Below are 144,179 nucleotides of genomic sequence, written 5' to 3' on the forward strand. Positions count from 1 at the left end.
TTCCGTGCATCTCACCAGGTTTTCTATCCAGAACCAACTACAAAGCTCAAACTTTGCCTAAAAAAAGCTAATTTCACTTGCATTTCTGAGAGGAAAAGTCCTTGAATCTACAGGGAGCCACATATTTCCTATCACCCAGTGTGCCCCCAGTTCTCCTGATAAAAACGCTACCTCACCTGTATGTGTGGACCAAGTGTCCATGACACGAATTGGCATCAAAGGCAACATAGGCATATTACATTTACATTCTTAAACTGAAAAATGTTTTTTTTTGCAATGAGAGTAGCTGTAGATTTGGGACCCCAGATCCGGCTGCGCCTCAGGAAATCTACCAAACCAGCAATTTTTAGAAAATTAGACACCCAGGTGGAGGCCATGTTGGGATAACTTGCAGGTCTCTCACCATGTTTTTTTACCCAGAAACCCCTACCAAAAGAATTTTCCTTGCATTTCTGTGAGGAAAAGTCCTGGAATCTGCAAATTCCTACCACCCAGATTTCCAAAGGTCTCCTGATAAAAATGCGATCTCACTTGTGTAGGTGAGAGTAAGAAACTGCCTCTTTTTGCAAAGTTAGCCGCCACATTTTGCTTGATGCCTGATGTGATTTTGAACTTTAAGTGCACTGGGTCCCTTCTAACCAGGTCCCCAATGCCAGTTCTCTTTCTTAAAACACTGTACATTGATTGTCTCAACTTCAGATACGCCTGTAATTCCCTAGTATTTAGTGTCTGAGTACTGAAGAGGGTCCTCTGGGTCTGCAGCAATGATTGTGCCACCCCAGGGCGCCCCTCACCAAGGCTACACACTCTGCCATTTCAGGCTGCGTGCCTTGGTGCAGGAAAATCTGAAGAGTCAAAAAGGCAAACATCCCATACTTATCAACACGAGTTTCCTAGCTCTATGATGGCTTCACTGATTTCAAAGTTTTTTGGTACCAAACATCTGGTCTTAATAAATCCTGATTGATCCCAGTGCTGTATTTACTAGTACATTCACACAGGAGACACTTTTAGAGTATCCCCTGAAACTAGCCAAGCAATAGTAGGGTCTCTGGCTGTTTCCCACAAGTCTGCCACGACCATACATGTTTCTGACCTCATGGGGTGAGAGCTAGTGTTCTAGGTGACAGAAACAATATTTGCTTATGGGAAGGGTGTTTCACTTCCCCTCTAGGGCAGGATGACATTTGTGGGTAGGAAACTTCAAAGGCAATGCCACCTTTGAAGTCTAATCCAGGAATCCCCTGATAGTGGGGGAGGCCAAGCCTCTTCCCTTCTCCAGTGTTGGTGATAGGAGGCGGGAAAATTAGTTTGATGTGGGGGAGTATCCCCTCCCAGCCTGCACCACCTCTAGGTTGTGGCAGGTGAGGTGAACCCCTCCCCTGAATTCCCACCATCTTGATATGGTGGTAAAATGTCCAATCAGGGCTAGGGTAGTACCCCTTCTCACCAGAAGTGGTCACTAAATGGTGTGGGCACCCTACAGGTTGAAAGCCCATTGGCTTTTACCTGTCCCCCCTTGTAACACCTCTAAATTCAGTATTTAGGTGGCTTCCTGAGCCCTGCACCTCAGATTCATAAGACTGAAGAAGACCAGGACAGAGAAGGCCAGCTTCATTAAAACAGAAGGTCTACTGCAGAAAGGAAAGGTGCCAAACCCTGTCACCTGCAAAAGGACTTGACAATGTCTGCTTCTGTGTTGCCTGGCAACCTGAAAGGACCCCAGGAACCCCAGAGCACCTACAGCCTTTGAGAAATTGCTGAGAAGCTCCCTTGGAGTGAAAGTATCACTCCCCTGCACACTACAGGCAGTGGTCCTGTGAAGTCTGGTTTGTCAACTTGCTGCTTTCCGATGACCACGATGCAGTACCAAAGCAAGAAGAGATGCAACAGCTCAGGAGAGTCTGATCAGCTTCTCCAACCTGTTTGGAGGCACCAGGACCTACCAGAGCCGTGGCCTACCAATACCTGGGTTACAGGGCCCCCAATGGTAAAATACCAAGAAGATGATTCCACTCCGGATTCCTAAAGCACTAGAAGCATGAACCTGTTGAGGGACACGAAGACACCCAAAACCTGAGTGGCCCATCTGTTCCCTGATCCCCTCTCCAAGTTGCCTGGTCCTGACCACGCGGACCCAGAAGACGCACAACTCCACGATGACCTGTTTGCTATGCATTCCTCACCAGCTCCACCCCAACTAGCTCAGCTCCTATGGTCCTCAGGCCCTCATAACCTCCACGCACTAAGGAGATCCGCCAGACTTACCTGTAAGTCCACCTGTGCAGTGCATTTTCAAGTGTCCCCCTTCGTCTTTGCAGACCAGCTTGCAAGACCCTGAGCACTCTGCTCCCACCCGATCCAGGACACTCTGAAGTTGTCCACTGGAACTTTAGACCTGGTCCCAACATCAACCTTAAACGAGAAGATGAACTTCATGAAAGCATTGCTTGATTTTTTATGCATTTATTTTTCTTTTTTCCCATTGATTACTATGGTGCGTAATTGCACGCAAATGTTAGAGTCAAGTCAAAATAACATTTATTCGGATATTACAGTATCCATAAAATTGTACACATAATTACATACATGGTCAAATACAAGGATCAAATGTTATATATTTTCCAAACTTCGAAAAATCGTAACCCCAAAAGTATTTAACTTAGAACTGTGTTCTTGGTTTTGAAAAATACAAGAATATCAACTTTATTTTTACAATTTGATCCAAAATGTATTCCTGAGTGTGTTTATCGCCTCTGTTAGTACAACAAATGTTTGGCGCTGGCCTCTGATAAGCCTAAGTGCTCGCCCACACTACAACAAAAAGAATATTAGAAGTATATGCTTTTGCCTCTGTGTGCCATTTATTGATTCTCTGGACTCTCTGCACAGTGTACTTCTTTTTAGTAGACTATTGCCAGCTTCATACAGTGGACCCAGTGCCCACTACAGGAAATTAACCAAAGCACAATCTGGAGACATCTTAATTATTTATCACAAAAAGACTTGTTTTTCCAATGGGAGCACATGCATTTTTGGTCCTGGGTTGATGTGCCTACAAACGTTTTCGGCCCTTATCCATTGCAGGCACTTGGCTCATCCTTATAAGTGAGGTACCATTTATATTGGGAGACCTTGGCTTACAAATATTGTGCCGGCCTTCTGATCCCACAGCTTTTCCACACAGAAATGTGAAGAAAATATCTGTGCTTGCTAGGTTCCCTAGATGGCCACTGAGCCCAGGACAAAAAGACCAGGTGCCCCCCCCCCCTGCAAAAACAGGTCCTTTTGTAATAGATACATTTGATGTATCCACAACATGTTTTTGGTCCTTCCCTTTTGCGGGTACTTGTTCCACCCACACAAGTGAGGTAGAAGTTTTATCAGAAGATCTGAGGGAATGCTGGGTGTTAGTATATAGATGGGACACACATACCAATCTGCCCACCTGCAGCTACAGAGTATATATACCCAAACCGCAAATCTACGCATTCCATCAACGTGCAGGTGATATGCTATGCAGACCACATCATCACTGACATTGTGGCCAAATTTCCAGGGAGTACCCATGACTCCTACATATTCAGCAACAGTGCGATCTACACACGTCTGGCTGGGGGTGAATTTAGAGAAGGATACCTGCTAGGTAATAAGTGTGACACACCCGTGCGGGCATTCATCCTGACTCCATACCTCAACCAAACCACACCAAGTGAGAGAAGATACAATGCGGCACATAAAAGCACGCGCAACATTGTGGAGCGCACCTTTGGACTCTTAAAAAGCAATTTCCGCTGCCTCAACAAAAGTGGAGCTGCACGTCAGTACCGCCCCATCATCTGCTGTAAAATAATAGCAAAATGTGCCATGCTGCATAACCTTGCCACAAAGAAAGGAACAGCAGGGGAACTAACGTTACTCTGAGGACAAGGATGAGGACTGTCCACAGCCAGAACACAGCGCAGCAGGGGTGGCAGCAGCACAGATGGGAAACACAGGTGGGCAAAGATAACACACAACTATTTCTGAGTAAGAAAGGAGACACAGACAGTTACTGTAAGTGAGTGACAGTGTTTATTTGTCATAACACACCACCACAACATGAAGGGCTTCACATGCCAGGCTAAATTTGAATGCAGATTACAAAACCAACAAAAAGGGTTACATCACCCATTTCGGTAAACCATGTGATGACTGACATTTCTTCCTGCGCCCTCGCGCAGCACTGCTGCATTCCTTGGGCACACTGTCCTCACTGGCAGTCTGTCCTGTGGCAGCGCTGTGACGTTCTCTGTGCCTCCCGTACTCCGTTATAGGGGGCGTGATGCTACTGTGGCTAGTAGCCTGTTCACTATACTCCATCACCCGTAAAGGCAACCTGGTTTGTCTGTAGCACTTCTAGTGCACTGGTCACTCTGACCAGCCCCCTTGCTACGTCACGGCTGCAGTGGCTCATCTCCTCCTGTATGGCCACCGAGAGCTTACAGAGAAGAGAGATGGCAGTGGAGAGTCGGTTCACCGCCTTGGTGTTTTTGCCTCTCCCTGCGCCTGGCCAAACAGTCCTCATTCAATTTGCTGCACAGCAGCCTCACTGCCTCGGACATGTCCCTCATGCCCTCAACCACAGTGTTGTTCATGCTACTGAGGCCCTTCTCAATTCGCAGCATGTGCCTATTCATTTGTACAATCTGCCGCTGGGCTGACCTTATCGCTTTGCCTTGCAGGCGTTGCATCTTGAGCATGTTCCATTCAAGACCGGCAAACACACTCTGACCCTTGCCCTGTGAAGCTGGACTGGCTGCCATTGCCCTGCGGCATCTGGCACCTGTGTGCGGGCGCTTGGTGGGGGACTGTGAGCCTGCACCATTGGAATCCTCAGCCACCGTGGACTGTTGGCCTCCCATGTTGTCCTACTCGGACACCTCCATCTGCTGGAGGCTTGCCACTGCATGCCTCCTGGCTCTCGGTGCTGGTGGCGTTGATGTGGCAGTGGTGATGCTGGTGATGGTGGTGATGGTGGTGATGGTGGTGGTGGTGGTTGTGGTGATGGTTGTGGTTTTGGTGGTGGTGGTGGAGTGATGTGCCCTGCAGGTGACAAGACCTCCTCATCCAGTTTCCTCTCTCTCCTGGGTGCCTTTCCTGTGCTCCCCTCTGCAGCCTTGCATGATGGCTCATCTGTGGAGACAGAATGTACATTTGTTCACTTATCTGGCAGCATTTGCGTAATAATAATTTTCATGCATGCCAATCATACTGACTGTCCTCTGCTTGCTAATTGCTAATGTGTGTTACATGCCTTTGGGTTCAGTGGACTGACTGTACTGACATGTTTTACTTCTGACTACATCTCCCATACTGCATTACTGGTTTTTAGTAAAACATGTAGTGGGGGGCACAGCATGCAGTGCATGCATCTTACCTTGTTTGTTGGCAGCTCTGACTTAGCTGTCTGCATCCTCAATGCCACTTACACTACACTCTCCAGCTGGAGGGTGGACTCGACCAGGAGATCCTGGGCAGTTGTTGCAGGTGATGTGTTTCTCCCTCCACCTGTCAGGTTAGCTTGCTTCTTTCTCTCTGCCAACCTCTCCTTTGCATGCTTCTTCAGGTTGTACCAGCATTTTTTGAGCTCCTAAATGGAGTGCTGGATTACTCCAATGGCATTGGTCTTTCCTTGGATGACCAGCCATATCTGCCTCTTCTGGGATTCAAGCACATGTAGAGACTGCTTCCCAAAAAGTTTATTGTGGTCCTTTGTGACTTCCTCAATAAGGACGTCCAGCTCCCTCTCACTGAATTTATGTTTTCTTTTGCGTTCAGCTGCCTCCTTCTCCCTCTCCTGGTTGGCCATATTTGCTCAGTGTTGTCAGCAAAAAGTTGGAAGGGTTGCTCCTGGCTTGTTTGCTGTGCTCCCTGCCTCTCAAACAGCTTCAGTATAAGAGCAGCTGCATGGATGTGGCCACTTCCTGGTTGTGAGGTCATGAGGGAGCACATTGCTGATTCGACAATTACCATTTTTTTAAATTACCGATTCGCTAATTATCGAATCGATGTGAAGGAATCGGTGATATCGATTTGGTAATGGGGAATCAGTAATTATTTTTACTGATTCATTTTGAATCGCTAATTCTTACCGACTTTTACCGAATCTCTAATTTTTACCTATTTTATACATACATCTGAAATACTGAGTTCCTAATAGCGAATCCGTAAAAATACGCTAATAAGGAATCAGTATTTCAGAATTATCTACATCTGGCCCTCAATGAACAAAATACAGAAATAGGAAAATGCAATAGGTAACATGCTCAGAAAATAATAATGAGGAAGAGGAGAAACTGTGAATATGAGACAGAGAGGAAATACAATACCTGCAATGTGAATAGAAAATGAGGATAGGAGGGCTATCCTCTTTACAACAAATTTAAATTCAAGTAACACATGGAAATAATGTGTTGGGTTGGGGAATAGTTGACATTAAAAAGGTGTAAAGTTCAAACTAATGACCCATTTCTACACACCACGCACTAAAGAGGGCATTGTGCAGGATTTGGAGAAAGCGGGACACCCACGGAGTGTAAGTTCCAAACCATTCACACTATCCTACACTAGGGAACCCATATTTCACTTCAAATAATGCATACATAATAATCAAGTTTAGGGTAAACAACCGATTGCAAAAAGGCACATAAGTGTAGGGTACATGACCCATTGCACAAAGGCACAAAAGTAAAGGGTACATAACCCATTGCACAGTACAAACTAAAGAGTGGGTACACAGCCCAATGTGCATCTCAAACAGAGGCCAAAATATGGGTATACTGCTCAAAGTGCATTTCCAAGTGAAAAGTGGGTACACTGCCCAAAGCGCAACCCAAACAGAGGCCAAAGTATGGGTACATTCCCCATTGCAAATTGCAAAGTAAAAAGTTGGTACACTGCCCAATGCGCATAACAAACAAAATATGGATGCACACCACAAACTGATGTGTAAACACAATAAAAGTAAGGAGAGAACAACAACTCACACTGCTGCATGAACATATGGTAAAGGGTGATGCAAGGGTAACACTAATGCTAGGCACAAACAAAGACTGTGTAGGGTGAAAACAGTGAGGAGGGTGAGCGCACCACCCACACTGAAGAATAGAACAAGTGTATGGGGACCAACTCCTATACTCAACAACCCTAAAGCTAGAAATAAATATTAATATAGTGGCAAGGAGTATCCTAACTTGGCAGCAAAAAGTCAGTTTACATGACACACAGCATCAAAAAAAATGAAAAGATAAGCGTACAAAACACCCAGCAGCAACATGGTACTGTAACATGAAAAAAACATTCTTATACACACAAGGTATGCAAGCATGAATAAAGATGATAATACTTCAAACAGCACCCGAACGCAGTCCAGCATAAATACTGATGCAGCCACGAAGAGCAATGTCTCACTCAAACCCACGGGTATTGGATATTTGTTCCAAGTTTTCTGTGCTGGATTTCTCATTTGCCAACCTCAATTTTTTTTTATTCTTTTTTTTTGTGTGACAATTAAGTTTATTCGAACGTCAGTGCGCTTCCGTTAATCTGCCTCCGTCTTTGTGCTGGGGTGGTGAGATAATTTTAAAAGAATCCCTTGTCACCACCATTTTGTGGAAATTGGGGCCACAGTTATGTTTGCCATGACTTTGGTGCTGGGCCGCCTGTCATACCTGTCTGACTAGTGGGCGTGTCTGTATGCCCTGGGTACATTTTGTACCATATACTAGACACGCCCCCAACGTCCAGCACAGGTGCTCAAAATCAGCATCAACTCCGCGCATCGCGGTGAAACCAGCTTGGAAGGACATTGCGCTGAAAGGCTGGAGAAACCGGGAAAAGGCTGAGAAAGTGAACTACAGACCCCCCAGGGCGGCAGAATCACATCTCGCATTTCCCGCTTCGCGGGAAATGCTCGCTGCTGGGGCCACCGGGTGGAGCAGCTAAGAGGCGGACTTCAAATCCCAGGAGGTATCGGGGCAAGGTAGACATGCCCCCAATGTCCAGCACAGGTGCTCGAAATGGGCATCAACTCCGCGCATCGCGGAACACACGCGGGACGAGCCGGGCGAAGCCCGGGCCAAGGGCGGGCCCGTTTAAGCCCGTTCAAGACCGGACAAGGACAGGACGGGCCACCCCCCCCTTCATTCCACTCCGGTGTACTGCTTCGTGTGTACTTCATTGTTTCCTGTTTATTCACCGCCCTTATATTGCCCCCAAAGGAGCCTAGAGGTAGAGTGGACAATGATAATCTTACAGGAAGTATGGACCAGCTCATAACCAGCGTAAATTGTGTGATAGACCAAAGGATCATTCTGATGGAGCGTCGTGTATCCCAGGATCTAATGCTTGCCAGAAGGTATTCGATGGCGCTCATTGCCAATGCACCGACTCCTGCTCATTCAGGCCAAACCAGTGGTATTGGTGCACTAGCAATTCCTGAATCCCCGATCGTACATCAACCACCTCCAGACATTAATCATGTTTCCTCTGGGGACCAGTCCACGGTTTCTGAATCTTTGCTGATGTCCCCCCACAAGTTACCATCTGCGCATAGCACTGTGAAGGAGCTTAACACCAGACAATTACATGCGAGACACCCAGGGGCTATTCCTAAGTATAAGCAAGGGTTGTCTAATAATATTGGCGGGAAGAAAAAGAAAGCATCGCAAAAGTCTAGAGTAACTCCCGCTATAGGAAAGCCCGCTGTGGATGCCTTGGAATCTGAAGCTATACCCATAGCTGAGCCGACCCCCTTTCACCCACAAGTTGCGAGTGGGGAGTAAGCCTGATTGAAAGGGCAGAGGTGATGGACCCTTTGCTGACTAATATATATGATACTATTAGACTTCTTCTTCGCCCACTAGAGGATAGACTTAGAAGAATCGAACAACACATAGAAAGAATGGAGCTTGATCTAAAGGGACTTATTGATATTTCAAAAAAGGCAGTTCCACTCAAGGGTGAGTTAGAAAAAGGGAGAGGGGGGAATACCCCGGCTGCCTCGAGGGACCCGCTGACATTGCCCATGGTCCATCAGGCACCAGTAATAGCCCCCAGCGAAGATAAAGCTGCAGCTGCTGTTAGTAAATCATCTCAGCACAACATACCTCAGCTTAGCGAGGGAAGAGGGGACCCTATAGTCCAGGTTCCCAGGGATAAAAATATTTTCACTCTACCCCCGGAAGTTTGTCCTTTTGTGGTAGTTCTTGCAGAGGTCTCGGAACTAGGTAAGCACGAAATTGAATCTCCCACAGCGCTGAGGAACAGGGTCGCCCATTGGCTGAATAGAAATAGACCATTGCCACCACTTAGAGTGTGTAAAACATTGTTGGTCCAGAGAGTGCCATGGGCTAAGAATATAAGGGGGGATTGTGTTTTGGTTGATTTTAATGATCCGAGAATGGTTGAGTATATCTGTAACTGGAGATATCCCAGCCGAGGAGTTACCATTGGCCCTCTCCCACTGACCTACTTTTATCCCCCGCCACTTTACCTCAGTAGCGGATGGGTGGACACTAGTGCAGAGAAATGGAAGGGGGATTCCACAGGGGGGGTGGTCTAAGTGTCCTTTTTTTCAAACCAAACCCGCATTCAGCTGTCTGGAGGCTGTCGACTGACTTCAGGTCCAAGAAGGAGCACCAACTATTTCTGCTTCTCCCAAAGGTTGCTGTACTCTTGGCCCCCCCGTCGCACCCGAGTTTACGGGTTCTGAAATACTAACTTCTGCCTTATCTCCTCAGAGGGTTAACAACATTGATGGTCTGGTCTCAGATCAATCCTCAAGTGTCCTATTCCCTTGTAAAGGTCTTACTAGTAACCTCAGACTCATCTCATGGAACGTTGCAGGCTTACGAAATAAGCTTTCATTACCGAACTGGAATGATTTTATTGATGGATATGATCTGTGTTTATTTCAGGAAACATGGTGCCTTGAACCTTTGTACAAGCCTGGTTTCACTTGTTTTTTTGTACATGCTACCTCGTCTGGCCGAGGTCGCCCATCTGGAGGACTTATGGTTTGGATTAGGGCAGAGCTTAATCTTAAGATTACCCATTGTTCATGTACCTCACCAGATGTAATGAGACTTTCTCTCAAGGGCAATAAGGGCAATATTACTTGGGAACTTTTTAATATATATGCTAGAGGTACCCAAGGGGGGGCTAAATCTTCCACCATTACTGGCCTTTCTGAAATGCTCCTCTCTTGTCCTTCTGATTCTTTTGTATTGGTCACCGGCGATCTAAATTTGCTCATTTGAGCCTTTGGCAACGGAAGACATTTTAGGAACTTATGAGGAGGATGCCAGATGGGGCATCCCGCTTTGTCACTTGCGCCAGTGAAAAAAATGGTCGCTGGTGGTCATTCAAATGAATGCTTTAATGTTAGAATTTGGGCTAAGAGCTGTAAATGGTCGTACGTCCTCTGACGTAATGGGAGCAAATACATATAACAGGGTCTCCTGTCAAAGTAGAATTGATTATATATTGGTTGATATGAGTTCATGGAAGTTTGTGGTTGATATGATCCTTATACCATCAATAGACAGTGATCCCTCCCCCCTTGTCCCTCACAATGATGGAAATGTGGGAAAGGAAGGTGGACGATTCGACTACTGGACTGAGAATGCTAACAAAGGTAGTCCTACCTTCTAACTGTAATAGGTTCCTTAAATGCCCGAAGTTTATCATGAATGAGCAAAGATTAAGCACCCTAGGTGAAATACTTAGTATGAAAGAGGCTGGGTCCGTTACAGCGGAAACTATCTATGTTGACACAATAGATAAGATTGGCACATTGTTCATAGATTCTAGCAAAAAGCACCCGAAGAGTGCCAATCCAGCACATAAGTGGTTTGACAAAAATTGTAGATGAAAAAAACCAATCTGATTCTTGCTATTAAAACTAACAATCCTGCTGTGGTTAGGCTAGCAAGAATGGAGTATAGACAAGCGATCCTAGATGCAAAGAGGGGCTGGGAGGATTTACACTGGGACAGTCTAAAAACAGCAAGCCAGTCCAAGAATGGTGAGCTCTTTTGGGCTTTGGTGAGAAGATCTAATGGTTGCGAACCGGACCAAATCCCCAACCATATACCCGACAGGGAGTGGTTTGAGCACTTTAGGAAGCTCTATGCAGGGGTTGACGAAACAGATAGCACAGGGCCCCAAGCGGTTTCATGGTGGCCGCCCCTGCTCAGGGTATTTTTCCTAGGATAGAGAAGAAGGAGGTGGTGGCTGCTATTAATAAGATTGTATCCGCGAAGGCCCCTGGACAAGATGGCATACCGGGCGACCTATTTAGAGCTAACGCTGAAGAGTGGGCTACCTTTTTTGTACTTCTCATCAATGCCCTGTTGGAAGGTAATTCCCATTTATGAGAAGGGTTCCAGGGGGGACCCTGCCAACTATCGGCCAATAAGTCTTATAGACGCTGGACAAAAGCTGGTTGGTAGAGTTCTCCTGGAGAGGATCCTTTCATGTGCAGAAGAAAATAATATCATCTCGTAGTTCCAGGCGGGCTTTAGGGCCTGCACAAGTGCGATAGACCAGGCATTCAGGTCAGCACTCTTGCATTGGAAGGTGGTTACCATAGGCAAAGGCGGTCTTTATTTGGCGTTCATTGACTTAAAGACCGCCTTTGACCTGGTCCCCAGAGACCGCCTATGGCTGGTCCTGCAGGATATGGGGATTCCTTCGCCCATTCTGAATCTATTGGCCCATATGCACGATGGAAACTACGCCCACATTAGGTGGGGTTCACAGGAACAAAAAACTGATAAAATTCCTGTGAGTAGAGGCGTCCGCCAGGGAGGCGTACTGGCTCCCACACTATTTACGCTTTTCGTGAACAGCTTAGTCTCCTTCCTGCTTGAAATTAATGCCGATGCCCCGGTCCTGGCAGGTGATAAAGTTCCTGCATTACTCTTTGCGGACGATACGCTGTTAGTATCTAAAACCCCTGCAGGGTTGCAGAAGCTGTTGGATCACTTCTGTTTGTTTTGTAAGATGAGGGGTCTTATCATTAACACCTCCAAAACTAAGCTTCTCTATTTCAATCCAAGCAGATCGTCTAGATCTACCTTGACTCTTGATGGGGTGCCACTTGAGCGCGTGAAAGTGTTTGATTATCTGGGGATTAGAATTTCTGATAAATTCAACTGGCAGTTACATATTGATAAAATGGCCCTAAACTACAAACGGGAAGTAGGAGTATTAGGGAGGGAACATCGTGCGTCCACTACTAGGCCCATTGCTCCTGCTCTGGAAATTTATGCTGCCAAAGCCGTAGGTTGTGCCCTATATGGAGCAGAACTCTGGGGCTTCGGATGTGTAGACGTGCTAGTCACCTCAGAAAACAAGTTCTTTAGGGAACTTCTCTCGCTCCCGAGGGGCACCCCAACTATGCCGCTTTTGAGTGATCTGGGTCGCCGTTCAATTAAGGACTTAGTCACCCTGCATCCTCTTTTAAATTGGGCCCGGTTATGGCATACCCCAGAGTTTTCCAAGTATGCCGAGGGCCTAATAGAGGTCATGAACCTCCAAGGATCCTACAAGATCACATGGTTAACTAACATTAGGAAGCTCCTCTTGGCCACGGGCCTCTCAACTGCTTGGGAGTCTGGGGCAGTATTATCAAAGGTAGAAACCAAGAGAGCCTTCTGGGCATGGGTTGACGATCAAGAACAGAGGGACCCAAACAGAGGCAGGTTGACAGAGGTATTTCGTCAACACAAGCATATACCTCGTCTGGAGCCCTATCTGGACTTCATTACAAAGCCGGGAGATAGGACTCTTTTTATTCAGTTTAGGATGGGTACCCTTCCTCTTCATGATCGTACCAGTAAATGGAAGCCCCCGTACCAAACTCATGCGGATTGTCCAAATTGTGCAGGAGTCGTTGAAAATATCCCTCATTTCTTCTTTGTCTGCCAGCCTACACAAAACCCAGACTGAAATGGCTTAAACCTGTGTGCCAGCAGCTTGAAACTAGGGACCACTCTGTTGTACTAAGAATACTTAAGGCTGATCCTAGTACAACTCTAGCCTTTGGGGTGGCTAAATTCATAAGCTGGGCATGGTTAATCAGACGAAAGGTTTTATAAAGAATCTGTGTAACTAACTGTTTTTAATCATTCGCAAAGCTGCTAATGTTTAATATATCTTTTATTAACCCGCTGCAAAAAGTCTTTTAGATGAAATTCCTTTTTTATGTATTTATTATGAATTGTGTTTTTAATCTCTATCTGTGCTTTTATGACATCACATATCAAAATATTTGTTCAGAAACGGAAAGAAATACGTGCTTTCAGTCACACTCTCAGAAGTGAGATGGAAGGATGCAGCCAATAACAAATGGAAGTGTGCAGCACCCGCATACCATTGAATGGTACCAGGTAGGAGAGTGCTGTGCACCTCTAATAAATATAATCACATGCTAGAACACAAAGCAGTGTAACGATGGTCCAATCTGGTTGCAAAAGCCAATTAAAGCAGACTGTACATAATGAAACTGAGTACTAAAAAAAGTCACGGTTCAGCAGAGAAGCATGGCAAAGATCCCTTTATGTCATAGCATCACATTGAATCAAGGTGTGAACAATATCACAGTACCCACGTTCTTCACCAAAATAAAGATTACCAGTTTAGTGAAGTAGTCCTCAATAAAGCTTTGCAAAAGTGGCGTCACTCAATCTTCGCCGCAGGCATTTCAGGCAGCTCCCGCTGATGACAATGTGAAGGGAAACCGCAGATTTCAAAGATGGCGGCACATAAAACGAAGTAGAGATGGGTGGCTTTCAGCACAAGCACGCTTTCAAAATTGCCACACAGCAGTAGTGACACAGAGAGGAATCATCATAAATGGGAAGTTCCTTGGAAACAGGAAGATGCCGCAGATGAGAGTTTACGCAATGGATGCTCGAGGTGAAAATGTGCCTTGTGGCATGTTCAAATGTCGCAGGCATAACGACAGTAACTGTAATATACTGCCATAGCACTGGGGATGAGCCCATTTTTTATATTAAATGTGAAAACGTGAGCAAGTATAAAAGAAACAGTCTGACCTGCAATAGATGGCAGTGACTTTCCAAACTGGCTGCCGCTGACCTTGTTGTCAGAGGTTCCACAAGAACACCTCACCAAGGACAGATCACAAAAGTGCTCACAGCAATGTAAAGCCATATCGAGTACACTGGCAGCCTCAGTAAATGGCGCTTACTTCTACAGGTTTTCAGACACTGTAATTCTCTGCTAAATATTGGTAAAAGATCTCTTGTAATTTCTGTTGGAAGGCAGCAGGCTTCAGCATGGATAGATGACAGGTTGCTTTCAAGCCACACGATCACGTTTAAGGAAGCTGTCACACGTTGAAGCACACTGCTGGTTTCTTCACCTCTTCCATTTTTTTTGCGTCTATAAAAGTAGGAGCGTGAAGAGCCCAGGGCAGGCTGTCCAGATGGTGGAGGACACTGGTGTGCTAAACAGGAGTACTTCTCCTCATTTTCAAGTTTCATTTCTTCAAGTAGTTTCCAGTACAAAGAATGTCTTATTAAATTCAAATATTTTACCTCAAGTAGACAGAAAGCCAGTACACGCAGGGTTTTTTCTCCAGATCGTCGCCAATGTTGAAAGGATGAATTGTAGTCACAAGGTAAACCAAAGTAGAGGTTTATTGGTAAGTTACAGGAAGGTAGCTACTGGTAGATACGTTGTTAAAAGCTGATTAAAGGCTAGTTCATGGCCCCACCAAGAGCTGCATCTTTGCTGCTCAGCCCACACTCTCTAACTGCCATTCTTCCAGTCCACCAGGCACACCAACATTCTACTCAGTTATCAGACATTTCAACATTCCACACACACACTCATGCATACTGGCTGAGCAGCAGTAAATCTAAGTACAACAGTGTGCTGGAGATTCTGGGTATGAAAGCATTGGATGGTCCATACAAGCCACACTTACTTGGACACCCCTCAGTGTCTAGTCTTCAGAAATGTCTGGTTTTGGTAGTTTTTCTTAGATGGCTGCCGAGCATGGGACCAAAAGCGCGGGTCCCCTCCTTGCAAAAACAAGTCATTTTGTGATCATTTTGATGTGTCCACAATATGTTTTGAGCCCCTCCCTGTTGCAGGCACTTGGCCCACCCAGGAAAGTGTGGTAGCATTTTTAATGGGAGACCTGGGGGAACAGAGGCAAACTGGGTGGTAGGAAAATGATGCCAGCCCAGTGATTCCACAACTTTCCCACATGGAAATGTAAGCGAAATGTCACTTTTTAGCTAAATTTGAGGTTTGTAGGGAATTCAGGGTAGGAAACCTTTGGGGGATCCACGGAAGCCACACCTCCCTAAACTCCCCGGGTGTCTAGTTTCATAAATGTTTGTGTTTGGTATGTTTTCCAAGATGGCCACCAACTCCGGGATCAAAAAAACAGGTTGTTTCAAGATAGATAATTTTGATGTATCCATAATATGTTTTGGGTCCTTTCATGTTGTGGCCACTTGTCCCACCCACACAAGTGAAGTCGCATTTTTATCAGGAGACCTATGTGTGATGGCTCGTGATCTCACAACTATGCCACACAGAAATGTGAGGGAAATGTGACTTTTAAGCTTTATTTGAGATGTGTAGGGTATTCTGGGTAAGAAAACATCGGGGATCTATGCAAGCCACACCTCCCTGGAGTCTCCCATGTGTTTAGTAGTTAGGACTCCTAATTTTACTAATACTAAATTGAGAAAAATCCTAATTTTAAGACTTTCGGTATTCACAGAAGACATTTAGGAGTCTTAAAGTTAGGAGTCCTAACTTTACTACTACTCAATTGAGAAAAATCTTAATTTTAAGACTTTCGGTATTCACAGAAGGCATTTAGGAGCCCTAAAGTTAGGAGTCCTAACTTCTGTGAATACCGAAATGAGTACGTTCATTTTGTGAATACTAAAAGTAGTGAGTGCATTCTGTGAATGCCAAAAGTAGTAAGTTCATTCTGTGAATACCAAAAGTAGTAAGTGCAATCTGTGAATACCAAAACAATAGTAAGTTTAGGATTGAATCTTAAGTTCATTCTGTGAATCAGGCCCAATGAGTCTGTCCTGCTGTTTCTGGCCCATACCGACACGGTCAGCTAGAGCTGTGAGACTCTGTTGTTTTCAGCATCGCTGTAGGCTCGGACTGAGCTACCGACTCGTACTAACTGTGTTTTCAACGTAACTTTGCAATTTAAAGACATTTTGCAACACAGCTATTTTTAAAAGTACTGTACAGTGGATATTTATCGTATTTGGGTCTTGTTTGAGTATATAAAAATATTGGATATTTTTCTTAACTCGTGTGGTGTCCGTTTGTAGTGCTTACACTGTATTAGTGTTGGTTATGTGCAAATATTTTAGACACTGTCTCTGAGATAGGCCTGACTGCTCGTGCCAAGCTGCCAAGGGGGTGAGCAGGGGTATTTTAGGAGTGTAACTCCCTTATCCTGACTACAGTGGTGGTTTATGCCTGGCTTTGGTGCACACCTTAGCCAACCAGAAATCCCAAGTCTAAAAACTGTTAATAATTTAAAGTTTAAAAAACAGAACCAGTGACTCACAGCTCATGAGCTGTAAAGCTGCAATAAGGCACCAACCACTTTACATGCCATTCTCACCACCGGCCCAGAGTACTACAATACTCACATCAACAGACAGTGGCATTCAAGAGCCCATAATTTTGACATGATTACATGCTGACATTGCGTTCACACCGTTTGGCAGCAGATGGAGTGTGTGGATTGGTTTTTGTCTGGCAATGTGTGTGTAGTGAGCAGCGGAAACTCACTACACTCACACTGCCAGCCAAATGCCAGCTCAGACACAAAATCAACCGAGCTCTAGTCCAGGCACACCACAAGCCAAGCAACAGTGCATGATTAGGGACAATAGGGGTTAAGGGTATGGCATTGGCTCTGCTATCTTCTTTTCTGAAGGAAAGAAGACAAACAGTGACACTGGATCGGATAAATTAATCCATTTCTTTAGCCCATCCTTGTTTAACATCTGGTTATCAGAACTGGCTCCTTTGATCCATCATTTTGGCTTCAGTCAAACATCATATGCCAATGACACACATATTGTTGTTGCGGCATAAAAGATCGAGCCTCCCCAGCACTGGTTTCAAAACTGTATGGCGGAAATTAACAGATGGATGGGCAAGCACTGCTTTAAACTTCACTCAGAGAAAACCAAATTAGTAATCTTTGGGAGTCTACAACCCAGATGGGACAGCCTTTGATGGCCGGCTGAGATGGGGGAATTGCCAAAAACAGTTCAAAAGGCAAAAAATCTCGGGGTACTGATTGACAACAAACTAACTTTCTCTCAGCAGACGAATGCTACTGTGTTGGTTACCTACCATCTGAAACTGAAGAAGAATCTACCTTATATGGCCATCAACTTCAGGAGGGCGGTGGTGACTGCACTTGTGCTGTCAAAGTTAGACTACTGCAACAGACTCTACCTGAATATGCAGAAACAATATTAAAAAAAACTGCAGATGGTACAAAATGCAGCCACAAGACTCCTATTTAATAATCCTAAGTATGATTCAGTCTCTAAAGAAATTCAGAGACTCCACAGGCTTCCTGTGGCACATCGTATCAAGTTCAAAACTCTATGCTTAGCATATATGGCCTCAAATAATATTGGACCAGTGTTTCTTATAACATTTGTCTCCTGGTACCATCCTGCCAGACAGGTACGATCCACCGGTGCCAATATTATGATGGTTCCCAGGATTCGCACCTCCAGTTGAGGAGGCCAAAGCATTGCTTATGGCACAGCTACACTATGACATACACTTCCAATGGAGATCAGATCTTGTAGCTCACTTGCCTCTTTTAGAAAGGGTGTTAAAATATGGTTATTCCAGAATTAGGTTCCACTTCTTACGGGCTTACTTTTCGTTTTCAGTGCCATGACACCTCGGGGTATTTGTGCGCTCAATAAACTATATTAACATAACATAACATGATCACCACCAGCCAAGCAGCAGCAGTTCACGCACACCACCAGCCAAGCTATAGCTCAGAAACACCACCAGCCAAGCGCCATTCATCCACACTGCCAGTCAAGTTAGATCCATGCACACTGCCAGCCAAGCACCATACATAGCATACCATCAGCTTAGTGCAAGTCCACGTACACCAGCAGCCAAGTGCGAGTCCACACACACAACCAGCCAAGTGCCAACCATGCACAACACCGGTTAAGAGCCATCCAAGCACACTGCCAGCTAAGCGCCATGCCACACACACTGCCATCCAAGTGTTAGGCCAAACACACACCGCAAACACATTTATTTTTAACAACAATATCACAAGCAAATTTGAAGGAGATAAAAAAACAACTAGGACCTCAAACATAATAGATCAAATTAAATACATCAAGTACTGCCAACTGACTTTTACACTCATGGTTGCTCACACAAATTCTGTTGCTTGTGGCATAATTTACAACATGCGGGCACACATAGCCCAGGCTTTAGAAAGACACTGTCACAGGGATTCTGCTCCTCCACAGAACTGGGTACAGAGACCCAGGACCTGAGTGATTTGTGGTGTACCAAAAAACTCACCTTAGTGCCTAGAAACCCTAACCATCTAGCAACAGTGTCACATTAGCTCTTCGTCCTAAAGCAAAGGAACCAATGATTAGACAACCCAAAACATTCAACTTAGGTTATACTCAGGAATGGTGGGAAGCAAGAACACTCTTTCGTTATACTCTCACACCAGTCTACAACAGGAGTAAAAAGAGACACGGGAAAGGTTAAAATATGTATTTTAATGATGTGCTCTAAGATGCAGTTTATTTGCTAACATAAGCAGACATATGATTAGAAATAATATGATCAGCATTGTTACAACTCCATAAAAGACAAAAGGAGAAATCATATTACAATGATGGTGAAAATGGTCATGTAGCACCCAGTAATTCACCCTCCCTACCTAGGAACTATGTTTTATAAAATATATAAGGTCTCTTAGGCTTGTTTGGGGGACCCCATTCCTCTAAGATCAGCAGCAGCGTATCACATCAGGATCTGCAAAAGCTCTCTGTGTCTCTGGAAATACTGGATTCTTGCAAGTGTGTGAAATCATGCTTACACGCATTATTAAAGGCTCCAGAATCACGTTGGCTTGCGGCTGTATATATGTTATGGCTAGAACAGGAGCCGATCAGCATAAAGAACAGCTTCCTTATTATGATATACTTGGAGGCTTTAGCACTCTTTGTGCAGACTAGTCACAATGTAAGTCTAGGGATGCTGACAACAAGCCATTCTCATGTGAAGCATTTCACTCAGCCTAACTTACAACAACAGTTATATGCAGTGTCGTGTGCAAAAGCGGCAAAAAGGTAAAATGGCATTTAAACTTGAAATAGGCCTATGCTAACTTAACAATGTGCGCAATAAGGCCCAGCCCTTACTACAACACTCAGGGCAGTACATGCAACTCTCCTTCCACACACCTCTACGGACACAGACTGTATAGTGAAAGTCTTTTTTGGGCGTGGGAGGAATATAATGAGGAAAGTGGTACTCTTTTAAACTAGCCAGATTCCCCACCACTCCAACTCTAGGAACACATGCGGGCTCCAATACTACAAGGCTGCCTATCACAGCCTGCTAAAACTGAACAAAAGCATCTTTGAATCTGGAGAACATTCCTTGAATACAACAAAAGCATTGAAGGCTGGCAAATGAAACAGATGGACAGCCAACATCTTATACCAAATGTATGACTTACGAACAGCATTGAAAGGCTCCAACCTCTGATCTACTCTATCTATACCACCCATGTGCTTATTGTAGTCTAAAATGCACACAGGTTTGTGCACTTCAGGAACATGATCCCAAACAGTTAAAGGTGAAGTAATTTCATCATGAATTGTAGTCACGATTTAGGCATCTCTTCTGTCTGTAAATTTCACAGCTAGAAGTTCATCACTAAGTGAGGCACTGACTGTCCTCTCTGAAGTTTTTTTTACAAACAAACTCTTTAGGTAAACTTTTAAGGACACAGCGGATTGTGCCACATGCAACAGGGTCCACTTTGAACAATTCCTTGAACTGCACACCAGTGTAGAAGTTATCTATGTAGAAATGGTGCCCTCTGTACTCGGCGAATGTCGTTTTTTAAAACTGCATCAAGCTTTGTTTGTCTATTTTAAAATTTGCATGAAGCTCTGTCCGCTTATTTTTAAAATTGCACTAAGCTCGATTGTGATGAGAAATCAATCATTTTAAAACTCTCATAACTGTACTACCTCATTTCTGGTTGCTCCTTGGCCTCGGTCTGACGCGGCTTGTGCCGTTTGCTCGGAGGGCCCCCCTGGAGTCTGAAGCGCGGCTAGCGCTCTAGCTTCCTGGCACTTCACACTATTCAGGGCAAGCTTATGCCCAAGCGCAGCGGACGCTCCTAGCGGATGCTCCCAGCGAGCGCGCCAAAGGCAAGCCCGTCTGAGCCCGTCCGCGCTTGGCCCGGACCGAGGGCCAGAACCCCTGCCTCTCCAGCTCCAAGGCTCATCTCTTACTTTCCGGAAGTTCTATGGGGGTGGAAATCTGATCCCAAACTCCTGTGCTGTCCCAGGATTAACCCTCTGATGGAGCCCCAGTAAATGCTCAGAGTGTGATCTCTGCTTTTTTTGTCCGCAGCCATTGTCTTTGACTTCACACACACAGCAAGAGTCTATTACACAGTTTAGGGCTATGTTACTTAACACCCGTTCCTTAATCAGACATAACTTGGAGATGGCTGAGTTGATCGATAGTCTCAAACTAGACTTAGTATTTGTTACAGAAACCTGGGCCAATGAATCTTCCGATCCGGAATTAATATTAGCACTTCCCCCAAATTTTCACATTACTAGAGCAGACAGGACACATAAACGAGGGAGTGGTCTGGCAACTATCGCTAAAATTGATATCTCAGTAAAAGCTTCTTCACTGGGCACATCGTCAGACTGTGAACTACTCGAATTTTAGGTCTACTGAATTACAATGACCCCTTGAATGGCCTTTTAATTTATCGTCCCCCTAAAGCTCAGCGCCCGTTGCTTGATATCCGTACTCCATTTTTGGAATCTAGTATAAACCGTGCAAGCTATACCATCTTAGGGGACTTTAATTACCATTTTTAGAGCACTTTAGGCACTAGTAATGGTGACCTTCTTGAGGTATTGGCTGGGCTGAGCTTAGAACAGTGGGTTAAAGAGTGTACCCACTATGCGTGTCACACTCTGGATGATATTTTTACTTCCAATCCTCTGATCAGTATTGACAAAATTCATCCGGTGGTATGGTCTGATCATAGAGCTATCACATTCACAATTAAAGCCTCCGTCCAATCAAATATAGAATCTGTGTTGCTTTCAACCTTTTCTTATCGAAATTGGGACAAAATTGATCCAATCTTTTTTACACTTTTCTTCAAAAGAATGCACCTAATTTGGGTTTAGACATTGACCCAGCAGTCAACAATCTTAGCGACTGGATTTCTCAGGCAGCCAATACAGCTGCGCCTCTCCTTACTTCCTCGACAAGAAAAAAAAAAATCTGAACCTTGGTTTTCAGAGACTCTAAGGCTCCAGAAACAGTTATGTTGTAGGACAGAAAAGCACTGAAGATTGAATTATAATATAGAGCTAAAAAAGAAATATGCACAGTCTTTGGCCTCTTGCAAAAAATTAATTAAGGAGGAAAAAAGCAGATACTATACGGATAAGATCCTAGCATCCAACAACTCGAGTAAAGATCTCTTTAAGACGGTTAAAAAACTGCCCAAAATTCCAGAGAAAGGGATCCTGGGTAATAATGCAGATTTCTGCAATATCTTAGGCCAGGCCTTTGTTGATAAAGTGCAAGTAGTCTATGACACTTTCTGCAACATTCCCACTGAGCCTAATGTAAATACTGTTCGCTCAATGAACCCTTTGAGTTCTTCTTTCACTCCACCTAGCAGGGACCAAATTATCCAAACTATTAAAGAAATCAAATCAGGGGCCCCCTCTGACCCTTGTCCCCCCAAAATTTATCAGCTCTGCCCTGATGAGCTTAGTACTCATCTAGCAGATTTTTTCTGGGGAATTATACATCTTGGAAAGTTTCCAAAGGCATGGAAAGGAGCATTGGTGCTTCCCCAGCTAAAAAAAACCCCACTTGAACATCGATGATGCCAACAAATATTGTCCAAATTCCAGAATTCCGTTCTGTTCAAAGGTCCTGGAGAAACTTCTTAATACCCAACGTTCTACCTTTACCTCCTCAAACAATGTGTTTGACCACTCTCAGAATGGATTTAGAGAAGGCCATGGGACCGAATCTGCCCTAATCACAGCAAGTGAAGAGCTTAGGCAATCTCTCGATGGAGGCAGGAAGGCCACCTTGAAATTGTTAGACTTACTGGCGGGCTTCGATACCGTCAACCATAATATCCTAATCTCGAGACTATCTAAACAGGGTGTTCACAGCCTATCATTAAGGCTCCATCTATCCTATCTTGCTGAACAATCTTTTAGGGTAGAAGTAGGAGGTACCAGCTCACAAATATTTAATCTGCATTATGGAATGCCTCAGGGCTCTTCCTTGAGCCCTACGCTCTTCAATGTTTATGTGGCCCCTCTAGCTACTCTGATTAGACAGTATGGTTTCCCAGTAATCAGCTATGCTGATGACACACACATTGTGGTGTCAATTACCAACAATGAAAGCGAGGTGGAAGATCGCTTTAACTCCTGCATGGCACATGTAAATAGCTTGATGCAATCGAACTGTTTAAAATTAAACTGCAGCAAAATAGAGGTTTAACTTTTGGGAACCAATCCTCTGGGCTGGTCGCCTAAATGGTGGCCTACTGAGCTGGGTGAGTGCCTCCAATCGGTCTCTAAAGTCAGAAATCTTGGGATGATCTTTGATGATCGGTTAACTTTTGACAGTCAGATCAATGTCCTCGCAGCAAGGTTCTGGGCCATACTTAAGCTGATTAGAAAGATTCGAGCTTTTATTGCCCCTGAGACCTTGAAAACAGTGGTAATCGCCCTCACAATATCAAGGTTGGATTATGGCAATGCTCTGTAACTTGGGATCCAAAATCAACATTTGAGCAACCTCCAACATCTGCAGAATGCGACTGCCAGATTAATCTTAAACATTTCTAGGCATGAATCAGTGGCCCAGCGACTGGTGACACTCCACTGGCTACCTGTCCGGAAAAGAATAGCTTTCAAGGCGCTTTGCATCACATTTAATGCACCTCATGGCAGAGGTACCCTCTAGCTGACCTCCAGAATAGAGTATTATGCTCCTTCAAAGAATCTTAGAACGGTTCATCAGAAGCTGATGCAAGCACCCAGATTCAAACAGGTTCGCTGGGGTGGCAGGTGATTTTTGGTAAGAGTGACTAAACTCTGGAACAGCTTACCCATTATGATAAAAAACAGTCCGAACCTATTTATGTTCAGGAAATCTTTAAAGATCTGTCTCTTTCAAACAGAAATCTAATGCACCTGCCTCTGCTCTGACTTTGATCTTTTAGTGTTAGCGCCGGGCATTCATTGAGGTTTATAAGTTATAAAATCAAATCAAATCTTTGTTAAAGATAACCTCCATCAAGTTCCCACACAATTTTTTCACTGATTCCAAAAGTGGGCAGGCAACCATGGGGGTCTATAGTAGAATCCCTAACAGTGTACACCCTGACATTATAGACGTTTCCAGTCCTACTCTCAGACTGCATATATAGCAAATTCCATAATGTGCCCTCTTGCTAGGAATGTACTGCCTAAAAACCAAAAGGCCCTTGAAAAATGACCAATGACTCATCCACAGCTATTTCTTTCCCTGGAACATGGATCTCTGAAAAGCTATCTACAAAATGATCAAGGTCAGGCTGAATTGATTACAATCAGGATGAACCTGTGGCAATGCTGAGGCATTACCAACAAAATGCAGCATCCGAAGCAGAAGCAAATACTGATCACGATCATGATTGCAGAAAATATAGCAGTTGCCATCAAGGGATTAGTAGACACCTATGAAGCAAGTGACTGCTTCCTTATCAATCCCAGCAAAAAAGGTAAATCTCAGACCATATTCAGCTCAAACAGATTTGTGAGAGTCCACCGGGTAGCTCTAGAGTGGGGCTTAAGTCTGGCAATGTTGTTCCTCGCATACTATTCAGCATACAAATAAGTCTAATAACATCATCCAAATATACATTATCCATAAACAACTGAAAGAAATGTAGAGACAAATTATTTATAGTATTCACTCTACACCCTGTGACACCAGTAAAGGCAGGTAACACCAGCTGCAGTATTTTATTTATTTATTTATGGGCTTGTAGCGCGCCGGCATCACACCCGTATGTTTGGGGAAATCCTGAATTCCACACTGCTAATGGGAAGCCTTTAAACCCAGGCTGCAATCAGCAAATGAGTTTCCTCCTCTAAAAGAGGATGTTCATTCGCACTGGGATTGGCTTCATAATCACATAATTCCTCGTGGACAGAAAATTCAAAGCCAGATTCATGGTCTTCTTTCTCTGTCGTAGATCCAGACTTAGTCTCATAATTATCGGCATAGGAAGATTCCAAATGCTTACCATCAACCTGCTGAGCAGTAGTCCTGCGGCTAGGCATAATCCTTATTATTAAAAGTAACATGACAAATAAGTAAGAATAATCAACACTGTGTAAAGTAAGTAATAAACAAAGTGTTACTATATCAAACAGAAAGTAAAACTACTGGCATATAGTATTCTAGAAGGAAAAGTCAAGTAATACAAAGCACACAAACACCTACATACTCAAATGCGATACCACTCACTTGCCATAGACTGCTAGAATTAGGAACACCTGCAACGACTTTGCACAGAGACAGCAAGCACCAAGGATATCTGACTAGAAAAGAAAAACAAAAGAAAATTACACAAAAGACAACACGATACACATTGTGAGCAAATCATAGGGGAATTTTTACACACAAGAAAACAGAAGCTAAACATGCTGTTATTATTGAGCCATTTATAAAATAACACATTCATGCAGGATAATTATACTCATTTGGAGTAAAGGTACAACAAACTTGTTCTTACCAATCACATGCAACTACACAAACTGCAGTGCCAAACCGCAAGCATGAGTTGCAGGAAAGGGAACCAAAAACTTTACACAAGACTAAAAAGGAGAAATAAAAATGATGGTCACAAATGCAAATGATGACAAGAAATAAAACAATTACCATTATAAAACACTGCCCATCAACATCCAAGTGCCAGCCCACACATACCATCAGGTAGGCACAAGTCTACACAAAGTGCCAGGCAAGCACCATTCTACACACACCTCCAGCCAAGTGCTAGCTCAAACAAAACGCCAGCCAATCCTCCGATGGTTACTACCAACTTGGTACCCACCAAAACTCTTAAAGTTTTTTATCTTAATACCCGATCCGCTGTAGCACACTCGCATGAGCTATCAGTGCTGCTGGACTTTCATGCCCCAGACTTGCTGTTTCTCACAGAAACCTGGTTTCGTGATGATTCCCTCCCCGCCCTCTTAGCTACCTTGCCTGCTTCATATTACGCCCTACGCTCGGACCGTCTTAACGGCAGGGCTGGGGGAGGAGTAGCGCTTATTGCTCGAGCTGACCTTCCCTTTCAAATACTCCCTCTGCCGGATATTGCTACGACCGAGTACCTGGCTATCCGGACCACTTCTATTTCTCCTCCTCTTACTTGTTTACTTATCTACCGTCCCCCCCAATCACCTTCATTGTTCCTTTCGTCCTTTCTGGAAGTACTAGCTACAGTTGCTATTAACAACTCTTCCATCCTGCTCCTGGGCGATTTTAATTTCTGGCCGCTGGATCCGGCTGAGTGTACTTCCTCTAAGGAATTTTCGGAAACCCTCTGTTCTTTTAATTTTACACCTCACATCCACTCCCCCACCCATGTTAAAGGACATGTGCTTGACCAGATCTGGTCTTTGAACTGCCCTGTAAACTCTGTTTCTATTCTACCCTGTTCCTGGTCGGATCATCATTTGATTTCTTTTACCCTTTCTATATATCCCCCGATCAAACCTCCACTCCCTAAAAACGTGTGGGTCCGGGCTTGGGGACGAGTAGATCTTGACAACCTCTCCGACTCACTTATGACCTCCTGCCCCTCACTACAGGGGCTATCCACCCTCTCCCAAGCCGCCAACATCAACCAGTGGCTCACTTCTGGGTGTGACTCTATTGCCCCACTCAAGCGGGTCACATCTAAGCGGGAGAAGGATGCCAACCTGTGGTTCAATGAGGATCTTAAGACCGCCAAATTAGCGGTACGCAGATCTGAGCGTGCCTGGAGGAGAAATTACTGTCCCCTACTAAGACTGGAGTTTATTAACACCTTAGCCCAGTATAAGCAGGCCATCTTAGGGGCAAAAACAGCTTATTTCTCCTCCAAAATCCTCGCCGCAGAGAATCAATCGAAAGTAATTTTTTCGATTGTTAACAACTTGGCATTCTCTGACCGAGCTACATTGAAACCCACTCCTTCACCTGAACTCTGTCACTCCCTTAATAATTTTTTTATTCAGAAAATTTCTATTATCAAGGCCAACATTCCCCCTCCTTCTCCTACATTTGTGGACCCTCGATGTCCTCCCCCTAAGGGTCATCTTGACACTTTTCCTCCGCTGACTAAGGAATGTTTCATTTCAACAATTCCCTTGGTCAAATCTGGCTCCCCTCTTGATCCCTGTCCCTCTCACATTCTCCGCCACATTTTTTCCTCATGCTCAGATCCCCCTCTTCACCTCCTCAACAGTTCACTCTCCCAGGGTGTGGTGCCCCCCCCTCTGAAAACTGCAATCATCGTTCCTATTCTCAAGAAACCTGGTGCGGACCCCTCGGTCCCAGCAAACTACCGCCCCATCTCCCTTCTGCCATTCTTAGCAAAGGTGCTCGAGCGCCACGTTACTCGCACCCTGAGCACTTTTGTGGAGATGCATGGGGTCTTAGCCCCCCGCCAGGCTGGTTTCCGCCCCGCACACTCTACGGAGTCTGTGGTACTCTCGGTCCTTGACAACCTCAGGGAGGGAATGGATACCAATAAGACCCAGGCCTTGGTACTGCTCGATCTTTCAGCCGCCTTTGACACGGTTGACCATACCATCTTACTCTCCCGTGTCAGGGCGGCGGGGATCGGAGGTACTGCACTGGTCTGGTTATCCTCCTTCCTGAGGGACCGCACCCAGGCTGTTCGCCTGGGTGATCTTACCGCAGATTTCCGGAAAGTTCAGTGCGGGGTTCCCCAGGGCTCTTCTCTTTCTCCCCTCTTATTCAATCTTTACATTGCCCCGCTTATCTTCTCTCTTCAGCAGATGGAGGTCTCAGTATATAACTATGCTGACGACCTCCAACTTGTTTTTGATCTCTCTTCCTCTCTGTCTTCTATTTCTAATTTCCAATCTACTATGATCCATATTCGTGACTGGATGAACCACAACCATCTAAAACTTAACCCAGATAAGACCGAACTGGTGTTAACAGGTGGTTCATCCAGCCCCTGGTCTTCTTTGTTCTGGCCCCCTTCTCTCGGTTCCCCACCTGTCCCTTCTTCCTCTGTAAAAACTTTAGGTATCAAGCTCAATCCACAACTCACTCTTCACTCCCAGGTTAGTTCCGTGGTGTCCTCTGCCTTTCTCTCACTGCGTACTATACGCAAGGTGTCCCGTTTCTTTTCCTTTCAAGCTCTTAAACTGATCACCTTGGCGATGGTCATCTCCCGCCTGGATTACGGCAACGCCCTGTATGCTAGTATACCTGCATACAGTCTTAGGCGGTTGCAACAGGTCCAAAACCAGGCGGCCCGCCTGGTGTTCAAATTACCTAAATTCCACCATGTCACTCCCCTCCTTAAATCTTTACACTGGCTCCCCGTTCGCGAGCGTGTCCAGTTCAAGCTAGCTTCCATTACTTTTCAAGCGAGACTGGGCACGGCTCCAGCGTTCATCTCTTCTGAGATTACCTCCTACGTCCCCACTAGAGACCTCCGTTCATCCACCCAGTCCCTACTTACGGTCCCACGTTTTCGGAGGAAGAAATGGGGCGGTTCGAAATTTGCGACCCTTGCCCCTCTCCTCTGGAATTCCCTTCCCCTTGAGCTTAGGACCCTGATTCTCTATCCCCAGTTCAGAAAGCAACTCAAGACCCTTTTGTTTTCAAAAGCCTTTAATTAAACTGCTCCCCCCATAATTTGAATTATCGATCATGTATGGGCTTGCCCACCCTGTTTCTGTTTGTTGTAGCGCCATGAAGCCGCTGGCGAACGTGCGCTTTAAAAGTAATTTTAAATTCAAATTCAAATTCCAAGCGCACGTCCACACACACCACCAGCAAAATAAAAGTACATAAGCAGCCAGCCAAACTTCTGTACTTACAGACCATCACCTGAACTCCACGTTTCTTGGTGTCCAGTGGTTTTCTGCCCAGGCCTAAAATATGATCGATCTACCGCAAGGCAGTCAGGAATGGCCAAAATAAATGCCCAAATAAAGGGGAGCGACCCCTGGCAAAGGGGCCACTCGCCTAAAAAATATAAATACACAAAATTCCTAGTGTCTAGTGGCTTTCTGTTTCCCTTGTGGACAGATGTGCCTGAAAACCTGGTCGATCTGCCCCCAAGGGAGGCAGAAACAACCAAATTACATGGCCCAATAAAGAGGAGAGACCCTTGCCCAAATAGCCAATCCCTAACATGCCCAAATAAATAAAGCCCTGTTAGCTAGTGGCTTCTCCCCCCCTTGGGGGGAGATTGGCCTAAAATATGGCTGATCTTCAAGGGGGGCAGAAGTGGACAAAATGTATGCCCCCTAATAAAGGGGACCAAACCTTTCCTAAGGGGACGCTCCCCAACATGCCCAAATCAATTACTCCTTAGTGACTAGTGGCTCTACCTTCTGCCTGAAAATATGGATGATGCCCTCAAGAGGAGCGGAAGCAGTCAAAATATTTGCTGTGTAAAGGGGAGCAACCTTTGTCCAAGGGGCCACTCCTCAAAATAACAAAAGAACATAAAAAGAAATCCATGGTGGAATAGTGTGTGCTTTCCTTGCACACAATCGTGAACCCACCCACAATTGTGCAGCAGGAATGTACTTCGTAGAGACACTTGGGGAAAGAAATACTCTTTCCTTACTTGCCGGCTCCTCTTTGCAGTGATCCACCCTTACCAGGAGGAAAACTCACTTCTGTTCGGAATCAGCGCTGGAAGCAAATGGCTTCCAGTGCCTCCGGCCTTCTCTGATGTTGCCGCCGTGTGGTGTATGCTTTGACTTCATCAGATCCCTGGTTGGAGGGGGCAAGCGTGGCTCTCGAAAGTGCTTCTACTCATGCCTTGGGTTGTCAAAGTGGGCCGACCCAAAGGGGAGCACCAGTTCTTCCACCATGGGTGGGTGCGGGGATGGCATGGAGCAATCCTACACAAACACCCACCAGTGCACATCCAGTGCACACAAGAGGTTAAAGCGGTGCCTCTGCAACTCGTTCTTAAATTGGAGCAAAGTTGGAGCATTTCTGAGTGCATAAAGGGATGTTGCTTTATAGTGGGTACATATATGTAAATGGCCTATTGTCTTGTTTTTTTTCCTTTTTACACTTCCTACATTGCTGTCTGATTGTGCCCTGGCTGCAGGTGTGCAGAGAACCATCACATATGGTGAGCTTGTCTGCAGGATATGTCAGGGTGTTGGTCTCAATGGTTTTGTGTATAACGCATCTGCTTTTGGAGATGTTGTGAGTCAGCAATGTGAGCCAATTAAGTTATATGAGAATTGGAGTAATGTGATTTCTTCAGTATGAATAACTTTTTGACATTTTGAAAATAAATTCACATAAAACGTCACACAATTCCAGTTGCAATTAAACCTACCATGGCCCAGCTGCATTTCATCTCCCTACGTTCGTCATATTAGTATTTAAAATACTTTCATCTCCTTGTATAAAAGTGTTACTCCACCTTCAAATAAAGGGGGTGCAAATAGTTGGGGTATCCTTTCATCATAGAGTTATTTGTACCACACATAATTGATCCCTTGGATGACTCACTCAATGTGTTTCTTTTCTTAACACCTGTTATTCAAACTCACAATGACACTAAACTAAGGAATGTTTACAGTGGCTTCGAAAGTAATACAAAATGCATTTACCGAAAACTCCTACTCTTATGTTTTGTTTCTTCAGAACAAAAATCCTGGGAGATGAAAAGACCCAAATGTTTTTTCAATTATTGTTCGCCGACCTACACATTTTGGAATCTTGCCCTTACCCTTGTCACTGAGAAATATTCAACATCGACATGCAGGCAGCATTACGCCTATAAATACATATATGTGAAATCTTCCTGAACAACAGGAAGCTGAGCAGCATACAACAGTATTACAATGGGGTGAAGACACGTGTCAGACTTCCCTTTCCATAGGCCCCTACTGGCTTACAATAACCAAATGACCCCTCATTCAGGTACATGAAAAGGAAAAATGGCAGCCATTACCAACATGTCACTTTTGTGACAATCAAAAGATGGAATTTCTCATGAGTGTTTCATGTAGGTTTTTCTTCAAGCCAAGTTTTGATAGTCAGTTTTGCAGGCAATCTTCACTTCATTGTAATCGGCCTCCTCTAAACTAGAACACTAGTTTAAAATCCTCGGAGAATGCTTTTTGTACCTTAATTAACATTGGGGACGATTTTTTCATTGCAAAATTACCGTAATTGCTTACAGTTTCCAGTGTGCCGCACTGTTTTCAAAATATTATAATAAAATAGAAGGACGCTCATTAAGTCGCCCTAGAAATAATAAGGTAATCAATAGAAAATAATGCAATTATAAATATCAGTATGCAGCGTTAATGGATTGGGTGGCACAGTGAATTCAATCTCTGGCAGTTAAATTGGTTAGGAAATACAAAACACATGAGCTAGCTTTTTAAGGCATTGGGGATAATACAATGAAGCTGATTTATTACAATTTGGCGATTCATATCATTGCTCTATTATTATGATTAATAATTATATGAATATTATGGTGCGCCTTTGCAGTTTACAAGACAACCTTGGTTTTTAGCCAGTGTTATAATGAATGCATATTCTCATTATGCAGTGCTCGTAAAAAGAAATGTTCTGCTGAATAGGCACTGATTACAATTAAAACCAGCAAAATCTAAGCAGAACCAAAAATAGAGTAAACAAAACTTTCATGCCCAGCTTTCATGAGCAACTTTAATGGACTGGGATACTTAAGAGATACAAATGCATGAAAAGGTGATTGCCTCGTAGGCAACTTCCTTGCGAAAAACCCACTTGAAATGTAGACTACACTATGTCACTTCTGCAATCAGAGTTAATGTGACGTTGAAGAAAATTACGCAGAGTGGTAGTCTAAAAAGTCTCTGAATTGCTCTTAAACAGTTGCAAAAATCTTTTAACATATTATTCCCGAATGAGTATTGCTGAATGTGAGAAACCAGGACCTGTTTCCAGAGTACCCCCTCTTTTTTGCCCCAATTAGGTGCAGGTTTTCTGACTCTGATTGTGCTAGCAAGACCCAGGGCCTGTGCTCTGATTAAAAGTACAAGTAATTAGGAATAAATACAATTGGTACCTACATGTAAGCCATGTGCATGTACGGTAGGGCATTAGACTCAGAGAAGACTTAATGTACTCAAAGGTGCATTACTGTGTTGTGTGCTGTCATTTTAAAAGCCAGTCCTGACTAAGCATGGGCGGAAAATCAGTTCCGCTCGCGGATTTTGCAGATTTTCGGTAAATTCACAATCCGCGAACTCTCGCGAATTTACCGAAAATCCGCAAATTCGCACGCAGTGGATTTTTTTTCTTGGTGATACAAGATTGCGGCCTGCGGCATTCACTTACCGTCATTCAGCGTTTCCCGAGTTGTTTTTCTCGATATTTTGCGAGTGCTGCGCCATTTTGGATCTTGCTGCGGGATTCCGCGGGAGTTTGGCGACGTATCGCGAGAGTTCACAATTGCGAACATGTAGGTGCGGCGGGCAGCAAAAATCTTGCACTCGCGAAATTACTAAATTTGCAATTCTGCACAAGAAATCCACTATCAAGCAGCATAGACCTTCTGAAAATGATGATTTTTATCAGAATAACTCCTCAGGTTGACATTTGCCTGCACTTTTTTGGATTTGAGGCCTTTTGACTCTCTTTGGATGACTTTTGGATTAGAAATCAACTTTCACAAGTAAGTTTGTTTGGGGCATTACAGTTGCTGTTCTGCAGAAAAACGAGTTTTGCTAAACTGAAAGCACTCAGCAGGTGCAAAAGTTCACTCATCATTAGTAACCATTCCCTGTAGTACATCCTGAGGGGCCCCTCCAGAGTTCAGTTGCCTATGTTTGTTTGGGGCATTACAGTTGCCGTTCTGCAGAAAAACGAGTTTTGCAAAACTGAAAGCACTCAGCAGGTACAAAAGTTTAAACTCATCATTAGTAATAGTAACCATTCCCTGTAGTGCTTCCTGACTGGGGCCCCTCCAGAGTTCAGTAGCTAGTTGCAAAAATTCTATGACCCTGCTCTGACCCTCACAGCAGGCTCATAGAATAGCTACAAGTAGGCCACAAAGGTCCTGGAAAAAACATTGCACTGGAACAGAAAGCAAATTACAGATAAGGAAGCAGGTGCCAGACTGGAATTTTAAAACAATGACACATTAATAAATCAACCCCAAATTAATTCATGTCAGTTGAAGCAGGGCAGGTGTGCTTGCTTTTCCCCCCCATAATCTACAGAGATGATGAACCAGAGGGTGGCATTGATGTACCAGAGGGTGGCATGGGTGAAACAGAGGGTGGCAGTGGGGAAACAGAGGGTGCCGGGAACCTGTGATGATGAACCAGACGTAGAAATAACATAGTCACGACTGTTGCGAGCCGACAGGTAAGTTCGCAATTGCGAACTGGTACAAAACCCTCGCGAACTGGCAGAAACCCTTGCGAACACAAAAATACAAAAATCCGCAAATTCGCGAGAATTTGTGGATTTTGCAGATTGCGAGTTTGCAAATACGCAAATTTGCGAACGCCAGATTCGCAAAATTCGCCCATGCTTAGACTCCTGACTTGATCCCCCCTACCCTTGCCATTTTTGGCTCTGAGGTCCTGATCCGCAATGGCCTGTCCATAAACAAATGGGAGGGGGTGCATTCCCCCCACCTTCTCTAGCTGATTTTGGGCCTGAAGACCCCATTCCCCAGGGCTCAGCCATATTAAAATGTGGGTGGTAGGCCAAGCAGCCCCCCTACCTGAGCCGATTTTGTACCCAGGGTCCCCATTCCTTGCGATCTAGCCATAAACAAATGAGGGAGGGGAGCCACATGGCCTCCCTCACGGGCCAATTTCCAGGTACCTCATCCCCCGTCTTTTTCATTTTTTAATTTTGAATGGAGAAAGAGGACTGCGTGACTCCTCTACCCGAGCTGATTTTGGCCCCAGGAAACCCATCCTCCGGGGCCCAGTCTTTTACTTTTAATAGGAGAGGGGACCACATGGCCCGCCTTCCCTGGCCAATTTTGGCCCTGAGTACTCCACTGACCTGAGCCCAACTATTAACAAATTGGGGAGGGGATCACAAGTCTCCACCAGCTGATATTGGCGTTTTAAGGGAAATTGTGAAGATTCATCAACTAGCGGCTAATATACAGGCAAGCCAAAAATTGCTTTTCCTATGGAAATGTGGTCCTAACTAACTATATATATATATATATATATATTATGGCCGGGATGCCTTTCACCCCCTCCCAACACAATCCCCAAGGATGGGAAGACGGATACAGTTCTGAACTTTTGGAAGGCGGGAGGGAGTTACCCTCCCGGCCGTATTTATTAAAATATGAAACAAAATTAAAACATTAAAATAACAGTTTCATACCATGTACAATTTTTCCATTTATACATTACGATGTTTATTGGCTAACCTTAACAAATCTCTAATACAAAGGTTCTCCTAGCTGAGTCTAAGCATCCTGCAAATGCATACTCTCTAAATAAAAATTGTACATCCTAACATTACGGGCCAACGGCAAGGTCGTAACCGGTGTCAGATCCCTACTACCAGAACTCCCCCCTCACGTGTGAGGGGCGGCCGCACAGAGGACTGTACCTCTGTGCCAACTTCCAATTTCCCTTGTCTTAGCGGGGGCCCCTTATATAACTCGACGCCATCTTAATGGCCGTCCGAGGACTCGTGTGAGGTGTCTGGAAGGTAGCGTGGACCCCCCTCCCACCCCACACTGTTCATCACATCCGCCGTCGCGGATATCCGGGCCCCGGGAAATTCCTAGGAGGGGCATCAAGCCGCCTCCTCCCCTGGGGAGGGGCCTATGACCGCCTTCCCTTCGGCGACCCCATACTTAGTGGGTGCCGCCTCCCCGTGTGAGGGGCCCATGGCCACCTCCCCCCCGGGCGCTCCCATCCATAATGGGTGGCGCCCCTCCTCTAGGGATCTTGAAATTACTGCTCACCGATCATGACCTTACCGCCCGACCAAAAATAAATACGACGTTTTTGAACCTAGTGAAGAGCGAAAAAACGGTTACTGAACATTGCACTATTAATCCGTTATCTACACATGTAACATATTTCCAAATTAGACTGTGATACTCCGCTCACTGAGTGAGAAAAACATGCTATAAAGCAAATCATTTTATTGCACTTCAAACATTAAAATCTTTATTATACACGAAAGTCCTGGAGAAAAATATATTATCACCGCAAATCAACTTAAATTGCACTACTAATCGCTGCCATAGGGGGCTGGTGGGTGGGTCAAAATTGCTCCTTGTTCTGTCGAGGGCTCACGTGCAATGAGAGGGTGCAGCTTCCAAGCACAGAACAAGAGGATGCTTCTTTGGATCGTTGCTCCTTTTATTGTTCTTCGGGAGGGCGTGTACCCTCCCCTGGTACGCCTACGGGGCGTGGCCAACGGTGTAGGTGTCTAGGACAACCCCTCTTGGGCGGGAAAAGGCGCGCCCCGGCTACGCCGCTTCGGGCATACCAGCCGAGACACGCCCCCCGCCCAAAATGGTTTCCCGGGAGGATCAGGGCCCCCTACCATACGTTCGGGGAGACCGAGTGGTCGCCCCTTTCCATATGGCCGGGATGCCTTTCACCCCCTCCCAACACAATCCCCAAGGATGGGAAGACGGATGCAGTTCTGAACTTTTGGAAGGCGGGAGGGAGTTACCCTCCCGGCCGTATTTATTAAAATATGAAACAAAATTAAAACATTAAAATAACAGTTTCATACCATGTACAATTTTTCCATTTATACATTACGATGTTTATTGGCTAACCTTAACAAATCTCTAATACAAAGGTTCCCCTAGCCGAGTCTAAACATCCTGCAAATGCATACTCTCTAAATAAAAATTGTACATCCTAACATTACGGGCCAACGGCAAGGTCGTAACCGGTGTCAGATCCCTTCTACCAGAACTCCCCCTCACGTGTGAGGGGCGGCCGCACAGAGGACTCTACCTCTGTGCCAACTTCCAATTTCCCTTGTCTTAGCTGGGGCCCCTTATATAACTCGACGCCATCTTAATGGCCGTCCGAGGACTCGTGTGAGGTGTCTGGAAGGTAGCGTGGACCCCCCTCCCACCCCACACTGTTCATCACATCCACCGTCGCGGATATCCTGGCCCCGGGAAATTCCTAGGAGGGGCATCAAGCCACCTCCTCCCCTGGGAGGGGCCTATGACCGCCTTCCCTTCGGCGACCCCATACTTAGTGGGTGCCGCCTCCCCGTGTGAGGGGCCCATGGCCACCTCCCCCCGGGCGCTCCCATCCATAATGGGTGGCGCCCCTCCTCTAGGGATCTTGAAATTACTGCTCACCGATCATGACCTTACCGCCACAGGCCGGATAGTTGACCGGCTATCCGGACCCCCCACACTCCATCTAAAGGTCATGATTATACAAGCCCCTCAACCAAGCTATGAAGTCTCCTATGAGTAAGACATTCCCCTCCCGGGACAAATGAACCCCATCTTCTAGGTACATATTATCCCCCTGAATACATCCATGTGGAATACAGTGCAACTGTCCTGAACGAAACAATCTACCCAGCTTGTTATTGACTTTCTTTACTGAATGATTCAAAGCCGATACAGAGAGGGCCCCCCGCCACACCTTCCTTGGAATCATGTGTGACCATGCTATCGTGCACCCCGGAACCCTCTTTGCCAACCAGCTAACAGTGGATAGAACACGCTCGAGGAGTACTCGCCGACCGAGCGCCACCAAATCATTGCCTCCCAGATGCACTATGAGTATAGACGGCGGTGACCTTGTCCGCCCTAACAATCCCTCAACAAAAAATTGAAATTGGTCAATACAGAGCCCGCCCCTTCCGTGGAAGGTCACCCTGTACCCGTATTCCCCAGCTGCGTGAATCATGTCACCTGCTTTGAATACGTCCGCGGCACGCCTCACGTATGAGTGTCCCACGACCCACACCACTCTCTCATCAGCCGGTGTTCTTTGACCGCTGGTCCCCAGGTGTCGGGTCAACTGCACAGTCCGCCCCGCAAGCTCGCGAAACTGTAAACCAAACAAAAACAAGAAGCGTGAGTGCATGACATTAGCTTCACAACATGTGCAACCGCACATACCTTTTATAACAATTCGAGGACCATCGCCCCAAGTGTTTCACCATTTCAACACTCTGACCCCTGGCTGTAGCCTCTGTAGCAGCCCCTATCCTGAAGGAATGGGTTCCAAAATCGCTCGGGTTCAAGCCCGCTGCCGCGATTGCCAAGGTCAACACCCGCTGAAACTGAAACCTTGTCAGTGGGGTGGCGTCGGTGTGTCTCAGCAAGCTTCCCCCCCATGCTGCCACCCTTTGCCCCAGGTATTCCTCCACACACTGCACCGAACACATGGGGGACCCTCGCATGCGCTGGACTACAATACTGTCCCCCATCGCACCCTGATCGGTTTTCGACCTGGCGATTGTGATTACCATTGAATCACCCTTGATCTGGACGTGCTCCCGACACAGACCTCCCCCCACATCCTTCTTATTTCTTGCCACCAGCTTGTTTACCCGCATAGCCCCATGGAATGCTAATGCAAAAGCGGCCCGGAATAGCACTGCTTCGGACTGGGAGGAACATGTCTTGGGGAGCACCGACATCAACAGGGACAATCTTTCTAACCCAATCGGGTGCCTCTCGTCTACTCCATGACCCTCGAGGCGTTGCCACCCTCGCAGTGCCTTCTTTACCAAAAAGGACGATGTAGGGTCCTTGATACCATACGCCTGCGCCATGAATGCAATGGCGGCCCTGTGCCTATTGGCCGTCGCTGCCGATCGGCCTGCCTTGTTGAGTGCTACTAAGAACTTCAGCACATACTCCTCCTGCCCCCACTTATCCCCTCCTGCTGGACCCAAAATAGCACAATAGGAACGAAACGCTCCTTCGTACGCTATCCTCGTCCTGGGGACTAAGCTGGCTCCCACGAGGTCCTGTAATCCTGGGCACCGAGCAACCATAGAGCTTCGGGAAATGGTGCCGCCACTAGATCCGCAGAAGGAAGATAACCCCTGAAGGCCTGCATGTGGGAACGAGAGAGTGCATCAGCCGCCTTGTTCAGTACACCGGGCACGTGCTTTGCCCTAAACTGGACGTTCAGTCTCATGCATAGTAGTACAATTTCCTTTAACAATCTCAAAATCCACTTGCAGCGTGCTGCCTGGTTATTTATGCATTCAACCACGGTCATGTTATCAGACCAAAACACCACTGAGCGATCACGGAAATTATCCGGCCATGCCTTTAGGGCCACCAAAATGGGGAACAACTCGAGAAACCCAATGTTACCTGTTAACCCACTGGTGTGCCACCACGTCGGCCATGTTTGCGCCGACCATCGATTACCAAAGATGGCGCCAAATCCCACACTCCCTGCCGAGTCGGTCCACAAACCCAGCTCGTCTGAGGATGCTGGTGGTTTGCTCCATACCACTCGACCGTTGAAATCCGCTAGAAATGCCAACCATATGTGCATATCCTGGCGAACCTCTGCCGACAGTCTTGTGCGGTGGTGCCCTCCTTGAGACCGACCATGGCTTGTGAAATAGAGCGGGAAAAGGGGCGGGCCATTGGTATCACTCTGAGGGCAAAGTTAAGCTGGCCCACCGCTTGTTGCAACTGGTGGAGAGTTACCTTTTCTTTGCTAATGCACAATTCTAGCGATGCCCTGAATTTCATTACTTTGTCCCTGGGCAAACGGAAGCATCCCTCCACTGAATCGAGCTCAATTCCAAGAAACTCGAGTGAAGTGGATGGCCCCACCATCTTTCCTGGTGCCAATGGCACACCAAATCATTTCATGAGATTGCAAAATTCCATTAAAGCCTGTGCACATTCCGTGTCACCGGCTGGCCCCAAGAACCGAAAATCATCTAAATAATGCATCACATGTGTATAGCCCGTAGCTCTGGTGAATGCCCATTGCAGAAAACAGCTGAATTTCTGAAAATAAGCACAAGAGATGGAGCAACCCATTGGCATACATCTATCCATGTAATAGCGTCCTTGAAACACAAAACCTAACAGACGCTGATCCTGAGGGTGTACCGGGAGCAACCGGAATGCTGATTCAATATCCGATTTAGCCATCAGCGCTCCGTGCCCCAGGCGATTCAACATGGCGACGGCCTCATCAAAGGACGCGTACCGCACCGAACAGACTCCTGGGTCAATCGCATCGTTTACCGAAAGACCCCTAGGAGCCGACAAGTTATGAATTAATCGAAACTCACCCGGGTCCTTCTTGGGGACCACTCCCAACGGTGAACAAATGAAATTAGGAACCGGCGGGTGCCTATATGGGCCGGCAACCCGGCCCCGGGCAACTTCCTTCGCAATCTTGCTTTCTACAACCACCGGATGCTGCTGGACAGATAGTTGATTTCTACACAGTGATTCCCCCCGAAAATCCCCCGCCGGGATGCGGAACCCATACGAGAAGCCGTCCCGTAGCACCCCAGCGGAGACACGATCAGGGTATTCGTTTAGCCAGGGGATCATTGCCATGATATCTACGGGGGTAGGAAGTGGTTCCCCTTGGCTGATATTAGACCTGTTTGGCACCTCCTCTACCCCCGGTATCCCCGTTCTTGGCTCTGCACGAACTCTCAGGGTGTGAAGAGTGTCCGCATCCTGCGCACTCATGCCTGAACTTACATGTGCCCTGTGGCCTCGTACACTTGCCTCTGTTAAAATTCCAGCAAACCCCCCGTCTACCTCCATTACCACTACTCCTGGATTGATGGTCACCAGCGGAGTTCGCTCGAAAGGGCGCCGCCGATTGATGGTGGGAAGGCGCCGACCCATACTCGCCGGGCGAGGACGACTTCGTCGTGCCCGGCAAGAGTTGCTTCTGCCAAGATACGGAGTTAAGACAGTCCCACGTCAGAGACGAATCGTGCTCCTTGGCCTTACGAAACTTACTATCATAACCCCTCCATTGATCGCCCTCATATGTCTCATAGAAATCCATTATACGTGTCTGATAACAGGCTAATTCACTTAAAATCTCTGGCTTACATTCCCCCATAATAGCTGTAAACATCCCAAAGGCCTTGGCCCAATTAGAGATCGTCTCATCCACCCTGAAGCCCGCCATTTTTGCGCGCCACACACTCGGATGTAACAAATCCTTCTGAGCCTTAACATACTCGATCTCGTGACGGTCAGTCAGAAGTGAAAACATATTTACATATTTATCAGCCCAAATCATTTCCTTCGTGGCCAGAGGAATATGCTGAACCACTTTCTCCCTCCTTGAGGGCAACGACCCCCCGCTTGCCATTGGCAGTGGCTGCTTACCAGACTCCATAGCTGGTCCTGCTGATTTTTCACCGCCAGCCGTTGGTCCTTCCGAGGGAATCTGTGAGGGGTCAAGAGGGAGATTCGCCTTCGCCGCATCTCGCGATTGCCGCAACTGCTTCATGAGTAATTTAGCCTCTTTGGCTGCGTCCCCAGGTGTCGCCGCGCCCTCAGCATTCTTCCCAAGCCAGGCGGCCAACTGGGCGGCCAACTCCGGAGGCATGTCCTCCTCGCTGGTGGGCGTAACTACGACCGGAATCGGGTTGCCCCCATCCGGGATCGGTACTGGGGCCTCGACCGGACTAACTGGGCTAACCGGAGGTGACTCGGGAACCGGGGCCTCCCCCCCTGCCGCCCTATTCCTGGCCCTTTTACCTCTCCCTGCGGGAACTACTCCCGGCAATGCTGGCCCGATGGCAGCGAAGGCACCAATGTATCGAGTGCTGAGGGAGGAGGTGACAAAACATCGCAACAAAGTAGCACAACGACCAATTAATTGTTCATCAGACTGGAAAAACTAATGAGAAAGGAAATCTCGAGGGGATGGGAGATACTGACCCTCGAAAAATATGTGGAATGTAACATGATACCGAGGGGTCTCCGTATATTTACTCTCCCCAACCATCCAGACACGAAACCAGAAATGTTGGAGGAGTGGGGCAACAATAATATGGACTGCTCGAAGAGAATGATGTTAATCATAAAAAAATACGCAAAGAAAGAAGTGGAAGAACTATTGACACAAATAACGGATATTGAAAAAGAAATAACCGCATTAAAAGATGATAGCGCCACAATAAAGAGACTGAGAACAGAAATGAATAAAAACCTTGACAAACATGATGATGAGGTGCAAAAAAGAAAACAATGCAAATTTCATGGAGATGAAGGAGTTTTGCTGAGACCTAAATAAATCTACAGTGATCAGAAGAGTGCCGCGTCCTTGCCTTTGTTACAAAATTACAAGGAGACACGCTCCTGGTCTCTAACGCGGGCACCAACGGAAAGAGTTCCCTCTGCTACGGGAACATTTGTATTGAATAATTATACAGAGGAGAACCCGACATCCACAATAAGCACGAAGCAAAGAACAAACAGAGAGGACTTGTGCGGATCAAACGCAAGAAACCGGAACAGCAACAGCTCACGAACACCCTGGTTGAGCGTCGACGTGCTCAGTCGGAGGACGCAAACACAGTCGGGAGTCTCCCGGGTGAGTACTGTGAGCTGAATGCGGAATACATGACAATTGGATGTCGAGTGGGGTTGAAAAGTATATAGAGGCTAACAAAGTCGATATACGAGTGAGAGTAGAAAAATTAATCTCACAGAACCCATCTGTCACGCTGAGGTCTCGCAAACCGGGAAAAGGTAATCCCGCTTCCTAAAGACCTTTTTGAAACCAGTGCTCTAGTGATTTCCCATCCATTCACAAAAAAGTAAAAATGCACAGAAACTTAATCTAAGTCAAATAAAATCTGCACAAAAATCATAATGGAAGAGAGAACAACGCGAAGGATAGCGAAGGCTGAAACCATGTTCCAACGCAGCGAAGGCACCAATGTATCGGGTGCTGAGGGAGGAGGTGACAAAACATCGCAACAAAGTAGCACAACGACCAAACAATTGTTCATCAGACTGGAAAAACTAATGAGAAAGGAAATCTCGAGGGGATGGGAGATACTGACCCTCGAAAAATATGTGGAATGTAACATGATACCGAGGGGTCTCCGTATATTTACTCTCCCCAACCATCCAGACACGAAACCAGAAATGTAGGAGGAGTGGGGCAAAAATAATATGGACTGCTCGAAGAGAATGATGTTAATCATAATAAAATACGCAAAGAAAGAAGTCGAAGAACTATTGACACAAATAACGGATATTGAAAAAGAAATAACCGCATTAAAAGATGATAGCGCCACAATAAAGAGACTGAGAACAGAAATGAATAAAAACCTTGACAAACATGATGATGAGGTGCAAAAAAGAAAACAACGCAAATTTCATCGAGATGAAGGAGTTTTGCTGAGACCTAAATAAATCCACCTTGATCAGAAGAGTGCCGCGTCCTTGCCTTTGTTACAAAATTACAAGGAGACACGCTCCTGGTCTCTAACGCGGGCACCAACGGAAAGAGTTCCCTCTGCTACGGGAACATTTGTATTGAATAATTATACAGAGGAGAACCCGACATCCACAATAAGCACGAAGCAAAGAACAAACAGAGAGGACTTGTGCGGATCAAACGCAAGAAACCGGAACAGCAACAGCTCACGAACACCCTGGTTGAGCGTTGACGTGCTCAGTCGGAGGACGCGAACACAGTCGGGAGTCTCCCGGGTGAGTACTGTGAGCTGAATGTGGAATACATGACAATTGGATGTCGAGTGGGGTTGACAAGTATATAGAGGCTAACAAAGTGGATATACGAGTGAGAGTAGAAAAATTAATCTCACAGAACCCATCTGTCACGCTGAGGTCTCGCAAACCGGGAAAAGGTAATCCCGCTTCCTAAAGACCTTTTTGAAACCAGTGCTCTAGTGATTTCCCATCCATTCACAAAAAAGTAAAAACGCACAGAAACTTAATCTAAGTCAAATAAAATCTGCACAAAAATCATAATGGAAGAGAGAACAACGCGAAGGATAGCGAAGGTTGAAACCATGTTCCAACGCAGCGAAGGCACCAATGTATCGAGTGCTGAGGGAGGAGGTGACAAAACATCGCAACAAAGTAGCACAACGACCAAACAATTGTTCATCAGACTGGAAAAACTAATGAGAAAGGAAATCTCGAGGGGATGGGAGATACTGACCCTCGAAAAATATGTGGAATATAACATGATACCGAGGGGTCTCCGTATATTTACTCTCCCCAACCATCCAGACACGAAACCAGAAATGTTGGAGGAGTGGGGCAACAATAATATGGACTGCTCGAAGAGAATGATGTTAATCATAATAAAATACGCAAAGAAAGAAGTGGAAGAACTATTGACACAAATAACGGATATTGAAAAAGAAATAACCGCATTAAAAGATGATAGCGCCACAATAAAGAGACTGAGAACAGAAATGAATAAAAACCTTGACAAACATGATGATGAGGTGCAAAAAAGAAAACAACGCAAATTTCATCGAGATGAAGGAGTTTTGCTGAGACCTAAATAAATCTACAGTGATCAGAAGAGTGCCGCGTCCTTGCCTTTGTTACAAAATTACAAGGAGACACGCTCCTGGTCTCTAACGCGGGCACCAACGGAAAGAGTTCCCTCTGCTACGGGAACATTTGTATTGAATAATTATACAGAGGAGAACCCGACATCCACAATAAGCACGAAGCAAAGAACAAACAGAGAGGACTTGTGCGGATCAAACGCAAGAAACCGGAACAGCAACAGCTCACGAACACCCTGGTTGAGCGTCGACGTGCTCAGTCGGAGGACGCAAACACAGTCGGGAGTCTCCCGGGTGAGTACTGTGAGCTGAATGTGGAATACATGACAATTGGATGTCGAGTGGGGTTGAAAAGTATATAGAGGCTAACAAAGTCGATATACGAGTGAGAGTAGAAAAATTAATCTCACAGAACCCATCTGTCACGCTGAGGTCTCGCAAACCGGGAAAAGGTAATCCCGCTTCCTAAAGACCTTTTTGAAACCAGTGCTCTAGTGATTTCCCATCCATTCACAAAAAAGTAAAAACGCACAGAAACTTAATCTAAGTCAAATAAAATCTGCACAAAAATCATAATGGAAGAGAGAACAACGCGAAGGATAGCGAAGGCTGAAACCATGTTCCAACGCAGCGAAGGCACCAATGTATCGAGTGCTGAGGGAGGAGGTGACAAAACATCGCAACAAAGTAGCACAACGACCAAACAATTGTTCATCAGACTGGAAAAACTAATGAGAAAGGAAATCTCGAGGGGATGGGAGATACTGACCCTCGAAAAATATGTGGAATGTAACATGATACCGAGGGGTCTCCGTATATTTACTCTCCCCAACCATCCAGACACGAAACCAGAAATGTAGGAGGAGTGGGGCAACAATAATATGGACTGCTCGAAGAGAATGATGTTAATCATAATAAAATACGCAAAGAAAGAAGTCGAAGAACTATTGACACAAATAACGGATATTGAAAAAGAAATAACCGCATTAAAAGATGATAGCGCCACAATAAAGAGACTGAGAACAGAAATGAATAAAAACCTTGACAAACATGATGATGAGGTGCAAAAAAGAAAACAACGCAAATTTCATCGAGATGAAGGAGTTTTGCTGAGACCTAAATAAATCCACCTTGATCAGAAGAGTGCCGCGTCCTTGCCTTTGTTACAAAATTACAAGGAGACACGCTCCTGGTCTCTAACGCGGGCACCAACGGAAAGAGTTCCCTCTGCTACGGGAACATTTGTATTGAATAATTATACAGAGGAGAACCCGACATCCACAATAAGCACGAAGCAAAGAACAAACAGAGAGAACTTGTGCGGATCAAACGCAAGAAACCGGAACAGCAACAGCTCACGAACACCCTGGTTGAGCGTCGACGTGCTCAGTCGGAGGACGCGAACACAGTCGGGAGTCTCCCGGGTGAGTACTGTGAGCTGAATGTGGAATACATGACAATTGGATGTCGAGTGGGGTTGAAAAGTATATAGAGGCTAACAAAGTCGATATACGAGTGAGAGTAGAAAAATTAATCTCACAGAACCCATCTGTCACGCTGAAGTCTCGCAAACCGGGAAAAGGTAATCCCGCTTCCTAAAGACCTTTTTGAAACCAGTGCTCTAGTGATTTCCCATCCATTCACAAAAAAGTAAAAACGCACAGAAACTTAATCTAAGTCAAATAAAATCTGCACAAAAATCATAATGGAAGAGAGAACAACGCGAAGGATAGCGAAGGTTGAAACCATGTTCCAACGCAGCGAAGGCACCAATGTATCGAGTGCTGAGGGAGGAGGTGACAAAACATCGCAACAAAGTAGCACAACGACCAAACAATTGTTCATCAGACTGGAAAAACTAATGAGAAAGGAAATCTCGAGGGGATGGGAGATACTGACCCTCGAAAAATATGTGGAATGTAACATGATACCGAGGGGTCTCCGTATATTTACTCTCCCCAACCATCCAGACACGAAACCAGAAATGTTGGAGGAGTGGGGCAACAATAATATGGACTGCTCGAAGAGAATGATGTTAATCATATTAAAATACGCAAAGAAAGAAGTGGAAGAACTATTGACACAAATAACGGATATTGAAAAAGAAATAACCGCATTAAAAGATGATAGCGCCACAATAAAGAGACTGAGAACAGAAATGAATAAAAACCTTGACAAACATGATGATGAGGTGCAAAAAAGAAAACAACGCAAATTTCATCGAGATGAAGGAGTTTTGCTGAGACCTAAATAAATCTACAGTGATCAGAAGAGTGCCGCGTCCTTGCCTTTGTTACAAAATTACAAGGAGACACGCTCCTGGTCTCTAACGCGGGCACCAACGGAAAGAGTTCCCTCTGCTACGGGAACATTTGTATTGAATATATATATATATATATATGTATATATATATATATATATATATATATATATATATATATATATATATATATAGCCGTGTTAAATTTGGGACACTCGCATGGATGTCTATAGATTTACACGTAAGCTGAAACTCAAAAAGTTTTTCGAACAACATCCTAAGAAAAATATCCCTCCTGAGACGGCATCAAGTCCCATCATGACCAGTAGCCAAAGTCAGGCCACTTTTGATACTATCTGGGAATTACAAAACGAGGCAATTGGAGGAAATACAATGGAAACACCACATACTTCAAACATGCAACAAATTACTCCATTCAAGGCAAAATCCACCTTCCAGCCTGTTATGGTTCATGACAACTTGGACATCTTTCAGGAAATCGTGGTACAAGACATTAAAAAACTTTAAACTGCCACTAATAAAAAGAAGTTCTACATATCTAAACAAAACTGGTGTTTTAAACAACTAATCATGAAATTACAGAAAGACCATAACATCGTTGTGAAACAGGCCGATAAAGGCGGCAATGTGGTCCTTTGGCCGAAAGATATGTATCCTAAGGAGGTGGAATTACAGTTAAATTACATTTCTTGCTACCGAAGAAGTAATATTCAGGTTGTAAAAACGATGTGGGTGGACCAATATCATAAATTACAGGCCTGGAGAAGTGCTGGCCTCCTTACACACGAGGAGTTCCGATATTTTAAGAAAGAACATCCAGTCATTCCCTCGTTTTATCTAATCCCAAAAATTCATAAAAACTCTGATATACCACTGGGCCGACCCATCATTTCGGCTATTGACAGCTCCCTGGAACATGTTTCCAAGTATATAGACTTTTTTCTTCAAGGTCATGTTAAGGCTCTCAATTCTTATGTCAAAGACTCTTTTGATTTCCTCAGCAAAATTGAGCGTTTTGTTTGGGAGGAAGATATGATTCTAATGACTTTAGATGTTTCATCCCTTTAAACTTCGATAAAACATTGTGATGGACTCAAGGCTTTGGAACACTATCTAAACAAATGCCCTCCACACACGATGGCACATAACAGAATGCTATTGTATATGACTAAAATGTGCCTTTTTCATTTTCAATGGCGTTATTTACCATCAGGTCAGAGGTGTGGTGATGGGGGCCTGTTTCTCACCTAGCTACGCGTGTTTACATGTTGGGCTATGGGAGGAACAGGTCCTAGTCGGCCAACACCACAATCTTATTTCCAACAACATTGTATTGTACTTACGTTATATTGATGACGTTTTTCTTGTTTGGAAGGGCAGTGCTGACAGTGCCAGAGCCTTTGTGGAAATGATTAATGTAAATACCATCAATCTTAATTTCACTTCTAATATGAGTTCCATTTCTATTTGTTTTTTGGATGTTGAGGTATTTGTAGAGGGTAATACTTTAGGTACGAGACTGTACAGGAAACCAAGTGATGGCAATACCATACTGCATTCAAATAGTCAGGACCCAGCCCATTTGATTCGGAGCATTCCTTTCGGGGAAATGCTCCGGATCAAAAGAATCTGCAGTACTGATGCTGAATGTGCAGCTGCACAGGAGGCATGCAGATTACGTTTTCTAACTAGAGGCTATTCCAATGCCAGTCTCATTAACCCCTTGCTTGCGGCGGGAATTCCCCGCCCATGCTGACTCCGCCTTGCACGGGCGGAGTCATGACGGAACGGTTCCGTCATCAGCACAGCTCACCCGTAGCTGATGACGGAACCGCTCCGTCATCAGCATGCAAGGGGTTAAAGCAATTCAGCGATCGAATTCGGTTAGCAGACAGGAGGCCTTAATTCCAAAAGAAAGAACCATTCATACAGACCATTTTTTGGCGGGAGGGGTCAAAACAGCTTCCCCTCGAGTCATTTTGACTTATAATCGACAGCATGGGGCCCTCCGGAAAATCTTGTTTAAGAACTGGAATCTAGTACAAAGTGATCCAGTGATTGGGCACAAGATGAGCAATAAACGGGTGCTCACTTTTCGCAAATCCCCTTCCATGTCCAAAGCATTGGTTAATAACACCTTGGAACGGAGAGCTTCCACCTCTTGGATGGCACTCAAGAAGGGCTTCAAAGCTTGTCCACAATGCAAAGCCTGCCGTTTCAGTAGCAACAGGACTAATTTTAAAAGCCCTTTTTGTGAACATCCTATTGCCATTTCCAAGTGGCTTACCTGCAAAACCGAATACGTCATGTATGTGTTGGAGTGTCCGTGTGGACTCCAATACGTGGGCAGTACTAAACTGCCCGCCCACAAACGGATTCTCCAACACATACGTGCAATTTCGGGTCAGGATCAAAACTATCCGGTTGCCAGGCATTTTCAGGATAAACACCAAGGCATACCTGACCAGCTCCAGTATTTTTTAATTGACTCAGTGGAGGTCTCTAGGAGAGGAGGAGACCGTGAGGCCAAACTCCGTCTCCTTGAAACCAGATACATACTGGAGCTCAATACAAAGAATCCTAACAGATTAAATGACAGGGAAGATCTTTACACCTGCATTTAGAATTCATTTGTATGCCTATAAGACCTGTCCGGATAGTACAAGAATCTCATCCCAGCATTGTCATTGTTTGATGTATTGAAATACTTTGACAGAGTGGTGACTCTTCTGCAATTTTCTTTGTAATTAATTTTTAATCCATCTATCTTAATATTAGGAATTAGCTGCTTTTATATATGCACTTTATATTGTCAACTTTGCACAATCACTTTTTTGCACTAGTTATGTCTTAGCAGGCACTGTTAAGGTGACAGGCCCACTTGGGCTCTATTTAGATTAACCTCTATATGATTCAAACAAGATGATAAGGGATCAGCGTTTCTGATATTTATTTCCAGGTCCCTCTATACTTAACGTTGGTTTTCTGTACATATGTATATAGGACTGTTTTTACACAACATTGGTATTTAAATTGAGTATATTCGTATACCCTACTGATACTTCCCTACATAGACACAATTGATTGTCATGTTCAGTTTTTTGTATCAACGTTATCCCTGTATGTTGTGTAAATATATTTTCTATCATGTGCAGTGAATTTTAGGATATTTAAGGGTCTTAAATATTTTCTACACGGATAAACAGTTTTTTTCTATTTCTAGCAATTAACTAGCAAAACGGATATAACAGCGTTATTTTGTATAGTATTTTTACCTTGTTTATGAATCAATTTGATGCATTGTCACTTTAAATGTCCCGTTCTATGGCGAGCAGTCTGTCATGTGATCAAGCCTCTTCGAAGGCGAAACGCGTCATGGCGGCAGCGCTGGCATTGATTGAATAAACCACCTTTGCACCAGCACTCTGTGGGTCGACTCTTCGTCACTGTGAGATTGGCAGTTCTGAATTTCTGTGACAGGTGATGAGCTTCATGGATATATGTATATATATATATATATATATATATATATATCTGAACACTTCCCCCCAGTCAGGAGAAAAACGAGTCGCACAACATCACGGTTGATTTCATTTATTTCAAGGAGATTGATTGCTGCTATTGTCCCAATGCATTTCGGCTTGCTCTCAGCCTTCTTCGGGGGAAACAGATCTGTGCAGACACCGTTCAAATTTGCCAAACGATCCCAGGTGCGTACCTCTTCACTTTTATTTGCTTGCCTCTAGTGGACGTTTCATTATTAGTTTGCAAAGTACCCTGGTATTCGTAGGCTGGGTGTCTTTAAGCTACCTTGGATTCTGTCCGTGATTTCCCCACACGCCTCTTTTTTGCGCGATGGGGACTCTTGCCAGGCTCCAGTGCCTGGTGGCAGCCACTGCCCTAAAGCTTTCCGCTGATTTCCAAAGACCGTCCTGTGTGGGCAGCTGTGGCGCTCTTGATGAGGTGCATGACTCCGCGGCTGGACAACGCCGTTTTAACATCTGAACACTTTCCCCCAGTCAGGAGAAAAACGAGTCGCACAACATCACGGTTGATTTCATTTATTTCAAGGTGATTGATTGCTGCTATTGTCCCAATGCATTTTGGTTGCTCTCAGCCTTCTTCGGGGGGAAACAGATCTGTGCAGACACCGTTCAAATTTGCCAAACGATCCCAGGTGCGTACCTCTTCACTTTTATTTGCTTGCCTCTAGTGGACGTTTCATTATGGGCTAACTGCTGGTGAGAGAGGTTGGTTTGACCTCGTGTGTGACTGAATTCTTTTAATCATTTTTTTATACCGCATTTGCACTATTGTGGTTTAGCGCTTTTCAGCGCTACCGCTTTGAATGTAGTGTCCTGATTTTAATAGGCACACCGGCTCCTTTCTGTCATTGATCGCCGATCTCGGCGCAACGTTTATTTTGTGATCGCCTCCCTTGGCGCAACGTCCTGTAAATCTTACCTGCTTATTTAAACTTGAATTGTGCTGTTCCCGGCTCCTGGCACCGATCCGCCACGGCTTGTGCCGTTTGCAGCGGCGGTGGCCATACGAGCGCTCACTTACTTCCGCCCTGCATCCCCACTTCCGCCCTGCTGGCTAATTGGCAGGTGAGCGGTCTAGTGGAATATATTGCTGTGCATATTTAAAGCGAGCTTTCTGTCAGTCCGGGGCTAACTGCTGGTGAGAGAGGCTGGTTTGACCTCGTGTGTGACTGAATTCTTTTAATCATTTTTTTATACCGCATTTGCACTATTGTGGTTTAGCGCTTTTCAGCGCTACCGCTTTGAATGTAGTGTCCTGATTTTAATAGGCACACCGGCTCCTTTCTGTCATTGATCGCCGATCTCGGCGCAACGTTTATTTTGTGATCGCCTCCCTTGGCGCAACGTCCTGTAAATCTTACCTGCTTATTTAAACTTGAATTGTGCTGTTCCCGGCTCCTGGCACCGATCCGCCACGGCTTGTGCCGTTTGCAGCGGCGGTGGCCATACGAGCGCTCACTTACTTCCGCCCTGCATCCCCACTTCCGCCCTGCTGGCTAATTGGCAGGTGAGCGGTCTAGTGGTTCTTTCCTCTTGTGTACTTAATGACACAATGGCGGAAGCGCAGCGGACGAGCGCAGCGGGAGCGCCGACTTCGCGCCGAAGTCGTGCCAAAGTCCTGCCCGTCTGCGCCCGTCCGCGCCAGCACGGGCTCAGGGCCCAGCCCCCCTGCACAAATTCCTCTTTCATACTCTAGATCCGCTCTCCTGCTGCTGCGGGGATCATTCTGCCCTTCGCATACTGTGTTAAACTGTCAACATGCCCCTGTTGTGTGCCCCCACTGCTCCCTGGCCCTGGACTCTCTTGAATCTAGTACCGACAGTATGTCGTCTTCGTTCTGGACCTTACCCTCCCCTGCGTATAATATACGTCCCACCTTACACAACCACTCTTCAGAACTAACCTTCATTAGCATTAATAGCAGATCGCTCTCCAAACATAGAAGAGATATCTTCGATCTGTTGGAGTCAGATCGCCCTGCTGCTCTATTTGTGACCGAAACATGGCTTAATGATAGCTCGGGTCCAGATATCACCATGGCCCTCCCCAATGATTATACCTATGTTGGGAGAAACCGAGCGCTTAAAGACGGTGGAGGAATTGCTGTTATTTACAAAAGAGAGTTCTCCTGTAAATGGGAAGATCTCGACTTCCCTGACTGTGAGGCGGGCCTGTTTAAATTAACTCTTTCCCCCCAATTCACCTTAACAGGCATCCTGATTTACCGTCCACCTGGATCAGTGAGCGGTTGGGCTACTGCACTTCCCGAACTCATTGCCCCTCTATTAGCACAATCCACTAATTTTACCATTGTTGGAGATTTAAATATTCATTTTAATTCTGTCTCGTGTGCTATTGCTCAACGTCTCTTACAAGATCTTGAAGCTCTTGACCTGCATCTCTACAATTCCGACCCTACCCATAAGGCCGGTAACCTTTTAGACCCTATTATTTCCAATCTGACGACCATTTCCTATCAATCCTCTACCCCTGTTCTTTGGTCAGACCATTTTTTAGTTAAGTTCTCTGTTAAAATATGTATAGCTGACATTTCCAGGCCAGACCTCACCCACAAAACTAGTAGAAACTGGAAACGTCTAGACCTTGACAGATTTAACTCCTCTCTGGCCAACTCTATCCCGTCGGGCTCTAATATTACGATTAAAGAGCTACCCATAATTACATCATGGTTAACTACAGCCCTGGATTCCTGCTTACCTACCCAAAAAAATAAAACTCAAATTCACCACCCCCCGGCGCCCTGGTTTAATGACTCTTTACGCCTGGAAAAATCCCATTGTAAGAAACTTGAACGTATTTGGCGTACAAAGTATAATCCTGAGCACAAAGCTAATTATAGATCCGCTCTTAAAACCTACCATGCGGCATGTGACACTGCTAGAGCTAACTTTGCCAATAACACCATACTCACGGCTCAAAACAGGCCCAAGGCCCTGTTTAAAATTGTTAAGGAGCTCTCTGGTGCTTCCTCAGTTCCGAAAGATCCGATGCTTAGACACTGCACAGTGCAATGCTCTAGCTAATTTTTTCCGGGAAAAGATAGACAAAATTTATGCCATTTTTAATTCCACTTCTGCTACTCCTACCCATGACGCGCCCCTGGTTACTCCTCCCTGTTCCTCGCCTACCACTCCCCCATTGCTTTCCTGGGATCCTATTTCCCCGGCGCTTTTTAAAAAATACCTTCAGGACATCAAATCTGGTTCTCCCCTTGACCCCCTCCCCCCCCAAGTTCTGGGTTCCCTTGACCCAGTTCCTCTCCACATTATTTTGGATGTCCTCAACGCCTCATTGGTAGAAGCGACTGTTCCGAATGAATGGAAGCACGCAATGGTGGTACCACTATTAAAGAAGGCCAATGCTGATCCGAACAATCTTTCCAACTTTCGCCCTATTTCTTTACTTTCCTGTTTCTCCAAGATTTTGGAGAAACATGTCAATTCCTTACTTAGTTCTTTTGTTGAGTCCTCCAATTTTCTCCATGGATCCCAGTCCGGTTTCAGGGCTGGTTTCTCCACGGAAACTACTCTCCTTGGCGTGTCAGAAACCATCAGGCGCCAAGTGGATAATGGTGAGACGGTGGCACTCATCTTGCTTGATTTGAGTGCCGCCTTTGACACCGTCTCCCATTCCATCTTATTATCCACCTTGGAGGCAGTTGGTGTTGGTGGCACCGCCCTGGCCTGGATTGCTAACTTTTTGTCTGATCGCACGTTTCAGGTTTTTTCTTCTACCTCTGTATCTTCCACCCTTCCTTCTCCTCACGGTGTTCCCCAGGGCTCTATCCTCAGTCCCCTTTTCTTTAACCTGTACGTAAGGCCTCTTGCGTTCTTGGCCGAACAGGCTGGTCTCACAATTTACTCCTACGCTGATGACACGCAGGTCATCTACTCGCTTTCCACTAACAAAAACCTCCCTTCCTCCTCTCTACAAACTGGATTAAAGCATATATCGGACTGGATGTTGAAGCACAAACTAAAGCTCAACGGGGACAAAACAGAGCTGCTTCTGTTTGGACCCGATACCTCTCTCTGGGGCCCTCACCATTGGCCTCCGGAGATGGGTCCTCTACCTATTCCATCAGTGTCTGCGCGCAACCTCGGTGTGATCTTCGATAACCAACTCACTTTCAAACATCATGTTGTGAAAGTTGCGGCCACCTGTACTACTATCATCAGGTGGCTGAGGAAGATCACTTGGATGCTGCCTACAGACACTTTGAGGACCGTGGTCCAGGCCCTTGTCATCTCTCGCCTGGACTATGGGAACATCCTGCTCTTAGGTGCTGCCAAAGAGGTAACCAGAAAATATCAAGTGGTTCAAAATATGGCAGTTCGTCTGATTTGCCAACTTCCCGCAAGATCATCGGTCTCTCATCACAGGCGTAACCTGCATTGGTTGCGCATTGAAAGCAGAGTGCACTTTAAAGCACTCTGCTACATGCATAAAATCATGACTGATAGAGCCCCGCGCTATCTTGCTGCTTTGGTCCAACAATATGTTCCCCCCCGTACACTCAGGTCCTCGTCACAAAACAAATTTAAAATTCCACGCATTAACAGAGCCAAAATGGGTGGCCGCTCGTTTGCCCTGTTGGCCCCATCCTTATGGAATTCTCTTCCTCAACTCTTGCGCACAGAATCGTGCTTTCTGAAATTCCGTAAAGGAATAAAAACATGGCTTTTTAACAACTAATGTCCCTCCCTTTTTTTTTTCACCGTTCAGTTTGCTTTAGCGCCGGGAAACCTCCGGGTAGCTGTGCGCTTAATAAATGTAATAATAAATAAAATAAATAAATTATTAGTTTGCAAAGTACCCTGGTATTCGTAGGCTGGGTGTCTTTAAGCTACCTTGGATTCTGTCCGTGATTTCCCCACACGCCTCTTTTGTGCACGATGGGGACTCTTGCCAGGCTCCAGTGCCTGGTGGCAGCCACTGCCCTAAAGCTTTCCGCTGATTTCCAAAGACCGTCCTGTGTGGGCAGCTGTGGTGCTCTTGATGAGGTGTGTGACTCCGCGGCTGGACGACGCCGTTTTAACACCTGAACACTTTCCCCCAGTCAGGAGAAAAACGAGTCGCACAACATCACGGTTGATTTCATTTATTTCAAGGTGATTGATTGCTGCTATTGTCCCAATGCATACCCAAAAGATTTACATATCAATGTGGTGGGGTATGATTGAGATACTATCAGTCCAAAAATGAACTAATGATAACGACACGTAACAGGACCATGTGCTACATGTGTTATGTAACGGATAATATAGGCACTAAACCGCATGCCAAGTAACTTAACAACAGTATGGTACAATAAGCGTTTAATTTGATAGGCACTAGACCTGTTAAAGAATTGGATACTTAATTGATATCTTTTGGGTGATACATATTCCAATATAGATATGTAATCATTACCATGTTTTACTACTTGATAAATCTTGGAGACTATACAGTGTTTTATGTTACATAACGAAAACGTTTTTTAACATGGTTCGTGTGACATGTACAAGGTAGTCATGAAAGGATAATATGCTGAAAATCAAGCAATGTAAGTTTGTATATACCAGCTTAAAATGGCCGATCTGTTTACATGGAGTAAGTGACAATGCTGAAATACTTGTACGTTTTCTCTGTCCATGACACTACCCCTGTATGGTTGTATTTAACATAGCAAAATGTCTAGTTAGGTAACGTGTGATCAAGATACACTTTGGTGTCGAAACGCGTAACGTTAACTGAGTAAATAAAAAACCTGGAATATCCTTACTACTGATTGTGCGAGTTGCTTTCATGCACATTGTGGATTAATAATTGAATTTTCGGCTCATGGGTTCGACGATGGGACGCGCCACCCGACTATGGGGGTAGGATCCCGGAAGAACCCTTCCTGCTGCAAGTGATATATATATATATATATAACCTACTGGCGGTCGCCAGTAGGTATATATAGTTAGGATTTTTTCCCTATGGGATTTTTGAAAATTCTATGTCTAATAACTTTGGCGTTTGTGGACGGAATTGGCTGAAATCTTCAGGAATATGGAACATTTTGTTTCTGAACAGCCCCTGAAAATTTGGGGGGGGGTTCGTCAAGGGGGGGCCAAGAAAAAAGGGGGGTCCCAAAACGCGTTTTTCCAATGTTAATTTCCATAGGGCGGTTGGCCTCACTTTTAGCCCGAACGGCTGAATGGATTTGCACGAAACTTGGCAAAATTGTAGGGACTGTTAGCCCGATGTGCCTTTGCTAGGTCTCAATATATGTGCTCCAGTGGATTTTGAGAAATTAACGTTCAAAAAAAGATATATATCTGTAAGCGCGCTCTGGGCAGCGCTCCAGCTCGCGTACTTGACGCGTAACGGAACTTCGCGAAGCGAAGCTGATTGGCTCTCCGGTGTCTGTCAACATTCTAAACAGTCCGGAGCGGCCGCCATCTTGTCTCTCGGTAGGATCAAGAGACAAGAGGAGGCCAAAACAAAGGGGGAAATGACCATAAGGGGGCATAGTAGATCCTCCCTGACCCCCTAGGTTTTATGTGGAGGTTTTAAAAGGGCCCCGCAGGGCAAAAAAAAAATTTTTTTTTTTTTGCGTGGGGAGCGCCCGGTTCGCGAACCGGGAAGCGTTCTGGGGAGCGTACTATAAGGAAAAAAGAATGATAGACTTTTCAAATACTGTATGTTAATTGATTGTTGCCTTTGTTGATTATTTTTTAATTTCTTTATTTTTTAAGCAATTATTTATTATTGTGATTGTGTTTCAAAATTTAATAAACTTTCTAACATTTCACTGTCTGAAATGTCATTATTTTCATTGAACATAGTTTGTAATCTCTGAGGGTGTAAAATGTCCTCATTTTGAATGAGGTCATCTACTGCTTGCACACATTGCAGTAGTTCTTGGTCCCAAGTTTCATCCATAAATTCTATATAATTTGGATCAATTATTTCTTGGCTGCTCTCTTGCAGGTCAATTTGAAAGGAAACTTTGTGTTCGCCTTCCATTTTGCCTGGAATTTGGATAAAAAAAATATATATTAGTAGAGATAGGGCACTGTTGGGATTAATTTTAGATAGGCAGTTTTTATCAGTGAGTTTATCTTTGGGCAGTGTATAGTATCAGAGTGGAATTGAATTTAAATTTGAATTTAAAATATTTATATAGCGCAACGTTCACCGTGCGGTTTCTTGGCGCTGTGGAGGCAGTTTTAGCAGTAGGAACGAGGGCTGGAAGGGGGGATCAGACCATGCAGCCTGTTTTAAAGAGGGATCGCTCCCTGACAGGTAGCCAATGTAGTGCCCTCAAGAGGGGAGTAGAGTGGTGGGAACGAGAAAGGCCATACACCAATCTGGCCGCCTGGTTTTGAACCAGCTGGAGCTTCCGCAGACTATACGCTGGGATGCCGTTATAGAGGGCGTTAGCGTAATCCAGCCGGGAAATAACCAGAGCGGACATGATTAACTTAAGTGCAGGGGGAGAGAAGAAACGAGAAACAGAGCGAATAGTTCGAAGAACGAGAAAGCAGGAAGAAACAACAAAACTAATTCGTGAATGAAGGTTAAGGTGATTGTTAAGTTTGATGCCCAGAGTCTTAACTGAGGGAGAGGGTGTGGGAGGGGATCCTAAAGCAGAGGGCCAAAAAGAAGAATTCCAGGGACTGGAGGAGCCACCCGTAAGGACCAATTCTGTCTTATCAGGGTTCAACTTCAGATGGTTGTGGTTCATCCAGTCCCTGATGAAAATCATAAGTGACTGAAAATTAGAGATAGAGTGGGGAGAAGAAGACAGATTAAAGATGAGCTGGAGGTCATCTGCATAATTATAAACAGTGACCTCCAGTTGCTGAAGGGCAAAGATAAGGGGATAGATGTAGAGGTTAAACAGAAGGGGGGAAAGAGAAGAACCCTGGGGGACACCACATGTGACTTTGAGTTGGGTGGCCGAAAAGTCCCCTAACCGGACCACCTGGGTGCGGTCCCTCAGGAAGGACGATAGCCAGACCAGGGGTGAGCCCTCGATCCCCGCCGCTCCGACACGGGAAAGTAAGATGGAATGATCCATTGTATCGAATGCGGCGGAGAGATCGAGGAGCACCAGAGCCTGGTGGATGTTTTGGTCCATGCCCTCCCTGAGGTTATTAAGGACCGACACCACGACGGACTCGGTGGAGTGCCTGGGCCGAAAACCTGCCTGGCGGGACGCTAGGCCCCCATTGGCTTCCACATGGGCACTGAGGACCGATGTTACGTGTCGCTCCAGCACCTTGCCCAGGTAGGGCAAGAGAGAGATGGGGCGATAGTTGGCTGGAGCAGAGGGGTCCGCGCCAGGCTTCTTAAGGATGGGCACAATAGTGGCAGTTTTAAGTGCTGGAATTACCACCCCCTGAGCCAACGAGTTGTTAAGAAGGGAGATTGGGGACTTAGAGCAAACGGAGTAAATATGCTGCAAAATGTGGGCTGGGCAGATATCTGCCGGGGAACCAGACTTCACTTTGGGAAGTATTGCGAGAAACAGTTCTTCAGTAAGTGGGGGAATAGAAGAAAGACAACTGTGAACAGTAGGTGGAGAAGGCTCAGAGAATGTGGGGGAGGGAAGTGGGATATTGGCTTTGATATTCCCAATTTTATCTAAAAAATAAACATTCAGAGAATCACAGAGGGATTGAGTGGGGGGGGGGACTTGAGGGAGGCCCTGTCCGAATAGGCCAAGTCCTGAACGATGGAAAAAATTTCCCTAGATTTATTCTCCACCATAAGGATTTTTGTTGAGAAATGTTCAGTTTTAGCCCTTATTATGGCTTTTTTATAATCACTCAGCACAGTCAAGTAATGGGTTTTTAATAGAGGGCAATAGTCCTTTCTCCATTGTCTCTCAGCCTGCCGGAGGGTCAACTTCTTGATCTTCAGGTCGTCGCCAAACCACCGATTCGCCTCCTTGGGTCTTCGGGTTGATATCCGTCGTAATGGGGCTACCGTATCACAACCTCCAGCAAGCCAGCCATCGATGGCAGCGGCTTGAGAGGTAGAGGATAAGCCCTCTAAATTAGGTGTAGAGTTTAGAAGGGCGGATGACAAAGCTGGAAGGTCTACCCTATTCCAGTTCCGCGCCCAGGTGTTTTTGGCAGGCGGGATCTTTGTAACCGACTTAAGACAGAGGGAGAAGGAGATCTGGGCATGATCTGACCATGGGCATGGGGACACGGATATGGAGGAGACCAAGGTATTGAGAGACCAAACCTGGTCTAGTACATGTCCGTGAATATGTGTGGGGGTCTGAAGATGAGAAACAAAATTCAAGGATGTAAGTGAGTCAGAAAATTGCTTAGAAGCGGTGCATTCGTGAGGGTCTAAGGGCCAATAATTGAAGTCCCCCAATACCAGCACCGAAGCGTGATTAATCGCTAAGGTGGCTAATAAGTCTTGGAATGCTGGCAAAAACAGGTGGGAAGGCGGGGAGGGCGGTACATTGATACCAATGGAAGTAGGAATATAAAAAAGTGTATGTGATTTAACGTAAGTAAATTCATAATTATACAAGAGAAGCCTAACTCCATCCATAACTATAACAGAGAAGTCTATCTAAATCTATAACTACTACAGAGGGATAGTATATAACTATCAGAAAAAGTTTACCATATTAACTTATAGGGCACAATATACTTCAGTTTTAAAAATAACAACTTACCTTTACAAAGAAGTTGAAGTGATTAGTGAAAATCCAATTGAAATGTACAACAAGAAGTAGTAGTCAAAATGGCTGTGTTTCCTTCTCTTCCTTTATATATATTCAGGTATATAACCAATCAAATGTCAGGTAATAAAAGTAGAAAATGAAAGTAACATTTTCATTGGTTGTCAATTCCAACACTTCAGATGTGTTTTGTGAAGTAATTTACCTCACGGTATTTAGAGAGGTCTACAGGCTAAATGGCTAAATGGAATTTCAATCAAATTTGTGAAAATGAAAGGGATTGGTATGTAGTATGAGCTAATCTATATTTGGTGAGAGTGTCTCCAGTCGTTTTTCTGTAAATTACTTTCCCACCTTTTTTGATGATGCGCTTCCCAGGGAGCGACCCGGTACGCGAACCTGAAGCGTTACGGGAGTCCACCATTTTGTGTTTCGGTCGAATTAAGATACAAGATGGAGGGCAAATAATGTTCAGAATGGGTGGAAGGGGGCACGGTAGACTTATCTTGAACCCCTAGGTTTTCTGAGGGTGGCTGAGGAGGCTTATATGTGCGAAAAAAAACATTTGTTAATGAAATTCCGTGAGGTTAGCTTCCGGTTCGCATACCGGGTAGCGCCCCGGGGAGCGTACTTTGTTGAAAATTAGTGAAAAAAGTTAGAAAAAAATAATAATTGTGAGTGATCAGATGTAGGGTAGCTCTGAGAAGAGCTTTTGGGATTATGGTACATTTAGGTACTTATAAGTAGGTACCAATGCACAGTCTTAAATTCAGAATGAAAATTCTGTTGCCCTCATCTGAGAAGTGAACTCCATCTCCTCTGTAGATATCTTGCATGTAGTAACGCAAGTTATTGTTGTACATGGAGCCCATTCCATGGTCTCTCATGTAAGCTGAAACAGATTTGTTTACATGCTTCCTCGACTTCTCAATTTGTGGACAACATTGGTTGGACCACCTCCATTTCTGTCTTTGGCATATATTTGAATATACCAAGGCAGTTTGAGGAAAAAGTGCCATTAATTGCTCAAAGGTGTCCTTTAAAAGCATTTCCAGACCTACTCCAGTCAAAGTGCCCAAATCAACACCTCCACAGTGCACAATTAACAGGTCAGGTTTTGGCAAATGCATAAAGGTTTTCACCAATGGTATCAATTGGTGACATTTTAATCCTCTGTGGCCAAACCACTTAATTTCCACATCTTGTAAATTGAGGTTAGGTAAATTTCTGTTCTCAGCATACCTTTGAGCCCAGTAGATGTAACTATGTCCAACAATCCAGACAGTAAACATGGTGAGAGAAGTTTCTGCTGCAATCAGATAAAGTGTGGTAATGAAATGGCAGATGAAACGGTAGGAGTTTGTAAAGAAAAAAAAACTGTGGAGTTTCAGTGCTAATGATTCACTAGCAGTGATTGGTGGATTTCCATTTCTGAAAACAGAAAGTTAGGGTGCATGGATGTGTTCTTTGAAAGATGTAATTTGAATGGTCAAGGAAAAAACATTTAATGAAAGATTGCACTGGATACGCAGGTGCACTGAGAGTTCAGAGTTCAATTGAAACATTGTTGTGTGAACTTGCAAACATCAGAGGTCTTTCAGGAGGTGGTTGCTATGCAAAAAAGGGAGAGAGGGCAGAGGGGGGAAGGGTTTTGATTTGAAAAAAGTGAGGGAAGAGTTTTGATTGGCTAACATGAGAGATATGTGTAATGAATATCAGCATTTCTGTGCTTTCTATAGCTGCAGCCTCTTGAGTGCATACTCTTTGTTCTGCTGAAGACAATTTGGTGTATTTCTGAGACTGTTTTGAAACTCAAAAAGTATTTGCTATGGTGAGAAAAGATTTATTTAATTTAGATAGAGAATAGTATGATTTAAGGAGAAAATTATGAAGAAAGCTGTGTTTTTGAAATGTTGCTTTGTCTCAAGTGATATACAAATAGATTTTGTTTCTTTGAGAAATTGTAATTGCACCTTCTGTGTAGATATCTTGCATGCAGTAACGCAAGTTATTGTTGTACATGGAGCCCATTCCATGGTCTCTCATGTAAGCTGAAACAGATATGTTGTGTTTAAAAACGTTTTTTGAAATCAATTACATTTCTGGATATGTACTGCTAGAGCTTCATAGGTTGTTTGGGCCATATTTATAAGGCATTTGAGTGTCTATGATGTTATTTTTCCCATTTAAATTGAAGAGCTTTCTCCATGGGGCAAGTTTCTTGTAAATATGCTCCCACCTGTGCTTGGCAAATTTAGATTTTGATTCTGGGAGTTACATAGCCATGTTAATAGTGACCAAAAAATGGTGCAAGGGCAATCAAAAAACGCTTTCATGTGTCTTAAGGACATTTTAAGTCATTTCCTCTTGAATGTAGGTATACAATTGATTTATATGTTGTGTTTAAAAACGTTTTTTGAAATCAATTACATTTCTGGATATGTACTGCTAGAGCTTCATAGGTTGTTTGGGGCATATTTATAAGGCATTTGAGTGTGTATGATGTTATTTTTTCCGATTTAAATTGAAGAGCTTTCTCCGTGGGGCAAGTTTCTTGTAAATATGCTCCCACCTGTGCTTGGCAAATTTAGATTTTGATTTTTGGAGTTACATAGCCATGTTAATAGTGACCCAAAAATGGTGCAAGGGCAATCAAAAAACGCTTTCATGTGTCTTAAGGACATTTTAAGTCACTGAGGAAACACAGGTGATGTAATTGTGAATTGAGGAAAAGAAACTCTACATTTTTCAATTACATCATCTGTGTTTCCTAAGTTTATGAATAACATTGTGCAGATGAAGTTTAGGTCTGTCCACGGACACAAAAAAGAGATCTGGCCTTTGTTCAAGAGTGAAGTGGACATGACTTACTTCATTGGTAGGCCTTCACATGTATTATCTCCTCTGTATTCTTCAACAAGCGTAAATGTCATCTGCAATCGTGAGTAGGCCTCACCTCAAACAAACCTCTGGATAGGCCACACCTTATCGTCATCCTGAATCAATCATTTAAAATGTTAGGGACAGATTTATGATAGGTGTATGCCTGTTTTGTACCACTGTGCGTCACTTTTGTGACGCAGTGGTGGTGCAAAAGATTTGCTATGTTAAATAATAAGTAGGGTGTTAAGTTTTTGATGACTGTTATTCATTTACTGTTTGGTAATAGTGGTTAATAACATTTTTTATTATATTTTACCACAGATTCAACTGCAGATCATTTCAAAATTTGAAAATGACAACTAAGAATCGAATTAGAAAGGCTACAAAACGTCAAAGACAGCAGGTTCATCTATTACTGCAGCAGTCCTCTACAAAAAAAACTTGTCAAGTCACCAAGAAAGCTCCGGGTAAGACCACAAAATCATTCATAAGAAATATTTGTAGTAAAAAAAGTATTTCTACAGAAAATGTTTCAGTCCAGAAAAAGAGAAGCAATTTAAACGGAAAGGAAAGACCAATCAAAAATGTTACTGCTAGAGCAAGAGATAACTCTGTGCATGATAGTAGAAGGAAACAACAGTTTAGGAACATTCAAAAACGAATGATCCGCAACAGGATAATAGTTAATTTGTTAAAAAATATTAAGAAAGGCCAACAGAAAGTGGCATTTTATAAGAAAAAGAAAAATGTAGAGAAAATTATTGATCAGGCTTTTGAAATTAAGCGAAAGTTATTTATTTTGGTAATCAATAGAATTAGGAAACGAAACAAGGTAATTTCTGATTTCCAATCAAATAGTAGATGGAAGAGAGTAGTTAATCGAAGTAATTTTTGTGAAGTTTTTTCCGGAGAATGGATGCATAGTTCAAGTTGTGAGGCATTTTTTAATGAGGAGAGTTATTTCCAGGATAATGATTTGGTGCTTGCAGTTGACACCAGTGGTCGAGCTTATGAAGTGAAAGATGGTTGTCCAGTTGAAAAAGAAAAACTTGTGACAACAGAGATAGAAGAGGTGTTAGGTAATCAGGTTTTAGGAAGACGTCCTAAGGGTCCTGTGTACATTTGGAAGTGTAGTAGTATTTGCAGTGTGCAACAGGATTCCATCAATTTGCTTTGTGATTTTGTACGGACAATTTAATAAGAAAAGTTTGAAGCAGAAAATGAAGTTGTTGCAAGAATTAGATCCTTGCTGAGTGAGAGAAGTGACAGGTTTGCATGGTCATTCACTGGCTTGTCTTTCCAGGACTGTATGCCAGAGTGTTTTTCATCATTTCAGGATGCTAGCAGTGCATCATAATAAAGTGAGGAAATTAGTGAGAATGTTGTATTATGCTAAGAGTCCAGCAATTATGCTTAAACAATTATGCGCTGCTCTTTTGCATGGTTCTGAAATAGATGTGAAGAATATTTGTGAAGAAATTGAGTTTTGTTACTTTGGAAGTAAAGATGAGAATGTTCAAATTGACCCAGAAGTAGAGGGTAATGTTGAAGATAATGTACAGGTTTCCAGTACAGAAAATTTTCAGAAGGAAATTGCCACGTTTCAGGTGAAATCAAGTGAGAGGCCTAATTTCACTTGTGTGTGTTGTCGACGCACTTATTATAAGAATCAGATTAAGTTAGTGGATTTATATGCAAAAAGTGAAAGGGAAAATAATAGTGAATGGAAGGATTTCGCAACATACTTGATGGTAGAAAATTGTTTTGATTTGGGATCGGATCAACGTGTGTGTACTTATTGCTGTAACAAATTAAACCAAAACCAGATGCCTGCTAGGGCGGTTCATAATAATCTGGAATTGGTTGAGATTCCTTCTGAATTGAAGGATTTAAATACTTATGAATCTATTTTGATTCAAAGTATCCATCCCTTTCAGGCTATTGTAAGAATGGAGCCAAAGACAGGGAAGTTGCCTCCATCAGATTTACAGAGAGGATTAAAGGGAAGAGTTGTTTATTTGCCTCTAGATTTGAACAAAAACATTAACACAATTGGAGTAGAAAAAGTGGAAGAGGAACCTCTGGTTATCTTAGTTAATGGGGTTCCGACAAAGAATAAGAAAATATGGCAAGATTTAGTGGATGTTAGGAAAGTCAAAAAGGCAACATTGTATTTGAAAAAAAATAATAATTACTATAAGAATGTATATGTTGCAGAAGAGGAAGTAAGTGATGAAGAGGATAGCGATTTGTGTGCTGGCCAAATTGAGAAAGTAGAAGCCTCTAAAAGTGAAGAAATATATGAACATTATAGTGTTCATCCTTTGCATTCCAAGGAAGTCATGGGGAATGCTATTGAGTTGTTTCAAATGAAACAAGCCAAAGGGAGTCCCATTAGTGTTTGGGAGGAAAGTTTGGAAGCTCGGTGTTTCCCACAGCTATTTCCAACAGGTCAAGGAGGAAGATATGATGAGCGACCTCATCAAATTCCTGCTTCTGAATACTGGACTTTACGATTGTATGCAGAAGATCCTAGGTTTCGTCAATGCATTCCCTATTTGTTTCATCTCCTGTTTCAAAGCGATCTGTCTGGACTGTCATATGCAGTGAACCACATCTTGAAAAGTGGTATACAGATGCAAAACATCTCGGCAAGTGACTTTATGCATAAAGTCATTGTCCAAGACAGTATTTTGGATTCTCACCTAATTAATCTCATGGCGTGTCAGCGTGGTACTAATGAGTATTGGTACCGTCGTCATGGTGATTTAAAATGTATGCTGAGGAACTTAGGAACTCCGACATGGTTCCTCACTCTGAGCTGTGCCGAGTAAGACTTACTTGAATTTCTACGAGAGGCAAATGGAAACATTGAAAACATTGAATTCAAGACACCCGGAGAACTGTGTTCTTTGGATCCAGTGAATGTATGCAGGTACTTCAATCATAGATTTGAAGCTATGATGTCTTTCATCATGAATAAGAAGAATCCACCTCTTGGAGAGGTGTTGGATTTCTTCTGGAGAAAGGAGTACCAAGCAAGAGGTGCTCCTCATATACATATGCTGCTGTGGATCAAGGATGCACCTAAATTTGGAACAGATCCGGATGACTTAGTGATGAGTTTCATAGAACAGTATTCTACGTGTGCTGTTCCAAACGCAACGGAGAAGAAAAGCCTAAGAGAACAAGTTCTACGTTTCCAAAGCCATTGTTGTGGAAAGTACTGTCGTCGTAAATTCAGAAACAAGGACAAGTTCTACACCAAATGTCGTTTCAACTTTCCACGACCAGTGATTTCTAAAGGAAGAGTTAACAGTTTGATGTCTTCTCTGCGACATAATGTGACGAGGAAATCACCCAAAAATGCATACAATTTGAAAAGGAACGAAGAGTCCAAGTACATCAACGACTACAACCCAGTGATTTTGTCCATGTGGAATGCTAACATGGATATACAGTTTGTGGCTGACAACTGTATGGCTGTGGCTCGGTATGTGACATCTTACATCACCAAAAAAGAAAAGACAGAATTGAAGGATATGTGGGAGGACATTTCCCATGAAAAGAGCCTCAGCAAGAAGTTGTACAGTTTCAGTCTGAAGATGTTGTCGCATCGAGAAATCGGAGCTTACGAATGTTCTGACCGGTTGTCTTCAGCAAGTCTTTATGCCAAATCCAGGAGTATCGTTTGGGCGAGTCTTGGTCTTGCTGCAACGCGTAATCGAGTTCTGAAACCTGTGCGGGAAATTGAGTATTTGGCGGAAAAGGAGCCAAACAGTACCGACATTTTGAAGACCAACATGTTGGATACATATTATCCAAATCGAAGCAGTCACCTTGAGAATGTTTGTTTGTATGAGGTTCTACAAAATTACATATTCAAGAGGAACATCAAAGAAGATATTGAGAAAGGAGTGTATGCTGTAATTGGAAGTGAGGGATGTCTGGTCAAGTAAAGAAAATGCCACTTGGTAAACCATCGAAAATTGAGTGGCGAATCTCCAGAAAAAAATGAGTTTTTCTATTTAGCCCTTTTGCAACTTTTCAAGCCTTGGCGTACAGAAGAGGAACTGCTTGGAGATTTCCTCTGTTACGAAGACTCTTTCACGGCCGCCAAGGAAACCATAGAATGTCCTGCTTTTCCCAAATATCAAGAAATGTTGACTTTGGAAATTGAGCAGGAAGCAACAATTGCAGCCGAGATTGCCAGAGACAGTTCTCAGGACAGTCAGAGTTCTGTTTCATTGAGTCAGGATCCACTAGGAGGACCTGTTATCGAAAATGAAGCTGCCACTGCTATGAATGAAGTGGAAAGAGCCATGGCACATGCTCAGGAGGATGCGGTTAGAAGACTTGGAAAAACAACTCAACGTTGAGCAGAGGAAAATATATGACGAAGTTACCAAGCAAATTGATCATGGATTAAGTCATGAGAAGAAAGAGTGCTCATGTACGTCGTTGAAGCCTGTCCGACTGTACGTGAGTGGAGAAGCGGGAACTGGAAAAAGTTTCCTCATTAAAGCAATTTCTTGTTATTTGCAGGAAAGGACTGAGTCATCGCTGTCTTGTGTTGTTACCGCTCCAACTGGACTGGCAGCGCATAACATTAAAGGTATTACTTTGCATCGTCTACTGATGCTGCCAGTGGAGCATGACAATAAATTACAATACCACAAGTTATCTGGAGATGCTTGTTGTGAAGTTTCAAAAGTCTTGAGGAAAATGAAACTTCTTATCATTGACAAAGTAAGCATGGTTTCCAATGTCATGCTTGCCTTTGTGCATTTGAGAATGCAAGAAGTTCTTAAAACTGAGTATGATGTGTTATTTGGTGGTAAACACATCATTGTTTTCGGAGATCTTCTGCAGCTGACACCAGTGAAAGGACAACCTGTGTTCAAAATGCTCATGCATGAAGATACCAAGAAGTGCCTAGGGAGCATTGGCAACGTCAATATATGGTTAAACTTCAATTATGCTGCATGAAAATATGCGTCAGGCGAAGGATGAAGATTACAAGAATATTCTACAAGATGTTAGAATTGGAAAAGTGACTGAGCATGGGAAAGAAGCTTTACATGCACGATTACTGCCAAATTTATTTCCAGAACAAGACGTTGTGCCTGAGAATATTTTTCAGAAAATTACTGAGAAGAAATCCGGAATATGTTTGATGCCAACTCTTGGAGAATGTGCCATCTTCAACAACAAAATGTTGCATTTAGAAAAGCAAGAGATTGTGAAACTGGAAGCTATTGACAGAATAGAGCATATGGGATCAACAATTATTTTGTCTGAGAATTTGAAATCAAAATTGGATTCATTAGAGAAGACTATATCTAAAACTGCGGGTTTTGAAAAGACTTTGAATGTGTGTTTAAATTGCCGAATCATTTTGAGAAGGAATTTACATGTTGAAAGAGGTCTGGTAAATGGATCAATGGGTAATGTTGTTGATTTTGAGAAATACAGAAGTAGAGATGGAATTGAATTTTTAAAAATTAAATTTGATGGCATTGAGGAAGTACAGCTAATTGGTTGTTGTTCTGCTAGGTTTTTGCTTGTTAAAGACTTATATGTTCGCCGTAAGCAGTTTCCTGTTTGCTTGGCATATGCGGTGACAATCCATAAATCGCAAGGTTTAAGTGTAGACAGTGCATTGGTGAATATTGGCAGTTCTGTGTTCAAGGAAGGTATGGCATATGTGGCATTGTCACGAGTTAGAACTTTATCGGGATTGTACTTGATTGACTGTGATGTCACAAACATTTGTGCGGATCTAGATTGTGTTAAGGAATACAATAGGTTAAGAAGAGAGTATGCGCCACATTTGCCTCAATATCCTTTGTTTGAGAAACGTGTGGTAGGCCGGAAATGAAGAAATATCAATAATAGTAGGGAGGTTGTAGCAAAAAGCCCAAAAGTCGATGAACCGAAAATTGTAAGCAGAAAGAAAATCGATTCTGTTGAAGATGTTGTCGGTTTTCAATTTGAAAACAGTTCTGGTGTCAACTGCTATGCTAATGTAGTTGTTAATGTTCTCTTTTCACTAGAGACTTTAAAAGAACAGATTGTGATCAATTCGGAACAAAGTTTATGCTGTTTGTTGAATTCTGTGTTAGAGAAATGTAGCACTGATAGAACAAAAGTAGAAAGTGTGTCTGAAGTTCGTTATCTATTAGACGAATGTTCAGGTCAAACAGACTTCTCTGAAAATATTCAGCAGGATTGTCAGGAGTTTTTAATGTATATGCTTGATGTATTGCAAGATGAGGGTGTAGATGTAGATCACCTGTTTGGGCTTTCTTATCAATGGCAGCATGACTGCGAGAACTGTAGGGTATCAAGTACTACTAGTGTAGACTCAGAAAGATTTATATATTTAACTTTGCCAGACAGTAAATCAGTGTCCTTTAATAAGCTAGTAAAAGCAGCTGATCACAACATGGAGTGTAGCCAATGTAAATCTGAAATGATGTCAACATTATTTATACGAAGATATGGCCAGTATGTCATTTTAATGTTCCAACGATGTAGGCCTGATGGAACAAAATTGACAACTTTAATAAAAAATGTTGTTGCTTCGCAGTTGTCAATATCAGGAAGGACTTTTGTAACTGCAGCAATTATATATCATGACGGTCCTTCAACAACATCAGGACATTACACAGCATATTTAAAGTCTAGAAACGGCTGGTCATTCTGCAACGATTCTATTATAACTTTCAAAAAAAAATTGCCGTATGACCTTAAAAATTCTTACCTGGTGTTTTTAAAACCAAAATTTTAGGGAAAGAATCTCGGGATGTGCTCTGAGGAATTTCAAGAGGTTCATGGAGTAGAGGGAATGTAAGTCTGCAATGCTGTCAAGATTATAATGTCATTTTAAAAATCCAACTATATAAACCTGATGCAAGTAAGTCTGCTTCATAGTAAGCAGTATCAGTGTCATAGGAAAAGTAGAACATAACTGAGTAAGAAGGGTAAATTATTAGTAGTCCAGAATTGTGAAAGTAATCTTAAACGTTTTCTTTCTGAAACTTGCGAAAATAAAAAATGACGGAATTCCAAGAGTTGTAAATCGCTCTAACATGATTTGGCCTTGTGGAAACATGTGGTAGAATGTGAGAAGTCTTTTATCGTATGTAACATATTTTTCAAAACGATAGAGGTTTTCTTTCAGAAAGTGGCGGGCTGAAAATATTAATAGCACAACAGAGTGTAAGCTGTTCATACGACATCCTTCGATGTTATGGAAAGTAAGTTAATTTTAAGGAGTTTTGAATTCTGATTTCTTATGTTGTATGGGTTTTTTAAACACAATCATTTTGATTGTGTTTTTTTTTCCCCGCTGTTACATGATGAATACCTTCAAGTCACTGATTTTAGTGAAATTTGATACATTCTGAGAACAGCAAAAATAAACCATTTAACATGTATAATTAATTCTCTACTTTTTGTACTTATGATATACATTTAGAAATGTGAGGTAGGCATGGAGAAACTGAGACTTCTGTAAGTGTCAAAGTTAATGCATACACTGCTGCACTTCTGGGTACTGTTTCATATGCTGGACTACATCTGCACTATGAGATACCTAAGCAAAGGCAACACAGGTGATGTGATTGTGAAATGAGCAAAAGAAACTCCACGTTTTTCAATTACATCACCTGTGTTTCCTAAGTTTACGAATGACATTGTGCAGATGAAGTTTAGGTCTGTCCACGGACACAGAAGAGGTTTGGCCTTTGTTCAAGAGTGAAGTGGACATGATTTACTTCATTGGTAGGTCTTCACATGTATTATCTCCTCTGTATTCTTCAACAAGTATAAATTTGATATGCAACCCTGAGTAGGCCTCACCTTAAACAAACCTTTGGAGAGGCCACACCTTATCGTCATCCTGAATCAATCATTTAACATGTTAGGGACAGATTTATGATTGGTGTATGCCTCTTTTGCGCCACTGTGCGTCACTTTTGTGACGCAGTGGCGGTGGAAAAGTTTTGCTATAAGGCGACAAAATTACAAATTGATGCATCTAGGCAGTGCCACATGAAACCGATGCAGCAGTGATGCAAAAGATGCACCATGTTGCAAGATAGGATTCACTTCATCTGCATCAAGATACTGTTAGTTTAAAATGTATATTTTTAGGACTGTGTAGGGGCATGGAGAAGCAGAGGCTTCTGTAAGTGTCAAAGTGTCAAAGTTGTTGAAAAACTGTTTGTCCTTCAATCTTTTCCCTTGTCTTTTCTAATTTTTAAAAACATGTTTTAATATTTTTCAAATGTTTGTTCTCTCTTTCACAGATTGAAAGTATAAAAATAACAAATGACTAACTTAACGACAATTATAAGGTAAATGTTTTGTACTCTTTTCGTTATATTTCTATCACATTTAACTTCTATTAGTTCCACTGCTTCATTTCTTTAACCCTTACTTTCCTGCCTTTGCTACTTCCCTCATTCCTTTCTCTATTACTTAATTACTCTACTCCTTCCACTATTTTTCTCAGTCCCTCTCTTCTCATACTTCTTCACTCTTGTTCACTCACTCTGTCTCTATTATTGTCACTGTTTCTGACTGATCAAAAAATTTTTTTAAAAAAAAGAACAGTAAGTATAAGGGAAGGAAACAGACAGTTATGTTAAAAGAAAGACAGCTATAGGGAGTAAACTAGGGATACTGTTACCTGCAATCCACTGCTGATGATGTCACTGACCATGTCATGAATGATGTAATATGTGACATTTTCAGCAGTGGATTGCGGGTAACAGTATCTCTAGTTTACTCCCTATAGCTGTCTTTCTTTTAACATAACTGTCTGTTTCCTTCCCTTATACTTACTGTTCTTTTTTTTAAAAAAGAATTTTGGGTGGGCTCCCGGTTCGCGTACCGGAGAGCGAACCCGGAAGCTAACTAAGAGAAATAGAGGTTGGCAGAGTTCCAAATATTCTACCAATTTTTTTATAACGGGGAGGTAGTTCTGAAAAGAACTTTTTTTTATTGTTTTTGTTGTTTTATATTTTTTTATTATTTTTCTGAAATTTTTTTTAGTTTTTTTGTATTTTCTGAACGTTTTAATATTTTTTTTGTTTTTTTTGGGGGGGGAAACGAAAACAATTCATTGTAAAGGGCTCAACAGGAGCAACAAAAAAAAAAAGAATTTATTCTCTGGGGCGTTTCGGGCAATCATGATTGTCAATAGCTCTGTTGATTAGAGTGATGCTACTTTCTCTGTAGCAAATCAACTGACTGCAATGCACGCACACTTGTTTGATTTCCCCGAACCTCATTTGTATATTTGGGACCATCTCCCTCGCCTCTGGTCCCGTCACTTCCTGTACTACTGATCTTCTGGCCATCGAAGGGGGATTATCTTGCTCGTCACGTAACTGCGCAGCACTGTAGTTGATAGGATGCCACCTACTCATGTGCCGATGCATTGTGTAGTTGCCGTAACTGTACTTCTTCTCGGTCCCTCTGGACAGTCTATCTTTACATATAAGGCAAGTTACGTACCGTGCATTGACTTTCTTTTGGCCCCGGGGAAATTAAAAAAATTGCCAAATATAGTTTTCTTTCCGATGAGACCTCCTGGGCTCCTCAGACAAAAACTGCCTCTCTTCCTGCTGTTCCTCCTCTTCCTCTTCTTCCTCTTCTTGCTGAATTATAACTTCAGCAGGTGGTCCTCTCTTCCTTGGATGTGGTGGAGGTGGTGGGGAGGAACCAGCTGAAGCTACTAATGAATCCATTGCTCACTGATAACAAAGGGTCTTTCTCTCACAAAAATGAAAGTCAGAGTGAGGAAAGAAGGAGGGGTTTTCATCATTTGGGAAAAACAATAGTTCTAAACCAATGAAAAGTGTTAATTTTAGATCACATGACCTAGTCTTACATCATTAGGAAACCAAAAGTGAAATGAACCAATGAAAAGTGTTATTACCAAGTCACATGACCTGCTGTGTTTACGTTACGCGCTTTGCGCCGCGTCCCGGTTCGCTTCCGGGTACGCTAACGTAGTGCGTCATATGACGTATCACGCGACAACGCGAAACGTCATGCTGACGCGACACGTCACGATGTTGTTTTCTAACGCAACAGTTACGCAAACGGAACTTTTACCGGTTCGCGGACCGGGTCGCGGCTCCAAATTGAGCTAACGGGAAGCTAACCGGTTCTCGGACCGGGAGCGAAACAATAAAAATAATAACAAACAAATTGTATTAAAAACATGTAAAATATATTTTAAGATTTAAAGAAGAATACATTTTAAAGGTTTTGATATTAGCTTTTAAAAAACCAATGAAATTCACTTAAAAAACCATAGGTTATAGACCATATATAGTTAGGAATTAGCATTTACAAAACCTTGAAAATTCACTGAAAAAACCATAGGTTATAGACCATATATAGTTAGGGATTAGCATTTACAAAACCTTATTTTACTCGCATAAAACCATTGAAATTCGCATATATAGTTAGTTGCGCTAACTATATATCGCGCACCCGCAATCCACTGCTGATCATGTCACATATTACATCATTCATGACATGGTCAGTGACATCACTGATGACATCACTGATGACATCTCAAATGACATCACTGATGACATCACTGATGACATCTCAAATGACATCACTGATGACATCACTGATGACAACTCAAATGACATCACAGACAACATCACTGATGACATCAATCATGTGATAATACGATTAACCTCTTCAGACTCTAATATAACCTTAGATACACTCAGAGTAAACAGACACTCACAGACTGTCACTCATCCATGGAGTTACTCACACACCTAGTCAGTCATGCAAAGAATCAATCACACCTCCATTTCCTCAACTATACAGTTATACACACCTTACTTATTCGAACATATACTAACACATATTTACTCTTTTATACAATCCCTGATACAAGTTCACAATGATCCATACAGCCACTCACACATTCACTGGCTCTTATGCACAGTAATTTATATATGTCAACTCTCACATGTACTGTGTTTTACATATGTACTTACTTTGACATTTAGCACTTAGATATCCATTCACTCACCAATACACTCATGCACACAGTCAACTGCCCATACAGCTGTTTCCACATGCACTTTTGAACCCATAGATCTAGTGAATCAACTGCTCACACATGTATGCACAGAGTCACACACCTCCCAGCCACCCACACACACACACACTCAGTCTCCCATACAAATACTTGGGCAACCAATCAATAATCCATATAGTTACTCATATAGCTACTGATCAACACATGCAGCAGTTTACAGAACAACAGACATAATGATGCACACATTAAGACAGTTTAGTCACTAACCCATGCACTCAGTGAGACACATTTAATCACTCTCTCATACAGTCAGTCATGCACCTATTAAATCCTTCATCCAGACACTTATACAACCACTCATTCTTCAATATGTAAGATATATTTTAACTTTACAGAAACAGACAGCCACTGGATGATGTCATCAGTGATGTCATCAGTGATGTCACTGACCATGTCATGAATGATGTAATATGTGACATGATCAGCAGTGGATTGCGGGTGCGCGATATATAGTTAGCGCAACTAACTATATATGCGAATTTCAATGGTTTTATGCGAGTAAAATAAGGTTTTGTAAATGCTAATCCCTAACTATATATGGTCTATAACCTATGGTTTTTTCAGTGAATTTTCAAGGTTTTGTAAATGCTAATTCCTAACTATATATGGTCTATAACCTATGGTTTTTTAAGTGAATATATATATATATATCGATCCAAACAAGCCTTTGTATTTGGGGCTCAAAATCAACAAGTAACAGGGTAAAACGTTTTATTAAATATCTATTTACATGGCAGCCTGCTGCAACATTGATCCAAACAAGCCTTTGTATTTGGGGCTCAAAATCAACCATCAATAGTAAGATTTTCATAAGTGAGTGTCGGTTCATGGTTTTCCATCCACAGACTAAAAGCCTGGAGTGGGAGTGAAAGAACAATAACTAGGTAAGAAGGAAGGCAGAGGTTGTGGTAAGGACTCTGGATATGGTATGTTGCTTGGTCCCTGAGATGCTTCGATGTCACTGCCTTGCACAAATGGCATAAGTCCTGGATGTTGGGTGCCATAGTTGAGGGTTCCGAGCAGCACTTGTAACACTGTCTGAAGCTTATTTGCACCTGCTGCAGCTTCACTATTCTCAAAGTAAGTGGGGGCTGTTTGTGGACCTGACTGCATTTGAAAACAATGTGATGCGGTGCCTCCCTGAACCGCTTGACGGAGGCCCCCGAGATAATTACGCCTGCTCCACACCTTGTCCCACAATCCGTTTGACCTGAAGACACATCCTGCGGTGCCCTGGTCCGACCATCACATATACCTGCACCAGGAGACGGCGTGGGGTGCACTAGAAGGGAGAGGCGGCGCGAACGAGCCTCCCCCACCTCCCCAGGTGGAGGTTTCTCAGCTACACCCCAGTGCTTCACTCGACCAGCTGACTTGCGCCCGCTCTTGCGACACAGTGCCTCGCTCGGCCAGCTGAATTGCGCCTGCTCTTGCTATTACAACATCTCACCCGCCATCCAACGGAATTGCACCCAATCATGCGGTACTGCGACAGGCGGCTGCTACGGAGCTCACGAAATGGCGGTCGGCTCCACAGACTTGGGCCTGGCCTGCAAAGATGGCTCTGGGCAACCGTGGAACTCAGACGCTTGACTGCTAGGGCATGGGCCCCATTCCCAAAAGAGTCCCCTCAGCCTTGAAGATTCTACAACAGTCACCAGGACCCCCGACTCCCGTAGACTTCCGGTGGGGAGCGACTGCCATGATTGCTCGCGGAATGGCCACGACGTAGCCACGAGATGGTGGTGCTCTCATGCTGACGCCAGCTTCAGTCTGAAACATCCAGAAACACTGTAGACTACCAATTCGATGACTTCCGGTGGAGCACGAAACTTGGCAAAATTGCAGGGACTGTTAGCCCGATGTGCCTTTGCTGGGTCTCAATATATGTGCTCCAGTGGATTTTGAGAAATTAACATTTAAAAAAACAGATATATCTGTGACAGCGTGAGGTTCCGTGACAATTTGAACCCGTGTTTTCAACATTGTCGTAAACGCATAATTTTGGTATCAGTGAATCGCAAATGATCTATTTAGCATATCCTGGTGTTTTCGCTATGCTACGAGCAAGAGCACTCCTGTTATAAACACATTTCTGATTCACCCATGGCATCCATCTTAGAGTATGGCAGCCATTTTGTATTCTTGCCCTCACATAGTCAATGGACACACAATGACCTCTGATCAATCCATTTCGTTTAAGGACACGTAAGCCTTAACCGGCGATTCACCTTGCTAGTGACACGTACACCTTAGGACAGAAATGCTGTGGCCGCATGACTCGGCAAAAGCTGCCTCCCCAGCATGAGGCCAGTCCTGCTATACTGGTTCTCGTGTTCGTTGGCCTGATCATGATTAGGCGGCCAAAGCTGGTAGCCTTGCCCATTTACGACCCACAAACATCTCTTATCATGCTTTTCTATCTTCTGCACCTGGGTCTGTTCCTTTCCTTCTGGGCCTTTATTAGGGGGAGGTAACGAAATTTACGATGAGGCGGTCCGGCTCTTGAATGAAAAGTTGACATGGGATTATGATGGAACAGTGGGAACCCCTCGTTCGTAATGTTTTGACATCAGATATTGTTGACGATTCTTGTGTAACACCAAATATTTATTGTTTAGGACATGAAGGTTTAGAAATGTACTAGCATGTGAAGAATGTTGCCCCAAGCTGAAAATTTAGTATTTAAGGAGCAACCCACTTTGTACAAATCGAACAGGCTCCTAGAATCTGCCCGTGTGTAGTTTCTGTGACTTCTGTGTCCCTGCAGTAATAAACCTTTGGTCTTTGACGCCACCATCGAGAAGCCCGTGTTTCTGTTTATTTGTGCACCGAGACAGGTAGAACTGTGTGAAGTAGTGTGGCTCACTGGTTAGAGGCGGCAGACCCGAGAGCAGAGGACGGCCCGGGACCAGGGTTCGATTCCCGACGCGGCAGGTTTCTGGACCAGGGTCAGCGGACTCGATAATTCTCTCGCCTCGGTGCCCACTCTGATCAGCGATCACACTCGGCAACTCTGGGCATAAGCTTGCCTCATCTTCACTAACGGCCCCACCAGACCGCCGGGGATGCCTGGTCTCACCCTGGAGATACCCATCAAGGGACCATCTCTCAGGGAAGCCAGGAAGGGTTTCGCAGCGGTCGAAGCGCGGAGATACTCCTCCGGTAGTCGATCCTAGCGCTATATAAACTTGCAATTAAATTAAACTCCGGGGTCTTCGGGTGTTGTCCCTGACACCTCTGGACGGAACCAAAAAGTCCAGAACTCCAATTGGCGCCCAACGTCGGGCGACGTCATTCGGTACCGGTCCAAAAGCCCGAAGAGTTCGAGAAGCTTCATGTGAAGATTCCAGAGGGAGGCGCCCCACTTCATCGATCCCGGCATATCGCAAAAGTAGCCCGACGTTCTCTTCCACGAGGGTTCCCGTTCGGACGGCTGCAGTGGTCCGCTGCCTTGACTGTCGCCCTGTCTTGGACCCGAGGTGCAGACCTTAGTACGGCGAGACAAGACGGGTTTCTCCTTGGTGACGTCTTCAGTGCCTCAGTTAAGTATTAAGTGGTTGCTAGTTGTTTGGTTACTTTGTAAGGGTTTGCTCCTGTTTGGATAATCCTTTTAGTTCTTGGTTTGGTTTGGTTTCGTAAGATTATCACTGGTTGTTCTGGTTACGATAATCATTTGGTTTAGTTTGGGTATCGATACATTTGTTCGCTTTAGTAGGCCTAAGTTCTTGGTTCGAGTGCGCACCTTTTGTTTGTGTCTGTTTGTGTTCCGGATTATAAAATGGTAAGTCGGAAAAATTGTATGTTGTCTTGTTTTGGTTGCAACAGGGATTCCCGGTTGGAGGACTCATGTCTGGTTCCTCCGATTGGAACTCTTCTTTATGATCTTTATTGCAAGTTCGGTGTGGGCCCTATCTCTTATAACGAGGTATGGATCCGCTACACGGAAAAAGACGGTGTCCTTAGTTGGCCACTGCATGGTAGTTTTGAACCTGAAATTCTTGGCAATTTAGAAGTGAAATTGTTTAAGAAGAAAGCCCGGCCGGCAATGTTTGATTCTTTCCGTTATTGGCGAAAAGAATCCAAACAGAGAGAAACTAAAAAGCTGAAGAAAGAACAGAAAGAACAAGAGTTGACTTTAGAACAGTCTGCCAAGCAGCTGCAACTCAATGAATCTGAGAAAGCGATGGAGGTGGCCAATAGAGAGCGTAATCTAGCGATAGACAAGTGCTATCCTGCCTTGCCATAGAGTACAACTAAGATATTAGAGGACCCTGAAAAGGATCCCCTGTTGTCTTACTTGTTGAGGTCACCCCCACCATATGTACAAGGTGCTACAGCTCCACCTTTGCCTAATGTTCAATTACCGGTTGCTGGACAGCTTGGTATTCCTGCTCCTGCTCCCCTGAATCAAGCTCCTGTCGTCCCTGTGGTTATCAATGTTCCTCCGGCACCCCCTCTTCCAGGGTTGCCAGCTCCAGCTTCTTTGCCTATACCTGTACCGCTGAATCCTGTTGTTTCACAAGCTACCTTGCCTGCTACCCCTACTGTTGCTGTTTCTTCTGTCCCGACTACTACTCTTCTTCAAACTTCTGCAAGCTATATGACTCCGCTTTCTGTTCGTCGGAGAATCACTGATTCTGTCGCTAATATTATATCTCCCTTTTATAAAACTTTGATTAGGAGTCCTGTCTCTGATTCTGTTCAGAGACGTAGTCAGCTTCCTAGTAGTGAAGAACGTGGAATATTAGACTCCACTGCCCTTAGATGGATTTCGAAGATGGGAAGATATAGTGTGCGAGATGTATTAGATACATTTATGCAATGGAAGGAACCGACACAGCGTTATGTGTTTGATGTCATGTGTTCCCTTTTACGTGAAGAATGGGAAGAGAGCGAATCTGAACAAGTACCGGATGAATTAATCCAAATTCAACAAAAATTTGCTGCAGGTATGATAGTTGGTCAAGAGATAAAAGAAGCAATGGAATTAATTTTAGATTTTAGATTCGATCCTTCCCTTCGTTCACCAAGAGACTTAGAGAAACGTAGTACAAAACAAGGTCGACAATATCCTATGAGAGAAGTTCCTCCAATTTGGCGCGAAGCCGTTCAAGCTGACGCAGTGAATGGTATTGCAGCCAATTCCAGAGAGTGTGGATACACATTCCGTGGAAACGAGCTGAAGTGCTAGCAGTGAAACAGGCCTTGCCAGATCCGCGTAAAAATCCAGCCGGATACTACAAAGAGTTGGCGCAAACAGTTGAAGCTTGTGTAATGAATTTAGCGGACATTGACATTGTTATTTGGCAATGTAGTACCGCAACCAATTTGGGCTAAAATTCGTAAAGAAAATCATCCAGTTGCCCTAGGTGGTGATTGGGCAGCTATAATAGCGGCAGATGGTCAACAAATAGGTGGTTCTAAACCTGAACCTCTAATTGCTGATTTACCTGGTAGGATAATCGAATTAATGAAAACTTTGATGCCAGCATTGCGCGTTAACTGGGACAAGTTATCCGCGTGCAGACAGAAAAAGGACGAAAGTGTCACCGACTTTTTCACAAGGTTTGAAGAAACTTTCGTAGATCACAGTGGTCAGGATATGAGCACAGAAGGAGGCCAGAGATTATTCGTTGATAAATTTGTGCACAATCTGTTACCAGAGCTAAGTAATAAATTAAAAGATTCTGAAAGTGCGTGGGCTGTCTCTACGACTGCGCAAATACTTGCAACTGCTCAGTACTATGAAAATAGGGATAAGGAAGAAAAAGAAAAGTCAGATAAGAAGACGAAAGATTTAAAAACTAAAGTCCTTTTGCAGCAGGCATATCCGCCTCGCACGAATCAGAATAATCAGACTAACACGCAGCAAGGGCCATATCAGAGGACAGATTATGGTTCTCAGAGACCACAATATCAATGGAATCAGTGTGCTTACTGCAAGAAGGAAGGTCATTATAAGAATGAGTGTCCAGTTTTAGCACAAAATAATGCTGCAGCAGCTCAGAGAGGTCGTGGTGGTTCTATGCAAAATTCTAGAGGTCGAGGACGAGGTGCTATGCCTCCACAAACGAATGATCGCCCTTCTAATTATTTTGATCAGCGAAATGGACAATCTACACAACCAAATAGATCTCAACAGTATCACGTTGAAGACTACTGTGAAGTTAGTGAGGAATTTCAGCAAAATGAGTACTAGGACAGCCATGGACAAAGAGAGGGAGTAGTATCAGTTCCAGTAGATCAGAGTGGGCCTTATGTCGCAGTAGCAACATCAGGTGTAGTCGAACCGTTTCTGTTGGATACTGGTGCAGCAAAAAGTTCTATCATACATGCGAAACTCCCTGGCGCACCTTTGTCTGGCTTAACAAATGTTTCAGTAGGTTTTTCAGGTGCCCCTGTTCACAACCCCGTATCTGGTCCTTTGTCTATTTCTGTTGGACCCTGTCAATTGAAAGCACCCCTGATTTTGACGACTGGTTGTAATGAAAATCTGCTTGGTTTAGACTTGTTAAAACGCCTGAATGCGACTCTGTACTGTTCTCTGGCAGGAGTACAGCTTACATTGGGTAAGAGAATAATCTCCCCGATGTACTTGTCAGTGGATGCGCTCCCACCAGAGCTGCGTTCTCTCCCTGATACTCTTTGGGCGACTGGTCCTAACGATGTTGGTCTTTTAGAAATCCCACCATATGTAGTCACTTTGAAAGCAAATGTCAAATTTCCAAGAATCCCTCAATACAAGATATCTAGTGAAGGTGAATGAGCGCTTTTATTGATCGTGCAAGATTTGATCAAGAAAGGCGTAGTAGAAGAAACTAGAGGAAATGTCTGCAACAGTCCTGTACTGCCGATTCTGAAACGCACTGATCCTTCTAAGCCTCCAGTCTATAGATTTGTAATCGATCTTAGAGAGGTTAACAAAATTGTGATTCCACAGTTTCCTGTGGTTCCAGACATTACTGCATTGTTAACGTTGATTCCTGCTACAGCCACATGGTTTTCAGTCATCGACTTGAAGAATGCCTTTTTCAGCATTCCGATAGCCGAGGAAAGCAGAGATATTTTCGGCTTCTCTCTAGGAGGCCGAAGCTTCAGGTTTAAACGTGCTCCACAAGGCTATTGTGAGAGCCCATCCATTTACAGTCAGGCATTAAAAAGTCAGTTAGATTCTTTTGTACTTCCTACTGGTTCTGTTTTAGTGCAGTATGTCGATGATCTTCTAGTGGCTGCTGATGACAAAGAAACTTGCAAAGCAGCTACAATTTCCTTATTGCATAATTTGTCTGATTTGAACCACAAAGTATCTCCTTCCAAGATGTAATACTGCTGCCAAGAAGTGACCTACCTAGGTCATCTCTTGTCAAAGGAGGGAAGAAGGTTGACCCCAGAGAGAATAAAAGCAATTACGCAAATGAATGTTCCTAGTACCCAGAGAGAAGTGCGTGCCTTTTTAGGTATTACCTCATACTGTAAGCAATGGATTCCAAATTTTTCTCTTTTGGCAAAACCATTGGTGGCCTTGACTGGGAAAGATGTTCCGAGTCCAGTGCCATGGTCTGCCGAATGTCAGCAAAGTTTTTCTGAATTACGAAATGCATTGTGGAAAGGGGCGACCACTCGGTCCCCCCGAACGTATGGTGGAGTACCCCGACCCCCCCGGGAAGCCATTTTGGGCGGGAGGCGCGTCTCGGCTGGTATGCCCAAAGCGGCGTAGCCGGGGCGCGCTTTTTTCCCGCCCAGGAGTGGGTTGTCCTAGACACTGAAGCCGTCAGCCACGCCCCCGGAGGCGGGAGGAGGCGGGTTTACGCCCGCCCAAAGAAGAATAAAAGGAGCGATAGTACAAGGAAGCATCCTCTTGTTCCTGTGCTCTGAAGCTGCACCTCCTCGCTGCACGTGAGCTCGAGACGGAACGAAGAGCCAATTTTGAAATTTGTAATTTCTCTCTTTTCTCTTCTAGCACTACAAATCTAGTCTAGGACCTTCCACCTACGTGGGGAAAATGCCGGGCAAAAGAGTCGCAAAGAAGGTCAGCACCGACCAAATGCTCCGGATGTTGGTGAAAGACATGGCAGAGATGAAGAGGAAAATGGCGGCCAGGGACGGTGCGGGAAGGCCAAAAAGATCCAGCCCGGTGGAGATCCCGGCCGGGAGAAGGAAGAGGGCCAGGAATGGGGCAAATGAGGACGAGGTCCCAGTTCCGGAGGCTCCCCCGGCGAGCCCTCCCAGACCAGCGGTGACTCCCGCGCCGGCTCCCGTCGAGGGCCAGCCGATCCCCGTGGTGGTTACCCCAGTGAACGAGGGGGACATGCCCCCGGAGTTGGCCGCCCAGCTGGCGGCATGGTTGGGTAATAGCAGCGGGGGTTCCGTGGCTCCAGGGACACGGCCGAGGAGGCCAAGCAATTAATGAGGCAGTTGCGGCAGGCACGGGAGGCCGCAAAACCACCTTGTCCTTTTGTTTCCCCGCAGGCTCCAGTAGGTCAACCCGCAGCGGGCACGAGTTCGGCAGCAACTGTGGTTACAGCTTCTAGCTCAGGTAAGCAGCTAATGCCGATTGCGGGGAAGGGGTCTGTACCCTCGAGAAGGGAGAAATTGGCTCAGCATATTCCGATGGAAATCAAAGAACGGATATGGGCTGAGAAATATGTCAACATGTTTTCCTTGCTAACTGATCATTACGAGATTGAGCATGTGAAAGTTCAGAAAGAGCTTATGCACCCGAGTGTTTGGCGCGCCAAAATGGCCGCTTTTAGAGTCGATGAGACGATAGGTAATTGGGGCAGAGCATTTGGCATATTCACTTCAATTATGGGGGAACGGAGGCCTGAACTGTTGGCCGAGTTACCCGTGTACCAGACACGTATTATGGAGTTTTCTCAGACATATGCGGGCAATGAGTGGTTTTGCTATGATAATATTTTTCGCAAGGCCAAGGAGTTCGACACGTGCCTGACGTGGGATTGTTACGACTCCATTTCTTGGCAAAAAATGGAGAACTCAGGCATGTTAAAGGCGCCATTGTTGGGGGGGAACGGGGGTGAGTTTTCCCGCCATTCATCTGGGGCGCCCTTTCGGGCGGGGGCAAGCAATGAGCATCACACAAGGTCGAATGGCAATACAGGTAAGAAAGGGGTATGCTGGAATTTTAACAGGGGAAAGTGTACGAGGCCCCAGGGGTCATGCAAGTTTAGGCACGACTGTGGGGGGTGTGGACAGTCCTCTCATCCCGAGACCATGTGCAGAGCCAAAACGGGTGATAACGGAAGTAGGGGAAGCGCCAAACAGGTCTGACATAGTCCGAGGGGCGCCTTTACCTACACCAGTTGATACCATGGCAATGATTCCTTGGCTCAGTGAATACCCGGATCATGTCTCCGCTGGGGTGTTGCGAGACGGTTTTTCGTATGGTTTCCGCATTCCGGTGGGGAATTTTCAGGGTAAAGCGCATTGTAGGAACCAACTATCGTTCCTGCAGAATACGGCGGTGGTGCAAGCGAAGATTGGGAAAGAGGCGACCCGGGGTTGGGTTGCGGGACCATTCGACATGCCACCAGTTCCTAATTTTGTTTGTTCACCCTTGGGAGTGGTCCCCAAGAAGGACCCGGGTGAGTTTAGACTGATACATAACTTGTCAGCTCCGAGAGGTCTGTCAGTTAATGATGCGATAGACCCGGAGGTGTGTTCGGTGCGGTACGCATCCTTCGATGATGCCCTCGCCATGTTGAATCGCCTGGGGCCCGGAGCGCTGATGGCCAAGTCAGACATCGAGTCAGCGTTCCGGTTGCTCCCGGTACACCCAGACGATCAGCGTCTCCTGGGCTTTATGTTTCAAGGGCGCTATTACATGGATAAATGTATGCCGATGGGCTGTTCCATATCTTGTGCTTATTTTGAGAAATCCAGTTGTTTCCTGCATTCACAAGAATGACGGGGTTTCAGCATGTTATGCATTATCTTGACGATTTTATGTTCCTGGGGGCAGCCGGGGATACAGAATGTGCACAGGCTTTAAAAGAATTCAGAGAGTCAGAGAGTCAGTTTGGTGTGCCATTGGCGCCAGGTAAGACTGTGGGGCCATCAACTTCGCTCGAGTTTCTTGGAATAGAGCTCGATTCCGAAGAAGGTTGCTTCCGGTTGCCCGAAGAAAAGGTGCGGAAATTCAGGGCCTCGCTTGAGGCATGCATTAGGGAGACTAAGGTGAACTTGCATCAATTGCAGCAGACTGTGGGTCAGTTGAATTTTGCCCATAGAATAATGCCAATGGCCCGCCCTTTTTCCCGCTCGATTGCACAAGCCATGGTCGGTCTTAAAGAGGGGCACCACCGCACGAGGCTCTCGGCAGAGATTCGCCAGGACATGCGCATTTGGTTGGCATTCCTGGCGGATTTCAATGGTCGGGTTGTCTGGACCAAGCCGGCGGTGTCCTCCGAGGAGTTGGGGCTGTGGACAGATTCGGTGGGGAGTATAGGCTTTGGCGCCATATTTGGCAATCGCTGGTCGGCTCAAACGTGGCCGTCATGGTGGCACGAGTGTGGACTTACAAGTAACATTGCTTTTCTCGAACTGTTCCCTATTCTGGTAGCTTTGAAAACATGGCCTGAGGGGTTTAGGGATCACTCTGTGGTGTTCTGGTCTGATAACATGACCGCGGTAGAGTGTATCAATAGTCAGGCAGCACGATGCAAATGGATTCTGAGGTTGCTCAAAGAAATTGTTTTACTATGTATGCAATTGAACGTGCTCTTTAGGGCGAGGCATGTGTCAGGGGTGCTGAATCAGGCTGCTGATGTGCTTTCTCGTTTCCGTATGCAGGCCTTCTGGGGTTTTCTGCCCACAGCGGACCCGGTGGCGGCACCATTTCCCGAAGCTCTCTGGCCTCTCAGTGCCCCGAACTACAAAACCTCGTGGGAGAGAGTTTAGCACCCAGGACAAGGAAGGCATATGAAGGGGCGTTCCGTTCCTATTGGTCCTTTTTGGGTGCTGCTAGGGGGGAGCTTTGGGGCCAGGAAGAATTCGTCATACAGTTTTTACTGTCATTACGCAGGGCAGGCAAATCGGTGGCCACGGCCCAGAGGCATCGGGCCGCCATTTCCTTCATGGCGCGGGCTCATGGTATCCAGGACCCTACAGCGTCTTTCGTAGTGCAGAAAGCGCTGCGTGGGTGGCAACGCCTTGAGGGTCGCAGAGTAGATGAAAGGCACCCGATAGGTCTGGATAGGTTGGCCCTGTTACTGTCCGTACTCCCTGCGACATGTTCATCCCAGTCGGAAACAGTGTTATTCCGGGCCGCTTTTGCATTAGCATTTCATGGGGCTATGCGGGTCAGCGAACTGGTGGCAAAAAATAAGCAGGATACGGGGGGTGGACTGTGCCGAGAGCACATTCAAATAAAGGGGGAGACGATGATTGTCTCGTTTGTCAGGTCCAAGACCGATCAGGGGGCGATCGGGGACAGTGTAGTAGTCCAGCGGATTCCCGGATCTCCCAGGTGCCCGGTTGCATGCGTTGAGGAGTATTTGGCGCAGAGGGCGGCATCATGGGGGGGGACCTTGCTGAGGCACGTAGATGCCACCCCACTGACGAGGTTTCAGTTCCAGCGGGTGCTTGCAATGGCAATTTCGGCCGCGGGCTTGAACCCGGGCGAGTTTGGGACCCATTCCTTCCGGATAGGGGCTGCTACCGAGGCTACAGCCAGGGGTCTGAGTGTGGAAAAAGTAAAACAGTTGGGGCGTTGGTCCTCGAATTGTTACAAAAGGTATGTGCGGTTGCACATGTTGTGAAGCTGATATCATGTACTCACGCTTCTTGTCTTTGTTTGGTTACAGTTTCGCAAACCTACGAGGCGGGGCGGACTGTGCAGTCGACCCGACACCTGGGAACCAGCGGTCAGAGATCACCGGCTGATGAAAGAGTGGTGTGGGTCGTGGGCCACTCATACGTGAGGCGTGCCGCGGACGTATTCAAGGCAGGTGACATGATTCACACGGCTGGGTTATACGGGTACAGGGTGACCTTCTACGGAAGGGGCGGGCTCTGTATTGACCAGTTTCAACCTTTTCTTGAGGGTTTGTTAGGGCGGACAAGGTCACCGCCATCTATAATCATAGTACATCTTGGGGGCAATGATTTGGTGACCACTGGTAGACGACTACTTCTCGAGGCGATACTATCCACAGTAAGTTGGTTGGCGAGAAGGGTTCCAGGGTGCACGATTGCATGGTCCCATATGATTCCACGAAAGGTGTGGCGGGGGGCTAATTCAGTGTCTGCTATAAATCATTCTGTGAAAAAGGTGAATAACAAGCTTGGTAGACTGTTCCGTACCAGTACATTGCATTCGATTCCTCATGGTTATATCAGGGGGGACAATATGTATCTAGAGGATGGGGTTCATTTGTCCCGGGTGGGGAATTCTTTACTCATAGGAGACCTCGTAGCCTGGTTAAGGAGTTTACAGCATGACCTTTAGGTAGGAGTTTTGTGGGGGGTCCGGATAGCCGGTCAACTATCCGGCCTGTGGCGGTAAGGTCATGATCGGTGAGCAGTCATTGGAAGATCCCTAGGGGGGGGCGTCACCCATTACGGATGGGAGCGCCCGGGGGGAGGTGGCCATTGGCCCCTCAACGGGGAGGCGGTCCCTTCTAAAGGACGGGACGCCTAAAGGAAAGGGAAGGCGGTCAAGGCCCCTCCCTGGATAGGAGGGGCTACGGGCCCCTCCTGGGAATTTCCCGGGGCCAGGACATCTGCGACGGCAGATGTGGTAAGTTGTGTGGGGTGGGGAGGGGGGTCTACGCTACCTTCTAGACACCTCACACGAGTCCTCGTACGACCACGTAGATGGCGTCGAGTTAACAGGGGCCCCCGTCAAGACAAGGGAAATTGGTATGGCACATGAGGTGCAGTCCTCTGTGCGGCCGCCCCTCACAAGTGAGGGGGGAGTTCTGGTTTAGGGATCTGACACCGGTTACGACCTTGCCGTTGGCCCTTAACGTTAGGATGTACAATTTCAATTTGAAATGCATTTGTAAGGATGTTAGTATCGGCTAGGAGAACCTTTGTATTAGAAATGTGTTAAGGTTAGCCAAAACATCGTAATGTGGATATGAAATTGTACATGATATGAAACTGTTATTTTAATGTTTTTAATTTTGTTTCATATTTCAATAAATACGGCCGGGAGGGTAACTCCCTCCCGCCTTCCAAAAGTTCAGAACTGTTTCCGGTTCCCCAATTCTTGGGGATTGTGTTGAGAGGGGGTGGCGGGTATCTCAGCCATATGGAAAGGGGCGACCACTCGGTCCCCCCGAACGTATGGTGGAGTACCCCGATCCCCCTGGGAAGCTATTTTGGGCGGGAGGCGCGTCTCGGCTGGTATGCCCAAAGCGGCGTAGCCGGGACGCGCTTTTTTCCCGCCCAGGAGAGGGTTGTCCTAGACACTGAAGCCGTCAGCCAGGCCCCCGGAGGCGGGAGGAGGCGGGTTTACGCCCGCCCAAAGAAGAATAAAAGGAGCGATAGTACAAGGAAGCATCCTCTTGTTCCTGTGCTCTGAAGCTGCACCTCCTCGCTGCACGTGAGCTCGAGACGGAACGAAGAGCCAATTTTGACCCACCCACCAGCCCCGAAGACAGCAAGTTGTTTTGGAATAAAGTCATTTGACGTAGTAGTTGTTTTCTTACAGGTTGTTGGGAATAAAGTTTGTGATTCGGTTGCAATAAAGTGGATAATTCTTCGCAGTATGCTTTATTAAAGACTTGCATCAGAGTGTTCAGTATTGTTTTTAGAGAGTTTATACTTGATCTGCTTAAGGTATAAATGTCTTTTCTTTCTTTAGTAATTAATCTTGTCGTATTTATTGTTTGGTCGGGCGGTAAGGTCATGATCGGTGAGCAGTCATTGGAAGATCCCTAGGGGGGGGCGTCACCCATTACGGATGGGAGCCCCCGGGGGGTGGTGGCCATTGGCCCCTCAACGGGGAGGCGGTCCCTTCTAAAGGACGGGACGCCTAAAGGAAAGGGAAGGCGGTCAAGGCCCCTCCCTGGATAGGAGGGGCTACGGGCCCCTCCTGGGAATTTCCCGGGGCCAGGACATCTGCGACGGCAGATGTGGTAAGTTGTGTGGGGTGGGGAGGGGGGTCTACGCTACCTTCTAGACACCTCACACAAGTCCTCATACGACCACGTAGATGGCGTCGAGTTAACAGGGGCCCCCGTCAAGACAAGGGAAATTGGTATGGCACATGAGGTGCAGTCCTCTGTGCGGCCGCCCCTCACAAGTGAGGGGGGAGTTCTGGTTTAGGGATCTGACACCGGTTACGACCTTGCCGTTGGCCCTTAACGTTAGGATGTACAATTTCAATTTGAAATGCGTTTGTAAGGATGTTAGTATCGGCTAGGAGAACCTTTGTATTAGAAATGTGTTAAGGTTAGCCAAAACATCGTAATGTGGATATGAAATTGTACATGATATGAAACTGTTATTTTAATGTTTTTAATTTTGTTTCATATTTTAATAAATACGGCCGGGAGGGTAACTCCCTCCCGCCTTCCAAAAGTTCAGAACTGTTTCCGGTTTCCCAATTCTTGGGGATTGTGTTAAGAGGGGGTGGCGGGTATCTCAGCCATATGTTCAGCTCCTGTGTTGGGTACACCCGACTACAGTAAACCATTTACACTCTATGTCCACGAGAGAGAAGGTTGCGCGTTGAGTGTTCTGACGCAACGATTTGGTGATAAACAACGCCCTTGTGCGTATTTCTCATCAACATTAGATCCGGTAGCCAGAGCGTTGCCTAGTTGCTTGAGAGCTACAGCAGCAGCTGCAGCGTCCATTCGACAATCTGCTGGTTTGGTCATGAACAACATGCTAGTGGTCATGGTTCCTCATGCTGTGGACACACTCATGAACCGAACCAAGACACAACATCTTACCAGTGCTAGATTATCAGGCTATGAGCTGACACTGTTAGCGAGTCATATTCAGATCAAAAGATGCAATGTATTGAATCCAGCAACATTGTTGCCGACTAATCAGGAGTCGAGTGATTCCGAACCACATGACTGTTGTTTCAGAACCGAGGAAGAGACAAAAGGACGGATTGATCTTAAGGATACTCCGTTACCAGATCCAGATGGCACGTTGTATGTTGACGGGTCTTGTTTTAAATTGGAGAATGGTGATGTGACAGCTGCATACGCAGTAACGACTTTGAGTACGATTGTGGAGACTGCAAGAGTGAGTCAGAGTTCTGCCCAAGCTGCAGAATTAATCGCGTTGACAAGAGCGTGTGTTTTAGCTAAGGGAAAGAGAGTGAATGTTTTCACAGATAGTCAGTACGCATTCGGCGTTGCCCATAGTTTTGGACGATTGTGGAAGGAAAGGGGTTTTATTACGTCCCATGGGACTAAGATCCAACATGGTCAGCTAGTCAATGACTTGTTGGAATCTCTAACCTTGCCGACTGAAGTTGCGATTGTGAAATGCAGTGCTCATCGAGCAGTCACGGATGATGTTGGTCGTGGAAATGCTTTTGCTGATGAGATAGCTAAACAGACAGCTAGAAATACGATGAGTAGAATGTATGTTGCAACGTCTGCAAGATGGATTGCTGAATCAGGAATGTGTGAGGATACAGTGGAAAGTGTGAAAGCAATTCAAGAAGAAGCGACTGAAGAGGAAAAGCTTGCATGGAAAGAGAACTTGGGTAAATTGGACTCGAATGGGTGTTGGATTGATTTGTCGGAACAGCAGCGTTGGATGTTGCCTGATGCGTATGTGCTTGCGGTAGTAACGATGGCGCATGGAGCAGCGCACATCAGTTCTAAAGGGATTTGTAAGATGTTGGCTCCAGTCTGGAAGAATGATGGAATTAGTAAGTGTGCAGAAAAAGTGGTGAGAAATTGCATGATATGCCTGATGCATAATCCTGGCAAGGGAATCCCCACACCCGCTGGTCACTTCGCTCCTTCATCCTGCCCCTTCGAAGTGATCCAATTAGACTTTATTCACATGGAACGTTACAACAACCTCAAGTACGTTCTAGTGGTAGTCTGTGCTTTTTCAAGGTGGATCGCAGCATATCCACTAAAGGACAATACTGCTTTGTCCACTGCCAAAATCCTTCTCAAGGAATATTTCCCCAGGTACGGCATGCCACGGATTGTATGGTCAGATAATGGAAGTGAATTCGTAGGGAAAGTTATGCAGAGTGTGTGTGCAGGTTTAAACATAAAACAAAAATTTCACAGTGCGAATCACCCTCAGTCTGCTGGTCTAGTTGAGGGCTACAATGGCACCCTCAAACTGAAACTTGCCAAGATACAGGCCTCCACGGGCTTGTCTTGGCCAGACGCACTACCTTTGGCTATGTTATCCACAAGAGCGACTGTACATTCTCGAGTAGGGCTTAGCCCTTACGAGATTGTATTCGGTCGACCTGCGAATGTTTGGGGGGTACCTAGACCGAAGGAATTTAAGCAGCTGGAATATCCAATGCTAGTTGATTACCTTTTTGACTTGACTGCTAAATTGAGTCTCATTCACCAACAGGTTTTCGATGCTTTGCCAAAGCCACCGGAGAGTCCAGGTCATCAGCTGAAGCCCGGTGATCAAGTCGTCGTAAGGAATTTTGGACGAACCAGAAATCTCCAACCCAAATTCGTCGGACCATTCCAAGTCCTGTTGGCGACGAGGACTGCTATACGTGTGGCTGGCAGAAAGAACTGGATCCATGCGACGCACGCTAAGCGTGTACCTCTTCCACTTCCTTACGATAACTGGGTGAAAAAAGGAATTGGTGCCTCTGAAACCCAACCAGTTCCTAGATACATTCCTTTCAGTGATGCAGAACTAATTACTGATCCACCGAACCCTGAATCCCCTTCTGAAACTGCTCCTCTGAACTCTGAACATTTGCCCCCTGCATCAAACGAACACTTGCCATCTGTGGACTCGAACATTGTAATTCCTGCTGAAAACAGTCTATTTCCAGATCAAACAACGCCAGGAAAACTGAGATATAACCTCCGTTCTCATTTTATGGACAAATAAAGCAGGAAACTGCCTATTTTTCATATTTCAATTTGATACATTGCCTCCAGCCAGGAAGTTTGCTAATATTTTGATGCATATTTTGTTGTTTTAATTGCCTTGCCGTCTGGGTAGCCGTAGGGTCGTGGCCTTGTGCCTAGTTGAATCTGCGGGGGCCAGACACAAGGTCGGTCTTTCTGTCAGTTCTGGGAACTCCCAGGGCTGGTAGAGGCATTTTCAACTACGTACATACCATCAGTGGTCGCGAGCGGTTGTAGAAGATGGAGCTTCCTGAGCTGCACCGAGAGAATGTAATTTATGTCCGCAGAAATAGACTCTACAAGATTCTTCATAACAAATGTTTTCTGATACAATGTGCATTTACGTTTTTGATTGTTTTAATAACGTTGGTGGGTGGAATCGTCTTTGGAGTACATCTAATTTTTGCACCGATAACAAGTACCGTACCTCCCCTTGATCTTGTTTCTTCTACTGTTGCTTCTTACCATTCTTTTCATCCGTTCCCTGAACATGAGCAAGCTCGATGCTCAGAATTCATAAATAACACTTTTGTACAACTCTTGCATCAACACCAACTGGTAGTTAACACGACAGACTGCTGGGTATGTGGATTGATACCACACACTATGGATAAAGGCATTCCCTATCTGGTCTTGCCTTTTAGCTATAATGGATCATTTCAGGCCTTCCAGACTATATTTGTCTATGCCCTTGAGACCTATCCTCCGCGTCCACCACGTTCCGCTTAATATAACTCCGCTAATAAAGCTTTAGTCAAGGGAATCATTGACATGATTAAAGACGTCAATAACACCCCATCTTATCCTAGGGATGAATTACGAGTATACCTGAGTTGGAATTCTACAGAGTATCGCATTAGTTTGGGTGAAAGCAAGCGTAAGAGCTCCACTCCAGTTTGGGTCGTGCCTCACCGAGGTCAAGTCTGTTTGCAAGGTAATGGGAGAAATCCAAGAGCTCAGCTAGGGAAGAGTGAGTGCGTTGAGACTTACGTGTATCTGTCGAACTCTTCCCCTGCCTTTCTTACTGCCAGGGGTACCTACTTCATCTGTCAGGATAGGGCATATACATGGTTGCCTGCTGACTTTTCAGGTTCATGCTATATTGCTCGACTATTGCCTCCAACGTACACTGCTTCCCCAGATTATCACAAGACCAGAGTAGCAAGAGGTGTTTTCAGCAAAGAAGATACTGCTGGTCAGGAAGCCGGAGACTTCTTCAAAGGTTTCCTTCCATTCTGGGGGCCTATGGCCAATAGTAGAAATCTACGCCAGCTAACACGGGTAGTTGAATCTACTATTACAGAAACTGCTGGTGCCCTTAGTAACTTAACAGCTGAGCTCCAGGCGGATCGTCTCATGACGTTGCAGAATCGTATGGTTCTTGACGTAATACTTGCAGATCGAGGTGGGGTATGCAGAATGATCCAATCGAGCTGCTGTGTTTTCATACCCAATAATGCTCCGACTGTATACGAAGCGATCTCTAAACTACACAAGATTTCCGACTGTATTCACGTAGACAAGGGAAACTGGTCCTTAATGGAGTGGCTTTGGACTCTACTATCAGCGTGGGGATGGAAGGTTCTGATGGTCATTGGTATTATCTTAGTATTCCTGTTCTCGTGCTGCCTTATTATCCAATGTGGTCCTGCTTTGTGTAGTCTCTGTGCTGCAACCTGTTTTAGAAAACCACCTGTGTTTGGAGACAAGGTACGAGAAAGGATGATGATGCAACAGCATATCACTGACCTAATGAACATCGAGATAGACTCTGACATAGACTGAGTAATTGCCTATGTAAGGGCAAAAGGAGGGTCTGAGGTTCCGTGACGATTTGAACCCGTGTTTTCAACATTGTCGTAAACGCATAATTTTGGTATCAGTGAACCGCAAATGATCTATTTAGCATATCCTGGTGTTTTCGCTTTGCTACGAGCAAGAGCACTCCTGTTATAAACACATTTCTGATTCACCCATGGCATCCATCTTAGAGTATGTCAGCCATTTTGTATTCTTGCCCTCACATAGTCAATGGACACACAATGACCTCTGATCAATCCATTTCGTTTAAGGACACGTAAGCCTTAACTGGCGATTCACCTTGCTAGTGACACGTACACCTTAGGACAGAAACGCTGTGGCCGCATGACTCGGCAAAAGCTGCCTCCCCAGCCTGAGGCCAGTCCTGCTATACTGGTTCTCGTGTTCGTTGGCCTGATCATGATTAGGCGGCCGAAGCTGGTAGCCTTGCCCATTTACGACCCACAAACATCTCTTATCATGCTTTTCTATCTTCTGCACCTGGCTCTGTTCCTTTCCTTCTGGGCCTTTATTAGGGGGAGGTAACGAAATTTACGATGAGGCGGTCCGGCTCTTGAATGAAAAGTTGACATGGGATTATGATGGAACAGTGGGAACCCCTCGTTCGTAATGTTTTGACATCAGATATTGTTGATGATTCTTGTGTAACACCAAATATTTATTGTTTAGGACATGAAGGTTTAGAAATGTACTAGCATGTGAAGAATGTTGCCCCAAGCTGAAAATTTAGTATTTAAGGAGCAACCCACTTTGTACAAATCGAACAGGCTCCTAGAATCTGCCCGTGTGTAGTTTCTGTGACTTCTGTGTCCCTGCAGTAATAAACCTTTGGTCTTTGACGCCACCATCGAGAAGCCCGTGTTTCTGTTTATTTGTGCACCGAGACAGGTAGAACTCCGGGGTCTTCGGGTGTTGTCGCTGACACCTCTGGACGGAACCAAAAAGTCCAGAACTCCAAGCGTCCCAGATAGCGCTCCAGATAGAGTACTTTTCGCGTAACTGAGCTTTGCAAAGCGAAGCTGATTGGCTCTCCGGTGTCTGTCAACATTCTAAACAGTCCGGTGCGGCCGCCATCTTGTCTCTCGGTAGGATCGAGAGACAAGAGGAGGAGAAAAACGAAGGGGGAATTTAATGAAAGGGGGCAAGGTAGACCCCTCTTGACCCCCTAGGAATGATGTTGGGGTTATTAAAGGGTCCTGTGGGGCAAATAAAAAAAATTTGATTTTTCGCGGTAGAAGCGCTTCTCGGTTCGCGAACCGGGTCGCAAACTGGTAGCGAAAAGTGAATTCACCATTTTGTGTTTTGATTTAATTAAATTACTAGATGGAGGAAAAGCAATGTGAGTATTGTGTATAAGGGGTTATGGGAGACGTATCCTGACCCCCTATGTTTTCTGAGGGTGGTTGAGGAGGCTCATATATGTTGATACTTGTCTTCCAGCGGTTGCGCGTGAGCGTTTTTTTTTTTTTTTTGCCGCTTGACTTCTGTTAACGTTCGATTCGAAGGAAATTAGGAAGTGTTGATCGCCATTTTGACACTGCGAGTAAATATATTGTTAAAAATAATTGTTATAAATTAATCCGTATTGATAAACATTGTCTGCGCCATCTTGCTTTTTTTCCAATGCCACACTTTTGTTGTGTACGGCACCCATTTTAGATGCCTTGACCAGACCCACTCTCTGTACGCCGCAGATCCTCAGCATGGCTCCCCACCCTCGCAAGCATCTCCCCCACGCACTGGTCACCCGTGCTCTCTCTCTCATGCATGGGCCATAAACTTCCCCCCATCTGCGCTGTTCTTCCCTGAGTATCACACGTTGTGCCCGCCCGACACCTACCTTTCACCCTATTCACTACCGCACCCTCTGACACTCCTCTTCCTCTGTGTCTGATTGTCCAGGCCGGTCCCAGGCTATCCCCTAGCCCTGCGGATGTAGTTTATGGCCCCAACTGTAAAGAATCACCCCTCTTCAAAGGAGTTACAGTAGATCAAGGCCCCCACCCCATGAGATCCGTCACACCACACGCGTTCCTACTATCTGATAACGATCCTGTATTGTGATTGGGGAGGGGATTCTCACTGTAAGGGTGTGTGGGACCGAGCCTGAAGCGGAAGATTCCAGGGATGCCTTTTTGTACATCAAAGTCTTCACAATTATGTGTCACATTAAAAATATCTAGCACTCCAACAAAGTAGTAGGATTATAACACTTTAATAACTTATAAATATATACTACGCTCCATCAGCTTTTTAAACAACTATTTATATGACATTGCTTTAACCAGGATAGACAAAGAAATGACACAGTGATGTAAAAGTTTCTGAAAGAAATGCCAAGAACGTCCCATGTGAAAGTGAATTTTATCTGGCAATTTTTTTCTTTTCCTTCTCATGAAAAGAAAGTTAATGCCAGGTTCGTTACCTGCCTCATCTGCAAAAAAAAACTCTCCAGAGGGACCGAAAAAAAATATAGCTATGGTAATCATACCATGCATCGGCACATGGAGAGGTGGCACCCTCTTAATTATTCTAAAGCACAACTTCGAGATTTGATGGATAATCCCCTTTCGGCAAAAACATCCATCAATGGCTGAGCAATAAGTGAGTCAGAGGCAAGGGAAATGGTCCCAAATCTGCAAAAGAACTTTGGGCAGATGAGATTGACTTGTGTAGCATGTGGAAAATTAATTTCATGCGGAGAGATGAGTATTACTTTAATAAATAGATCATATGAAAATCATCAATGTCCAAAACGTCCTAGAAAGTAATTTTTGTCATTTTTGAGGAAGAGAGATAACCTTTAGTGGTACGGGGTCGTTTTCGTTTGAACTAGGGGGGCCAGGTGACATTCCTTCGGGGTGGCTTAGGGGCATTTAAAACAACTTCCCTGATACAGGTAGCATATAAAGTAGAGGGTAAATACCAGGATCTTTATCGATTGCTTTATGCTGTACAAAAATGAAAAACACATACAACAAACATGGACCATTCATATTTTCAATGTTTCTGCGTACTATACTTTTTAACCCTTAACTAATTGAGCTGCTTCATTTCACCTACTTTAAAAAATAAATAAATAATAAAATCGGAAACAGTGGCCTTTTATTCGAAACTTACCAATCTACGCGTTACAACTACGTTTGCTTTTTCAAAAACCTTTAATAAAAATGTTGGTGCCTAAATACGGGCCTACAACCCCGTGGGCCGGCCACGGAGCAGGCTGGAACTGTAAATGGGGGAGAGGGGTATTTATTTGTGGAAAACATAACAGAGAATCAGTGGTCGTTGATTTCATAGTAAAAAGTGCGACAAGTGCAACAAAATCATATCGATAATTCATTGTGAGCAAGTACCAAAAGTGTCGACAATTCGAACCTTCAATAATAAATACAGTAATCAATGATGCATTAGAACTTAATATCAATTCATTGTTCGAACTTGTAATCAGTACCCGTCCCATGTCAATTCATTGTTCGAACGTATAATCAATACCCATCCCGGATCAATTCATTGTCCGAACATATAATCAGTCTTATCCCATATCAATTCATGTGCTAAAAACTACATACATATCTCATGATATCAAGGCTGAGCAAACGGGCACAACAAGGAGTTGAGAGTTTCATTTGTACCGGCGCCATTTTGGGTGAGGTCAGGAAGGTCCAAGTATAGTCAAAATGTCTCCACCAACTCGTGGTTGGACCGGGACCTCTTTCGGCAGTCCAAACGTTTTCGTTGAAGGGTAGCAGAGGGGACTGCCGACATGAACCATCAGTCAAAGTGGGGTGGGAGGCAACAATCTCTCCTACCGGGTCATACTGGTGTCCCACCGGAACTGATCAAGTTGGTAGTCTTGCAGGATTTTGGTCATTTCAAGACTGTGGCCGGCGCCGGCATGAGCGCGACGACGTCCCGCGGCTACGTCGTGGTCGTTCCGTGGGTGATCATGGCAGTCATTCCCCATCAGGGGTCAGGGGCCCCCGTGGCTCTTATAGAATCTTCAAAGTAGAGGAGAACGTTTCTGGATACAGGACTCATTTTCTAGTTAAACTCAGAAGCGTCGTTGCACCGCAACAGTGGACGAGACCCCCGCTGGGTGAGCGGAGCATCATTGCCTCGCAATAGTGGACGAGACCTTTTGTTGGGTGAGTGCAGCGCCACTGCATCGCAAGAGTGGAGGAACCCTTGTCGGGTGAGTGGAGCGTTGGGGGCGCAGATGAGGGGGGGTGGGAGAGGCTCGTTCGCGCCGCCTCTCCCTCCCAGCGCACCCCACGCCGACAACTCGTGTTGATATCCGTGATGTCCGGACCAGGCGATAAGAGGGGGGGGGTCGGAGGCAGAGGCAAGACATCCCCATCAGCTTTTTAAACAACTATTTATATGACATTGCTTTAACCAGGATAGACAAAGAAATGACACAGTGATGTAAAAGTTTCTGAAAGAAATGCCAAGAACGTCCCATGTGAAAGTGAATTTTATCTGGCAATTTTTTTCTTTTCCTTCTCATGAAAAGAAAGTTAATGTCAGGTTCGTTACCTGCCTCATCTGCAAAAAAAAACTCTCCAGAGGGACCGAAAAAAAATATAGCTATGGTAATCATACCATGCATCGGCACATGGAGAGGTGGCACCCTCTTAATTATTCTAAAGCACAACTTCGAGATTTGATGGATAATCCCCTTTCGGCAAAAACATCCATCAATGGCTGAGCAATAAGTGAGTCAGAGGCAAGGGAAATGGTCCCAAATCTGCAAAAGAACTTTGGGCAGATGAGATTGACTTGTGTAGCATGTGGAAAATTAATTTCATGCGGAGAGATGAGTATTACTTTAATAAATAGATCATATGAAAATCATCAATGTCCAAAACGTCCTAGAAAGTAATTTTTGTCATTTTTGAGGAAGAGAGATAACCTTTAGTGGTACGGGGTCGTTTTCGTTTGAACTAGGGGGGCCAGGTGACATTCCTTCGGGGTGGCTTAGGGGCATTTAAAACAACTTCCCTGATACAGGTAGCATATAAAGTAGAGGGTAAATACCAGGATCTTTATCGATTGCTTTATGCTGTACAAAAATGAAAAACACATACAACAAACATGGACCATTCATATTTTCAATGTTTCTGCGTACTATACTTTTTAACCCTTAACTAATTGAGCTGCTTCATTTCACCTACTTTAAAAAATAAATAAATAATAAAATCGGAAACAGTGGCCTTTTATTCGAAACTTACCAATCTACGCGTTACAACTACGTTTGCTTTTTCAAAAACCTTTAATAAAAATGTTGGTGCCTAAATACGGGCCTACAACCCCGTGGGCCGGCCACGGAGCAGGCTGGAACTGTAAATGGGGGAGAGGGGTATTTATTTGTGGAAAACATAACAGAGAATCAGTGGTCGTTGATTTCATAGTAAAAAGTGCGACAAGTGCAACAAAATCATATCGATAATTCATTGTGAGCAAGTACCAAAAGTGTCGACAATTCGAACCTTCAATAATAAATACAGTAATCAATGATGCATTAGAACTTAATATCAATTCATTGTTCGAACTTGTAATCAGTACCCGTCCCATGTCAATTCATTGTTCGAACGTATAATCAATACCCATCCCGGATCAATTCATTGTCCGAACATATAATCAGTCTTATCCCATATCAATTCATGTGCTAAAAACTGCATACATATCTCATGATATCAAGGCTGAGCAATCGGGCACAACAAGGAGTTGAGAGTTTCATTTGTACCGGCGCCATTTTGGGTGAGGTCAGGAAGGTCCAAGTATAGTCAAAATGTCTCCACCAACTCGTGGTTGGACCGGGACCTCTTTCGGCAGTCCAAAAGTTTTCGTTGAAGGGTAGCAGAGGGGACTGCCGACATGAACCATCAGTCAAAGTGGGGTGGGAGGCAACAATCTCTCCTACCGGGTCATACTGGTGTCCCACCGGAACTGATCAAGTTGGTAGTCTTGCAGGATTTTGGTCATTTCAAGACTGTGGCCGGCGCCGGCATGAGCGCGACGACGTCCCGCGGCTACGTCGTGGTCGTTCCGTGGGTGATCATGGCAGTCATTCCCCATCAGGGGTCAGGGGCCCCCGTGGCTCTTATAGAATCTTCAAAGTAGAGGAGAACGTTTCTGGATACAGGACTCATTTTCTAGTTAAACTCAGAAGCGTCGTTGCACCGCAACAGTGGACGAGACCCCCGCTGGGTGAGCGGAGCATCATTGCCTCGCAATAGTGGACGAGACCTTTTGTTGGGTGAGTGCAGCGCCACTGCATCGCAAGAGTGGAGGAACCCTTGTCGGGTGAGTGGAGCGTTGGGGGCGCAGATGAGGGGGGGTGGGAGAGGCTCGTTCGCGCCGCCTCTCCCTCCCAGCGCACCCCACGCCGACACCTCGTGTTGATATCCGTGATGTCCGGACCAGGCGATAAGAGGGGGGGGGTCGGAGGCAGAGGCAAGACATCCCCCCGTGGCCTGCAGGGCGCCGCTTCAGGCCCGAACAGGGAGCTCATATCAAACACAGGTGGGGAGCGGTTCAGCGAGCCCGTCTAGAAGAACACCCTCCGGCCTGGCGGACTGAAACTTCATGGACTCACGCCAGATTGAAGGCAGCGAGCACGTCGCCAAGTGTAGGAAGACTTTTACAGTATTCAGCAAACGCGCCGTGCGGTAGGCCAGTGTCCCCGTCAACAACGAGTCCAGGATACAGGGTGATGGCCGCCATTTTGTCAGCCCGGCTGGGCCACAGCACTCTCCGGTATCGATCCAGCCGCCAGCAGGGTTCAGGGAGAGCCAGCCCGGGACCACCAACGGCACCAACGATGCAGGGAGGCGGGCCACCAAAGCAGTGGAGGTAGTCAGCGCCTCCGGCCCATGGGTACAGACCACCGAGTGCAGGACATCCCCCCCGTGTTGTTACAGCCATAATTGAAGAAAGAAGAAGATCCCATCAGCCTCGGCTCCTCTCCTGGTGCACCTTACGTGACGACCCTTTTGTTGGGTGAGTGGGGCGTTGGGGGTGCAGCTGAGGGGCCCCCGCCTCTCCCTCCCAGCGCACTCCACGCCGACACCTGGCGTTGATATCCGTGATGTCCGGACCAGGCGATAAGAAGGGGGGGGGTCGGAGGCAGAGGCAAGACATCCCCCCCCCGTGGCCTGCAAGGCGGCAGAAGAAGGGAATCGGAAGACCAGCACATTCCGGGCCGACCATCCCACGACTTCTCCGGCTGATGGCGGCTAGTCGGGCCCGCCCTGCACGTGTCGAGGCCTCATCTTCCGGATGGGCGTAACCGTGGACCTGTTGCACTTCGGGAGTTTCCGGAATGGGGGTAGGTATCTGCTGATTTGTATCTATTTCATGTTACCGTTATTGGGCGTGGCGGGCGGTGGGACAGACATGCTTGGAGCAGTGGGGGGGTGGCTGAGCCTAGCTACCTCGTGGCTGCCGTAATGTCAAGCTTGGCTTCTTTCACCACTTCCATGTTTCTTATTTCTAGCGAAGTCAAAAACTCATCAGTGGTACTGATTTTGTTCGATTTCTTTCCCTTCCTTTTCAAGTGTGTTTCATGCTAAAGTTTCTGTTTAACAGGATATAGTGATTACTTTGTATTTTACATATGTCTTCTTTATTAGGAGTACTCTCCGGTTGAGCCAGATGATGTACCTCTAATAAATGGTCCGGGTGGAACTAGTTTCTCAATCAGTGGGGAGTAGATGGGCATGACAGATTACAATGGGGGACAAAGGTCCGCATTACCCACCCTTCACTACTTGCAAAGACTACACAGAATATTTCTATTCCACGTTATTTGTAAACAGAGAATACCTCGAAAGAACTATTCCTTGAACAATAAATGTCCAGCCAATCAATCAATCAGTGGGGAGAAAAACAGGTATGATGGATTACAACGGGGGACAAAAGTCCGCATTACCTATCCTTCACTATCTGCAAAGGGAGACAGAATATTTCTATTCTCTGTTTGTAGACAGGGAATATCTCAAAGAGCAATAATCAATAAAAAATTAACAACTTTAAGGTAAATACTCACAATATGACTACTCAACGAAGTTAAAAAGTAACGGATATAGGTACTTGAGATGTTTTCGGTGGCAGATAATCTACAATATACACTTGTACATATGAGTCTGATACAGGGCGGATCTCTGTATAACTATGGATAATTAGATATTAGGATGGCATACAAAGCTCCCAACCTTCTTACTTTTTCTCTTAAAGGGTTTCAAATTGGGGACAAATATTAGGCTGTGCTCTAGAGTTTGACGGTGTTGCACCACTGGTACTCGGGCCTTCTCATGAAGCAGAAGGAGCCGCTCTCAATCTCCTTAACTCTTCCCTTGCAAAGGCCACCATTTGTCTTTGTTGCCCAGGCAATGTGGCTGACAGACTTTTTTTGTGTATAATCAGTGTCCAAAGACCTGTATGTGTTCTTGGTTTTCCATGCCTCCTACTTGTTGTTTAACCATGTGGCTGGTGGCCATTGTGTCTAGGCAGCCAGTGTGCTTTTGCCATAGACCTGCCTGTGTTCTTGGTTTTCAATGTCTCCTGCATGTTGTTTGACCATGTGGATGGTGGCAATTTAGTCTAGGCAGCCAGTGTGCTTTTGCCATAGGTCTGCATTTATCCTTTGATTTCCATGCCTCCTGCTTGTTTTTTAACCAGGTATCTAGTAGGCATTTTGTGTAGGCAGCCAGTGTGCTTTTGGCATAGTCCTGCAATGTGTTATTTTCTGTGGCAATGCCATGCCATGTTGTGACCATGTGGCAATGGTAGGCAGCCATTTTGTGTATCTAGCCAGTGAGCCTTTGCCAGAGGCTTACATAGATGGATGATATATCAGTTTAATATATTGCTTGAGGAACATTGTAGAATGTACATTAATAATATGATTTTGATGAACAGTGCCTGTATACATTTAATGCATTAAAAAAATATTTTGCAACTCCAATAGGTTTCTTCTTATCCTCACACATGAACAAACATTGGAATTTTTTTTATAAATTTAAATTTATATCTATAACTTTTTTGATTCACCTATTTATTTAAAAAAATTAAATGTATATTGTACTTTATTTTCATCTTAATTTTTCATAAAATGTTTCAATTTTTTTTAATTTCAATTTATTTATCTCATATTTTAAAAATGCTGATTTCGTTTTTTCCTTACATATTTGTTTTAATTTTTTTTGTTGAATTTTATGTATTTTGTTTTTTTACACTTTTTACTTTTTTCTTTAAACGCGCCCCCCCCCCCTCATTTTCTCTCAGTCAATCCATCTTCCATCCATCCTCCAAAGGTGCACAGCTGTGTAACAGCATTCAGATATATAATTCCATTTCCTCCTGGACACCCTGGCTATGATGATTTTTTATTCCTCCCTGGACCACATTGCATGCATAAGGTGCACACTAACCTCTTTTTTATTAAAAGATCAGTATTCCATTCACCCATGCAGTTCCCCGAGTTCCACAGGGCAATACCACAACCAGTTACGGTACAAAAGGCCAGATGAATTGTCACTTGGGAATATGCGTATTTTTCAGGAATAGTTCAATGGGAGTGATGAAGATGTTTGATGTATCCTAAATAATCAGCAAGACTGATAGTCTACCTGGTTTGTCCTCCTGTGCATGTGTTTCATCAGGTGTGCTTTACATACAATACACTGTAGAGATTCAGTTATATATTCTGGTCTTTCCCTTGTTGCAAGATTCTCTTCTTTAGCTGTTTATCATCGCAGTCCTCTTCAACCCAGCAATGGTGCCCAAAAGCTTACTCAGCTCCCGATTTGCTGCATTACGAACCCGACTACCAAGCATATGAGCTGCCCCCTCACTATGGTGTAAAAGGCATCACACTCGATAAGGTGGGGTGAGGCAGTGCCCCTTTTTTCAGCATGGTATCAGATTATGATTTCTCAGATAGTCTTAAGAAAAGCCTAGCCTTCCAGTGTAGAGAGCTGAAGTGACTGGGTCGGGATCGGAGGACTGTGGGGCATATTGTCAACAAAGGGCCTTACATTATCGCCGCTTTTATCGGCAGGAAACTGCCAATAAAGCGGCGATAATGGGATTGATAATATGCTCTATGAATTCCAATCGAAGCCCATGTTAGATGTGAAGACCTGTAACATGGGCTTCGATTGGAATTCCACAGAGCATATTATCAATCCCATTATCACCGCTTTATCGGCAGTTTCTTGCCGATAAAAACGGCGATAATGTAACGCCCTTTCTTGATAATATGCCCCTCAGTTCTTCCCAGATAAGCAGCAACATTAAGGGGCAGGTGTCCGAGATAGTCTTCCCAAGGTGCTCTGTGTTGTATGTTATGACTTGGATGGATGACAGGCACAATAAATGATTGAGGCCCACACATGGTGACTGTGTGAGCCAAAAATAAAATACCTTCACATCAGTTGTCTGCTGTGTAAAGTAAATTGGTGATGATTGTCATGGGTGTGTGAGGCAGTGGAGGATGTGATCTATCTAGAAGGACGTGTTGCATGCAGTTGAAGTCTTTTTCCATGATCCAGGAGAGATCGACCAATAGAGAAAGCTGTAGAAACAGCTCTGCAGAAACTGTTGCTGCCAAAACTTTGTATGCTTTTATACCGAGGTTCTTATTACGCAAATACCATTGCAACACAATATTTTACTTAACATACAGTTAGTTCACAAATGCATTTAAATGTAATAAAATTGTCTTTACATCGCATACTTTTACATTGCATTGTTCACTTGTGTTAATCATTTTAATAAAAGTAACCTAACCCCTGTGACGGGATGCAGGATAAATAGGGAATTTGGGTGGGGGAGTAAAATTCTTACTCAAGTACTTTTTAAAATACTCAGGTATTTCTATTATTACTATTTTTAAATTATTTAATTCTTCAGCTTTTTGCAATTGTATATTCTTTATGGTAAATAGACTATAAGTCGATACAACGAAACACTAACTTTTATATTGCCTTTAACATGCTCACATACTCGTTAACATTTCTCTTTATTAACTACGTAACTTTTAAACTCTACAGAAATAGATCATGCCACACTCCTCTCAAATTACAATTATCCATACCGCAAATAACTTTTAAAATAAACTTCAGAAACATCTTACCTATATAACGCTCTTCCATGCTACATCTCCCTCGTGCTAGAAATGACGTCTTTACATACGTGGGTCTACGTAATGCATTTTATTTAAAATTTAAAAAGGACACTTCTGAGGAAGTGACACAGAAGTGCTTTACAAATGCTGTTTGTTTGATTAATTGATTGAATTTACTTTTAAGTCTCTTGTAGAGTGGTTTACCATATAACCAGGTCCTGTCAATTAAATGCTACCAGTGGGCCTGCAGCACCTATTATGTAACCCACTTTAGTAGCCCTTTAGAACATGACCCAGGTGTGCCATTTCAGCTTAAATGCCGTTTTAAATTCCCAATTAGATTTGCCAATATAACCCTCCTGCCAAGCCTTAAACTGTCCTTGTACTGCATATGTATACCCCTGGGTAGCTGACAGGGCAGGGTACATTTTAGTGAGAAGATCGGTTATGTTCCTTTAGGTTTTACATGTCCTGGTAGTGAACATCTCCTAAACTAGTTTTTTCACTACTGTGAGGCCTACCTCACCCATAGAATACCATTGGGTTATCGTATTACAGTTAATAAGTGCTAACTATCAATTCGGAGCAAGTAGGAATGCCATGTTTGGTGTCTGAGAAATTGTAAATAAAAATGGTAAATTCGGATTTTAAGTTAAAATTTTGAAAAAGCCACTTTTAGAAAACTAGCATTTTCCTGCTCTATTTGGTGTTTTCAGCCTCACATGTCACATGAATTGCTGACATTGGAAGTTGGACTTTGTTTATTATTCCCAGACAGCTGCATAATAGAACAATTAGGTGTGCCTAGCTGGGCCATCAACTGGCAGGATATAAGGGTGGAGCTGGGCACTGCCACACTTGCAACTAAATAGATGGTGCTCTGTCTTAACACAATGGACTTGTCAGCACTGCATTGTTCATGCAGCCAGCTTTCAGCCATGGCAGAAGAGGCAAGAAACTTCAAGGACCTCAAAGGAAATTCTCTAGAAACCTACCTGGGCAACAGGTATAAATATTGGACTCGCAGATCCAACTCTTGAGAACATTCCTAGACCTGTGCATAGTACAGGAGAGTGACTGCTGTGTTGCTTTTATTGCTGGGAAATATACTACTTTGCTTTCCTGCTATTCTGTAGCCCTGCTACCCTCCTAGCTGAGAACGAAGAGTGTCATTGCATCCTTTCATCCCAGAATGAAGTGACTCAAAGGGTCAGCTAACTGACCTCCTATTCTGAGCTAAAGGGATCTCACAAGCTTCAGAGACTCCCTGCAACTGGCCAAGTGACCTGCTACCTAGACCTGCAACTGGACATGCCTAAGCCCTACAGGCCTCGCCTGGAGTGAGTTCCTGACCACTAAAATGTGCTTCTCAGGTCCTTGACCTTTGGTGTGGCATTGGTTAAGCTCCTCTCCTAAGAAAAGGAGAAATTCCACAGTTTTGGGATGTTCGCCAAAGCGGGGCTAATGCATTGACTTTCTGAGATGCCTGACAGGATCTTTGAACTACAGCAACAACCTTCTACAATGTCCGGCCAGCTCTTCGCCCTACATGTTATTATTCCTGTTTGAATGCTGCATAAACACTTTACACATTGCCTCTTAGTTAATCCTGACTGCTTATGTATCAAGCTACTAGAGGATTAAGCATAGGTTGATTTGGAGTTTGCTTGTGTTTCATCCTGGCAAAGACTGTGGTTTCACACCCCTCACCCACTAACTCAATCTTCAACCTGCAGTAGCAGAAATGGGCAGGAGGGTATATGATGCACTGAGTTGTGCAAATTAACAGTAAGCAAATCAGAATGCTCATAGATATTGATGTGGCCACCTACTGTTACCAACTGTGTAGACACAGACTCACACATATAGCAAAATTAGGAATTAATATCTTGAGAAAGAATTGGCCATAGTAATTGGCCATAGTAATTGTCCACACAGGTACTTTCCACAGAATTCTTCTTCTGTTCATTATTTTCATGTGCAAATGTTTAGCATGGATATGATTTCTAGCCAACACGTGTTTCGTCTAAGTGGAGTGAACCACAGACTTCTTCAGGGCAAACTATAATGAAGCTTGGTAACCAAAGATTAAAATGAAATATCTGAAGGGTACATAACCCGAACCTCCAGTATTGTATGCTGCTGGTAAAACAAGGCACAAGTTGGTGATCAATCTCCGAACTAGAGTGCAATTTTTCCAAAGTAAGTTCGTAATTAATCGGTCAATATTCATAAACTCTCCTGATCAGACATGGAGAGTACTCCGCCTGAGGGTTCGGCATCTAATAAATAATATATATAATTGGACACCAGATTTCACCTCTTTTTAAATACCATTTGCTAATTTATTCTTTTTCTACATTTGTGTCCTACCTACATTTTTTGTACCATGGAGATGAAGTTGCTCAACTACTATACCTTCAACAGGGCTGAGCTACTGAGGTTTTCCAGAAAAAGGGTTTGAGAAATTAGGTTGATGTTTAACTGAGGTGTGAGCCCTGGTCAAGCAGCAGCCACAATCCCTTGCAGAGTCACTAAATTAACCTGCGCTGAACCCTGGGTAGCTTTGCACAGAAAGCAGTCAGGCTTAACTTAGAGTCAATGTGTGAAGTATTTATGCTGCACACAAACAGTAAGAAAGTGAGAACACAACACAAAAAAATTCCTAAAACAATTTGGAGGAAATAGGGTACATTTTATGAAATGTTTTGACACCAAATAAACTAAAATACAATCAGTAGATCCGGAGGTATGAATTTGTTAAGTTTAAGGTTCAAAATAACGCTTAAGGGTTAAAGTGCCAACCGCAAACATCTCGTCATGCAAGATCAGGTAAAAGTAGAAAGTTATGGTTGACTGCAATGTAGTGGCAGTACTTATCTTCTAACTTAGAACAAATTTCTAAAGAAAAATGTCTGAGAAGGTAAAGTTAAAAGGGGCAAGTCTGCAGGAGGCATCCAAGTAGGAGCTTCGTCGTCAGATGTATTGGTTTGAAGCCACAGTGAAGATTTCTACTTTTAGACTAAGGACATGATTTGGATGTTGCGAAGGAAAATACTCCATCACAAACATGACAGATATCTATTGTGTGGTATTACAATTGCATTATCTCCTATGGAGATTGTAATATGATGGACGGGATATCCCTCATGTTAGTGACGGAGTATTCTATCCGCCGACATCTAAATAAGGCCCATAGGGCTACATGCTTAAGGCTTTTTTCTATTTGCAAATGGGCTGATTCTCAGAATTGGTTGTTTGAACCAGAAAAAGCCCTTTTTTGATGCATGAACCCATTACCGTTTGCAAATTAGGTAATCGCAATTTTTTGCGGTTACCTAAATTGCATATGCATTTAGGGAATCACAAATTGTGATTCCCTAAAGGCGATGCATCAAGCCTTTCCTAAATGCAAACTGTGCCTTTAGGATACACTAATTAACATCCACTTCAAGTTGATGGTATTTTGCAAATTCTTTGAACAATGCACAAAAGTGTACTTTTCAAAGTAACATGTGGTGCACTTGCATGCGCCACATGTGCACACTTCCCTTTTGGGGTGGTGTGCATCAGGGGGGCCTTAGGGCCCCTGGCACCTTTGGAATTGTATTCACAATTTGCGATTTCCAATTTGGTAATTACAATTTGCAAATGCAATTCCCTTTCATTCCTATGAGCCTACAGGCCCATAGGAATGAATAGAGTGACATAACTTAATAGCGATTTGAAATTTGCGAATCGCTGTTAGGAAAAGTTTAGGAATCGCAATTTATTTTGTGATTCCTACATGCATAAGGAATTGCGATTCCTGAATAGCAATTTATTTAAAACTAGTTATGAATTGCAATTTCTTATTTTGATGCATGTAGACCTTAGTTGCCAAAATGGAAGCTGAAAAACTCAAGTGGGATGAAGCAAAGGGCTGTAACCAAAGACATTTCTACAAGGTCGGATACCTCTTTGGCAAAGGACCGCTTAATAGAAGATCGTAGCGGGAGAAGCCATGAAGCCAATCTGAGAGGTGATGTACCTCAAGCGGATAGTTGAGCTAATTAGTCCCGGTCTCCACCTGGTTCTCAGAGCACTTTTTGGGCCTGATTTTGATCTTGGCGGGACTCCTATCATCGGTCCGTGGTGGCAGTTACAAGTAGTCTGTCGAGCTGATGGAATCCTGCCTTCTATTGACCGGTGTTGGCGGGCTTCTCTGCTGGCTAATATTACTCCAGCACCATCAGGGCGGCAGGATTGTGCCCAGCCAATTTTGATTTCCCAGTTTCTCAGTTGTGCAGGTGTTGTCCTAACAACATCTTCCTGATGGAGTGGTGGAGGGAGTCAGTTGTGGAACTCATTCTACATTGTACTATTGCTGTGGCTTTTGGATGGATGTTATCATCACACACATGATGTGTTTCTGCTAATTGTTGTCACCTGTATATATCTATGTGTCAACTGGATGCCCAACTGGAGGCCCAGATGATTGGCAGTGGTACTCCGAGCATCCCCTTTAATCTATATCCTTGGAGGAAAAGATCTTTCAGATCCTACATCCTAGAGGCATGACAGGAATGGTGGCGTGGAGACTAGCAAGTACTACCTTTTAATTTGTGTTGGACTTGGCTCTTTTTGCAGGTTCACTCCTAAACTTTTTGCATTTCTCCCAGGCTTTTTCTCTGTGTAGTGGTAGTGGTTTTAGGCCTCTGGGCACTTTAGGTTTGTGGTCCAGTGTAAAGTGCGTGCATTCTGTGGTACGTTTAGTTAGAGGAGCCTGCACTCCCATAGGAATGCATGAGGGATTCCCTTCTCAGTGTGTGTCAATGGTAAATCCTGTTATGAGTGTAGCTGTACGGCCAAGTCTGGTATGTAGGAAATTATGAGAATAAATGCTGCACAATCGTGTGCGCAGATTCATTATGACTATGTGAGAAATGCCACTTTTAGAAGTTGGCATTTCTGTGTGCTTTGTCTGCCTGCCTGATTGCATGTCTGGTTTTGGAGGGACAGGGCAGGCTTAGCCAGAAGTGGGTTGAATAGAGAGATCTGCAGTTAGAGTATGGGAAGGGGTGACCCTTTTATCTGAGAAGGGCTGTGCCTGGCAAGGTGAATGATGGCTCCACCTCCGACTGTGCGTCTGATGGCAGTCCCCCTCTTCCTCAAAGGCAGGATGCAGCCTTGTAAACAAAGTGCTCCCGGACCACACCGAACTGGTTCTGGCTGGGTTCAGTGGCTTGTGACTTTTGAGAACCACGACTTTGGTGGTATAAGTGAGGGGACAGAGACCCCATGAAGCTGTTCAGGTTCATGATGCTCTTCTAGGATGATGTGCTGTTGCTGATCCTGCTGGGGCATGCTGCTTATTGGGCCCAGGAGTACCTGCCATGAGGGCCTCCCTCTCTGGGCCCAGCATTGCCTCCTTGATTGCTGAGGATTTTTGCTTTTGGAGCTATGGCTCCCTGCGCCCGGTGAGCTCAACATTTTAATTCTTTCCTAGAGGAAGAACATGTTACTTCTGGATGCCAAGACAAACCTCTGTACGTGTAACTAGAGGGAAAGGACTTTGAAATGTTCATCCTTCTTGCTGAAGCAACTACCCAAGAGCCTGATTTGAGCTTTCCTCCTGCTGAAGTATCAGGGACATTAGACTTCACCCATCAGCCATCAAATTCTCCTCGCAAGTGAGGCCTCTGTTGAGAATTCCAGAGTCTCTGGTTCTACTGCGTGGAATGCGGGCTGAAAGTCATCATCATCGCTATTGTGGGCCGCCGCAGCTGAGGAGATGTAGCAGCTGAGAGCCCACCGCTGCCTGAGTTACCAAAGTCATCATTATCGCTATTGTTGGCCGCCTCAGTTGAGGAGCTGTTGCAGCTGAGAGCCTGCATTTGCCTGTGTTACTAAAGCCATCATTATGGCTATTGTGGGCCGTCACAGCTGAAGAGCTGTTGCCACTGAGAGCCTGTATTTGGCATCCTACGAGAATCATCACTATCGCTATTGTGGACCACTGCAGCTGGGGAGCTGTGGCCACTGAGTGCCGGCATTTCCCGTCCTATGAGAATCATCGCTATCGCTATTGTGGGCTGTTGCAGCTGAGGAGTTGTGTCCTCTGAGTGCCCGCATTTGCCGTCCTATGAGAATCATTGCTATCGCTATTGTGGGCCACTGCAGCTGGGGAGCTGTGGCCGCTGAATGCCTGAATTTGCCATCCTACGAGAATCATCGCTATCGCTGTTGTGGGACGCTGCAGCTGAGGAGCTGTGCCACTGAGTGCCCGCCTTTACTTCCTGTACTTTCACAGCTGTGCAACACTTAGTGCCAGCTGAAACGTGTAGGTCTGCGAAATTGCTCACATGGATTCTGCTGCATTGGCAGCCACCCTGATACTTTGGACATAGGGCATTTTGAGCCCCGTTGGAGAAGGCCAGTTGGCCAGTTGGCCAGGGGGACTGTTGGTTTTGTAGGGTGCCAGGCCATAATGTGATGGATGTGATGCTAGGATTTGTGATTTATGTAGTATGATTTATGTACCCGGTTTTATGCCTCTAAATGTGGTTTATGATTAAGAGGTTTAGCATACTGTATTTATGTTTGAGTTATCCTCTACTGTGGTTTATGCTAGTGAGATTATTTCCTAATGTGAGTTATGCTTAGAAGGCTAGGGTCTAATAGGTCTAGGCTTATGAAGTTGGCGCAGAATAAATTACACACCTAATGTGATACTGTGCATAATATGGTTTATGTTACAGGATGATGCTGAGTACAGTGTTTGCCAGAAATTACTGGTTGTGTTCTATGTTTATTATCTGTTCTCCATTTACTATCTTTACTAAGTGATGGTTCTGAAATGGCCCAAGTGGCCCTGTAATGTGTATATAATCCCCTGTAAATATTGCCCAGTGCCAGTTGGCCCCGTGTATATTGTGTGATTCATATTCTAATGTGATTTATGATAATACAAAGGCTATTTTTGATATAACCTTGTGTGGAGTTCCTTTTGGGGTGTGCCTAGTATGTTGTTGCTGTGTGTGTGTTGCGTAATTGCTTTACACATGGCCTTCTGGTTAAGCCTGACTGCTGGTGCCAAGCTACCAAGGGGGTGAGCAGGAGTTATATTTGGCGTGTAACTCCCTTGCCCTGACTAGAGTGGTAGTTTCTGCCTGGCTTTTTGCGCAAGCCTTAGCAAACATAAATTCAATTTCTAACAATATACCACTAAACATACTAAACATACATGTAGTGTTGTTTTTTAATTAGTTATTGCTAATGTGTTTCGCATTTTGTTAAGCTATAGCGCAGCAAAATCCTCACTCACTCCAGCCTCCTAACCAGCCAAACATTCTGTTCCTTTTCTCAGCCCAAATTCAAACTCCCCCCAAAACCCTAAGCACACTCACTTCTTTGCAGGCACCCACTACAACATACACAAGCAGCTCAAAGACACACACATGCATGAATAAACACAAACACATAAACAACATACACATATGGAATCTACACCCACAAACACCAAAAGCACACCAACCTACATATAAAACACCAGCCAAACACCTGCATATGCAAACCTACACAACACAAGCTAGACCCACATGTAACTGCCAAACATGCAGACACTCCAGGTCCATCTACCTCCAAAAGCCACTACTATACCACCCCTCCTACTCTTACTCCTTAAAAAAATATTTGGGTTATTCTGAAAAAGTGCATGACAGAATTATCTCACTTATTTTCATGGTTTTTAATTTTAAAATTGCATATTTTTAATTGTTAATACAGGTGTGTTGATTTTACCTTAATAAGTTCTAAAATGAACATTTATTCATTACACATGAGAAAAAAGTGCATGTAAGAGCAATGTAAAATTGCACATGTTCGGTTTAGAGAGTGACAGTCAATAAGCAAATGATTGGTGGCCTGGACCACGATGTTGTCAACCTTAAAGAACAAATTGTGAAAATGAGCGCCACAGCAAAAACATCAGAAAACATAGTGGAAGACGCAGAATGATGGTCCCAACGCAACCACATTCAACCGGTGAGGTTTCCTGAGCATGTGGAGGGGAATTCAACAAAATCTTTCAGAGAAAACTGGATCCACAAAACTCTCAAGCTTGGTTTAACCCACACATTTTCAGCGGAGAGACCTTACCGGGTGCTGGCGTTGCCCCCTCTGCAGAGCGAACCACCCAAGATCCCTGATTCTGCGGATCTTCAATCAATGTGACTGCATCGTCAAGGCGGCTCTAGAGGCGGGGTCACTGAAGTTTGAAAAACATAATTTTGCCATCTTCCCAGACTATACCCAGAAGGTACTGTTTTTAGAAGTGAGGTGAAAGGAGTCCCAATCCCTTACTCGCCAAATAAGGAGCGTGAATTTCTTTTCTTCTTGGTTCTTGCCCTTGACAGGGGGAGCGACCCGTAGCCCCCTAGGGTAAGCAGGATTTTTGCAGGTTTGTCTGGGCAAGATTTGTTATTTCTCAGGCATTCTGGAAAGAATTCCAATTCCGCAATGGTTTTTTATTTGTTGATAGTAGATTTATTTGTACTCTATTCATAAGAGTAGGTGAAAGTGAAACAGCCAACACGTGTTTCGCCCCCTTACATGGCCATTCAGCCTGGGGCTTTCTCTGGGGTGTGCAGACAAGATTGAGTGAAATTTTACAGAGAGCAAAAGGGTTAGTGTTGTGAATATGTCGAGGGGTGGGTTGGGCTGGGCAGGTAGGTTAGAGTTGAGGAAAGAGGAGAGAAAGTGTGGAGAGAGGTGAGATGTAGTTTAGGAGGAGAGGATACCCAGAAGAAAGAGTCGTGTTAGTATAGGGAATGTTTGTGTATGATACATATGATTATGTTAAGGGAAGAGAAATGGGAAGGAATTATAGGTAAAATAAGAGAGTGGGAAAAGTGAAAGTACCACGGTTAGGTGGATGGAGAGTGGAGTGTTGGTTCGGTGGAGGAGAGTTAAAAGTCGTGCAATTAGGGAAAAATTCAATCCAACATTTTATACATATTGAAGCATATTATACTTGGTAAAATATTCATTATGAGTGTGGAGGTACATCAAAACACGGATAATGAACCGTGGTGAAAGAATAGCAATATTCGTATAGCGCGTAAACACGGGATGTACAAGGTCAGGTGGTGGTTTTGATCAGGAGTAATCACATATCGAGTACACATTAGAGGAACAGTACATGTTTATGCAGGTATAGGTTTAAGGAGAAAGGCATTCATCATAGAGGAATAACGGTGAATTGGGATGAGAGGAATAGACATGGTTACAACACAACATGTTTTGATAGCATGGTCAATGTTCATATTTGATGGGGTTATTGAAAAAAGTAGCGCAAATCAAAGCGTTTCAAGGAATGTGACATGTAATTCAGGTAAGAACAAAAAAGGGTAAATGACATTTTAACCGGTATTTGTGATGAAGAGAAATGTGTGCATAGGTATTAGGCACAGAGTAACAATATTGGGTGAAGCAAAGGTTAATGCAAGGAGAATGTCGCATTAAACAGGTCCATTAAAATGTGCAAACGAGTTCGGGAAACGAGATTGCACCTGAATAGCATTGGAAGTGGTGTGGTGATACACGCATCCAAGTGACAGATAAAAGATATGTTTTAAGCATCAATAGATATATCTACATTCAAGTACAGACAATATGAAATAGGGGGAAAAGCATATTTACAGTGTATTGAGTCAGGCGTCCGGTTCAGCAGGGTCACAGGTAATTTAAGAAAGAGGGAAAAGAGACTTTTTACTTTAAAATGCGTGCGGCTCTCGAGCATCGTGATCTGTGCTGTGGTTGTGAGTGTGGTAGGGGAAAACAAAACCGTAGCCTAGAGGGGCAATATTTATAATAAGGTAGTGGCTAATTAGTGATTAAAAATATTGTGTAACGCTTGCACACTGAGATTTGTTAGAGTTCAATCAGTTGTTGCGTGCTCTAGGGTGTACTCTCCGTCATGGAGTACTGGAATACAGGAAAAAAGCGTGACCCTAAGTTGGGTGACGTCCCCTAGTCACAGGCAGGTCCCAATAATAGGGTTGTAGAGTTCGTTTCTGTTTAGAAATGCAAATCTTTCAAAACATATCCAAAGTTTTCATATTCCAAGTTTCTTTATTCTTTATCTTTGTTTCATTATCTTATCTTCAAATCAATTCGGAAAAAACAATCAGAGAGATTAACTTTATTATTTTTGGTGAGCGGGCACACACTTTGAGTAATTCACGATATGATTTTCATTGAACTTTGTTGTAATTAGGGACACATGCAGTGCTTCAGTACAACATACGTTTTTACCTTTTTGGCGTTTGCATTATTTCCGTTTCCCTTTGCTTTTGGGCACTACTTGACCGACTTTAACCACCTTATTCGGATTCACATGGTGCTTTGCTAACTTACCCGTTTATCATTTCTAGCATGACTCCGGATATAGGTTTACAATGGGCATCTTAAGATTAAAGGTATATAGATGATGTTAACCTTAATTTGTATTCATGTACTCTGATATATCCTTATATATGATCGTCATTTTTTGATTTTTAGAATCCTGTCCCTGATGAAGGCTATTCATTAGCCGAAATGCATTGGACAATGAAACTTTGGATATAAGACTGGAAGCCATTGATTGTTTTTTCCGAATTGATTTGAAGATAAGATAATGAAACAAAGATAAAGAATAAAGAAACTTGGAATATGAAAACTTTGGATATGTTTTGAAAGATTTGCATTTCTAAACAGAAACTAACTCTACAACCCTATTATTGGGACCTAGCTGTGACTAGGGGACGTCACCCAACTTAGGGTCACGCTTTTTTCCTAATTAGTGATTAAAACATGGTCAAGGACTGGTTGTGGGTGGTCATGCCGAGTTACAAGTGACTGCAATAAGTCGCAAGTAATGATGTGTTAGGGGTGTTACAGGTCGTCTTAATTAGATTCTGACTCAGAATGGACTCAGTGTATATATTGTGAATCTATGGGTAGTTTTAGTTTAGTGATTTCATTTACAGTATTATTTTATGTACAGTTGTAATTAAAAATCCTTTTAGAAAAGCAACCTGTAGCAATTGCCTTTAGCAATGCTTGTTTGTTATTTAATTTAGTTTTGGGTAATTCCTTAGACTGTGCGCTCTTGTGAGACAGGCTCGTGTTTGTCCTCGCGCTTGGTGAATTGAAGTGAGAGCCTCGCGCTGGTCTCGTGGCTGAAGCTATAAATAGAAGCTTCAGCCAACTGTCAAACGCTTCGTCTCTCGTTGATCCTAGCGAGAGCTTCTGTCCCCGCGTTTGGAAAATTCCTCTGGCCTTGAAAAACTCCGGTTAACCACTGGGTTAACCTAGCCCCGTAACTCCTTCCCTGAAACCCTGTTCCGAGTGATCTCGGAAGCCCTGGCTGTCAGCGCCGCTGATGAATCTAAGAAGACGACGTGACAGCATATCTCCGAGTCAGCCGGGAGGTTGTTTACCCGCTCGCTCATCTCTGCCGACTGGCAGTTCGAGTCTCCTGTCATCCCCACGCAGCACTTCAGGAAAAGGACAGTAAGAGTTAAAATTATTCTTACAATTGCCACGAACAATTGGGGTCAATATAGAGGTGGCAAGGGTAATTCACAGGAAGTCGCTCTTGATTTTAAAGAGACTAGCGCGTCGAGGAGCGCAGCTCAAAAAACAAGCTTTGGCAAGTCACACAGGAAAGTGAGCTGGAGCTAATTAACTTTGTTTTAGCGCGAGTTTCACGGAGAGTTGCCAAGCAACACTTTCTAGAGACTTAAGACTGTACTTGAACTGAGCCAAGCTGAGAACTGTCTTATGAGTTCTAAAGCGATCTGAGAACATAAACAAGCCTTGATAAAGGCAAAGTGTTAAATAGGCTATCAGAACCTATCTGAACAAATTGTGATAAGATAACCTTTAAACTGAGTTTGGTAAGAAAGGTTAGAGTATTTACAAGTGTTGTCAGGAATTGCAACCTTAGATTGTAGTGAGATTTTGGATAGGCTGTTATTTTCTGTCTTCCAACTGCAGAATCTCCTAACAGAAGAATTACTAAAAGACTCAGGTATGGGTTTGCATGAAGTTTCTGTGTTCAGTTAAAACTAACCTAACTAATCTAGTTAGCCTGTCTTCTCAGTAGAAGAGTTAAGCTATTCTGACATGTTATGCTTATTTGAAGGTGTCAAGACTCAGAGCCAGAGTTAAACTACTTTTTAAGTGCGAACAAGGGTCAGACGAATTAATGGTCAGTAAGCACAATGTTTAGTTAATTTAGTAATTGGTTTAAGGTCTTCAGTTGAGTAATTGCTGTTAATATTACATCACAGTGTTGCGTGAAGGCAGCGCAGAACTTTTCTAACTGAAGGTCCACGGCCCGGAGCACTTTCAAGAGAGAGAGACAACCGTAGATATAATCTTGTATAATTTGTTGTGAGTCTCTCTGTCCACTTCCCCTTTCCCTGGGGGAGAAGTCAATCCAGTCAGTGTCAAGTTCCTGATTGGGTTGGTTGATCCTTGAGGGAGCTGGGAGCTTGCAGCTCGAGAGGAAACGTCAGAAGAGTCTCGCAGGACTCCTCAACATGATGCGTCCGGTGTCATCTGTTAAGGTATCGTTTACGAGACCAGACGGTGCTTTTAGGCTGGGTTGCGTGCACCTAGAATGCACAATTGGTGTCTTGGTTAAAAATTATCTCTATATGGACATGAGGTGTTCGAGTGCTAGAAGGTCTAAACAGCTTTCTTGAGTGGGCATGGATGTAGTAGTCGACACGCTGAAGAAAAACATTCTCTTACCGGGTGTTAATTGAATAAAGTCTATCAGCGTTGTCGGTCAAAAAAAGTCTCGGAGATTCTGTTGGGGAAATAAAAAGGGCAGGCAAAATATAATTCATCGGAAGGTACAAATTCAAAGGAAATCATTTGTGCAAGTCAAAAGAACCATGGGCCTTTCCTATATGCTACTATTTCTTGCGAAGCTCTGTATCGTTTCCCAATGTAGGACTAAATTCTTTGACTGCCCAGAAGATGCTTGGACATGGCTTGAGCAATGGGACAAGGTGCCGCATGGAGAAAAAGGGTACCCGAGAAAAGGTCGGGCTGACGAGGAGGACGCCGCAGTACTGCCCCATGGATTGTATCACAGGGACAATCATCAACAGGCAATGCACCTGATTCCCGGATCAAAGTCTAAGAGGACGGTACTCACACAGATGTGTTGACGGAAGATATCAGCTTACCTGATGCCCAGAGTAGCAGAGAAGAAGGAGTAACTCACCCCCCATTGGGGAATCCTGACACACAGACTGGCTGATATGGCCAATTGACTACCTGGTCGTGTACTTAGTATGTAAGTGGATTGGGAAATGAGACAAAATGAATTTCTGGAGCTTAGGGATGTTTGGATCACTAACGTTATTAGAATGCTTGACTTAATCGTTAAAAGAAATGTGTATTTGAAAACCACTACTGTAGCATTCTGCCTCACACACAGCCGACTCCTTAGGGCACTGGAAGGACAGCTGACGCAAGACCTGGTGTTGAACTCTGTCCTTATTAGGGTGGAGTTGCCCCTGCACTTTACAGGGTATAGATTAAGTTCCTGTTTAAGGGTTGGGGACCACTCATAGAGACAGAGTGCTGAACAGTTTGATCACAGTGGGGTATGTGGTTGGATACTTGTGCCTATCGGTCGAAAGATGGTGGACGATCACAAGTATTTTGTTTATTGTTTTCGACTTCTTCACTCCAAGGGAGATTCCTTCAGGTGTCTTTGATGCCCAAAGGCCTTTGAAGGTTCGTGTGGGGTGCAAAGGCACAGACGATGCAGCAGACTGTAAGGGAGATGAAGTCGAGCCCAAACGAAGTCCAGTGAAGTCCAGAATGCCCAGACTGTAGAAGAAGCAGTGCTGTCTGATATTAATCTTATCCCACGACGAATATAAAGACCCAGGTAAGCCATTACGTACTCTAGGTAAAGGCTTTGGAAGATTCAGGGGACCCTCCCAAGGGAGGGGCTGGACAGGAGGGAGGTTACTCCCATGTCTTTTGTCCAGTTTTATGCCAGAGTGGGAGCCAATGGTTCCCAGGACTCTTTTGAACTGGACTATGCACAGGGACACCAAGTGTGCCCCCATGCAGACTGAGTGGAGCTGGCAAGTGCACCTACTCCCCACCAATACACTAAATCCTGTCTAGGAGGTAGTCACTCCTTCCTGTGGCAGCATGCCTATTGTTCTGCCTTCCCCTGCTCAAGCTTGGGAGGGCAGAATTGTGTCTATGGTCGGCTGCAACCATTTGTGTTGTCCTGGTCAAGATGGCTGGTACTGGGAACACTGAGATCCTAACAGAGGGCTCTTTCAGTGCTTGGAATCATACCCCCCACTGTTTACGGTTTATGGTATATGACTGCTTCACTGACAACCAGGGAGAATGGACTCTCTAGGCTGCAGGGGTGTCCTGCTCATGCAGGGGCACCCTCTCGCTTAGAACCAAGCACCCTGTCTTCAGGATTGCAAATGCCTGCTAGAGGGGTGAGTTATACTTTTTAAATGCACTGACCCTAGATATAGGAAACCTATATCTTTAGTAAGTGGTGCAAGCACCAGCTTACACAGGCTGTAATAGTAGGCCTGCAGTTCCATTTTGAATGGTCCCTCTGGGGTACCTGTACCCTGGGTCCCTGGGTACCATATACTAGGGACTTATAAGGGTACCCCAGTGTACCCTTATATTACGATTTAGGGAGAAAGTAGAGTCCTGATTAGCAGGATCCCAGTCAGACTAGTCAAAAACCAGCAGAGCATCAGGCAAAAGGGGGGTAACCATGCAGAAGGATCCTACCTTCCTACACAAAACACAGCGACATATCATTGAGGTATTGAGGGAACATCTATGGTACCTTTACGGGAAAAGCAGAAGCGGATGACAATGCTTTGGCTGACTACCTGCCATATGTGGGCCCTCCTGTGTTATCGCCACAGTTACGAGATGGACTAGGGTCACATATGTCCCTGGAGCAAGTGAGACAGGCAGTGGCGATTATGAACACCGGGAAGTCACCCAGGGGTAACAACTCTCCATGGAAATTATACCAGGCATACTCGGTGCAGTTGTTGGGTCCACTGCTGGAAGTATTCCAGGAGGCGTGGGAAGGTGGTTTTCTGCCCCCTACCCTCAGGGAGGGGTTGTTATTGTTACAAAGATTCTGCTCTGGAACAGAACTATGTTTGGAACCATAGAACATCAGCATGTAGGGACTGAGTCACCATGCCACCTCAGTATCTATAAGTTTGAGTCCGAATAGCTATAGTGCCTCACTTGCCATCCTAACTAAGTATGGGCATAAAATCAGTTCTGCTCGCGGAATTTGGGGATTTTTGGCAAATTCGCGGTCCGCGAATCCCGCGAATTTGCCCAAAAATCCGCAGTTAACAAGCTGGCGGATTTTTTTGCTTGGTCGCACTTGAAAAATACAATATCGCGTGCGCGGGGTTGACTTACAGAGATTCTGAGTTCGCCGAGTTGTTTTTCTCCTGGTTAGCGTGTTCTGCGCCATTTTGGATCTTGCTGCGTGATCGGATAGAGTTTTTCGACCGCGAGTACATCATCGCAGCCCGCCATCTTGAATAGCGAGAGTTTGACAACGCGAATACGTCATAAGGGCCCGCGATCACGCATCGCGGGAGTAAACAATTGCGAACACGTAGATGCAGCGAGCAGCTGACTTCCGGCGGGAGATTTGAACAGCTCGCGTTCCCAAAATTGCAAAAATTGCAATTCTGCACAAGAACTCCACCGCAGGCAGCATAATCCTTCTGAAAATGATGATTTTGATCAGAATAACTCCTCAGATTGACATTTGGCTGCACTTTTTGGTGCAAGGAGTTCCTTTTTGGGGAGGGGTGGGCGGAAGGAAGTGCCCCAGAGTCTCCAACTTTGTGTTCCTGTCCATCAGTCTCCTCCCAGTGCTTTGTCCATGTCCTGGTCACTTTTCATTTGGATCTGGAGCTGGAAGGATTATTTTTGTGGCTGCTGCTAGATATTTGTATTTGAGTACTTTTTGGACTTGGGATCACTTTTGGATTTTAGATTTTACAAGTAAGTTTGTGTTGTTTGTTTGGGGCATTGCAGTTGCTGCAACTACAATTTTGAAACTTTTTCACAACTTTAAAGAAAATATATTGTGGGTAGCCACAGTATCCAGTAGGCCTAGGGTTAGGCATGAGTGCATGATATGATACAACTGTTTCTGTGAGTTTTGTTGAACTTAAATCTCATTTATGTCATGGAATTTTAGCTCATTGAGATATGTTGAATGTCTTTTTTTTATTTTGGGGTGCCTTTAAAGCCACACTAGCCAGTATGCCCAGGGGTAGTGAGTGGTGCATGGACCAAGGCTTTCTGTTGGGTGTCTTGAATTTAAACATCATTGAGGGCATGGATGGCATTGGATTGTTGTGATTTTTGTGTGTTATTCGACTTTTTGGGGTGGTGTTGGGGCCTGGCCATGTGGGTGGGGGCCATTTTTCAGGCCTGGTCCAGGCAGGGCCTGGCCATGTGGGAGGGGGTCAAGGGGCCATTTTGAAGCCAGGCAGTGTGCTTTGTGCAGTAGGCCTGTACCCAGTCTGCCCTGCTTTCATTCATTATGCCCATGGGTACTCAGTGGTGCATGGACCAAGGCTTTCTGTGGGGTGTCTTGAATTTAAACATCATTAAGGGCATGAATGGCATTGGATTGTGGTGTTTTTTGTGTGTTTTTCGACTTTCTGGGGTGTTGTTGGGGCCAGGCCATGTGGGTGGGGGCCATTTTGAGGACTGGTCCAGAAGTGCCTGGTCATGTGGGTGGGGGTCAAGGGGCCATTTTGAAGACAGGCAGTGTGCTTTGTGCCATAGGCCTGCACCCAATCTGCCCTGCTTTCATCCATTATGCACTGGGGTACTCAGTGGTGCATGGACCAAGGCTTTCCGGGTCTTGAATTTAAACATCATTGAGGGCATGGATGACATTGGATTGTGGTGAATTTTGTGTGTTTTTCGACTTGTTGGGGTGGTGTTGAGGCCTGGCCATGTGGGTGGGTGCCATCTTGAGGCCTGGTCCAGGCAGTACCTGGCCATGTGGGTGGGGGTCAAGGGGCCATTTTGAAGCCAGGCAGTGTGCTTTGTGCCATAGACCTGCACCCATTGGATTGTGGTGATTTTGTGTGTTTTTCGACTTTTTGGGGTGTTGTTGGGGCCTGGCCATGTGGGTGGGGGCCATTTTGAGTACTAGTCCTGGTCCAGTCAGGGCCTGGCCACGTGGGTGGGGGTCAAGGGGCCATTTTGAAGCCAGGCAGTGTGCTTTGTGCCAAAGGCCTGCACCCAGTCTGCCCTACTTTCATCTATTATGCCCAGGGGTACTCAGTGGTGCATGGACCAAGGCTTTATGTGGGGTGTCTTGAATTTAAACATCATTGAGGGCATGGATGGCATTGGATTGTGGTGATTTTTGTGTGTTTTTCGACTTTTTGGGGTGTTGTTGGGGCCTGGCCATGTGTGTGGGGGCCATTTTGAGGCCTATTCCAGGCAGGGCCTGGCCATGTGGGGGGGTTTCAAGGGGCCATTTTGAAGCCAGGCAGTGTGCTTTGTGCCAAAGGCCTGCACCCAATCTGCCCTGCTTTCATCCATTATGCCCAGGGGTACTCAGTGGTGAATGGACCAAGGCTTTCTGTGTCTTGAATTTAAACATCATTGAGGGCATGGATGGCATTGGATTTTGGTGATTTTTGTGTGTTTTCAACTTATTGGGGTGGTGTTGGGGCCTGGCCATGTGGGTGGGGGCCATCTTGAGGCCTGGTCCAGGCAGTGCCTGGCCATGTGGGTGGGGGTCAAGGGGCTATTTTGAAGCCAGGCAGTGTGCTTTGTGCCATAGGCCTGCACCCCGTCTGCCCTGCTTTCATCCATTATGCCCATGGGGTACTCAGTGGTGCATGGACCATGGCTTTCTGTGGGGTGTCTTGAATTTAAACATCATTGAGGGCATGGATGGCATTGGATTGTGGTAATTTTTGTGTGTTTTTCGACTTTTGGTGTGTTGTTGGGGCCTGTCCATGTGGGTGGGGGCATTTTGAGGCCTGGTCCAGCCAGGGCCTGGCCATGTGGGTCGGGATCAAGGGGCCATTTTGAACCCAGGCAGTGTGCTTTGTGGCATAGGCCTGCACCCAGTCTGCCGGGCTTTCATCTATTATGCCCAGGGGTACTCAGTGGTGCATGGACCAAGGCTTTCTGTGGGGTGTCTTGAATCTAAACATCATTGAGGGCATGGATGGCATTAGATTGTGGTTATTTTTGTGTGTTTTTAGACTTTTTGTTGTGTTGTTGGGGCCTGTCCATGTGGGTGGGGGCCATTTTGAGGCCTGGTCCAGGCAGTGCCTGGCCATGTGGGTGGGGTCAAGGGGCCATTTTGAAGCCAGGCAGAGGGCTTTGTGCCATAGGCCTGCACCCAGTCTGCCCTGCTTTCCTTCATTATGCCCAGGGGTACTCAGTGGTGCATGGACCAAGGTTTTCTGTGGGGTGTCTTGAATTTAAACATCATTGAGTGCATGGATGGCATTGGATTGTGGTGATTTTTGTGTGTTTTTTTACTTTTTCGGGTGTTTAACTAATGTTCTTCTGGCTTCCTTTTCTTTTAGGTGCATAAGAGAACCACCAGTGCCAGGAAGAAGTCCTGCAGTGGTGTGTGCAGCACAACGTCACGTGACATCACGTGTGGCCACAGACAACTCTGCAACTCGTGCAACTGCGGCTTGCTGTTCTGACATCTGAAGAAGATGGGCCCAAAGAAAGGTGGCCGTAGCTCCTCTACCAAGAAAGTTGCCAGTGCCACTGCCAGTAAGAAGGAGCAGAAGAATCAAGTGGTGCCACTTACCAAGGAGACTGGTGTGCCCACAGACACTTTTTTCGGGGGAAAAAAACAATGCCTGCAGCAGCGGGGTCTGCCGGGGACCAAGCTGGGAGCAGCACCTCCTTTTCATTGGGCTCAGTTCCACCATGCAGGGTTAGGTCCAAGGCCATGAGTGCTGCAGAGGCAGCCACTTTCATTGCTCAATCACCATCGACCAGTGCTGTTTTCTCATCGCAAGAAAGTAGCATCCAATCAACGCAGGAAGTAACTCATCTGACCAGTGCTCAACAACCACAGCCGCAACGACAACCACAGGTGCAACTAGTACAAGCGCAACTACATGCGCAACTACATGCGCAAGGAGAGGCACAAGGAGAGGCGCAAGTAGAGGCGCAAGGAGAGGCGCATGGAGAGGCAAAAGTAGAGGCACAAGGAGAGGCGCAAGGAGAGGCGCGTGGAGAGGCGCAAGTAGAGGCACAAGGAGAGGCGCAAGGAGAGGCACATGGAGTGGCGCAAGTAGAGGCACAAGTAGAGGCGCTAGTAGAGGCGCATGGAGAGGCGCAACTAGAGGCGCATGGAGCGGCACAACTGTCCACAATGCTTGTTCCTCCAGAAGTAGTGGCACACCAGGAAATCGAGATTCAAGCGGAGGTATCATCCGAGGAATCCACTCCTCCTGATGATGATCCATTGTCTTCCAGATCCCCAGCAAGAAAAAGGTCAAGGAGGACTACTACAAGTTCTTCTGCAAGCCCCCTTCCTTCTGATGATCTTGATGTTGATTGGAACCCACCAATGCAGTCTGAGAGTGAGGCACGCCATGAGCCGACTAAGGTAGCTAAGCCTAAAAGGAAGGTTCCTGCAAGGCTTACAGTTAAGGGTGATGACGACTAACAAGAAGTGGTGTATTCTGCTGCTGATGAACAGGCTGACGACGATCCAGTCATCACAGTTGTCACTCCAGCCCCAGCGGGCATGCTGCAGACAGACATTTTTACCCTAGCCCAGATTGCTGCTGAGCGGGATGTGGGCAGCGTGGCACTGGTACCACCACCAACGCAGTTAACTACAACACCAACACGACCTACAGCTTCCATATTTTCTCGTCAGAAGGGCCGGCAGGGACCTCCATCCAGGTCGACCTCCATTACCTCAAGTAGTGGTGCTGTAAGTGCACAACAGAGTCAAATTCAGCCACGCCCATCCTCCACTTTATCTGGCATTGAAACTGAAAGTAGCACCTCCAACACCATCAGACATCTCCAGTCCCCAGTTTGGGACTTCTTTAGTGTTAACAAAAAGGCGGAAAACATGGTTGATTGTTCGATTTGTAAAATAGTATTTAGTCGGGGTAAGCTTGGTACCAACTATGGTACTGGAGGCCAGAGAGGTCATCTCCAAAAACACCACACTATCATGTGGGAGGCGCACCTAAGGACGATCCAGGAAGCCAAAAGTAGAACAGATCCAAATGTATTCATTCATATTGCATCTGGCGATGACGAGGGGCTGATCGTGCAGGGGGGAAGTCAAGAAGCAACCAAAATTTTTTGGGGTACACCCAGTCCCCCTGGCAGCAGCACTGCAGTGGTAGTACCCACACCCTCTACCCCTGCAACATGTATGAGGCACACTAAGAGTCTGGGAGAGACACCAATGCGAAAAAGTACATCAATGAGCCTAACTGGGTTGAAGAAGTCTGCATCATCATTGCCATGTATGAAAACGGTCCAGACCACCATTAAAAGCATGTTTTGGTCGGATGCGCCATTGAACGCAACCACCCTACGTCTTTATAATGCAATGCTGGCTAAAATGTTAGCGCTGGACCTTCTCCCTTTTTCTTTCGTGGAAGGGATGGGTTTTCGAGAATTTGTGGCAACAGTCTGCCCTAAATGGAAGGTTCCTAGCCGGTCCTATTTTGCCAGAGTTGCGGTTCCAGAACTACATCAAGATGTGCTGGAGGTGATTGGGGCAGCTTTGCAGAAGAGTGCTGTTCACACTATCCACCTGACAACAGACATGTGGACCAGTTGCCAAGCCCTTGATTACATGTGCATCACTGCACACTGGGTCTCTTTTGTAGGGGTTATAGACAAGTTACATGCAGGTGTTGATACGGACACAGTTTTTCAAGCTACTCGGAAACATGCAACAGTAGCCATGTTTGACATGGAGAAATCTCATACTCCACTAAACCTTTTGAATGAGTTTCAGAGTAAGGCCTAAGAATGGCTGCATCCAAGAAAGCGCATAATTGGTTATGTTTTCACGGACAATGGCAGTAATATAGTTAAGGCCATGCATGATGGTGGCTATTTCTGAGTTCCGTGTTTGGCGCACAGTATTAACATTGTTGTGCAAGATTTCTTGAAAAAAAAAACCACAGTCAGCAAGTTACTGACCACCTGCCGAAGAATCTACACATATTTCAGCCATTCTTTTAAGGCCCGGAAGAAGCTGAGAAACATGCAACGTGAACGTAGACTGCCAGTCAGAGGACTTATCCAGGAGGTGGTAACACGCTGAAACTCAACCTTCTACATGCTTGAGCGTCTGTCTGAGCAGTGGGTGGTAATCAATGAGTATGTCTTTAAACTTGGTTCTACTATGAAAGACATGAGGCTAGAGTTGGAGGAATGGAAGCTAGTTAAAAGCCTGACAGACATGCTTCGTCCCTTTTGAGGTCTTCAGGCGTGAAGACAGCAGGGAGGACTGTACTTTGGGCAAAGCTATCCCATTGATGAACATGCTAGAGCACCAACTGAAGGCGGTGTCTTCAACGTTCCGAGATGATGCTGAAAAGCAAGACGCATATCAGTTGGCGGAGAGGTTATTAAACTGCCTAATTCACAATGAAAGGCTTACAAAGATACATACTGAACAAGATTACATTTGTGCCACTATTCTGGATCCATGGTACAAAAAGGCCATGGCCAGCAAAGCATTAATTCCTTTTAATGAAGCAGATGTTTCAAAGTACAAACATTGGCTAGCTCTGTCAGCCTCTCGGTTCGAAAAAGAGCGGCAGAAAATTGAAGGACCCGGCATAAGTACTACTGAATCAGCAGGCCATCCGGCATCAAGGTCCACTTCTGAATCTGTGGGCGAAGGCAGTCACTTTCTCTCACAGCTGTTAATGACACCAGCAACTGTATCATCATCCTCCTTAGCTGCACCAGGCCCAGCTATAATATTGTCAGAAGCGGATTGGCTAACTTTTATGTTATGTTATGTTATGTTAAAGAAATTTGTTAACGCGCCCGGACACCAATTGGTTTCATGGCGCATCAAGGGTTGGCTCGTTCCAGTGATGCAAAGGTCACAGATGGAAGCACCCCTGGATAACCTTGAGTGGATGGTGCAGGCCTATCTGGATGACCCAACAGAGGTCTTCGTTAATCAGAACCCATTGCGGTATTTGCATGGGAAAAGGCCTCTATGGCCACTGATCACCAACCTGGCTCTAAATTATTCATCTTGCCCACTCGCTAGAGTGTCTTCTGAACGTGTTTTCAGTGCTGCTGGTGCCATAGTAACTTCAAAAAGGACCCGCCTCTCGCCCAAAAATTTAGAGGTTAACAATGATCAAGATGAGTCAGCACATCATACCACCAGATTATAAAATACATGAATGCATGCAGGAAGTAGAGGACACCGACTTAGGTGAACGAAGTTCTTCTCTGTTAGCTGACCTACTCCCGTCTCAATTCACAGAGTTTGAGGATGAGCTCTACTTCCCTGACACCGAGGCCTGAAAATGACTTCCTTTTGTTTTGGTCCTTATTCACTTTTATTCCTGTGTGTCTTTCTTTGTTTTGCAACTTTTACCACAACAAAACTCTAATCACCTAATCACAACAAGTCCATCAGCAGCACTTATTTCCTTATTGATTTGAAGGTGCCGCAGTCTGCTTTCCTGAGGTTCACAAGTTCTCAACTCAGTCATGCTCCTCTATCCTCCTCCTCAAGACTCCCCCTATCCATTTCCCTCGAGGCAGATGGCTGGATTACGCAGAATGAAGAAACTTTGTCTTTGTAGACGAGTCCCCTCAAGTGGGACTGGAATTACTGACTACATGTTGATTGCTGACAGTTACTTCTGAAATTGACAGGAGAGGCTGCTCTGTGGGCCTTGACTTTCAGAACAAGATGCGGACAAAAAGTGGAACAGGTAATGAATAATTATAAGATGGCATGCAGTGCACAGCAATGGCTATCTGGCTCTGATGAAAGAAATTTCTGTTTGTTTTGTTGTGCATGAAATGATTCATATGTCTTCTGTTATTATGTAATCTTTTACACACTAAATATAACTCAAGTCTACTCTGCTTTTTTTTACCTTGTTTAATTCAAATTGTACTTCAACTGCAGGGGCCACTACGTTGCATTTTCCAATATGTGAAATGTCCTTGGACTCCCTGTTTGCCAATATACTATGATGATTGATGATGAGTGTTGATGATCAAAGTTAAATAATATATCTTTTTTCTTTACAGTCACTCACTGGGATGGATGGATCATCATCGTCGGTTTATGGAAGAACTATCGCCAATTCGTGAGTGGCAAACAGGTAAACCAGTCAACAACAACTACTACAGCAGAACTACATGTCATGGAGTGGTCGAGCGAGTGTAGTGTTGTTATGCCAGGCAGAGTCCGGGCAGCAGTTCATGTAAAATTGGGGCTATGTGGCTTGCTGCATACAATGATAAATGCTTTGTCTGTCTGTGTCAAAGAGCCTAGTTATGCTACATCAGGTTGCTTCACTCAGTGGTGCCTGCCTTGACCGTCTGTATGGCCCTTGCCTGCTGTGTGCTAATTACTAAGCATATGCAAAAAAATCCGGTCCGCTTGCGACATTTGCGGATTTTCAGCAATTTCGCGATCCGAGAATCTCGTGAAATTGCTGAAAATTCGCAAGCGGGCAGATTTTTTTTTTTTTTAGGCCAGTTCAGTGTAGGGTTGAGGGCTAGATTTGGGGGAATTTGGGTCTTTTATAGGATTTAGGGCTTTTTTTGGTGGTTCAGTGCGATTTACTAGGGTTTTTGGGTTCAATTTGTTAGGGTTCCCGGAGTCTAGGAAGCGAAACTGCTGCCAGAGGTGCCCATGTTAATTTTCCATTATTGCGTGTTTTCAGGGTGCAATTGGAGTGTGTTGTAGGTGGTTCTTAGTGGATTTGCTTAGCTGGAATGAGAGTTGGGAATGTCTAGTTTCGATTGCAAGTGGTTTGAAGAAAATCCAGGGTGGAAAAGGGCTGTTTTGGGCCTAGTTTCAGAGTGCGTTTTGGCACGATTTTAAGGCCTTTGCGAGGTCACGGTAATGCACGTTTTTGAGAGGGTACTGTGGGTTGTTCTAGATTTTTGGGAGTGGGTTTAGGGGTCTGGGGCACTGCTGGGAAGGTATAATTTTGTGTAAAAACAGCAGTTTGGTCATAGGTTGAGGGGAAAGGGGAATTTGGTCCTGTTTCTGAGGTGCATTTTTGCCCCTGGTTTACATTGGCGGCCTGCAAGGTAGCAGTATTGCATGTTTTTGGGGGGCTACTTGGGGGTGTTCTAGATTTTTGGGAGTGGGTTTAGGGGTCTGGGGGCACTGCTTAGAAGGTCTAATTTTGTGTCAAAATAGCAGTTTGGTCATAGGTTGAGGGGAAAGGGGAATTTGGCCCTGTTTCTGAGGTGCATTTTTGCCATTGGCTTACATTGGCGGCCTGCGAGGTAGCAGTATTGCATGTTTTTGGGGGGCTATTTGGTCAGCTTGCACCCAAGTAAAACAGACACAAGCCATGATGACGCAGGCTCGCATTACTTTAAGCAGTACATGCAGGTGGGGATAGGGAAGCTCTTACTTTTCTATAGAGGTGGCACTGGCCATCCTCAGTTACATCAAGGGCTACTGCTCAATGTAATTTATATTTCGCACTGCCTCCCCCAGGCCTTCAATACTACAAAAGGAAAATGAAGATTATTCATTTCTGATCATGTATCCAGCCGATCACAAGATCTTTGCTTATATGATGGATGACTTTAGGTGCTTTGTTGTGATAGATTGAGTGAACAACAGCGTTAGTCCACCCATGATTGACACAGCTGAAAGAAAGTTATTAACATAGGGAGTGAGTGTGGTAACCTTAATAGCCGGAGGGAGGGACTTGACTTGATATAATTGTCAACTATACAATACATACACAACATATGCTGTGCTTGCAAAGTAAACTACTGTACTGTTACTTTAGGCAAAGGAGAGTTTCTGAACAATCACAGCTTCTAGTATTTGGATTTCCTCTGCTTTGCTACTCTGGTTCGGACATGCTGTTCAAACAAAGTAACACTCTTCATCCACTGAGCGTCTGCTCTACATAAACCTCTGCTATCTATGAGGAAGAAGATACCATCCAGGTTTCCAAAGTAAACGTCTATCATTCTTCTTAATGTCTCAACTATACCAACTTTACTTTTTCTCAACAACCAACTAACACCCTTTTCATTTTATTTGGTAAACCACCGTCTTGACTTGCATTTAAGTTTCAGCCCAAATGATATATTGCAATGCACACCACACATGCATTTTCTGATTCACCCACACAGGCAGTCATCTTTTCTTTCTCCTCCAACCATCCTTGCTTCAAGCAGCCATGCATCTGATTCCTTCCCATCAGCCACCTCTGCTTGCATTCAAAAACACGTATCATTCTTTGCAGTCATAAATGTTACAACTCGCTCGTCCTTCCTAACACCCTTCTTTCCCTTTTAGTTCATCACATCCCTCAAGTTCATCTGATCTGACTTGGCTTCACGATAAAAGTTTCACAGCTGAGTTGAAGTCAAATAGAGGGGGCCATTGCTTACTCGAGATCTGCCGCCGCTAATGCTAAGGCTAAGTCAAGGGTGACTGTCTTCTCCGTGATTGGCAAAAATATACTTCTAAATTAGTAACTGTTCATAATAGTACAGTGTACTTCTACTAGTGTACTGTCTACTGTACAGTACATCATACACCCCTTTGCGAGCCTACTCTAAAATGTCAAAAAGTAAGAAGTATAATAACTTACCACCGTCCGCTGCTGCTGAGCCATCCCCTGCAGCAGCTCCTCCTGGTGGCACTTGTTTCCCCGTCGCATCTGCCCCTGGAGTGGACCCCTCCGTGCTGCTGGCCCCGGCACTGGTGGTGAGAAGTGAGGCATCAGATGTTGTGACGCCTACAAAACACATGTCATATTTTTAGATGCCATACACCACCCCCTATTTCGTCTCTTAATGGAAGAGAAAATGTTAATACATAAACAATTTTTAAATATTGGGACTGAAAAAAAATGACGGTTTTGGGGAGGGTGTTAACTGATATGCTTAGCCATAACATACAAATGATGAATGCTTGCTTTTTATCGTGCAACATTTTTCTTATTTCAGACAGAACCACCTACTCCTCATCACCACCAGGAGGACTGAAAGTTCCAACAAGGTGAGGGCTTCCGAGTCCCGCACAGTTACTTCTGACTGAGGTATGTGGAAAGTCGAACTGCACCTATCATCAACAATGTCCTATTTCTCTTATCCATACTTCTGTTTGAGCAGAAAAGTACCTGAAACACTAGCGGTATGGTATGTGCTACTATCAAATCAAAAAGCCAACTACCAGCTTATTCTTTGTGGACATTAACATTTTGTCGTTGAAAATTGTCAAAGCACTAACATTAAGAAGACTGGAATAGACAGCAAGGGCAACCCAGAGGACTGCACTCAGTGCCTCTAGAGCTATTGATGGATCAGAGTTTTGTTTAACACCATTTGCCGACTGGACAAGCTTGCTACCTACACAGACCGACTCATAATAATAGTAAATAGTAGTAGCACAGAGAGTGATGGTAGAGAGGCAGGATAAGAATGTAGAAACAGTCTACAAGAAGATCAAAGACTATTTTGTAAAAAATAGAATTAGGAAACAGTTTGGAATGAATAGGAGCTGTAAAAGTTAGGGAAGTATAATTATATTAACAACAGAACAACTTACTGGAGCCTGCAGAGGACCGTTCCTGCCCACTTTCATTAAATCATGAAATAAACACAAACATGGATGATTGTTTTTTTGAAATATTTGATTTCTTTGACCACAATCTAAAATTATCTCTGAGAAACAAATTACCAACAATTGCACTACATGTATTGATTGACCTATCCGATCTGCTCAACTAGGATAGATAGTATAGTATTGCTGGATTCGCAGACCGTCTACTAGGAAAGTTATGTAAATCACTAATTAAACCAACAACAAAAAGGTTCTACTACGACTTCCAGCACTCAGCAGGACGCGACGTGACAGACACAATCCGTCATCATGATTGCAGACCACTAAAAAATGTCCAACTACTAAATATACTCAATCTATCAATCCACCACTAACTCTTCTTAGTGCCAGCAGAAGTGGAAAGGGAGGACTAGACTTGAGTCTCTAGTCTCTCTAGCATTACCCAGTTCTGCTCAAATGAGCACAAAGTTGCAAACAAGTAAGCAAGTAGCAACGCCACTGAGCAGGCGAGCACCTGCAATCACAGAAGCTATTTAAACATTAATTTGCCTGCAATGTAATCGAAACAGCAGCATTCTTGCTCTTCAGGAAAAACATATATTAGCAATATAACACAGAGCATAAGAAAACAAAGTAGTTATTAAATAGCTACTCACCAAGGCCAGGGATCTCCACGCCTCGCAGGTGGAGCAGGTCCTGCTCCCGGTCAAGGACGTCCGCCCACCAGTGCGTCGCTTGGGCATAGGTGCACCGGACCCCCGACTCCCTACGCATGGCCCGGCACACCTTATCCCACATCTGGCGACGCTCCCGGAGGTCATACACTGAATCAGGCCTGTCCCCTGCTGCCATGGTCTTCGGAGGTGGCGTTGAACATAAAATATAGGTGCGGCCACCTCCACCGTGCTGAAAATCTCCCTGGCCACTACATCCTCACCCCTTAATCGCCCGCAAAGGAGCCGGCTACGGGATGCGGGACCTTACCCCTTGCTCTTCCTGGCTCTCTTTGCCATGGTCCTGGACAGGAAAGTTAAATAAAAAATAGGAAGTATAGGGAAAAAGTAAATAAAAGAAAAGAGTTAAAAAAGTAGTTTAAAGTAACCAAAAGTAGAAAAAAACACAAAATATAGATGTAGAAAAAGAGAGGGATAGATAATGAGTAAAAAAGATACAAAAAAAGTTCAAAGAAACAAAGGATTGCAAAGATTAGGGTAGGATTGAAAAAGCATGCCCAGAACCATAGCAATGAATGAAAAACAAGATGGCCGCGCCCATTGAGGACCGCGTGGGTAATTTTGCGTGATATTTTCCCCCGCGAGCACGCAAAACGCACGCGACCACGTAATTGCGCCCCACACACAACGCGAGCATGCAACTAGCGCCCGGAAACGGAAATACGCAACGCCAACAAGATGACCGCGCCCATGTTCGACCGCATGGGTAACTTCACGGTCGGTACGCTGCAAGAGGTCTGTGAACACGCAAAGCGCCCCCGCAAACACGCAAAATAAAATCCACAAATTCTCACAAATTTGCAGGATTATGCAGAACGCAAATTCGCTTTCACACAAATTCGCGTACTGCAAATTCACAAATTTCGCCCATACCTAATCCCAACCTTACCAGTGAAAATAGTGAATTGGCACCTCAGAACACAATACTCTCGACCCTCTCAAGGATCACGGTAACAGGACACACCTTTTCACTCTCTAAATTGTACTTGTACACAAAAAGATAACCAGGGGACAAGAAGGAAGTTTAGAATAATTATTCAAACTATTGTGCTCGGAAATGCAGTATACATGCCACAATTAGAAAACAAATACTTATTAAAAATACTGTTAGCATAGTTAATAATCCATATATCATGAACAGCCCTATCATTTAAGAGAACTGAGTAACCTAAACGCCCCTCTCTTGCTTATGAAGCTAAATGATTATATATCAACAATCTCTGGGAGTGATGGTGGCACATAATTTAGCATACACAGATGTATGTTCTAGATCTCAACAGACGCAGTGCTTTAGTCTCAGAATTCTGGTTCCATATGTGTTGTTTTGGCTCCTGTGCACATTGTTATGGCAAGGCATGTGTGCAAATAAACAGCAGCTGCATTCTTGTGTTATCTCTAGGTGATAATGCCTGGCCAGAAATAGTAACAAGAGACATTGTTGTTTGACCTTGTAAGTGGCCTTCTGACTAAATGGAAGGAAAAGAACAAAACACAAAATATAGATGTAGAAAAAGAGAGGGATAGATAATGAGTAAAAAAGATACAAAAAAAGTTCAAAGAAACAAAGGATTGCAAAGATTAGGGTAGGATTGAAAAAGCATGCCCAGAACCATAGCAATGAATGAAAAACAAGATGGCCGCGCCCATTGAGGACCGCGTGGGTAATTTTGCGTGATATTTTCCCCGCGAGCACGCAAAACGCACGCGACCACGTAATTGCGCCCCACACACAACGCGAGCATGCAACTAGCGCCCGGAAACGGAAATACGCAACGCCAACAAGATGACCGCGCCCATGTTCGACCGCATGGGTAACTTCACGGTCGGTACGCTGCAAGAGGTCTGTGAACACGCAAAGCGCCCCCGCAAACACGCAAAATAAAATCCACAAATTCTCACAAATTTGCAGGATTATGCAGAACGCAAATTCGCTTTCACACAAATTCGCGTACTGCAAATTCACAAATTTCGCCCATACCTAATCCCAACCTTACCAGTGAAAATAGTGAATTGGCACCTCAGAACACAATACTCTCGACCCTCTCAAGGATCACGGTAACAGGACACACCTTTTCACTCTCTAAATTGTACTTGTACACAAAAAGATAACCAGGGGACAAGAAGGAAGTTTAGAATAATTATTCAAACTATTGTGCTCGGAAATGCAGTATACATGCCACAATTAGAAAACAAATACTTATTAAAAATACTGTTAGCATAGTTAATAATCCATATATCATGAACAGCCCTATCATTTAAGAGAACTGAGTAACCTAAACGCCCCTCTCTTGCTTATGAAGCTAAATGATTATATATCAACAATCTCTGGGAGTGATGGTGGCACATAATTTAGCATACACAGATGTATGTTCTAGATCTCAACAGACGCAGTGCTTTAGTCTCAGAATTCTGGTTCCATATGTGTTGTTTTGGCTCCTGTGCACATTGTTATGGCAAGGCATGTGTGCAAATAAACAGCAGCTGCATTCTTGTGTTATCTCTAGGTGATAATGCCTGGCCAGAAAGAGTAACAAGAGACATTGTTGTTTGACCTTGTAAGTGGCCTTCTGACTAAATGGAAGGAAAAGAACAAAATGCAAAAACATATGCAGGTTCTGTGTGAAAGTATAACGTGGCACAATAGCAAGCATGTTTATATAGTAACATGTGCAGAGGACAAATAAGGCCCACAACATGCACAGTTAGGCTAACGTAGGGAAAACTACAATGGGCTGTACAGGAGACACACAACATTATGTATGGTGCCCAAGATGGGGGTGATGCAATGGACTTGTCTGCATATAGGCCCCTCACCATGTTAAATGTGGATAAGAAAGTGTTATGTAAAGTACTAGCGGAAGGACTGACTGCCATGATGAGAACTCTGGTTCCATGAGGACCAATGTGGTGTCATACCAGGGAGCAATATGGCCCTTAACTTGCGATGACTTGCTAAAAGTTTTGCACATGGCCTGTAGTGGCGACAACGACTTGACATTGGTATCTGTGGATATAACCAATGCATTTGATACAGTGGAGTGGACGTACTCAAGACGATGGGCTTTTTCCCCCACGTCCATCAATGGGTGACAATATCATACACTTAACCCAGTGCTAGGGTACGCAGTGGCGGTCTGATTTCAGATGCTTTGGGTGTGCGAAGGGGCACACCGCAGGAATGCCCACTTTTGCCGCCACACTTCTCCTTAGGTATGAAACTGCTTGTGGATTTGCTGCAAAATGATATGTGTGATGTAGGTATTAGAGCGGGGGATGTGACGCACCTCACATCATTATATTCAGATGATGTTCTGTTCCATAAAGAGCTCTAGGGATGCAGTACCACAGCTTCTAGCACATTTGGACATGCTTGAGGAGCTAGCAGGACTACACATTAAGAGGAGTAAGGGACAGATGTATCAAGATTCCATTTTGCGATTTCTAAAGAGCGATTTTTAAGGAATCGCTATTTAGAAATCGCAAAATGGAATGTATGTAGAAAATCGCTATTTTTTAGCGATTTCTAAATCTTCCTTATTTGGGAATTCACAATTTGCGAATTCGCAATTAAGGAATAATTTCCCATTAATTCCTATGGGCCAGGAGGCCCATAGGAATGATTGTGAAATAGATCTCAATTTGCGATTCGAAATTTGCTAATCGCAATTTTGAGAATCATTTCAAGGGTGCAGGGGTGGCTCAAGGACACCCTGCTGCACCCCTGAAATGTACGTGTGTGCATATGGCGCACATACATGCCCTATGGGCATGTGTGTGCGTCACATGCCACCTTTAAAAATGCCAAACTGTGCATTTTTTTTCCTGAAAACCTTTATTTGACATTTTCAACCAGATACAAACACGGGCCTACAACCCCCAGGGCTGGCCGCTAAGCAATTTAAACACAATACTACGATCACAACTTCAGACCCAGCCTCCCGGGGAACATAGTCGCTGCATCCACAATGCACACTGGTTGGAAGACATATCAAATTGGGAACAGGATACAAAAGGTTTCATTTTATAATATAAAATAGAAGGATCAGGTGCCATACAATATCTCAAGCTATGAAGAGGGGGCGAGCGAAATAGCAGTGTGTCCACAATTAATTTGTTTTCATGTAGGTCAGTGGCGTTAAAGCAGACGACACCCGAATAAACAAACATACTATTACAGTTCGCGCCAACATTTATGCCCGCCCCGTGGCCCCGAAACATCGCGAGAGTTGAGGCACAGATGTGAAAGCAGAGATGGACCGAACAATGAACCCACTACACTGACCCGGAAAAAGAGAACAGAAATGGCCAAAGAAAGATAAGAAGAGAAAAAAATGCCATAGAAACAAAGAAAAAACAAAACTCCCATCCCCCAGCCCCCCACCCTGTAACCCTGCAGATGACTCCGGCCTACGCCCCTAGCAGCGTGCCTGTCGCCCAAGAACCGAAACCCGAAATATAGAAGAAACAGGGAAAAAAGGGAAAAGAAGTTAAACCCCACCCGAACAGGGGAAATGGAGGAGGGCTTTGTTCAACACACTCCCGTTCTCTCGCCCCCGTCCTAACCAACCCCGCTCCGGACTCCGTTAATGCAATAAATACCACAATGAACAACCCAGACAACAATCTCACCCTTGGCCCCGTCGATTAAATTCGCTGAGTCCGTCAGGGGAAGAAAGCCCCTTCCTCGAAATGTCAAAAGGTACACAGAAGTTGGCAGAACAGAGGTCCACAGATGAAAAAAGAATGGCAGGTCCCGAATTAGTCGGCTGGGACCAACGATGCCCCTCCCCGTCTCCGAAGCCAGGCTTTATCCCATCCGCCATCTTGATAGACCGACTGGGGAGGGGGGTCGACACAGTCCAAAACAGGTCACAGTACCAATTGAAAGGATCCGAAGTGGGGACAACATGTAAATGTTCCGACAGTTGCAAAACCAGGGATTCCAACGGATTAATTGAGTCACCAAGCACAGTACTTTCGGGTAGTTCCACTGCGATAGGGGCAAATACAGCTTCCAGCGCCGGGTCTAAGTACGCCACCGGGGCGTCAATCGAAAAGCGAGCTGGCCGCCGCATCTCGAGCGTCAAGTCAGGATCCGGTCTCAATCCTTTGATTCCATCCGCCACCAGCAAAAGGCTGCAGGTCTGGGCGTTAACAGTCTCCTGAAGTGCCACAAGTGCCTCCAGCACCGTCCGCAATGACGGGCCACTTTGAGCCTGCTCCGTCAGCCTCCATTGTACCTCAGGCATGGTGTTCCCCACAGAGAGGCGCCTTCTCCGGGGGAAGATTAGGTGGAGCAGGAATGAGCCATGAGGGACAGACTGGTAGTATGCAGTAGCGCGTAGTGAGATTCCAACCCAAGGGGCACCGGCGATATGAATGCCGGACCCCCGTTCTGGGACCCCAACAACACAGCGCCGTGCGTCACTCGTCACCTCACCTCATATAGAACACCAGGCAGCAGATGGTAGCAGAGCAATCCCGAAATTCCAAATGTTCCAGAGACCGGACCCAACCGCATTCAACAGTCCGTTGTTGTTCAACTCGGACCCGGCTAGGCCAGCACTCGACACCCCGGCTTCTCGGCTGGGTTAGGCCTCAAATCGGTCCTCGACGTTACTCTGCTCCACGATGTCGGAGAAACTCCGGGATCACATCATTGGAGTGCAAATCAGGTCACACACACGGATCCGGGGCAGGAGATCAGGATAGGTGACAGAATAGTAGAGCGTAGGACGGAGGTCAGCAGAGCCGGGAGACTATGCGGCCATCTTGGTTGGTGTCGTAGCTCCTCCCCCATATTGTGCATTTTTAAAAGAATTTGCAAATTACCATCAACTACAAGTTGGTGGTAATTTGCGATTTCTTAACCAAAATTCGCAAATGAAAAATGCTACATACATAGCATTTAAGGACTCGCAAAATTGTGATTCCTTAAATGCTATGGCAAAATAAGGAATAGCAAATTTTTGTGATTCCTTAATTTGCGAATTTTTGATGCATGCCAAAACATGCAAAAAGAAAGTTTGTGATTCGCAAAGGATGAAATTCTGCGAATTTCGGCCTTTGCGATTCGCAAACAGCTTGATGCATCTAGGCCTAAATCTCTGCTGTTTTACCTGGGGATATTGGTTGGAGTCCCAGAAACAGATTTGGCACCATTAAGACTAAGCTGGGAAACTACTGCCTTCCAATAACTTTCTGTCATTGTGGGCCACATCATGGCAGAAAGCAGCTGCATTGCATTGAACTGTTGGTAAGTGGGGTGACTAAATAACTCTGTTTCTTGAAAATGTTACTCCTCTCCATTGTGGGGAGAGTTGCAGAAATGAAAATGTTTTTCCTCCCCAGATGTATATAACACATACAGAAGGTCTTCTATATGCTGCCTGGTACCCTGTTTAAGACAATAGGCAGCTTGCTGATCTCTCATAAAATCTGGAGAGAGCTAGGTTTCAAATTCTTCCCAGTTCTTCGCCAGCTGTGCGGGCAGTCCCTTGGTGACAGGGTGGTTCCATCATGTTGGAAGCAGGCAATAATTACACTCCTTCTGAAGAAACCTACAATGGATCCTAATTGCTCAAAAAGCTATTAGCCCATTTCTCTTCTTCCTTAACCAGTGAAGATCGTGGAGCGCCTGGTTAGCAGGTCGCTTTCCCTATTCCTGGAGGTCAACAACCTGCTGGAAGATGAGCAATTCGGGTTCTGCCCGGGTCACGGGACAGAAACTGCCTTGGTTACCACTCTGGATGACCAGCAAATGCGTGCAGACAAGGGACACTCAGCTACTTTAATCTGGCTGGAGTTGTCTGCCGCATTTGATACGGTTAACTATGCTATTTCTCTAGCAATGGGGGTGACAGGGTTGACCTTAAGATGGGTTCAGTCATATCAGGCTGATAGACAGCAGGCAGTGGCCCTCCCCCTTTTTCAATCGGATTTTATTGACATAGATCATGGGTTATCTCAGGGTTGGTCAATCAGTTCTATCTTCTTCAATGCCTATATGAGGCCACTGATAAGCATCACTGATAAGCATCACTGGACAGATGCGCTGTGTGAGCTCCCGCAATCCGCCAACTTCAAATGCCTATAACGCGGAGATGGGACCGCGAATTGGGATGCACAGATAGCCAAATAGCTGGGACACCTCCAAAAGAGCGGACCACGGCCTGGTCCGGCCTGGTGCCGGGGAGCGGACCTCGGGCCCTCTTTGATCGGACTCGGCAGCGGCCATCACCATTCTGACTATTGCGCTCCTGTGCGTCCCCCAGCGCTGTGAACCACAATCACCTCCTCTGGCCCTAACAACTTGTCACTGGGGCAGCGGAGCAGCTGGAGCACTCTCATATGTGCATGTAGCGGCCAGGATTGACCAGGCGAAGGAGCTCAGACCCCCTTCCCTTTGTGGCTGGAATTGGTGGCGTTTGCCGCCATCTTGTCTCTGGTGATCCTGGATCACCCAGGGCTGTGTGTGGCTGCTCTGCCTTGTGGATTCCGTGCCCTGAGGGGAACGAGAAGCCCAGTGTGGGTCTCCCAGTGCCTGGGACGTAGCTGAACTGCAGGGCACTACGACATCCTGGACCACCACGACTAACGTCCTGGGCCTTCTCCTCCCCCCCGGAGCTGACAGGATGCAGAGAGCGGCTTCTACGAGCTCCTGAGGCAGCGGCCCCCTCCCGCAGCGGTTGGAGGGACTGAGAGAAGATGCTGAGGTGCACCTGGTGAATAAGGGCACTCAGAGGAATTAACACTGCCTTTGCAGTGACCTGACCTGGGAGTGGCGGCCTTCAGCCTGGTGGATCTGCGGGCCGGTGTGAGCTTTTGTCCCTCTTCGCCCAACCCACGCTGCTCTCTTACTGGACTTCTGCGGCACCGAAGCTCAGTGCAGGTGAGGTGTAGGGGTGGGGGCACCCCTTGCTTTATTGACTCACAGCGTATCCTTCCCTGACCCCTGCACTTCGCTGTCTATACGCACCCCAATGCATTGAGCCTGCCAGAGGTCCACTCAAGTGGACTGCCACTTGTGCGACTGGGAGTTCAATGGACCCCGACGAGGAGAGGCCTCCAGTAGCTGACCCCCATGTCGCTGGTGGGTCCTCTGCATGCCCGACTTCCTGGGACCCTCGGTGACGGATCTGGCCTGAGGGGGCTTGCTCGCTAGCGTCCACTGAGCACGGGGCGATACTCTCTGCACCCTCTACATCCCTGGAGACCGGCGTGGGACGGTTGAGAGCGGTCTCTATACCCCTCCTCATCCAGTATACCTAGCATGGCGAGTGCAGCAAAGAAGAAGACGGACATCTCCTTCCAGAACTTCAAGTGCTCCATATTCTAATGATTTGGCGCCTGCCACCCTCGCACGATGACAACTCCTGAAGCCCATCTCCGCCAAGCTGAAAGATGAATACATCTGCTATCGCTGGTCGTTCTCCTTCGGCTTGGCCTTTGAATACAAGAGTAAAATGACCAAAGAGGCAGCAATGGAGCTAAGGTGAACGAGGGGTGGCAGTGACCACTACCTAATCAACAAACAAGGACAATCTCTGAGCATACTCCCGGGCACAGTGTTGTGTCCGCTTCCTAGGACCGCGCTGGGATTCGCCCCGGCTTCGAGGATTCCTGCTACGTCATCCCTGGGCCGCGCAGGGATTGGTCGAGCCTCAAGGGCTTCCCCGCGCGCACCCAGGAAGCAGGACGAGCCCGGAGTAGAAGCATGAAGCGGCGGGAGCTTACCCCGCGCTCCTGCGTGCAACCAGGACATCCAGGACGACAGGAGGCTTGCTAAGCAGGGTTCCCGTGTGTGGAGAGAGCCCTGCCTGAAGACCGGATCTTCGCGAGCGGCCCAGGACACCCGGAGATGGGAGCCCAGTAAGGTGGGGGCTCGGGGTTGTCTCTGGGCTTTCTCCCGGGCAACCCCACGTTGCAGCGGCTGCCCCTGCATTTCGGGGCATTTGTTTTCCATTGTTTCTGAGTCCCCAGAGGAGGACTCTGCCGACGGGGGCATTTTGTCTTTAGAGCCCGAGAGGCTCCTACCTACACGGCGGAATTATTGTTTGAGCCTGAGAGGCTCCTCCAGTTTGGGGGCATTTCAGGAGGTAGAGCGTACCCGGCGGGCAGCGGGCCGCTCCCCCCGCAGTGGGCAGGATTTTCTCTCAAGCCCACGAGGCCCCCACGTTGTTTTGGCCCTATTTTGTTTATTTGGATCCCAGAGGAGAGCCAGGAGGCACGCTGGTGCCGGGCTCAGTTCCAGCTGCTCAGCACTTAATGGGCAGTTGCTTCATTTAGGCCCCTTGCACAGTCTTCTTTGGCTGCCTGCGCAGCCTGCCCTGACTTTGCTGGATGGAGGGCGTTTCAGCCCCTGAGAGGCCAGTTGGCCTGGGGACAGTTTATGGGTTGTGCCCTAGTGAGGGGTACATGTTGATGCCTCATGTGATTTTTGCGCAGATGTGATTACCTGCCTAATGTGATTGTTATGACATATGCAATACTTTTATGCCTATACCCCTAAATGTATTTTTATGCTTAGGAGGTTGTTTGCCCTAGTATAGTGATGCTAGTGAGTACATGTTTCCCTGCGTGATATTTGCCTAAGGTTTTTAGGATTGCGTAGGTGGTACTTACCTTTTACCAGTGGTTTCTGGTTGTATGCTACAGTTATTATATGTTCTAAGTTCTAAAAGTGCTTATTCCTGACAGTTGTCCCTGTGGCCCTGTCCGGTGTATATAATCCCCTGTAAATTCTGCCCGTGCCAATGGCACGTTGTAAAGTGTGTGTTTATTATCTAATGTGTTTGGTATAATACAAAGGCTATTTTTATATATAACCTTGTGTGGAGTTTCGTTTGTGGTGGGCCTTGGGTGTTGTTGAAGGGTGTGCGCGTAAACGCTTTACAAATTCGCCTCTGAGATAAGCCTGACTGTTCGTGCCAAGTTACCAAGGGGGTTAGCAGGGGTTATCTTGGCGGGTGACTTTCTTACCCTGACTTAGTATGGTGGTTTCTGCCTGGCTTTGGTGCAAGCCTCAGCCAACCGGAAATCGCCATTTCTAACATTATTGTATCTATATTTAAGGCAGACAAGCTGGCATCCATAAGTGGAGAAGTGTGGCTCAAATGGTTAAAGCAGCAGACCCTGATGCAGAGGTCTGGTCCGGGACCAGGGTTCAATACCCGCCTCGGCGGGTCATGGGCTCAATTTCATTGGACCTGATAATTCTCGCCTCAGTGCCTATTCTAATCATGGGTCCCATTCTGCAACTCTGGGCAATAGATTGCTTAATCTCCACAACGGCCCCAACAGTGCTGGGATGCCTGGCTTCACCTTGGAGGTTCCCAGGAGTGGACATTCCACAGGGAAAAACCAGGAAGGGTTCCTAAGCAGTATACGGACAGCGCCGGGACACCTCCGTTGGAGGTAGCTGTGCGCTTTACAAATGGCATTTACATTTACATCCATAAGTGACTCATACATGCCATTGCAGCTGATCAATGTTTACAATAAAATGTTGGCCAACATTCTAGTGAACCTCCTCCTCCCCCTCCTTCCTGATATAATGCACCAGATCAATCTTGGTTCATCCCTGGGTGTTCCACCTCTCATAAACTTCTAACCATATTTGCAGTCATGCACCATCTCCACCAGCCACTGTAGCAGCTCTACTTGATGCCACTAAAGCACTTGATTATTTGGAATGGGGCTTTTTTTCCTACTCCTCCAATGACAGGGATTCAGCCCTACCTTCATACAATATATTCACCTTCTATAAACCCTTGTTACAACCCTTGTCAATCTTAATGGACTGCTTTCAGACCCATACCCAATCACCCATGCTTCACAACAAGGATGCCCACTATTGCTACTGATTTTTGTTATAGTAATGGATCCACTTGCTGCTGCACTAGGACAGCATTATGCTTCTAAGAGACTGGGGTTCACCTTGAGGGGATTATTAGTCTCAGTGCATGCAGACAATATTACTCTCTATGTTCACAACCTGATTGAGATTCTTGCACCCATTACTCGCAAGGTCATTCGATTTGGCAGCTTCTCCGGCAAGCACATAAACTCACTGACAATACACATCCTTTCCACATAGACTACCCCTTAGAGTGGGCCGTCTGATACTTGGGAATCTGGCTGAGATGAGATCCAGATGAGATTTGGAACCCAAACTATGGTGGCGTGATCGAATGGCTGGACCAAGGAATCCCAGTCTGATCCAAATTACCACTCTCATTGGTCAGAGGAATTGCTAGTGTGAAAACTGTGGCGCTTACCAAGTTGCTCAACCTGTCCTGCATTTTCCCCAATCCACTCACAGTTCAGTTCTTACACTGTGGTCTGATCTGGTTACATTGCTCTGAGCCGGGAGACATGGTTGCCTTTCCTGGGACAAACTAACCCTGGCCCTTTCTCAGGGAGGTTTGAGAGCACCAGACATTACACTCTATACACTCTGTGCCAAGCACAATTATTATATTATTGGGTACACCAGATGCTGCATCAGCTGCACGGTGCAGTGGACATGGAGCATGCTGGCACTTGGCCTCTATCCACGGCAATGTATGCCCCCTACAGGGTATTACAAGCCAAAGTCAACACTGTGGCGTGCTTGTGCCGGGCTTAGGGAGGTCTATGAATACTGCTGTAATGTTGGCTAAGGCTTGCGCCAAAGCCAGGCAGAAACCACCACTCTCGTTAGGGCAAGGGAGTTACACGCCAAGATAACCCCTACTCACCTCACTTGGCAACGTGACACGAGCAGTAATGCTTATCCCGGAGGCAATGTGTAAAGCGTTTGTGCAAGGTTATATATAAAAATAGCCTTTGTTTTACCATAAACACATTAGATCATAATCACACAGATACACTGTGCCAACTGGCACTGGGCAGTATTTACAGGGGATTATGTACACAGGACAGGGCCACGTGGGCCACTGTCAGAATCAGCACTTAGTAGAAATAGCACTTAGAACAACTTTAGCAGAAAATAACAATTGTAGAACACAACCAGAAACCACTGGTAAAAGGTAGGTACACAATACGCAATACTAATCACCTTAGGCATAGATCATGCAGGAAAACATAAACTCACTTGTATAAAATCTACTAGGCAAAACAACCTCCTAAGCATGAAAACACAGTTAGAGATATCACAGGCATAAAGACATTGCACATTACGCATAAATCACATTAGCAAGAACCATGTAATTACCAACATAACCACAATAGGCAATTATCATCATAAACACAGTAGGCAATCACCTTGCGCCAAAATCTGACCCCAAGCCAACTGGCCTTCCACAGGGTCTCAAACACCCTTTTTCCAATAGTGTCAGGGCAGGCTGCGCAGGCAGCCACAAGAAGAGTGCGCAAGAGTTTAGGGCCTAAACGTGCCAGCTGCCCACTACTTGTTGAGCAGCTGTAGAGTCCCAAAAAACATGTCCCCTAAAAATAAGGAGAACCTAAACTGTGCAGCTGGCCACTACTTGCTGGGCAGCTGGGAATCACTCAACTGGGGAAGGGGCTCTCACTGGCCCTCAGAACAGATTGCGCCCAACGTTGAAGCCACACAGGGCTCTGAAGACAAATAAGGGCCCTGGAGCATTCTGGCTCCCGAAATAAACTGTTCCCCAGGAGCACCCTGGTTCCTTAAATAACCAACTATGGCCCCAGGATGTTGGAGTCCCACTCGGGGGACTCCGTAAACAATGACCCCCCACTGGTGGAGCTTCTCAGGCTCTAAATAAAATGTTGCCTGCAATGTTGGAGCCACGTGGCACTTGACACACCACAATGAATGCAGCTCTGAGCAAAGGCTGAGATTCTATCCATCACTGTGTCCTTTTGTTTCAGTGAGTGCTGCATTGTATTCTCAAATTTTGGCCACTTGCTCACTGTGCCATAGGACCGAAGCACAGCTCGACCAAGATTATTTCAATCATTCCATCCATCACATTACTTCTTCCAGTAGAGTCCCAAAGCATTCACTGTGCCCCAGAACTAAAGATATACATCATGGACAAGGCTTAAATAGGCTCAACCAGTTTGGAGTTGCTTGTTTTCCCACCTAGAGGTGACCTGGCCTGGCAGTTCGGGCTGCACTGTTCTTATTGGAGCAGGAACAAGGTTGACTTGACTGTGCCTGGTCTCTGCCTACAGTAAAAGAGTGGGTGAGAACTCCAAAAGGTTGTTTTACTGACGACTCAGTTTTTCCTGCCCGCAATTAACATGGCTAACCAGGTAGAATTAGTTAATTCATAGAACATCTATGAAAAGAACAGATCTATTCTACAAGGTCAATTAACATTTTTTTTCCTTCTTGTGGTGTGGCTCACTGGTTAGAGGCGGCAGACCCGGAAGCAGAGGACGGCCCAGGACCAGGGTTCAATTCCGACGCGACAGGGTTGTGGACCAGGGTCAGTGGACTCAATAATTCTCGCCTCGGTGCCTACTCTAACCAGGGATCACACTAGGCAACTCTGGGCATTAGCTTGCCTCATCTCCACAACGGCCCCCCATAAACGCCGGGGATGCCTGGTTTCACCTTGGAGATACCCAGGAGGGAACGTCCCACAGGGAAAGCCAGGACGGGTTCCCCAGCGGTCTATAGCGCCAGGACGCCTCCGGGTAGCAGTGCGCTTTAAAAGACACACACATTTACATTTACATTCTTATTGGCAGATCACTTACAGACACCGTTCGTGATTAAATACATAAGGACTCATATTTAGCATTTCTCTTTCTTTCAGCTTTAATTATTAATCGCTGGTCCGCAGTAAAAAAGAGCAAAGATTC

Source organism: Lissotriton vulgaris, chromosome 4_1, assembly GCF_964263255.1.
Source record: "Lissotriton vulgaris chromosome 4_1, aLisVul1.2, whole genome shotgun sequence".
NCBI lineage: Eukaryota > Metazoa > Chordata > Amphibia > Caudata > Salamandridae > Lissotriton > Lissotriton vulgaris.